The 125,806-nt window shown below is 42.4% G+C and overlaps 1 protein-coding gene across 1 annotated transcript; it reads left to right on the top strand.

The window, feature by feature from the left end:
- The first annotated feature begins 24,040 nt into the window (after positions 1–24,040).
- On the top strand, positions 24,041–118,252 carry tp73 (tumor protein p73). The gene is made up of 12 exons (XM_034173179.1): positions 24,041–24,192; positions 26,865–27,113; positions 81,557–81,743; positions 82,494–82,609; positions 97,623–97,732; positions 97,926–98,068; positions 98,724–98,812; positions 99,702–99,829; positions 101,681–101,835; positions 101,961–102,093; positions 105,077–105,170; positions 115,594–118,252. Exons 1-12 carry the CDS (start codon positions 24,172–24,174, stop codon positions 115,999–116,001), a joined length of 1,833 nt encoding a protein of 610 aa, XP_034029070.1. The 5' UTR covers positions 24,041–24,171; the 3' UTR covers positions 116,002–118,252.
- The last annotated feature ends 7,554 nt before the right edge of the window (positions 118,253–125,806 follow it).

Genomic DNA, 125,806 nt, shown 5'->3' with positions numbered 1-125,806 from the left:
GATTAGGTCGATATTATTATAGAAGTAAGGTCGATATTATTATAGAAGTAAGCCCTTGTCATGGATACTAGTTTTAAGATTTTAAAATTGTGTGCGTATACAAAAAACATCTTGCAGGCCTGGCAGCTAACATGAATTTTCACTGCGTCATCGAGGTTTTCATATCCAAAACAGAAAAAAAAAACAAACAAAAAAAAACACCACCAGCCAAACTGTTTCCTCGCGTCTTTTTTGATGGTACATGTGAAATATTTCACTTTCGCATTTCATGACAAATTAATTTCTTCTCAGCTGGGAGTGTGCGTGTTCCTGTGTTAAATGGCCCGTGGGAAGACTGTGTGCGTGTTGTCATGGGCGCAGTAACCCGGGAGTGCGCGCACACATCACAAATCATGTCAAACGGAAAAAAAATATGGAGCGGCTGCAGATTCAAGCAAAAAGCCACCAGAGGACGTGATTTGAAAGAGCACACAGACAGCTTTAAAATCCACATGATAATAATAAATTATTTACATATAGGCTATAGCTCGAAGGCATATTCTGACAATTGTTATATTTCTGGACAATTTTTTACATTTTATCCATGATGTGTTTTATGTACTGTTGTACACTTTTTATATTACACTAATAAATTAAATATGAATTATCTATCTATCTATCTATCTATCTATCTATCTATCTATCTATCTATCTATCTATCTATCTATCTATCTATCTATCTATCTATCTATCTATCTATCTATCTATCCAGTCATTATTCAGTCTTGAGCTTTTACATTTTCATAAATAATGTTGTAGATAAACGTGTTTTAGGGCCCAAAATACCCACATGTTGCAAAAGTATTTAAACAAAATGTTTTGTTTGCCCCGCCCCCTTTTTTAGACACATCCCAAATGCCTTTTGTACTGCAGACCCAAAATGTTCAGCTGATTTTAGATTTCAATTTATATATAAATCTTAAATCTGTAGACACATTACAGTATGTGAAAAGTTTATGAATGCATTTGATTTTATCTTAATATTATTATTATTAAAATGGCACACATATCTTTCGCACATGTAGTTCAAATAAAAGACAAATCGATGCACAGAGCGAACAAAAATAATAATTTTCGGCCAGTACTGCCCAGATAAAATCAGGGCAACCCTGCGGAGAAACAGCAGTGACGCATGAAGTGTCTCTGTCAACCAAATCGAATATATCTGCAGATATGGAGGTTCAAGTTCAACTTTACAGTCATATACATTTAAAAGATAAACGTTCCCATGCGGTGATCATTCACGGCACACAAAATCAAATAAATGGAAATAGAACAGATAAGAGTAAAATAACGTCACAGAAACGTCATCAAAGCACAATGATAAAATTACGATAATATAATAAATAACATTAAACAAAACAAAGAAAAAGTTAACATCATCATTATCATTATTTAAGCCTTAACGTGCCTAGAATTCTGATCAGTATTCCAGGCCGTGTGTGAAGCAGGTTCAGGGTCAGTCCTGAGTTCTGAACCACCTGCCCGTTTCCGTGCACGCGCACGAGGCGCGCAGGCACGCGGGAACCTGCAGACGCGCTTCTGTTTGGACTGTCGGCTGATGAGCGACGCAGCTCAGTCGATTCTGCAAATAAAAAGCATCTTGTTTGTAATTTTTTATTACAACGATAAAGATGCAGAAATTTAGCCTTTTGTCAGCAGTTTATTAAAGACTTTGTAAAGAGGCTGCAGCGCGCAGCGGCTCCCATACGGTGCATGTTTAAAACCGTGCACCTTTGGCCCAATTTATTTATTTATTTTTTTTTTCTTTCCCTGCGCATTCGTCACTAATGCTGTGGATGGACTTTGGTACGACACACGGCGCAGTACGGGGCAGGGTCATGTTCACGCGCTGAACAGTCTAACCAGAGACTCTCTTTAACCACCGTGCTCTTAAAAATATACTGCAAAATTAAATTCAACAGTTCAACCAATCGACAGGACTGATTGAATATGAGGCCAAGCCAGAGGAGAGGAGAGGAGAGGTGAGGAGAGGAGAAGAGGGTTAGTGTTAGGGTTAGGGTTAGAGAGGAGAGGAGAGGAGGGTTAGGGTTAGAGAGGAGAGGAGAGGAGGGTTAGGGTTAGGGTTAGGGTTAGAGAGGAGAGGAGAGGAGAGGAGGGTTAGGGTTAGGGTTAGAGAGGAGAGGAGAGGAGAGGAGAGGAGAGGAGAGGAGAGGAGAGGAGAGGAGGGTTAGGGTTAGAGAGGAGAGGAGAGGAGGGTTAGGGTTAGGGTTAGAGAGGAGAGGAGAGGAGGGTTAGAGTTAGAGAGGAGAGGAGAGGAGAGGAGGGTTAAGGTTAGAGAGGAGAGGAGAGGAGGGTTAGGGTTAGAGAGGAGAGGAGAGGAGGGTTAGGGTTAGAGAGGACAGGAGAGGAGGGTTAGGGTTAGGGTTAGAGAGGAGAGGAGAGGAGGGTTAGGGTTAGGGTTAGAGAGGAGAGGAGAGGAGGGTTAGGGTTAGGGTTAGAGAGGAGAGGAGAGGAGGGTTAGGGTTAGAGAGGAGAGGAGAGGAGGGTTAGGGTTAGAGAGGAGAGGAGGGTTAGGGTTAGGGTTAGAGAGGAGAGGAGGGTTAGGGTTAGGGTTAGAGAGGAGAGGAGGGTTAGGGTTAGAGAGGAGAGGAGAGGAGAGGAGGGTTAGGGTTAGAGAGGAGAGGAGGGTTAGGGTTAGAGAGGAGAGGAGGGTTAGGATTAGAGAGGAGAGGAGAGGAGAGGAGAGGAGGGTTAGGGTTAGGGTTAGAGAGGAGAGGAGAGGAGGGTTAGGGTTAGAGAGGAGAGGAGGGTTAGGGTTAGGGTTAGAGAGGAGAGGAGAGGAGGGTTAGGGTTAGAGAGGAGAGGAGGGTTAGGATTAGGGTTAGAGAGGAGAGGAGGGTTAGGGTTAGAGAGGAGAGGAGAGGAGAGGAGAGGAGAGGAGAGGAGAGGAGAGGAGAGGAGAGGAGAGGAGAGGAGAGCCTCCCTGCTGAGTGACACGCTGATGAGATGAACAGGTCTGTGCACGCCCGCTTGCCCCCCGACGCTGCTGTGTGATCACACCTGGGCGTGCGTGCGTGTGTTTTAACAGCCTGTCCTCCTTCCTGAGCACAGATTAAGCTAATACAGGACTCTGTCTGTGTCTGTCCCCTCCAAAGCTGCACAGTCCTGAAAATCTGGGTATAATGAACGTTTGTTCCCTGTTTATTAAAACAAAACATGTGACACACTGAATTTCAACGCACGTTGACTTTGCAACTATTTTATGAACCAAAACAACTGAAAACAAGATGTTCAAGATATTTTCCCCAGATTTTTCTTGATAATTCTGATGAATACTTCTGATTCTTGGATGTAAATCCATCACTGAAAATAATAAGAACACATGGTTTTAAACTCTGTCTTTTGAGGTGATGATGCGTTCAGTGCTGCCATTAAATTCCTGCATAAATTTCACATTCAACTGCATTGCGATCATGCTGGAAAATTGAAAACAAAACTAAAACTAGAGTGAGACCTGTGGGCTTCCGGCTTAATTAAAGCCAAAGGCAAACTGGCCATTTATGGCATAAAAATGGCCACCATTTCCAAACGAACGTATCTACGCAAGTCATTTTGGGACAGGAATAATGTTAATGTCCAATATTGTGCCCTTGTTAAATTAAAAGAAAAGTCATCGGACAGTTGAGAAAATTGGGTCCAAATACCCATATTGGCTGTTTTCTTCCTAAAAATGGCTGCCATTTCCAAACACACAAATCTATGACTATATTTTTTATGTGACATATGTGAACAACCCATGTTTTCCCATCAGACCCATCAGACAGTTTTTGACAAAATTGCCTTTAAGTGCTGAAAATGACTATTTTTTTGCATAAAAATGGCCACCATTTCCAAATAAACAAATCTACAAATAGGATTTGCAGACAAGAACAACGTCAATGACCCATATTACACCCCTGCCAAATTACAGAAAAAGTTATCACACAGTTTTTGAGATATCATAATAAACAAACAACAATGCCGACGAATATAACGGACGCCACGCCATGACATAGAGTTAGCGGTCTATCGACTGGTAACCCAAATAGAACCTGCCTTTGCAGAGTGAATGTTTATCAGTCAGAAGAAGACAGAGTTTTTAAAAATTGGCCTTTTTGTAGATTGTATAGATCTTAAAACTTGTTGTCAAAATACCAAGATATATGTACCCGGTGCTGCCCGGGTTAACCTGTTTTAGACATAAGCCAAATGCCAATAATTTTAATCAAAACAATTGCCCAACATTTGTTTTTGTAATGCTGATGTCTTATAAATATAATAGTTAATGTGCTAAAGTTTGTCCAGCAGAACTATCAGAGGTGGACTCCCCAAACTAAGTGGAAATACTTGGTTAAAAGACAAACACATTTGAAGTCCTTCATGCAGACTTTGTTTTGCAATCAAATTTATAACAAAATTACACACAAAAGGTAGGTAACAGTAAATGTAAATATCAATGAATCAAAATTGAGGTAGTGGTGTATTTCACTGTTTTTACATTGCAATTTTACAAACATAAAATGAATGTATTCAGACAGGAAGGCAAACTGGGTTGTACAGGACAGTTGGGTGCTTAACAATTGAGAACATAACGTCGCTGAAGAAAGGGATTAAATAAACAGAGATGGCCAACACATATACAGGGCTAGAAATTTGAATCTGCCTGGTCATACCCACAGCTGGCTATTTTGGGGGTAATTTTCAGTTCAACGTTTAAAAAAATGGTACCAGTTTGTTCCTCATGTCATGATCATTCAGAATATATATAGTTTTTAGGGCTATATATTATAGTTTGGGAGTTTATATATATATACATATATATATAAAATCAAAAAAAAGAAAAAGATCATGAAACAAATCTGACTGTGTCTCAGCTGTTCTGTGATCCAAGGACCATCTCTCCACAAAACATGTCCATTTTATGAGTGTAAATGGACAGAAAGACTGACAGACCTCATCACTATGCAAAACCCATTCAGAATCTTTAATTAGTCCTATACGATTGTTGTGTGTTGGGCTCAAACGTTAACATGTTCGTTATGCCTCTTTATCATTACTCTTGTCCAAATGTATAATTTCATTGTGACAGAGGAATTAAATTAGCTGATTATTTTTTGACATATTTTCTGGAGATCGACTGGTCTTTTTAACACACTTAAGTGCTAAGATCAGCAGCATGTGGTGGCAGTGGCAGATCTAGAGGGGGGTTGAGCAGGGTTTCAGCTCCAAAGGTGTGGAAAAATATTGGAAGGTTCTTGAATAAACAAAGGATGATTGATGCTGCATGTAGAATTAGAAGATTTCCAGTGTTTCAAATAAAAATTGTGGATTAAAAATAATGACAATTATTTAGCTTCCCAGATATTCCCCAGAGCACCATTCCTTCCTTCCCATTTAATCTCAAATAGCAAATCAGAGGATGTTTTGAAGCATCATAGTAACTTCTTGATCCATCTTTGTCAATGAATGGTCTTGGTATTTGTAGCAGTTACGGCCATCATCACCACCAGATTTGAAATCGGAATCCAATTGTTAAACTGTTCAAAAAATTCATCCCGATTCTCAAAATAATTAATAGTATGTCGTAACTTCCAGGTATTCGTAGTCTTAATGGCTTCAATCATGCTCAGCGTCTTTAAAAGGGGTACTTGTCGTGACTACAGTTTGAAACGTGTTTGATCCTGATCCATCGGGGTAAAAATTTGAGTCCAAAGCAGTATTTTTTGTGGTTTTTGATCATGTCTGGCTGAAGCCGCAACTCCTTTCGTTTGCTTTCAGCTGGGTTGCCAGGTCTGTACTTTATAAGTCAGCCAGTTAGGAGGTAAGCAGGTGTCGCAGACCAAACGGTCTGCCCCTAAAAGTTGGTCTGCCCTGCCTCCACTGCGCATGCGTCATTTCGGAGCCACTCGTCTAAGACAGAGCCTATTCACCCAAAGTAATCAAATGGATTAATGGGATTATTAACCATCAGATGACAAGGTAAATCCTCTTAAATCATTCTAAAGTCAGTTTTAAGCAGAAACTAGGCGATATTCAGTGATGCTTTGAAAAGATGGACACGCAGTGAACGCATCAGCTAGCAGCTCGTGTAGCCATGGCACTCTGAGCGCTTCTTCCGTCTATCATGATGAAATAATGCTGAATTTATGTAAAAATGATTGTTGTACAAAAGCTTCAATCAATCAATCAATCAATTTTTTTTATATAGCGCCAAATCACAACAAACAGTTGCCCCAAGGTGCTTTATATTGTAAGGCAAGGCCATACAATAATTATGTAAAACCCCAACGGTCAAAACGACCCCCTGTGAGCAAGCACTTGGCTACAGTGGGAAGGAAAAACTCCCTTTTAACAGGAAGAAACCTCCAGCAGAACCAGGCTCAGGGAGGGAGATATCTGTCGCTGAGACAGATGATGACTGGAGTGCAGTTTTAAGCAGAAACAAGGTGATAATTCGTGAACTGCGGCTGGCAACGCCTGCGCAGTGAAGGCAGGATGGATCAATTTTTTACGGGGGACAGTTTGGTCGGTGACACCGGATTAAGCAGCTTCATCCTGTTTTTGCACTTTCTTTTTGGATCATGGGCGATTGTAGTAGAATGGTACCCTGTGTAATATCCAGAAGAATAAAGGCTATAGATTTTTAAAAATTCAGGGATTCCACCTGTGTGTGTGGGGGGGGGGGGGGGGTCCCAGCACACCCAATCAAGTCACAACCCCCTGACCCCTGATTGCAAAGTCAGTGCAAATAAAGTCAAATAAAGTAAAAGTGTACTCGATTTTCAAGGGTTGGGGTTAAGGTTTGGGTTAATTACAAGCACGGCAGAGTGTGCAAGTTCTGTAGCCAGACCCTTCTTGCTCGAGCCGCGACTGGATGGACATAATAATAATGTTGCACGACAGATCTGTTTTTATTTGTTATTAAAATAATAATTTCTTATTGTTGCTCTGTTTGTTGGTTATTTTCCATAACTGTTGTAACTGTGTGTGTGCAGAGTGATCTGCCCATCACCAGACTACCCATCGTCCTGTAAAATGTCCCAGTCTGCTGCTGCTGCTGAACAAGGAGGACACTTTGAGCACCTGTGGAGCTCCCTGTGAGGGTTGGAAACACTTTACTTGTAATTTGAACTTTACTGTATGTTCACATGTGTGTGTTTGTGTGCATCCAGGGAACCTGACAGCACCTATTTTGAGCTCCCCCGGGGCAACCAACCAGATGAGCACCCTGTTCCTTCGACCAGCACCCCGGGGCGACACCACAACACTGCTGAGGTCTCTATGGACGTGTACCACATGAGGGATGTGAATGACAATCTGATGGTAAGAAGAGAAGCTCAGTTTTTTGTTTGTTTTTTTTTTTTATATATATATATCAGTTCCACCTCATTTTGGTTTAAGAATTAAGGTGATGACTGGGTGTCTCAAATTTCCAGTCTCTTTGGAGGATTCTCGAGTACTATTGGAATGACTATGAGAAGTACCATTTTTATTTTGTCCAAACTGTATCAAATAACATCCAGTACATTGTCCATCTTGCTTCTTTTTTATTTAAAAGTCCTTATGTTACACACTGCATGCTCAGGCCAACCTTGGTTCACTGCTCCACATTGCTGTGTGCCAGGAATCTGTGTTCACCTGACAATTTTTTTTTTTTTTGTCCAAACTGTGTTGAATACATCCAATATGCTTATTTGTGCATCTTGCTTATTTTTGGAATTTAAGCCTTAGAGGCATATTTGTGATTATTTATTTAGGGGTATTTTTGTGATTATTACCATACCTTAAGAAATTTCCCTTTTAATTTCCCTGTTTCACATGGCTGCGGCATATAAATGGTTACTTTGTAGAGATGGAGATGTACCAGTTGTCTGCTTGGGTGGTTGCCATCCATGGGAAGCACATGCTCCCAAACCTGCGCTGTGTTTGCTTGTGTGTTTTGGGTCTATTCTTTAAAAAAAAAATCAGTTTGCTTTCTTGTATTTCATGCCTTTATTTCTAGTCAGTGCTTTTGGAATGCATTTCTATGGCACTGTTCTCTGTGAAGTAGACCAGATTGCTTTACAGTGATGCCTCACATTCACCTATTGATACGCACACATGCCGATAACAAGGTGTTTCCATGTAAGGTGCTCAAATGCTACACTGGTGGCAATTTGTTGATTAAGAACATCGTCTGAGGGACTGTGTTTTTGTAGTCTGACGGGGAATCGAACAGGGGATCCTCTGGTCACAAGCCCACCTCCCCAAACCTTTTGCAATAAACAGAGCGTGGAATGGTTCGTGTCATTCAGCACACTTGAATCTTTAACAGAGAAGAGTCCGATCTTTTTTCATGCTGTTTGTCAGCGGTTTTCGTCACCAACATTGAGTCTAGTCTGAGCAGAGGTGTCAAGTAACGAAGTACAAATACTTCGTTACTGTACTTAAGTACACTTTTTAGGTATCTATACTTTACTCCATTACTTATTTTTCTGCCTACTTCTGACTTCTACTCATTACATTTTCACACAAGTATCTGTACTTTCTATTCCTTACATTTTTAAAACAAACAGCCTCGTTACTCTTGGCTTCAGTTTAATGTTTATATATATATTTCACGTCATGTGCGCCTGTAATCAACTTTTCTGCAGCACGGCTTTGCTTTGAACCGTGAACCAATCGAAGCAGTGGTTCGCAGTTGAAGCAATGCTTCGACCTATTGCTTCGTTTATTCTTTCTTTCTTTCGCTTAATTTCCCCCGGTAAAACCCTAAAGAGCATACTTCTGTGAGTATTATTTACCTATTCTATGTTAAACCGACCTGTTATGGTCTTCTGAAACAGCTGATAGATGTATTTTATAACTTAAAAACGGGAGCGATGCTAACGCGTTAGCGTGTCTATGGCATTTTCAATGTTAAAACTTAGCATTAAGCAACTGCAGCTCTCATCACGTTCGGGTGCATTTGTTTTCAAATTGTAATATTTCTTAAATTTATTTTCTTTATATATTAATAATCTAATGATTATTATATATAATTTTAGAGAAAGAGGCAAAAACAACCTGAATAGAAACACAACAGAAAATATAAAAGCAACTAACAATGAACATACATAAATAAATACATACATACATAAATAAATGTTTCCTGTTAACACCTAGTGACTCTTACACCTCCACTTCATCCCTGTCTTATTTAATGACAGTTTGTTTCGGTCAAACCATATTTTCAATTTGTTAATTTCTTCAGTGATTTCCTCCAGAACTATCTGCCAAACTAGAAAACTGCTGCATCCTTGTAACAGCAGAATACTACTGGAATGAATTTGAATAAGGAAAGTTGTGGGTTTTTTTGTTTGTTTTTTCCTTCACTAAATGGATGCTGCACTTACTCCAGTTTATTGTCTGGAATAGTCCCAGATTGCATTTCAGAGCTTCTAGAATTGAAACATTTGCATGCAGGTGGTGTTGGGGGATAATTTTGGGTTTTAGGTCTTGGGCCACATGAATCAGTTTTTAAATTAAGCTTTCAATTCATATAGTGTCATCTACCCCTTTTTTTTTTTTAAGGTTACTTTATACTTTAAGTAGGTTTTGGAGCACATACTTTTTCACTGTTACTTCAGTAAAGAGGTCAAGTTGATACTTCAACTTTTACCAGAGTGTTTTTAAACTGCAGTATCTGTACTTCTACTTAAGTAACAAATGTGTGTACTTTTGACACCACTGAGTCTGAGTTACTGAGGTTCTTCTTTACCGCTTTGTGTGGCCTCACCACAGAGCCGTGGGCCTCACTCACTTTTTCCCTCCAGTTCCGAGGAGATTCCCTCCAATGCACTCTGCCTCTCCTTAGCAGCAGTTTCCCTCCTCCTCCCCCTTGCTGGGATCGAGGACTGGGGGGTGTTGGGGGAATAGGTTTAATTAAACACCAAACCACGATCCCGCCCTGCTCGGCTGCAGAGCCCGGAGTGTCATTTACACACACCTGGTGTGTGTGTGTGTGTGTGTGTGTGTGTGTGTGTGTGTGTGTGTGTGTGTGTGTGTGTGTGTGTGTGTGTGTGTGTGTGTGTGTGTGTGCGTGCATTCAAACATGAACATATACTGGCCACTTCATTAGGTACACTTATGCACAGATATTGACATATAATTAAAACTACAGTGATGTTGTGCCAAGTTTATTTAAAAAAGAATAAATAGAGCAAAAAATATGACTGAAATGGACTCATCATGTAAGAAAATGTAGAAAATAACACTTCATCTGTGTATGTTTAGACAACTCTGTGTGTGTGTGTGTGTGTGTGTGTGTGTGTGTGTGTGTGTGTGTGTGTGTGTGTGTGTGTGTGTGTGTGTGTGTGTGTGTGTGTGTGTCCCTCTCCTGTTCAAATGGCAGAATTAAACCAATCTTAGCCTATTGTGCACTTTAGTCGTAGTAGTAATAGTTAAGGAAAGAGACACTTTTGTGCTACATCATCATTGGCAAGTGTGCTAAAAGGTTTGTGTCATACTTTTCTATTCTCTTCTTTTTCCTTTGCCATAGTAGTAGTAGCAGTAGTAGTAGTTGTCATAGTTATTAGCAGCTGTCTCTTCTTGAGGCAGCTTTAGTCGTGCACAAACAGCTCTGTGCAATCTGGGATAGGTGGGAGGTGATAGCTTTGTTTCAGTTTCAGTTTAAGAATATTCTTTGTCCCAAAAGGGCAATTTGTGTGCAGCAAGAGTGTACCACATAAAAGACATAAAAAGACATACTGTATGACCACACGACAATAACACAGTACAACTGCAGATAAAAAGAAGTACAACCCCAATTCCAATGAAGTTGGGACGTTGTGTAAAATGTAAATAAAAACAGAATATAATGACTTGCAAATCCTCTTCAACCTATATTCAACTGAATACACCACAAAGACAAGATATATTTAATGTTCAAACTGATCAACTTTATTGTTTATGTGCAAGTATTTGCTCATTTTGAAATGGATACCTGCAACACATTTCAAAAATGTTGGGACAGGGCAACAAAAGACTAGGAAAGTTGATGAATGCTCAAAGAACACCTGTTTGGGAACAGGTGAGTGTCATGATTGGGTATAAAAGGAGCATCCCCAAAAGGCTCAGCCGTTCACAAGCAAAGATGGGGTGAGGATCACCACTTTGTGAACAGTGTGAAAAAATATTCCAACATTTTAAGAACAATGTTTCTCAATGTTCAATTGCAAGGAATTTAGGGATTCCATCATCTACAGTCCATAATATAATCAGAAGATTTGGAGAATCTGGAGAACTTTCTACACGTAAGCGGCAAGGCCGAAAACCAACATTGAATGCCCGTGACCTTCGATCCCTGTGGCGGCACTGCATTACAAACTGACATCATTGTGTAAAGGATCTTACCGCGTGGGCTCAGGAACACTTCAGAAAACTGTTGTCAGTTAACAGAGTTCGTCGCTACATCTACAAGTGCAAGTTAAAACTGCCATGCAAAGCGAAAGCCATACATCAACAACATCCAGAAACGCCACCGCCTTCTCTGGGCCCGAGCTCATTTGAAATGGACACACACAAAGTGGAAAAGTGTGCTGTGGTCTGATGAGTCCACATTTCAAATTGTTTTTAGAAATCATGGACATTGTGTCCTCCGGACAAAAGAGGAAAAAGACCATCCAGATTGTTACCAGTGCAAAGTTCAAAAGACAGCATCTGTGATGGTATGGGGGTGTGTTAGTGCCCATGGCATGGGCAACTTACACATCTGTGATGGCACCATCAGTGCTGAAAGGTACATCCAGGTTTTGGAGCAACACATGCTGCCATTGAAGCAACATCTTTTTCAGGGACGTCCCTGCATATTTCAGCAAGACAATGCCAAGCCACATTCTGCACGTGTTACAACAGTGTGGCTTCGTAGTAAAAGAGTACGGGTACTAGACTGACCTGCCTGCAATCCAGACCTGTCACCCATTGAAAATATGTGGCGCATTATGAAGCACAAAATATGACAAAGGAGACCCTGGACTGTTGAACAATTGAAGTCGTACATCAAGCAAGAATGGGAAAGAATTCCACCTACAAAGTTTCAACAATTAGTGTCCTCAGTTCCCAAACACTTATTAAGTGTTGTTAGAAGGAAAGGTGATGTAACACAGTGGTAAACATACCACTGTCCCAGCTTTTTTGAAACATGTTGCAGGCATCCATTTCAAAATGAGCAAATATTTGCACAAAAACAATAAAATTTATCAGTTTGAACATTAAATATTTTGTCTTTGTGGTGTATTCAATTGAGTATAGGTTGAAGAGGATTTGCAAATCATTGTATTCTGTTTTTATTTACATTTTGCACAACATCCCAACTTCATTAGAACTGGGGTTGTACTAACAAAGTAGCTGTAGCAAATAAATAAGTAAATTAATAGATAAAATTACAAATAAATAAATGGTCATATAACCAAAATGGACCAGAGCTACATCCTCCTGTTGTTAGTGTGAGTTTAGGACTTGAACAGAAAGAGGGATAGAGGAATTTTTGTATCTTTGTTTCGGAGCACTTGGGGTAAGGCAGATGGTAACAAGATGTATTCAGCAAAAAGAGGACAAGTAGAGTCATGGCTAATGTACATGTCTGTCTTAAACATCTGTTTGTTAAAAATGTTGGTTTGTTGGGGAAGATGAAGTTTTCATTTTAGTCTCTTCATGTAACCCGTCCTGTAGTAATATTTGAAGATATTCTGAAACAGCATGGTGGTCATCAACAGTCTAAACTGTCAATACAAGCCCAGATGGATCTACAGTTTCAGTACTTCTTGGGACTAAATTGGCCCAGTCTTTAGTTTAAAAAATATTTTTGGAAGGACAGTTTAAGAGTAGTATCAGAGTACAGGATTAGTTTTCATTTACACTGCAAGTGCACTTATAGATAGTAGTTATATAAGTGTAGCACACTTTTTAGTTTATGCAAGTTTGATTTTGATTGATTTGTTTATTTAGCACCAAATAAAACTCATACAAAATAATGTATATACATTAAAACAACAAAAGAGAGAAGGAGAGAGAAAAAATACAATAAGTAATGTGCAAGGGAGTGCTGGAAGCCAAAAGGCTTATAGAGAATCCACTCCCAAACAAAGCAAACATAACAGAATACAACAGAATTACACCATTTTTTTCAGATTAAAACAAATCATTGTAAATACTCCTGCAGGATCTTCACTTTTAGTCCACTTTTATACGTATATAAGGTGATAGATGGATTCACGAGATGTACATTATCATTCCAAGATTTAATGCCATGATATCTGATGTGATGCTGATAACAATGCAATTGTGCAGCCTACCTGGTCGGATAATTATGAATTTGATGGTTATGCACAAAATAATATTTAATGAAGGAAGGCCACTTAATATCATAGAGAGCTCTGAAAACAAACGTACAAGTCAAGAAAATATTTATATGGGAAATATTAAAGAGCTGCAATTTAAAAAACAGAGGTGCACTTTATTTTGTCATGGAAAGCCGAGCGGAGGTTTTGCGCGTCACAATGGATTCACTACTGGAACGAGACAAAACCACCTCCGTTTTGGTCTCACAGGACGGCTTTGAGATGGCGTTCAGACAGCTGTCGGTGGTTTTTCCATCGAGTGATTATCCGAGAAATTGTGGATGTGCCTGGACATGCCAGAACATGTCCTGTGAGGCTTCATCATGGCGTTGATTTGCGCCATGCGGCACAGCTGCGACGCGCGAAGCCTCCTCTCCTCTTTCCATGACAAAAACTCCTGTAACAGTGGAATGTGCCGTTCATTTCCAAACTGGACACTGTGTTTTATCCGGGATGTCATCTGAATAAAAGTGAAATCTGCCGGAAAATGGTTGATGTCCAGCTCTTGTGATAACCAGAGAAATTGCACACGATTGTCACGGATCCATACAGCCATCCGTTTAGAAATGAAATGGTCGCTCAGCCTGTCGATGTCAGCTTCGGAGCGCAGCGCACCACCAGTCGCTCTGGGCCGTCCTTAAAGCGACAGTAACACTCCGTAATCTCTTTGAAGCCCATAAAATTTTCACCAAAAACCATCTGAATTTCTCGAATGGCGTCCACTTTGATGTCCCTCACAGTTTCTGAAAAAATTTTGATCAAGCAAAGCGGCAGTCTCTGAGCCATTCCTAAACAATGAAAAAAACGACGAGAGGGGTGGACCACTCCTCACTCAAAGCCTGCTCACAGGCGAATGACGCAACTGACAGGCGTGAAAAAACTCATGCATGCGCACGAAGGTTCAAGCTTGGCTGACGCAATCACACATGATTCAAATCCATATGGTTTTTGAAAAAAATAATAAGGTTGGATACTTTTCTAATAGACCTCGTATATTACGAACAATAGCGTAAGTACCCTTACGCTAGGGACTTTAGTGAAACCTGGACCAAGGAAACCAATATTTCTTGAGACTGTATGAAACTGTGACTCAGAAATGTTGGTTTTGGTTTCTCAGAATGCAAAAGATTTTTCTGGTTCAGGCTCAGTATACTTTAAATATAATCTGTTAAGCATATATCTGATAAGTGCTGTAATTTCCAGAGTATAAGTCTTTTTTAAATAGTTTGGGAGGTCCTGCAACATATACACAGAAAAATCACACTTTCATTATTATTAATAATTACAATGATTATTTATACAGGACTTTCCCATGAATCAAAGCACTAAACAAAATAAACACGATTCTAATCCAATTACATTGGTTCCGCAAATCTGATTGGTTAATTGTGTTTGATAATTCGATGCAATGCTCAATTTATGTCAATAGCAACAACAAAATTAGTTTTACAATCTTTAGTGTTGTGTCATTTGGACTATTGTTCTGTTGTGTGGTCAAAGGCTGCTCTCAAAGACCTGAACAAACTCCAGATAGCACAGAATCGAGCAGCAAGACTCGCTCTGGGCTGTCCTTTTCGAACTAGTGTTGATGTCCTACATCGCAGACTGTCATGGATGACAGTGAGGGAGACTGGCCTGTTCTTCTGTGGTTGTTTTGCAAAAAATCTGGACCACACCCTTTAGCCTGTTCTCTAAACTTCAACTCACCTGTAACAAGCATGAGTTTAACACAAGACAAGCTTCTAGTTCTATTTTTGTTTTGCCTCTGCCAAAAACCAATGCTTTACAAACACATTTATATATCGGTCCATCTTATATTGGAATCAGTTGCCTCTGGATGTGAGGTTAATATGAAATCATATAGTTTTCAAAGCAAATCTTAAGAAATGTATACTCAACAAGATAGTTCTCCCAATTTAGTGAATGTAGTGCTTGTAAATGGACTGCATTTATATAGCGCTTTTCCATCTGCATCAGACACTCAAAGCGCTTTACAATTATGCCTCACATTCACCCCGATGTCAGGGTGCTGCCATACAAGGCGCTCACTAAACACCGGGAGCAATAGGGGACTAAAGACCTTGCCCAAGGGCCCTTAGTGATTTTCCAGTCAGGCGGGGAATTGAACCCAGGATCTTCTGGTCTCAAGCCCAACACCTTAACCACTAGACACATCACCTCCCCGCTTGTGTTTGTTTTGTGAAGAAATAACTGTCACTTGTGTATGTTCTGTGAATTGTACAGTTGGTGCATATGAGTTGTATAAATTGTAATACGTTAATGTAATTGTAATACTTTTATTTGAGAATGGACCCCAGGAAGAATAGTCTCTACTTTGGTAAAGACTAATGGGAATCCTTAAATAACATGAAAATGAAAAAAATGAAGTTGTGTGAGATTTCAGACCATAAAATATCACGTTCACGCTGGCAAACTATTCAACCGTTTCCCATTTGATGTATTACTCTGCGCCCTGACCGCATTGCTATGCAGATGTCAATAATGGCGTTGTCAGGTGAGAGCGAGAGAAACTAGCACAGCGACAACAATGCCGAAATGAGTGAATTTAATCTATCATACGAAAATATTGATGTGGATTTTGATACGGAATTACTCAATGCAGTTGGCGAGATGGAGAAATCTGAATCTGCTCACAGAATCTCCAGTCTGGCATGCAGACGCTGTTGCTACGATAAGCCTCGCCGACCAAATTACTTACAGAAAAATAAACCGTGCAAACAATGGAATTAGATTAGAATGGGAAGAACCCTGTTGTGTCTGATGATTTGTAGACGTTAATATAAAACTCCTTTTTACCAGCGACACACACAAAACCCCCAAATTAAAGAGCTATTAATAAAGGAAAAAGGTGCAACTTATGTATGGGTTTTTCCTGTCAGGGGTGTAATACATATTCTGGAAAATGTGCTTCATAAAAAGTAAACTGAAATTGTATTCACTTATTTTAAGTTTAACAGGTATACTGCCAGTAAACTCGATCGATCATCCTCTTTTTTTTTTGTCAGGGTCCACATTCTACTCTGACCTCTTCAAACAATCACTGCTCACTGGATGTTTCTTCTGTTTTTGGATCATTCTCTGTAGACTTTGGAGATGTTCTCAGCAGACCTGTTGTTTGTTAAATACTCACACCAGCAACAACCAGATCACTCAAACCAACTTTCATTCTGATACTTTAAATACAGCTGAGCTTCTCATTTGTGTCTACACGACTAAATGTGATGACTTTCTACTACATAACTGGCCGATTGGATATTTGCTTTAATGTGCAGTTGAGCAGGTGTGCCTAATACAGTGGCCGTGAGTGTGTGTTGTTGGTTCTCGTACTTCCTGGACTGTTATTTTGCTATTGTCACTGGAGAAGAGAGCATCAGTTCAGACCTTTTACACAACTAAAGGTTGCACTCAGTCCATCTCCATCTTTCAAATATGAATTTTGAAAAATCACTCTCACCTTTGCTCTCCGCCCATCCTGATCTGTCAGATGTAATCTCTAAGCGGGCCTGCCTGGGCCTGTCTGGGCCTGCCTGGATGACGAGTCACATTGGAGAGAACAGAGCTGAGGCAGGATTTGTGGTTAGATGCCTGCTGAGAAGACCAAGCAAGCGGAGGAGGAGAGATGCAGGACAAGAGCTCCACTCCGAGAGACCGAAGAAGATGACGAGAAGCTGGTCTCAAGAAAGCGATCTCACAGACATCAAAGCAGAAGGTGCCGTAAGATGCTGTGTGGTACGTTGAGAAAGTCACTTTGTTCTGCCACGTTTTAATCACTAACCTTCTTCATGTTCTGCTGCTGAAGATGAAGCATAGATGAATTTGCTGTGATTTAGTCACTGGACACCGGTTGCAGAATTAAAGAATGAAAATATGTGAAGGATAAAGAAGTTGATGGCGGCTTGTGTTTTTTTTTTAAGTGGACGTTGATGATTGGATATGTAATATGAACGCAAAGCTGGAGTGTCATCACATTAAATATCTGGATAAATTTATGGTATGATGATGATGATAAGAACCGACACACTGCAGCCAGCTTCCTTAATTAAAAAATGAACATGAATCACAAATTACAAATTTTAAATGTATTTTAAAGCTGCAGTGACAAGGATGCAATGGCAGATCTTGGCAGCAACTGGGGGGGCAACCCCCTTGAGCCACTGACCAAATGTTTGATAAAATAATAGACAGTTCTCACATAAACAAAGACTGATTGATTATTAAAAGAACTCTAGTGTTTAAAATAAAAATTGTGCATTGAAAACAGTGATTGGATAGGCCATATTCAGCTTCCCTGATTGGTTTGGAATGCAGGGAAAAGGCTATGGGTTCTTAAAATTCTTGGATCCCCCAAGTAGGGTTGTACCTTCAGTGTCACATGGACTACGCCAGTGTAGCCTGGTAATCTGGCCTGACCAAGCTTAACCAGGGGGGGTTGCAGATCATGAAGAATAACATCATACGCTTCCTCCTCTCTGCTCAGCTTCGGGCCCACATAGGCCCGGCAGAATTTAGATTGGCGAATATGTTGTCAGTGGACCTCAGATTTCAACAGTCAAAACTAAATCACATGTTTAATATAGTTAATAACTAACCCCCAAATTACTTGTTCACTTCTTTCAAATTCACAGCCGTGCACAGCACAATTTAAACACTCGGTCAAGCACCTTGTCTCTGGTCATTCCCCAGGTAAAGACCTGTGGGGCTTCATCCTTCATCTACACTGGAGCTAAATTATTTAATGGTCTGCCTGGTCAAATCAGAGTTTGTGAAGCTAAACCTCTTTTTCAAAACAAGGTTAAACATTTTTTATTACAAGAATTGGCTAAAAAAAAATCAATCAATTTGTTTGTTATTAAATGTTTAATCTCTTATTATTTTATTATGTTAATTGTTATGGTCTCCTGTTTTGTCTGTGATTAATTTGTTGGACCACAAAGGAAACAAGCATTTTTGCATTTTTGTGGTACATTTTATCTTTATATATTTATGTGTTTATTATCTAATACATTTTGTATTATTTGATGCATGTTTACATTTTGTGCAAATAAAAATCATTCAATTAATCAATCAATCAATCATATCACCCAACCAAGTCACAGCACCCCCTTTACTTAAATCTAGATCTACCCCTGGTGAGAGAATGCATGCATTACATCCCAAAAACAACTCAAAATTTTGTAACCTTCACTAAAAAAAAGCAGCAAAAAGGATGTGCTCCCCCCACTTTTTTTTTTAGCGCCATCTGAAAAGTTTGTGGTTTCTATTCAAGGTTATAAAAAGTGCTTTTTTCTTTGCACATGTATCTTTTTGTGAAATCCAGATGAAGGCCTTTTTCCCTTTCAAACCTGCTAACTTTGAAGCAGGATTTGAGTCTTTCTCTGACAAGCCGGCTACTTATTGCACAGATAAAGATCTGCAAAAACAGAGCACAATAAATTATTGATGCCTAATACATTGAGGGAGAACACACCAGCGTGTCTTTGTCTTTTTCTTCTTTGTCGTCATTGTCTTCTTTTTTTTACTTTCAGGATAAGAATATAGAAAGTCTCCTTTGTTGTTTATTTCTTCCTTCCTTTCTTTTTTTTATGTCCTTCTCATTTTACGAGCCAATTTTTACTGAGCTCATTTTTTTAACTTATTTTATTTGTATTTTTTTTATATCATAATTCATTTTATTGCATTTTTCTATTATTCACATTGTATTATTCTTATGCATATTTTTGTTTTTAATTTTTCCTGTTAGCTGCTGGAATTTCTAAATTTCCCATTGGGAAGTACAAAAATCATATCTTTTCTTATCTTGTCTTATCTTATTTCATCTCAACGTTTCTGTGGTGCCCAATTTTTTTTTTGTGCAGGACCCTCTTTTGTAGCTGGGATTATTGGAATAATGTTGGCTATTCCAGGAATATGTTTTACTAATTTTGGTCGACAGTGATGTGTTGGCGTTACACAGTGATTACACCTCCAACACCAAACTGGGTGTGTAACAACACACCTCCCTCATGATTCTGCACAAATTCAGGTTCCAAGATGACAGTACATTTTTGTCAGGTCTCTTCATTTACTAATATAAGCAACAGGTTTATCACAGCAGGGAGTTCTTGAAATGGAGCAATATCTCCACTTGGGGGACATTTACCATTCATTCAGGTGCAATAGAATTTTGCCAACATGTACTGAACAACAGATCTACAGAAAAATGTAAAAAACAAAACAAAACTGAATAATATCACAAAAGTTAAAACTTCCACATACTGATGGTTTTCACATGCATTTTGCATCATCACATTAAAATTATATGAATTCAGTGCATTTACCATTTTAACACAAACAGCCAAACTTGATGTTATAATTTAGAGTCAATGTTGCAGAGTTCACTTTTTTTATGGCACACAGCCACCAAATCATACGTATAACATATTGTAGATTGCATTTTTTTTTATTGCACCCCAACCTGATTTGTTGATAAAAGGTGGGATCGATCACATTCTTTCATAATGTTCATGCCAAGCATTTGTTGCTTCCATATCAAATATATGCCTTTATTACATTAAATGTTAACTTCTTGGAATAAATCTTGTTGGAATAAATCTTGTTGATTTGTGTCATGCACAATCAGATGGAGTCTTTTTTTTTTTTTTTTTTTTTGCATGCTCACACAAATCAGCATCATATTAATTCACTTTACATTTTCCTCCCCAGACATCCTGCCCCCCCCCTCCCCCCGCCCTTTTCATTTAATCTGTGAACCACCTCACAGTTTGAGGACCTAATACAGTACTGCCTGTACTTTCCAAAATAATCCCAACAGGGGGCACACTCCTCACACGACATGTCACGGCTTCTCATCATGTGCAACTCACAGTAGATGGGTTGTCTAGACGTGTACGATATGAACAGTGCGCGAATGTCATGATGCCATGTTACTTATTTCAGGTGACTAACTCCTGTTGTCATGTTTCCTTGTATTTTGCATACCTGGCAACATTTGATGCTGTTTCACAGAACCACATGACATTTACTTCTCCTCAGCCTGTTATGCTTTGCTCATCTTGACCTCTGAGGGCCGTCGTAGCTGCTGATGAGCCACCTTTCTAAATGTTTTGACCCTTTAAAGCAGGGGTTTGAGTGACAGCTACCAGGACAGCTGCCCATAGGGGACATTAAACTGAACTAGGTATACACACACACACACACACACACACACTTAAATACTCTCACACCGGCAGGTTTTGATCTGTTTCAACTTGTTGCAGATCAAGTTGAGGTATTATGGTGCAGCACACCTGTGAGTGCATGTGCCCGATGTGAGAATGCGTGTGTTAGCGCGCATGTGCGTCATCTGTTGTTGGCGCTAACACCTGGCCTTATGCTGTGTAAAGACCCTTTGACAACAACTATAGAAGATTTCAAATGGTTTGTCCTGATACAAAAGCCTTTTCAGACGCCACAGGCGGCTTTTATGATTTTTTGATACAAATCTCAAGTAGATGGACACTTTAAAACACATACCAAAGTCTGAGTGGGGAACACGGCTGAAGGTGGCTGCAAAACAGCTGTTTTGTCCACCTCTGTAATGAAAAGTGAAACTTTCACTTAATTGAAAAAAATAAGGAAAATGACAACATGCTGCAATAATTCAGTCTAATACTAATTTGACAACATTTAAATTACACATCATAAAATGCCCCGTTTGAGATGATTTTTCTTGAAGTTCATTGATTGGCCGCTTGAGGCTCCAAAACAATTCAATTCCAATAGAAGCTTGTTTTAAAATGTCCAGCTTCAGAGCAGAAATAAACATGTTTACAGCCTGGTACAAACAACAGTTTTGGTCTCTATAGATAGGTTCCTCCCCCATGACAACTGTACAGAGGTAATTTTTTTTTTCAAACTTCTTAGTTTGAAAATTTAAATTAAAGGGAGGGTAGGTCAAATGTGGTTCACGGACCCCAAATTTGGCAACCTGGCTATATAGGGAGACTGATAGTGAGGATAAACATGCACGTGGTTGGTGTGAATGAAGCATGATGTAGGATAGATAGGGAGACGGGTGCTGAAGATAGACATGGAGGAGATCAGTGTGACAGAGATGGAATGTAGGGTATATAGGGAGATGGATGCTGATGATGGACATGTAGGTGGTTGGTGTGACAGAGGAAGTGTAGCATAATGATTTTCAGTAAGACAGATGGTGTGCTAAAAACAAACATATGACAAAGAAATGCAAATGATGATTTTGTGTGAGAAATGAAGCATTACTGACGACACTTATTATGTACTCAGAAAAGATACAGTGCATCTGGAAAGTATTCATGACGCTTCACCTTTCCCCATTTTCTTATGTTACAGCCTTATGCCAAAATGGAGTAAATTAATTTTTCCCTCAAAATTCTACACACAACACCCCATAATGACAACATGAAAAAAGGTATTTTGAATTTTTTGCAAATTTATTAAAAATAAAAAACTAAGTTGCCACATGTACATAACTATTCACACCCTTTGCTCAATACTTTGTTTATGCACCTTTGGCAGAAATTACAGCCCAAAGTCTTCTTGAATATGATGCCACAAGCTTGGTACACCTATCTTTGGGCAGCTTGTCCCATTCTTGTTTGCAGCACCTCTCAAGCTCCATCAGGTTGGATGGGGAGTGTCAGTGCACAGCCATTTTCAGATCTCTCCAGAGATGTTCAATCATATTCAGGTCTGGGCTCTGACTGGGCCACTCAAGGACATTCACAGAGTTGTTCTGAAGCCACTCCTTTCATATCTTGGCTGTGTGCTTAGGGTCACTGTTGAAAGATGAACCATCGCCCCAGTCTGAGGTCAAGAGTGCTCTGGAGCAGTTTTTCATCTAGGATGTCTCTGTACATTGCTGCATTCATGTTTCCCTCATCCTGACTAGTCTCCCAATTCCTGCTGCTGAAAAACATCTCCACAGCCTGATGCTACCACCACCATGCTTCACTGTAGGGATGGTGCCTGGTTTCCTCTAAACATGATGCCAAAGACTTCAATCTTTGTCTCATCACACCAGAGAATTTTGTTTCTCATGGTCTGAGAGTCCTTCAGGTGTCTTTTGTCAAACTCCAGGTGGGCTGCCATGTGCCTTTTACTAAGGAGTGGCTTCCGTCTGGCCACTCTACCATACAGGCCTGATTGGTGGATTGCTGCAGAGATGGTTCTCCTCTCTCAATAGAGGAATGCTGGAGCTCTGACAGAGTGACCATCAGGTCCTTGGTCTTCTCCCTGACTAAGGTCCTTCTCCCCCGATTGCTCAGTTTAGACGGGCAGCCAGCTCTAGGAAGAGTCCTGGTGGATCTGAACTTCTTCCATTTATGAACGATGGACATAAGGGTGTAAAAAGTAAACATAACTTGGTTTAAAAAAAAAAATTAAAACAAACCAGATCAGAAATAATGGTAAAAATGAAAGGCCAAATGGGTTAAAATTAAAAGGCTTGCTTCAGCATGCCCTGAACTGAGGGATTGAGGCAAGTTTGAACAGGCTAGAACCTGTTTGTGCCTGACCCTAACAGTTGCTACAAACAGATGTTCTCATGGTGAAAGATACAATGTTAAGAGGCTGGCCCATGGGTGTCAAAGCTCCTGTCCTGAACAGTATAAAAGATGGCAAGGTTAGATCAGAGCATTTTTGCTGTATCTGGAGTGCACTGCTGAACTTTGCTCTCCTTTCTTCTCTGGCAGTAAAGTTACTTTGTTGCACTGTACTCTGACTCCTGCTGAACATTCTTGTTGAACAGCTCAACACCTTTTACTTAGAGCTACATCTGATGACCAAAGAGGACTTCGGTCCAAAGTCTCGACAACAGAATGATGCAGGGTATATAGGGAGATGGATGCTGATGATGGAGCTTCCAGACTAGAGGAGAAGAGGCCAAAGAGGAGTTCTATGGATATGGTGAGGGAGGACATGCAGGTGGCTGGTGGGGCAGAAGAAGATGCAGAGGACAGGGTGAGACAGAGACAGATGATCTGCTGCAGTGAACCGTGATGGGACCAGCAGAAAGACAAAGAAGAAGAAGTCTTGTTCAGTCTTGTTTATGATTTGGATTCTGAACCAAAGTGGCAAATTATTTAAAAAAAATCAAACAAAAAACAAATAAAAACAAAAAACGTGGTGTGTAATATTTGTGTGACTCTGTGGAGTATAAAATTAAATAAAGCATTTTTAGATTGTACTTTAGAGTCACTAAGTGTTGTCACAGAAGTTCAGGGAAGCGACTGCAGAAATCCTGATTTAACAGGTGACGGGTGGGTTGAGCTGACCTTTGAACTCTGTCATTCATGCACTGCTTTTTCTTGCTTCTCTCTCGCTCTCTCTGTTTCATATATATAATGTGAGTGTGTATTTTCATTGTCGCTCTCTGTCAGCTGCTGTTTACGTAGTGCAGGCCTTCATAAGATGTTGGGGAGCGTGTGCGTACATGCGCTCCAGCATTGCCGTCTGTGTCCGGGCATGTCATAATTAGAACATCGTACCATGTTTTTGGGTTCCCATCCCTCTTTCCCTCTCTCCTTCTCTCTCCTGGTGTCAGTCAGCCCTTCCTCTCTCTCTCTCTCTCTCTCGCCACACCATTCTTCACCTTTTCCTCTGTCCTGGCTGCACATGTGTCCTGATCCACACCTCACATAAACTCTCTGTGCTTCTTCACTCTCTGTGCTTTGCCGAGTTTGGACATTTCTGACTCCAGAGTTCCCACATGAGACCAAAGCACTAGAGGATGTACTACGTGAAAAAGAAGGTAAACATTTTATACTTTTATGTTGAAGTTCACGCAGCAGAGAAACATCTTCACTTATGATCTCCACTTTATGTGACAGGCTGGTTTCTCGTTTTCAATCAGCTGTGAGTTGTTGGCATCATGTTGTTTCTTATTTGTGTTTTCTAGATGTAATTATTTGTATATCTGTTTTATTTTCATATATATACACACACACACACACATACACATGTATGTATGTATAAACTTATAAACAGCAACTTAGAAACAATAAATGCTTGCAACTTCTATATATCTACATTAAAAGGACATTCAAATTTGGTAAATTCATTAAAATTTGGTAAAGTTTGATGCACCACATCAATATAGAAAGCCATATTTTTATTTATTATTATTTTATTTTTATTTACTTTTTTGTTTGTTTTATATATATATACATATATACACGTCTGCTGCCAGAATATGTCTTGGCTTGCTGGGCCTGTTGCAGGAAATAATGTTATAACCACATGCATGATGGAAATTAGGAGCAGGTGGGGTTGAAGCTACATGTTGCTTGATATCAATTTCAATTTGATATTCAATTTGAAATCATTTTGTTTTGTCATTTCTAGAGCTGATTTTGTGGCTACCACATCCCGTGCTTTTATAATTAACCAAGTATCTTTAAAAAAGTTTAACATCATGTGTTTTGCTGATGATGCAATTTTTTATTATTTTCAACATTACATTTTGAAACAGATGTGTATAAAAACAACACAAAAACATAACATGTTGAAATATGGTGTTTCATTCATGAAGTGATCTGAACTGATGAACCTTGATGAAATTATGAGGTCCAACCTGGAACAGAAACCAGAATATTATGTGGATCTCTAAATAATAAACAAATTCACTCATTTTGCTTTTTAGGTTGTAAGGTGAGGCAGTGGCACCAAAAAGGTGCAGTGATTGTTGCCTCACATCGGTCCTTCTATGCTGAGTTTGTGTGTTGTCTTTATTTCTGCATTTTTATTTCTGCAGCGATGGATGGCTGACTAATTGATGGTCATTTTGCATGTTAAAAGATACATGACACATTGTCCAAAATCAGACTTTCACTCATCCTCTTGGGTATTTATGTGGTAATATCCCATTTGATCAACTTCCCATTTGATCTACTCCCATTTGATCTACTTCCCATTTCATCTACTTTCATACTGAATAGCATTCCCATTTCATCTACTACATATATAATGCCCTTTCCCATTTTATATAAATAATATAAAAGACACCTCAAGGAATAATTGTCAATGATTTAGGGTTAAGACTGTTGTAAGTGACATAAATTCAGTCTATATCTTAGGAGTAGACATAATAGGAATAAATGAAATATCGCAGGAAGACAAAGTGGGAATAGACCATTTGGGACTATAGACCAACTGGGCATAAACATTTACGTATCACAACCCAAATTTCAGAGCTGAACGTGTCGTAGTTTTTATGAACTTACTGTTTCGTTAAATGGTAATCACAGGGACTAACACACGGATAAAGCCAGGCGGGCCTGTCACGTTGCTTGTAAAGCCTGGGTCCCAAACGCAGGCCACTGCTGCTTGTTTGTTTATATGTTACCTTAAATACTGTAAGAATGTTGGCATAGTGGAACACGTCTGGACTTGTTCAGGCAAGAAGATGTAAAGTTGGATTTTTGTTCATGAAGCCTCGTCGTTATTAGAAGTCTCCTGTGTTTTTCAGCCTGGTGTTGACTTTGCATTGAAGAAATAAACTTCACAGAATCTAATAATAATTCATAGATATTGCTTATTTGTTTTTACTGAACCCAAGTTGCTGCCGGTGTGCAGTTGAGCTCCTTGCAGTTTATTGATAGTGTGTGTGAATGCAGGAATGTGAGGCATCACTGTAAAGTTCTTTGACCACAGAAGCCCTACATGAATGCAGTTACTTACCATGTCACTGCTGGCTGTGAACACTGCACACTGATGTCAGCGTGCTGACATGCACGGCGCTCAGTGCACACCACAAACAAAGTGGGGATTAAGGACCTTGCCCAAGGGGCTCTAATTGATTTTCTGGTCTAACGGGAGTTTGAACCAAGGATCCTCTGGTCACAAACCCACTGCTTTGACCATCCCCTCCCCAGTTTATTCCACTGCTTTCATTTTGTATCATCCTTTTGCTGAAAACCCTCGATGTGTTCATGGACATCTCCGGCTATGCGCTATAGGAAACATTTTCCGTGCTGTTCTTGAACATCGTTGATTTGGACACATGAGGGGAGCCAAAAAGGCCGTTTTTCTTCTCTGCTGGACTTGGTGTTTGTGCAGTGTGTGGGTATGTGTGTGCAAACTTTAACACGCGTCTTCTAGACTCAGACACACCCGGGATGAGCAGAATGGCAGGAATTAAGCAGTTTGTGTTTTACAACTCAGCTCACATAGCCTCGGGGAGCTTCACGTGGACGCCACGCTGTTTTACGCCATCACGCTTCTGTCCTAGCTGACAATTTTATCAGCCATTTACTCACTAAAACACAAGCACTTCCCGCTTTTTTTTCCCAAAGTGTAATCCGACCTCCCTTTAAGCCTCCGAGCCGCCGTCCCTCCCGCACCTCTACCTGTGTCCTCCCTCCATCTCTCTCCTCCCACCCTCTTCACCTCCCTCATTCTCTTCCCTCTTCTTTCTCCCCACAGTCCCAGTACAACTTGCTGAGCAGCAGCATGGAGAGCCTGGGGAGCCGCGCCACGTCCGCCAGCCCCTACAGTTCAGAAAACGCCTCCTCGTCTGCCGTGCCCACCCCCTCGCCCTACTCCCAGCCCAACTCCACCTTTGAAGGCCTCTCGCCTGCCCCGGCCATCCCCTCCAACACCGACTACCCCGGCCCGCACAACTTCCAAGTGTCCTTCCAGCAGTCCAGCACCGCCAAGTCAGCCACGTGGACCGTGAGTACGCGCGCTGCCTGTCCTCTTCGGGTGTCTGCCACTCTTCACTTCTCTCTTTCTGGCCTCTTTGTTTCACTGGCTGTCGTCCACATGCATGAATCAGTCACACACGTGCACACTCGCTCCTGTGCATGCATGTGCAGGCCTGCTGGTGCAAGCGAAAGTAACGGATCAGGCGGTGATTCATCTGGTTCTCTCCTCACCTCAGATGTTTTGTGATGAGACAACAGAGACAGTTTGGTCCACGGTGGCTCTGAAGGGTTTTGATTTTTGGAATTTCTTTGTTCTTTTTTGTTTGTTTGAACTATATATGTCCTCATAAAATAATCACAAGTGGATTCAGGTTTAAGATTCTGTTGGCCTTAATGTATTTTTGTGATATTTGTTTTCTTTGAGGTCGGTGATAAACTCTCAGGTTTAAACATTCACCGAATGACAGTTTGATGGTTTTTGTCCTATTTGTTTTTAATTTATTTATTTTGAACACAAAGGTGAGAAGTTTTGTATGTGAAAATTTCAGAAGCACAGAATTTGGTCCTCATTGAGAAATTTTGAGAAATGCTTCTTAATACCTTCAAATTGCTCAAAAGACGTTTTATATATATATAAAAATACCTGTCAAGAAATAAACTACTTAATATTTGCAAAGGACGTTTTTGCTCTTATTATGTCATTATTTTTTATTTATTATTATTATTTTAATTATTTTTTGTCAGAAGTTACCAAATTTATTTCAAACATAATTCACTGATTTAATGAACACTGATGAAACAGGTGCATCTAGCTTGGAACAGATATCGTTGCAGTTTGGGTCAGATCAGTAAGTATTTGAGCTGTGACACATATCTAATAATTTTGCTCTGTACACCACCAAAATGGAGTTGAAATGACATAAGATGTCAATTTTCAGCTTTATCTAAGAGGTTTAACAAATAATATTCCCATTAATCATTAAAGAACTGCTGCATTTTTGTCTCTGCATGTTTGAAAATTCTTTGTTAAGCTGTTGTTCTATGAGTTATTTTGTTTTTGTTCATATGGTCGAAGCAGATGGTCACCTCACTGAGACTGGTCTGCTTGAGGTTTCTGTCGTCTGTGAATCGGTATTGTATGAATAAATTGAATTCTTATTTTTATTTTTATGTGCAATTCCCCTCATTTCCAGAAGCCATAAGTAATTGGACAACATAAATAGAAGTATTAATGTTTATACAAATCTTCACTTTCATCACCAGTTTTCTTTGCACATGTCAAAGGATGGGTACATGAACATTTCCAAGTCAGCAAGTCTTGGACTTCATTTACAGCAATCAACAAGAAATGCAAACACAGTGTGTGTGTGTGTGCGCGCGCGTGTGCATGTGTGTGCGCGTGTGCGTGTATGTGTGTGTGCGTAACTGAATAAACAATGAATAAAATAATTTCACTTGTCTTAGGTGAGCTCTGCACATATGTATGCAGAACAAAATATAGATATAAAGACAGAAAGTTGTGCGTGAAAGTCAAGGTGCAGTTGCATATACATTTCAACATTTGATACAGTTACAGTTTTCTATATACTAATGAGGAGAAACCCAAATATAAGTCATACCTTTTTCTGTATTGTCAGCTCTTTAATTCATGATTTTTGTGCATTGTTGTTGTGTACTTTTTATTCTTAGCATTTATTCTATTATTTACTTTATAGGTTACTTGTGTAGTGCTTTGATTCCTGATAGTAAATATCATTATTAATATTTATAACAAATGTGTGATTTTTAGTACTTAAGTCACACCTGAGTAAAAGTTGTAAGGCCTCCCAAACTACAACCCAATTCCAATGAAGTTGGGACGTTGTGTAAAATGTAAATAAAAACAGAATACAATGATTTGCAAATCCTCTTCAACCTATATTCAATTGAATACACCACAAAGACAAGATATTTAATGTTCAAACTGATAAACTTTGTTTTGTGCAAATATTTGCTCATTTTGAAATGGATGCCGGCAACACGTTTCAAAAAAGCTGGGACAGTGGTATTTTCAATGGGTGACAGGTCTGGACCGCAGGCAGGCCAGTCTAGTACCTGCACTCTTTTACTACAAAGCCACGCTGTTGTAACACTGCAGAATGTGGCTTGGCATTGTCTTGCTGAAATAAGCAGGGATGTCCATGAAAAAGATGTTGCTTGGATGGCAGCATGTGTTGCTCCAAAACCTGGATGTACCTTTCAGTATTGGTGGTGCCATCACAGATGTGTAAGTTGTCCATGCCATGGGCACTAACACACCTCCATACCATCACAGATGCTGGCTTTTGAACTTTGCGCAACAATCTGGATGGTCTTTTTCCTCTTTTGTCTGGAGGACACAACGTCCATCATTTCCAAAAACAATTTGAAGTGTGGACTCATCAGACCACAGCACACTTTTTCACTTTGTGTGTGTCCATTTCAAATGAGCTCGGGCCCAGAGAAGGCGGTGGCGTTTCTGGATTTTGTTGATGTATGGCTTTCGCTTTGCATGGTAGAGTTTTAACTTGCACTTGTAGATGTAGTGACGAACTGTGTTAACTGACATTGGTTTTCTGAAGTGATCCTGAGCCCACACGGTTATAGATCCTTTACACAATGATGTCGGTTTTTAATGCAGTGCTGCCTGAGGGATCAAAGGTCATGGGCATTCATTGTTGGTTTTCGGTCTTGTCGCTTATGTGTAGAAAGTTCTCCAGATTCTCTGAATCTTCTGATTATATTATGGACTGTAGATGATGGAATCCCTAAATTCTTCGCAATTGAACATTGAAAAACATTGTTCTTAAACTTTTTGGACTATTTCTTCACGTAGTCATTCACAAAGTGGTGATCTTTGCTTGTGAACGGCTGAGCTTTTGGGGGATTTGCAAATCATTGTATTCTGTTTTATTTACATTTCACACAACGTCCCAACTTCATTGGAATTGGGGTTGTAATAAAAAAACTGCAGCTTATACCATGGAAACACAGTGTGTGTATGTGTGTGTCTGTGTCTATGTGTGTATACATCACAGTTTTGGATACAGGAGTAGCACAAGAAAATTAATAAACCTCTACTTTGCAAAATACATTAATTTGAACCTACAGTAATCTGTGAAATAGTTAATATTAATATCAGCATTAATAATATTAATAGTTTGGTTTCAACAATCACAAATGCTGTGTGGTAAACAGATGGCTCAAGGGCTGGATCTGGCCGGATCTAAGATAAATTTCCAAACAATGAATAGCAAGTTAATTCAATGTTTATTTAGTTATTACAGTTGTCATTCAACAGAGGGCAGTGTTGCACTCTGAGATGTTTTATTCCCTGTATTGAGCGTTCAAGAAGGACTCCACTGAATCATTGATATTTTAACAAAAATAAATAAATAAATAAATGCTTTAGTTATCAAACTTGCTATTAATTTGTGCATTTGGCCTTCAGGCTGTCCGTCCCAGACAGAAATGGTTCCAGTGAGTGCAAGAAGATAAATTATAAGACTCTGAAATTGAGAGTAAACAGATAGTCTCAAAATATCAATTTGGGCGACACAAAGGCTGAAAATGGGCAGTTTGTGGTGAGAAACAGGTGAAATGGGAGCCGTGTCATTTGTCATGACGTGATGAGGTCTCCTGCTGGAAAGGTGTCACCTCCGACCGTCACACAGTTGACCTCCCTGAAACAGGAGAAACCAGAGACAAACTGCACTTCCGTCTTGGCGTGCACGGCGCTGAGCGGCTGTGTTTGCTGGAAGTAGCCATGCGTGGTGGCCTCCTTTAGTTAGCGCGCCGCTCTGCGATGTAAGGAGATCCCCTCTGGACATCAGAGCGCTGGTCTTTGACCTGCTGCCTTTCTTTCTCAGTCTCTTTCTTCCTCTGGTTTTAACGTGCACTCACAGCTGTCACCTCTGGCGCCTGAAGCTCTCCTTGCTCCTAGAATATGTCCGTCATCATCTTTCTCTCGCGTCCATTCTCTGAACTCGTGCAGATGTCATCAGCATGTTTTTCCTGAGAAGTTAATGAAATGTAGAAAAATCTGGAAATCCCACAAACCTGTTCCAGGCTGTTGAGGGCCGTCTTTCTTTTGACGCTTTATATCCATGAAAAGTGCTGCACGAAGACAGATTTACTCATTTAATGGGTTTAAATTCTGCTGTTACTTCACATGGAGGTTGAGATCAAAGGAACAAGTCGACCCATTGACCAAAAAGCGCCTCTGAAACAGAAGAAATTAGAATTTTATTATTAAAAAAAAAAAGAAATGATTTCTGTTAATCTGGAAGGAAGCATCTGCACTGAAAAAAGAACCAACTTAAAAAGCATTACAATTGGTAAAAACCTGAATCAATTAAGTTGATTGAACATAAGTTTGTAAACTTACATTCAATCAACTTAAGTCATTTAGGTGTTACAATTTGTAATGCTTTTTTTAAAGTTGGTTCAACTATTCTCTTTATTCAATGTGTTTTAAGCGTATCTCATTCCACACTCACATTACAGTTTTTCACAATTGCTAAGACACATTTCTCTAAAGCTGCTCTCTTTTTCTCTAAACTGTGAGGACAAAACCCAATTTTTAAGCTACATTAACAAAACTCCAGACTCTTCTTACAAAACCAAACTTTCACCTCAAAACAGTTCAATCTGTGCCCAGAACTGAACTATGTTGTCAAATTGTGCCCCGAGTCAGTCAAAATTACACTACTGAGCAGTCTCTAAAACACAACATAGAAAAATAGAAAATACAATGTTCAGGACATGAAGCTGTAGAAATCAATGTTTATTGTTTGCTGTTGGCTAAATGCATGTTACAAAACAAAAAAAACCCTGTCCATTTAGCACTTATACATAGTAAAAAAAATACAAATAGCTGAAATCCTGTGCATTTACACGTAGCACTTGTACAGTACAAAAACAAACAGAAATCCTGCGCATTTAAATGGTAAATGGACTGCATTTATATAGCGCTTTTCCATCTGCATCAGACGCTCAAAGCGCTTTACAAATAATGCCTCACATTCACCCCAATGTGGGGGTGCTGCCATACAAGGCATTCACTACACACCGGGAGCAATAGGGGATTACAGTTTTTTTTAATTGCTAAAACACAAAACACAATTCTCTAAACCAAATGACCAGTTCTCTCAACACATTTAATAAAACTAGCCCCCATTTGCCAAAACCATAAACACATTTCACAATTCACAAAACACAGCCCTCCTTTTCTCATAAATCTAAACACATCTAAACACAAAAAAGCCCTCCGTAAAGCTAGGACATCTTACTACTCATCACTAATTGAAGAAAATAAGAACAACCCCAGGTTTCTTTTCAGCACTGTAGCCAGGCTGACAAAGAGTCAGAGCTCTATTGAGCCAAGTATTCCTTTAACTTTAACTAGTAATGACTTCATGACTTTCTTAGCTAATAAAATTTTAACTATTAGAGAAAAAATTACTCATAACCATCCCAAAGACGTATCGTTATCTTTGGCTGCTTTCAGTGATGCCGGTATTTGGTTAGACTCTTTCTCTCCGATTGTTCTGTCTGAGTTATTTTCATTAGTTACTTCCTCCAAACCATCAACATGTCTATTAGACCCCATTCCTACCAGGCTGCTCAAGGAAGCCCTACCATTAATTAATGCTTCGATCTTAAATATGATCAATCTATCTTTATTAGTTGGCTATGTACCACAGGCTTTTAAGGTGGCAGTAATTAAACCATTACTTAAAAAGCCATCACTTGACCCAGCTATCTTAGCTAATTATAGGCCAATCTCCAACCTTTCTTTTCTCTCAAAAATTCTTGAAAGGGTAGTTGTAAAACAGCTAACTGATCATCTGCAGAGGAATGGTCTATTTGAAGAGTTTCAGTCAGGTTTTAGAATTCATCATAGTACAGAAACAGCATTAGTGAAGGTTACAAATGATCTTCTTATGGCCTCAGACAGTGGACTCATCTCTGTGCTTGTTCTGTTAGACCTCAGTGCTGCTTTTGATACTGTTGACCATAAAATTTTATTACAGAGAGTAGAGCATGCCATAGGTATTAAAGGCACTGCGCTGCAGTGGTTTGAATCATATTTATCTAATAGATTACAATTTGTTCATGTAAATGGGGAATCTTCTTCACAGACTAAGGTTAATTATGGAGTTCCACAAGGTTCTGTGCTAGGACCAATTTTATTCACTTTATACATGTTTCCCTTAGGCAGTATTATTAGACGGCATTGCTTAAATTTTCATTGTTACGCAGATGATACCCAGCTTTATCTATCCATGAAGCCAGAGGACACACACCAATTAGCTAAACTGCAGGATTGTCTTACAGACATAAAGACATGGATGACCTCTAATTTCCTGCTTTTAAACTCAGATAAAACTGAAGTTATTGTACTTGGCCCCACAAATCTTAGAAACATGTTGTCTAACCAGATCCTTACTCTGGATGGCATTACCCTGACCTCTAGTAATACTGTGAGAAATCTTGGAGTCATTTTTGATCAGGATATGTCATTCAATGCACATATTAAACAAATATGTAGGACTGCTTTTTTGCATTTATGCAATATCTCTAAAATTAGAAAGGTCTTGTCTCAGAGTGATGCTGAAAAACTAATTCATGCATTTATTTCCTCTAGGCTAGACTATTGTAATTCATTATTATCAGGTTGTCCTAAAAGTTCCCTGAAAAGCCTTCAGTTAATTCAAAATGCTGCAGCTAGAGTGCTAACAGGGACTAGAAGGAGAGAGCATATTTCACCCATATTGGCCTCTCTTCATTGGCTTCCTGTTAATTCTAGAATAGAATTTAAAATTCTTCTTCTTACTTATAAGGTTTTGAATAATCAGGTCCCATCCTATCTTAGGGACCTCATAGTACCATATCACCCCAATAGAGCGCTTCGCTCTCAGACTGCAGGCTTACTTGTAGTTCCTAGGGTTTGTAAGAGTAGAATGGGAGGCAGAGTCTTCAGCTTTCAGGCTCCTCTCCTGTGGAACCAGCTCCCAATGCAGATCAGGGAGACAGACACCCTCTCTACTTTTAAGATTAGGCTTAAAACTTTCCTTTTTGCTAAAGCTTATAGTTATGGCTGGATCAGGTGACCCTGAACCATCCCTTAGTTATGCTGCTATAGACTTAGACTGCTGGGGGGTTCTCATGATGCACTGAGTGTTTCTTTCTCTTTTTGCTCTGTATGCACCACTCTGCATTTAATCATTAGTGATTGATCTCTGCTCCCCTCCACAGCATGTCTTTTTCCTGGTTCTCTCCCTCAGCCCCAACCAGTCCCAGCAGAAGACTGCCCCTCCCTGAGCCTGGTTCTGCTGGAGGTTTCTTCCTGTTAAAAGGGAGTTTTTCCTTCCCACTGTCACCAAGTGCTTGCTCACAGGGGGTCGTTTTGACCGTTGGGGTTTTTCCGTAATTATTGTATGGCCTTGCCTACAATATAAGACGCCTTGGGGCAACTGTTTGTTGTGATTTGGCGCTATATAAATAAAATTGATTTGATTTGATTTGACATTTTGCCTTGCTAAAACACAAGTTGCATAAAACTCTGCTCAGATTATCAATTTAAAGCTCAAGTGATGCAAAATACTTGCCACAGTCAGCAAAACCTGAACACAATGTACACACCTGGCTTCATTCATTAAACATAATGACTCAGAATTGTAGACACTTGTTGCAAATGATGTGACCACACCTATAGAAGCCATTTCAGAGTGCACAGTTTGCTGAAGGTTCCAAATGTATACAGTACCACAATGGACACAGGCAGAATCAGAGGAAGAGGCGTTAGAGTCAGAGGAGGGAGAGGAGCAGGCCAAGGAGGAAGAGCAAGGCAAATTCACACCATCACACCTGCGACGTAGATGAGGTCCTGTGGCCTGACCCAGCTCGACGACGTGATGCTGCACAATGGTGTGTGTGTGTGTGTGTGGTATAGTTCAATAAATGAAAAACCCATCAGACCCTGAACATTGTGTCTTCAATGACTATTGTGTGTAATAGATCCTCTGTAGTGTTTGCATTGAGTTGTGATACAGTACAGTAGTGTACATACTGTAGATTTACATACTGTTCATATGAAACACACAAATCTATGAATGCTACATACTCTACAGTAATATATTTTGAGAACAGATACTGTTCAGATACAGATACTATGCTTTGGCAGTTGTGAACAAACGTAAAAAGGACATTCTCACACACTGAACATTGTGTTTTCAGTTGTTTTGTTGTAGTGTGTAATGATGCATATAGTGTCTACATTTTTGCAGGCTTTGAGCAGCTGTTTTGGTGTGACAGTTTGTGTTTTGAAAAGAGAAGGTGTGGTTTTGTGTATGTAGCTTTAGAAAAGTGTTGTGTTTAGCGTTTTGAGAAAATGGGGGAGAGTTTTGTGAAATGTGTTTTAGCAATTTAAAAAACTGTAATATATTGTGCACTCGTTTTATTATATTGTGTGCTCATTTTATTATATTGTGCACACGTTTTAAGCATCGTTTGAGTAAAACAAAGGCACGATCTACTTAAACATGGCCACAATTTATAAAACGTGCATTCAATATTGTCGTGACACATAAGTGTTGGCTATTAGTCAACAAACCAGCAGACAGTGTAATACATTTCCCCATTAGAAATGGATCTGGTCAGGGTATATCATGGTTTGGGTGCAAAAGGACATACAGAGAACTCTGACTACCCAGTATGGCATCATCTGGAGTCTGTGAATTAAAAAGGATGCTGAGGGTGAAGCGTCTCCCCGTCGTGAGGATCGCAATTTAGGTCATATTATGTTCATTTTGAACAAAAGGAAAATGTGTGCATGTTTTATTAATTTGAGGGCTTGATTAAAGGAAATTATCATGGCCAGAAAAAAATATCACTTTAAGTGACCTCTCCCGGGTTCCATACATCACCTCCCAAGCCTACGAATTATCACGGCCAGGAAAACGTGCACACGTTTTATTAATTTGAGAGCACATTTTATTAATTTGTGGGCTCAATTAAAGGAAAACGTGCGCACAAATTACAACCCCTGGCAAAAATTATGGAATCACCGGCCTCAGAGGATGTTCATTCAGTTGTTTAATTTTGTAGAAAAAAAGCAGATCACAGACATGACACAAAACTAAAGTCATTTCAAATGGCAACTTTCTGGCTTTAAGAAACACTATAAGAAATCAGGAAAAATAATTGTGGCAGTCAGTAATGGTTACTTTTTTAGACCAAGCAGAGGGAAAAAAATATGGAATCACTCAATTCTGAGGAAAAAATTATGGAATCATGAAAAACAAAAGAACACTCCAACACATCACTAGTATTTTGTTGCACCACCTCTGGCTTTTATAACAGCTTGCAGTCTCTGAGGCATGGACTTAATGAGTGACAAACAGTACTCTTCATCAATCTGGCTTCAACTTTCTCTGACTGCTGTTGCCAGATCAGCTTTGCAGGTTGGAGCCTTGTCATGGACCATTTTCTTCAACTTCCACCAAAGATTTTCAATTGGATTAAGATCCGGACTATTTGCAGGCCATGACATTTTGCAAGGAATGTTTTCACAGTTTTTGCTCTATGGCAAGATGCATTATCATCTTGAAAAATGATTTCATCATCCCAAAACATCCTTTCAATTGATGGGATAAGAAAAGTGTCCAAAATATCAACGTAAACTTGTGCATTTATTGATGATGTAATGACAGCCATCTCCCCAGTGCCTTTACCTGACATGCAGCCCCATATCATCAATGACTGTGGAAATTTACATGTTCTCTTCAGGCAGTCATCTTTATAAATCTCATTGGAACAGCACCAAACAAAAGTTCCAGCATCATCTCCTTGCCCAATGCAGATTCGAGATTCATCACTGAATATGACTTTCATCCAGTCATCCACAGTCCACGATTGCTTTTCCTTAGCCCATTGTAACCTTGTTTTTTTCTGTTTAGGTGTTAATGATGGCTTTCGTTTAGCTTTTCTGTATGTAAATCCCATTTCTTTTAGGCGGTTTCTTACAGTTCGGTCACAGACATTGACTCCAGTTTCCTCCCATTCGTTCCTCGTTTGTTTTGTTGTGCATTTTCGATTTTTGAGACATATTGCTTTAAGTTTTCTGTCTTGACGCTTTGATGTCTTCCTTGGTCTACCAGTATGTTTGTCTTTAACAACCTTCCCATGTTGTTTGTATTTGGTCCAGAGCAGTGATGCCGGTAACGCGTTACTCTAATCTGACCACTTTTTTTTAGTAACGAGTAATCTAACGCGTTAATCTTTCCAAATCAGTAATCAGATTAAAGTTACTTCTCCATGTCACTGTGCGTGACTATTATTTTTCATTGTGGGTCGATAGCAGCATTAAACTTGGTCTGTGGGCAGGAGGTCGGGGTTCGACTGAACTGTCCACTTTAAGTGAGCTGTGAGCTTTTCATCCACGGTTTTTTGCAGCTGCTCGACTCGTCGTCTCCTCTTAAGGCACGGTGATCAGCACACCTGCACTGAGCTTTACAAAAACATTTTTATACTTTTTTTCCTCCTTTATTTAGAGCTGAGCTGAGCTGCTCCGTATCGTCTCGTTAAAAACAGCTGATCCTCCGCGACGCGTCAACAACTAACACTATTTTCCACTCAAATGCACCTAAACTCTCTTTCTGAGGACCACATGATGTGAAAACACAATAAAACTTTCTTACCTGTAAATCTGGTCATGTTTTCTGCATAAATAAATGTTATCCATTCTTTGTGCTCAAACGCCAAAGTAGGGGCGAATCCAGATGGAATGGGGGCGTGTGGGAGGGATGTGCCCCCCTCACAACACCCCTAGATTAAAGGTCCAGTTTTGAAGCCCTTTTTTACTACTAATACTAACTACTAATACTACTTAAAATAATATTAATTTCGACAAGTAAAATATTTAGAGAGAATTTAAATGTTAGAAAAATGCTAGAATGAATTTAATAGTTACATTTATAAACAATGTAGGTTTGAAATTGCAAGTTTTACTGTTACAGTGCTGTCAACAGTTAAATATAAGGTCAAGAAAGAGGTCTTTATTTTACTTTTTATAAAACAAGTATTTATTTTCATTGAAGTCAAGAAAGGGTGACTATAAAGTAAGTTTTGGCAAAACAGGTATTGTCATGTTGAGGTGGCAGAGGGTTGTTGTCGGCAGCTGGGAGAAGTAACTAAAAAAGTAACTAGTAATCTAACTTAGTTACTTTTACAATTGAGTAATCAGTAAAGTAACTAAGTTACTTTTTCAAGGAATAATCAGTAATCAGTAATTGGATTACTTTTTCAAAGTAACTGTGGCAACACTGGTCCAGAGTTTAGACACAACTGACTGTGAACAACCAACATCTTTTGCAACATTGCGTGATGATTTACCGTCTTTTGTTGGGAAAGTGTAGGAACACGGACCCACAACAGGGGGCGCAAATGAACGGACAATGGAGTAAGTCAAATAACAACGCTTTACTGTTGTGAATGTGCACAACGAATACAACCAATCACAGAAATGGACAACAGTCAATTTACAAAAGTGTCGTGTGGGCAGGCTCGAAGATAGGAGACGCCTCTCCAAGGTAAGACCGGTACCACACGGCTTCCTCCGCCACAGGACCCCGGGTATACTGGAGCCGCCAAGTCCCGAACTCCCAGGTGGCCACTGCCTCCGCGTGTCGGACCTGGTACTGCTGGCGAGGAACAAAAACACAATTAAAGGTGGGCGCGTTTGCACCCAGTAATCCACACGGCAGGAAAGCTACCTCCACCTCTCGTTGGAAAAAAGGTCTGTTATCACTCACAAAAGTCACAAAAGGTTACTGTCAAGCAGTCAGCTGAGAATATTACCTTCCAGGTAGAACGATATCTCGGCAATGAGGTGGAGATGCCGTCCTGCTGATATACCCCACTGATGATTGCCGTCAGCTGTCTCAGGTGATGGGTGACAGCTGTCACCGAGGCTGCTCCCGTGAGGCGGCGGCGCCCTCTGGTGCCTGGAGTCCGCACTCCAGGCAGGGCGCCCTCTGGTGGTGGTGGGCCAGCAGTACCTCCTCTTCAGCGGCCCACACAACAGGACCCCCCCCCTCAACGGGCGCCTCCTGGCGCCCGACCGGGCTTGTCCGGGTGGCGACGGTAGAAGTCGGCCAGGAGGGCCGGGTCCAGGATGAAGCTCCTCTTCACCCAGGAGCGTTCTTCAGGGCCGTACCCCTCCCAGTCCACCAGATATTGAAAGCCCCGGCCCATCCGTCGGACGTCCAACAACCGGCGCACTGTCCAAGCCGGCTCGCCATCGATGATCCGGGCAGGAGGTGGCGCCGGACCGGGTGTACAGAGGGGCGAGGTGTGATGGGGCTTGATTTTCGACACATGGAACACTGGATGGATCCGCAGTGAGGCTGGAAGCTGAAGCCTCACTGCGGCGGGATTGATGACCTTGAGGATTTTAAACGGTCCTATGTACCTGTCCTGTAGTTTGGGGGAGGCCACTTGTAGTGGGATGTCCTTTGTGGACAACCACACTTCCTGCCCGGGGCGATACGTAGGGGCCGGGGTCCGCCGCCGGTCTGCATGGGTCTTCGCCCTCATCCGGGCCCTCAACAAAGCAGAACGGGCGGCACGCCACACCCGACGGCACCTCCGCAGGTGGGCCTGGACCGAGGGCACACCGACCTCTCCCTCAACCACCGGGAACAACGGGGGCTGATACCCCAAACACACCTCAAAGGGGGAGAGGCCGGTGGCTGATGACACTTGACTGTTGTGGGCGTACTCGATCCAGGCCAGATGAGTACTCCAGGCCGCCGGGTGCGCGGCTGTCACACAACGCAGTGTTTGCTCCATTTCTTGATTGGCCCGCTCTGCTTGCCCGTTGGTCTGGGGGTGATACCCGGACGAGAGACTGACCGTGGCCCCCAGCTCCCGGCAAAAGCTCCTCCAGACATGCGAGGAGAACTGGGGACCGCGATCGGAGACGATGTCTGATGGTATCCCATGCAGGCGGACGACGTGGTGGACCAGGAGGTCCGCTGTCTCCTGGGCCGTTGGGAGCTTCGGGAGGGCCACGAAGTGGGCCGCCTTGGAGAATCGGTCCACTATCGTGAGGATCACGGTGTTGCCCTGGGACGGCGGGAGGCCCGTGACAAAATCCAGGCCGATGTGGGACCAGGGGCGATGAGGCACGGGCAGCGGCTGTAGCAGTCCCGGAGCCTTGCGATGGTCGGCCTTGCCCCTGGCACAGGTGGTACAGGCCTGGATGTAGTCCCGGACGTCGGCCTCCAGGGACGCCCACCAGAAGCGCTGCCGGACAACTGCCACGGTTCTACCTTAGCCACCAGGTGCTCCTTGAGGACCAATGACAGTCCGTTTACGAAGGCGGCGCGGAGGGCAGTGTTATTCCAGCCGGACCTCGCAGCCGCGATGCGGAAGTCGACTGCATAGGCAGCTGCGCTCCGGCGCCCCTGTCTCATTGACAGCAGCACGGCTGAAGCGGTCTCTCCTCTATTAGGGTGATCGAACACTGTTCTGAGCTCCCTCACAAACCCATCGTATGTCTGAAGGAGCCGTGACTTTTGCTCCCAGAGCGCTGTAGCCCAAGCGCGTGCCTCACCACGAAGCAGATTTATCACATAAGCTACCTTGCTAGCGTCGGTCGCGTACATGACGGGACGCTGTGCGAAGACGAGCGAACACTGCATAAGGAAATCCGCGCACGTCTCCACACAGCCTCCGTACGGCTCTGGGGGGCTTATGTATGCTTCAGAGGATGGTGGGGGGGGTCGTTGGACAACCAGTGGAACGTCGCTATCACGCACAGGGTCTACGGGAGGGAGAGCCGCAGCGGCGCCCGGAGGGCGCGCTTCCACCTGCGCGGCGAGAGCCTCCACCCTGCGGTTCAGGAGGGCGTTCTGCTCGGCCATCGATTCTAACCGAGTCGTGAAAGCGGTGAGGATCCGCTGCAACTCACCGATTACCCCTCCTGCGGACGCCTGTGCGCCTTGTTCTTCCATTGGCCGTTCAACAGCCGGTTGACGCCCCTCGGGATCCATGACGCTGGCCGAGATATCCTGTTGGGAAAGTGTAGGAACACGGACCCACAACAGGGGGCGCAAATGAACGGACAATGGAGTAAGTCAAATAACAACGCTTTACTGTTGTGAATGTGCACAACGAATACAACCAATCACAGAAATGGACAACAGTCAATTTACAAAAGTGTCGTGTGGGCAGGCTCGGAGATAGGAGACGCCTCTCCAAGGTAAGACCGGTACCACACGGCTTCCTCCGCCACAGGACCCCGGGTATACTGGAGCCGCCAAGTCCCGAACTCCCAGGTGGCCACTGCCTCCGCGTGTCGGACCTGGTACTGCTGGCGAGGAACAAAAACACAATTAAAGGTGGGCGCGTTTGCACCCAGTAATCCACACGGCAGGAAAGCTACCTCCACCTCTCATTGGAAAAAAGGTCTGTTATCACTCACAAAAGTCACAAAAGGTTACTGTCAAGCAGTCAGCTGAGAATATTACCTTCCAGGTAGACCGATATCTCGGCAATGAGGTGGAGATGCCGTCCTGCTGATATACCCCACTGATGATTGCCGTCAGCTGTCTCAGGTGATGGGTGACAGCTGTCACCGAGGCTGCTCCCGTGAGGCGGCGGCGCCCTCTGGTGCCTGGAGTCCGCACTCCAGGCAGGGCGCCCTCTGGTGGTGGTGGGCCAGCAGTACCTCCTCTTCAGCGGCCCACACAACAGTCTTTTAAGAGTTTGATAATCCTCTCCTTTGTTTCAGTTGACATCTCTCGTATTGGAGCCATGATTCATGTCAGTCCACTTGGTGCAACAGCTCTCCAAGGTGTGATCACTCCTTTTTAGATGCAGACTAACAAGCAGATCTGATTTGATGCAGGTGTTAGTTTTGGGGATGAAAATTTACAGGGTGATTCCATAATTTATTCCTCAGAATTGAGTGAGTCCATATGTTTTTCCCTCTGCTTGGTCTAAAAAAGTAACCATTACTGACTGCCACAATCTTGATTGCCGGTGATTCCATAATTATTGTCAGGGGTTGTATCTTGGCCAGAAAAAGTATCACTTTAAGTAACCTCTCCCGGGTTCCGTACATCACCCCCCAAGCCTACATAAAAATAAAGTACAAAAATATACATGGAATACTACAAACAGTTTGACTAACTCTCCATTACAATACTACAGTACACTGGCACAGTGATGCACTGAAACATGTATTTACTTACAGTATACTGTAGTACAGTATATAGTATATTCATTCATTCATTCATTCATCTTCTGCCACTGAGTCCATTTAAGGGTCGCGGGGGGCTGGAGCCTATCCCAGCAGCCATAGAGTGTGAGGCGGCGTACACCCAGGACAGGACGCCAGTCTGTTGCAGGGCCACAAACAGACAAACAAACACAGATACACCCACACACACACCTACGGACAATTTAAAGATCCCAATCCACCTAACCAGAGTGGAGGAAACCAGAGTACCCGGAGGAAACCCACGCAAACACGGAGAGAACATGCAAACTCCACACAGAAAGGCCACGGGAATTGAACCCACGACCTTCTCGCTGTGAGGCAACAGTGCTAACCACTAAGCCAACGTGCTGCCCCAGTATATAGTATAGTCATGCAGTAATTCCTGTCAACATTTACATACTATAATGTCAGAAAAGGTAATTATCTGTTCCCTTCTCTAAATCTTGGGATTCTGGTGGACACAGTGAATCTACTGATGTTAGGTTTGAGCCTTTGTCCAGCCTCCCTCAGGCTCATACCGTGGACAAGAATATAGTCAATCACAGTAGCTCTGATTTCATCAGATGTTACTGTTTGTCATCACTGACCACCTCGACCAGTTCTCACACAAACTCCTCCTCTCAGATTTCTATCCGTTATCGTGCCTCAGAAACCAGTGCTCTCTGAACTGGCTTATATATGTTCCCTCACATCATTGGACACAAGTGTGATCAATTTTGAGTTGTTGTGTTCAACCGGTGACACGTGTGCTTTAAGTATGTTTGACTTTTGCCACCTGTGCTCACCATTATGCAACTCAGGTGCATCACAATGAAAATGTGTTGGCAAGTTGTGTCTAAACAGGTGAAAAATGCTTATGGTTTTGCCAAAAGAGGGACTGATTCAATCAGTGGGTTCAAGCAACTGAGCATTTGGTTCAAACAACAGGGTTTAGTGTTTTAGCAATTGAGAAAAACTGTCATAAACCTAATTTCTCTTGGATTGCCAAAAAAAAAAAAAAAGAAGCAATACCAGTGTTTTACGTTCATATTTGCAGCTCATCATTATGGGAGTGATCTCAGTGACCATTCATTTCTCAGTGTTTTTGAATAGTCTTTGCTTATTTGTGAAATTCAAACTTTTGATCAACTGTAAACTGATTCTTTGCACTTTTCTTGTCACTGTCATGCAATTTCTAGCACTATTATTCCACTGCAACTGATCTACATTTGTGACCTTGAATTTAAGCTTCAAGGTCAGATTGGTAACCATGTTTCGAAAGACCACACATAACTTCCTGTTCATGTTCAAAAGTAGCTGTGGGTCTATCCATCGCTGTTAAGCCATTATAAGTCATCAAAGCTTGAGTGACTTTGATTTTGACCTTCAAGGTCACCCAAGGTCAAACTGAATGCTTATTGTGAAAGCCCCCATATGATTTCATATTCATATATAATAGTTATATGGGTTTATCTTCATGGTCAGTCAAAGTAAAATCTAATGGCAAATTTTGAAAGTCCATGTATTCAAGTTCAGTATACAAATAATGAATGATTATGAGTGCAAAGATAAGAATATTTAATGAGGTGAAAGATGGACTGTTCCACTCAAGGAGGCTTTGTTGAATGGCACATTCCGTCTTTCACCTCATGAAGTATTCTTTCCATTGCATGAATGAAAAAAAAAAAAACAGCAATTATTTGTTTTATGTAACACCTAACAATCCTGACAATGTAGTATGTACCTGATGCTGTACAGCCCCAGTAAGTACTGCAAATTTTTCCAGACGGCTTACGGCATACTCAGTTAGTTTTGTGTGTGTGTGTGTGTGTGTGTTACAAGAAAGCGCACGTCAATGAAACAAACCCCGCCATGTTTGTTTTTAAGATAAGTGCCATTGCCGCTAGTGTGAGCATGCACGGTGGTGGCACTGTGCAATGGTACGAAGTGTATGGAACCAAATTATGGAACCACATTTCGATGGTAAATGGAACACAGTGGCAAATGGGAGGAATGATCCATATCACATGACATACAAACCACCAATCAAATGACAAGGATCTATTTAGGCATTATATGATAATAACTATAGGTCAAACATTTTGAAAACCTGCGTATGACTTTCAGTCGCTATGTTTCCATTATCTCTGATTTGGAGTTTAAGTTTTTGAAAATTTTCCCCTTGTCCATTTACATTCAGTTAAAACATTGACTTTTCACTGCGACCTTGACCATTGACACCTAAGAACCTTCAAGACATATTCAGGAACTTGAAAATGTCCCTAACTTGCCCCAAGAAACCTGGTTGTAAAAGTGATGATTTGTACTGAAAATGGTCATATTTATTTTGTCCAATTACTAAATATGGCTTCTGGTTGTAATTCCTCAGAGAGTCAGAGGTGGCGGCAGAGTGCCGCGCCATCAGCACAACAGCTGAGTGATCACGGAAAGGTCTTATATCTGTAACCACGCCCAATCTCCAAATGGAGAAAATGGACTTGAACAGATATTTTGGGGGAAAATGTGCTTGGGATGCATCAGAATTTCCTCAGAATGTTTACTTTGGTTTCATTAAAATCTGTGCTTTATGACATCAAAGCTACATATTTGTATAAGGGAATAAACAGAATTCCAGCTGCTTGGTTCTTTTTATTAATGCTGATTTATTTGACTGAGAAGGTTTAAAATCCTCTGCCGGAGCACTCATGGCAGTTTTTTCTTTCCTTTTTCTTGGCATCGTGAAGAGAGACAAAGGAGTTTTGGACTGGCGGGTGATGAGGCAGCACAAACAGAAGCGTGAGGAAGCCTGTGATTATTGTGATGCTTCTGCTGCCATTAAACAGGAGAAGGATTAGAAAGAGACAGACGCACTGATTGCTTGTGGATTTTTTTGGCGTTTACTGTAATGCTCTGTTTTCTGCTTCAATGCCCGATTACAGGACTGGCAGAGCATCAGAAAACATATTTAAGTGTTATTATTCATATCTGCTGCAGTGTGAAACGACATCATGTTAGAGTTTATGATCCTGTGCAGTATAACACGAGACGTGACAGCACTAACAGGAACCTTGTTTTGGGAAACCGAAAGGTAAAAGACCTTAAAATGGACACTTGCAGCTCATATAGCACAAAAAGTTGCTTTCATTTAAATATTTTCTTTAAGTGTAACAGTGGATTCTAGGCCAAATTAGTGGAGTATTCATTGGAGTGCATTCGTCACATCCCGCTACATTTCCATAATGTCACCAAAAAACTGGATGCAGCAGAACCTGTACTTTGTATTAGGAATGCAATAGAAACGGTTACAGGTGTGACATATTCTCCACGGTTGTGGAGGATGTGGTCAAATGCTTGACATGTTAAAAAAATACGCAGCAAGGATCTGGTTGAATCAGGATGCAGTAAGAATTAAATAAGGTTGGAGTAACAACTGCATTGACATATAAATGGCACAGTTAAACCTATACTTATCACGATTGTCAGACGAGGAAGGCAGGAGACAAATGCAGGACTCACTGGAACAGTTCTGGTTCAGAGAGGCTTTTACTGAGGTGCTTAGCAAGGTTCGGTACACAAGCAGACAGTCCAAGAAGAGCAACCAAAACCGAAACATCAGGCAGAGGCGTAGACAAAAACACAGGCAGGCAGTCAAAACACCAAGAGACAGCTTAACAAAACGTAGTACTGAGCTTGAAGCACTGGCACAGGGCACAACGATCAGGCAACACCTGGTGCAACTAGTGGCGTCTAAATACTCCCGGAACAAGTGTAGAAAGGCCCAGAACAGGGCGTGACCCACTCACCGAGCACCGCCCCCACCAAGCACAGTGAAGGCAGCCAAGAGACATACAGACCCAAAAAACCCAAACACAAACCACCCAGCCACAAAAGGGAACAAACAAAAACCCCAACATTAACATGATACATGACAATACCCGAGACTTCATTGACGTAGTATAAGCTTTGCGTGGACAGAATCTCCCAGCAGCAGTCTGTGGGCTGCTTTGTGAAATTAAATGTGCTGGCCACTGTCCATGGTGCTGAAACACAGACAAAAAATAAATTTCTCCCCCATGTCCATGTACACATCGAGGTACACTTCAAAGCATGCATCCGTATGCACGCATGGAACATTTGAGTGTGTGTTTATTTCACACGAGAGCTGTTTTCCGTACTGTACTTTATTGTTGAACCTACATGTGGACACAAGAAAACTTGCAGGATGAATGATAAAGCACAGGACATAGTGCAGTATTGATAAGGACAGGACTGGTAGTGGGAATGTGGTAAGCACATGTAATGTGATTGTTCATAGTAAGAGCATTTTAAGAACTAATTGGACCTGGTATATGTGTGATCATGTATGTGTAGAAAATTGAAATTTGTGCGAACATGATTGACATTATGAGAACATGGCATGGATGTAATCAGGGTGACGTATGGACTTGTAAATGCCACATTTTTGGTTTTGACCAAGTTCCTGCTGCATTGATCTAAATTTTCAGGATCCAGTGCGGTCCTGGTGGTCTCCATTGGAGTGTGATGGGGCACCTCAACAACCCTCACAATATTTAAAATGCTAGTCTTACAAAAACTACAGATCTTTTTAAATTTGGTGAAAATTAATACATATCTACCACTATAAGCAACAGGTTGGTTGCCGTTGTGTCCCAAAGTTCTTGAAATGGAACAATATCTCCACCTGGTGGACACTGACCATTAATGCAGGTACAATAGAATTAATGCAGGTACAATAGAATTTCACCAAGAGCTCTAGTAATTAATACATCACAGTGATGCTGCAGCCTCACAGCAAGAAGGTTCTTGGTTCAGCTCCCCCAGTGGGTTGGTTCCAGGTATTATGACTAAACTGGTCATCAGGGTGAATGCTTCTCTGTGTGCATGTGCTGTTCAAGGTGCAACCGCACTCTTGCCAAGTGTATGCTGGGAAAGGCTGCCATGACACCCAATGGAGAGAAGAAGGAAGGGATTTTAAAATTTTCAGGCCCTGAGCTTTTTCCTCTGATTTGGAAAGGTCAAAGCAAACTTTCTTACAAGTTTTATAAAAATCAATTAATTTGTTTTGGATTAAACCTACAAGCAATACAACATAGGATATATTTAAACATAAATACGAGGTCTATTAGAAAAGTATCCGACCTTATTATTTTTTTAAAAAACCATATGGATTTGAATCACGTGTGATTGCGTCAGACAAGCTTGAACCCTCGTGCGCATGCGTGAGTTTTTTCATGCCTGTCGGTTGCGTCATTCGCCTGTGAGCAGGCTTTGAGTGAGGTGTGGTCCACCCTCTCGGCGGATTTTTATTGCGAATAAATGTCTGAACGATTTGGAGCTTTGCTGCATCAATTTTTTTCCAGAAACTGTGAGAGACCTCCAGGTGGACACCGTTCAAAAAATTAATATGGCTTTCAGGGACGATTTTATGGTGATTAAACAGATTACGGAGTGTTACTGCCGCTTTAAGTACGGCCCACAACTCCTGAGAGCGCGGCGCACTCCCAGCCCCCATAGACAGGCTGACACCCTGCTGGAACAACCAGATCATTTCCAACGTGAAGGCTTTGTTGATCCGGGACCTCGTCTGACTTTCACAAAAAGGCAGAAGATGTGGACATCAGCACTTTTTCGGCACATTCCACCATTACAGGAGTTTTTTTCATCGAAAGAAAAGCGGAGGGATGCGCCACAGAGCCGTTCATTACGCGGGACAAAACCACCTCGGTGTTGGTCTCACAGGACGGCTTTCAGGTGGATTTCAGACAGATTCCGGTTGCTTTCCAGTCGTGTGAATATCCGATTGTGATTGTGCATGAGCTGGACATGCCAGGACATGTCCTGTGAGGCTTCATCACGGCGTTGCTTTGCGCCGAGCGGCTGCACCGCGACACGCGGAACTCCTCCGCACGTCTGTCTTAATGTGCCGAAAAAGTGCTGATGTCCACGTCTTTTCACAATTCCTGTGCTTGTCAGATGACATACCGGATCAAGACAGCGTCCAGTTTAAAAATGAATGGCACATTTCACTGTTACAGGAGTTTTTGTCATGGAAAGAGAAGCGGCTCCAAAATCGTCCCTGAAAACCATATTAATTTTTCGAACGGTGTCCACCTGGAGGTCTCTCACAGTTTCTGGAAAAAAATTGATGCAGCAAAGCTCCAAATCATTCAGACATTTATTTGCAATAAAAATCCGCAGAGAGGGGTGGACCAGTGCTCACTCAAAGCCTGCTCACAGGTGAATGACGCAACCGACAGGCATGAAAAAACTCACGCATGCTCACGAGGGTTCAAGCTTGTCTGACGCAATCACACGTGATTCAAATCCATATGGTTTTTTAAAAAAATAAAAAGGTCGGATACTTTTCTAATAGACCTCGTATACTGATAGATATAGTTTAAGAACAGTTTTGAAATTGATATGTTCCTGTTAATATGAGGGGAACACAAGAAGCCAACACTAACCTTGCCTACAGATGCAAAACCACATCTGGATTTTTGTCAAATTTGGCTGAAGGTCCGTGTAGGAACATGCTTGGAAACAAGGTATGGACTGAGTCATTTTGTTTGGATGAAGGAGAGAACCAGAGTCTGGTTTTCCTGTGTCCTCAGGCGACGTGGGGAATGCCGAATCCCATAGGGGCACATTGACTATGACTTACTCAGTCACCCTCCTCCTGCCTCTTAGACTGGGTGGCATGCATGCTTTGGGAGATTATGAGAAAGGTAGCTGCTTGTTGACGATTGCATCAAGCGTTTAACATTAAATCCTCACTTCTCAAACTGTCAGCCGCATGATTGACAGGAGTCATTAAACTGGTGACTTGACACTCTTCACCAGCTTCACATTCATGAAATAAGGAGATGATGTTTCCTCATGAATCCATTCAAGCCTGCGTGAAGATGGTCTGCTAATCCAGCCTTGCCCCTCCTGTCTCGCCAACACACTGTGCATGAGGGATAATGGCTCTGAAATGCTCATCCTTTGAAGAAGATTCCGTGGCGTGGAAACAGGCGAGCGTGACTGTGGCTGGAAATGAGATCTAACACCTCAGCGTTGTCAAATAATGAGACTTTTTTCCACATAGTCACACTTTAGATTTGTGGAGGTGTGTGTGTGTGTCTGTGTGTGCATGTACAGTTGGTGTCAGTGCTGATGATGCGGTGCACATGCAAGCTGGAGCATGCACTGCGCAGCGGCATGTCAGAAGCTGCTCTTCCCAGCTATTAGCCTCTCTCCGTTAGGACTCGCGTCCCAACACGCCCTTCTCCGTGCATCCATCCTGTCCTCACAGCGTACATCATCCTTGGCCGCATTGCTCTGTTTTCCTGTCAGCATCGGTTCTGAGGGAGATTTTTCCAAGTTTTAACACTCACATGCACAACTGCAGACCATATGAGCCCAAGATATTTCATGTTGTGTGGTCATCATTTCATTTGTTAATATACAGTGTCCTCCAAACGTATTGGAACACTTGGTATTTCACACAATTTAATTTATTTATGCTATTTCAAATACAAAATATGCAAAAATAAACAATTCTAAAATTATCTTCCTTAAACTCAAACTGAAAGCAAATCTGTACAACTTGATATAAATTAATTAAAAATATAAAGGCCAAGATGATGGGTTGCATAATGAAGCACTTTGATATAATACCTGTAAATAATAATAATACAGCCAGTTTCTTTAAACAATCCAAGGGGGTGGATACATGAACATTTTCATGTCATTGGATATGTCTTGGACTTTATTGACATCAATTTTAAAGAAATACAAATAGTGTGGAACTCTATGGTAAATCTGCATGGAGTAGACAGTTCTCAAAGACTGACTGTGCAAGAAGGACAAGAGTGAGGAAAGCCACCAAGAGACGCAGACAAGCCAAAAGAAGTTATAGGCTTATGTGGCTGTGATTGGAGAAACTGTGCACAGTGCATCTTTGCATGTTGTATCTTCAGTTATACAGCTTCATGATAAAGTGGTATAGAGTAAGATTTTCTTTCATCAAAACATCAAGTCTAGGCTTGCATCTCAGATGTACCCTCTTGCAAACTGCCGCTGAACTTTCAGATCTTCTTTAAAAAAAAAAAAAAAAAAAAAAAAATCTTCCACTGTGACATACCAAGTGTTCCAGTACTTTTGGAGGACACTGTACATTCATTCCTGCATTTAAGACCTGTAACACTTGGCCAAAAAAAAAAAAAAAAATTCCAAGGGTGCATTTTTTTAAAACATTAAATCATCACTTTTACAGCCAGGTTTCTTGAGACAGGTCAGGGGATGGACACATGTACATCTCCATGTCACTGAACATGTCTGGACTTCATTTACATCAGTCTTTCACAACACCTCCAGTATGGTACTGTGTGGTAAATGTGCATCAAGCAGGCAGTTCTTTAAAACTGAGTGATCATACCGTTATTTTAGCGATGTGTAGATGGGCCGGTTGTCTACCTGGATGGATGCCATCCATGACTCAGGGCAGTTACATAGAGTCTTGCATGAGGCAAAGCATCGCACCAGCGCACGCGCCCAGTCTTGACTTGATGCTTGAAGGAGACCCTGAGACACCCAGGCAACTCTGAAGAAGATATAGGCTTCTGTAGTTGGAGAAACGGTGCAAATAGCAGCATGTGTCTATTGGCTTCGTGATAAAGTAGTATAGAGGAGGATTTTCTTGAAAAGAACTTATGAAATTGCAGCTGCACTTTGCCAGACAGCACATGGAAAACCTTCTTCTCAAATTAATTTTTGCTTTCACAGTTGGAGGTTTGGAGCACAGATAGAAGTTTTTACATCTTCATTTCCTACAGTCTTCCAAAGATGCCCAAACAGTAATTACCAACTCAAGACAAGTGAGGGAGATTCCCAATTTTTCTGCAGACAAATCTGATCAGGAGGGGGAAAAGTGCCAGAGAATGGCTCCAGCATGAACTGTAGACGCACAAACGTGTGTGTGTGTGTGTGTGTGTGTGTGTGTGTGTGTGTGTGTGTGTGTGTGTGTGTGTGTGTGTGTGTGTGTGTGTGTGTGTGTGTGTGTGTGTGTGTGTGTGTGTGTGTAAATGGATTAGACGTGATATTTGGTTGTGAATTTGCGATGGGCAAGTTCTTGCTTGTGTTTGTGGATGACAGTCTGGAAATTATCACTGTCTCCAGAAGCCTGTCAGAACTTGCTGTGACTGGTCCATGCACAGATGGATGGACCCCATATTCTCCTTAAGAATTTGTGGGATTGAGGAACTCCTGTATTTTCTCCACCACAAAACTAGTGCAATGGGCAAATGTACACTATGCAGTTTCTCCAATCACAGCTACAGAAGCCCACAATATCAGGTTGCTTGGACAGGGATGTTTGGACACAAATACAGGACTCAAACTCACAGCTCTGGATTTTAAGATCGTTTACTGATTGGTACGGTCCGGCACACAAAAAGGCAGTCCAATATCAATCAATCAATCAATCAATTTTATTTATATAGCGCCAAATCACAACAAACAGTTGCCCCAAGGCGCTTTATATTGTAAGGCAAGGCCATACAATAATTACGTAAAAACCCCAACGGTCAAAACGACCCCCTGTGAGCAAGCACTTGGCGACAGTGGGAAGGAAAAACTCCCTTTTAACAGGAAGAAACCTCCAGCAGAACCAGGCTCAGGGATGGGCAGTCTTCTGCTGGGACTGGTTGGGGCTGAGGGTGAGAACCAGGAAAAAGACATGCTGTGGAGGGGAGCAGAGATCAATCACTAATGATTAAATGCAGAGTGGTTCATACAGAGCAAAAAGAGAAAGAAACACTCAGTGCATCATGGGAACCCCCCAGCAGTCTAAGTCTATAGCAGCATAACTAAGGGATGGTTCAGGGTCACCTGATCCAGCCCTAACTATAAGCTTTAGCAAAAAGGAAAGTTTTAAGCCTAATCTTAAAAGTAGAGAGGGTGTCTGTCTCCCTGATCTGAATTGGGAGCTGGTTCCACAGGAGAGGAGCCTGAAAGCTGAAGGCTCTGCCTCCCATTCTACTCTTACAAACCCTAGGAACTACAAGTAAGCCTGCAGTCTGAGAGCAAAGCGCTCTATTGGGGTGATATGGTACTATGAGGTCCCTAAGATAAGATGGGACCTGATTATTCAAAACCTTATAAGTAAGAAGAAGAATTTTAAATTCTATTCTAGAATTAACAGGAAGCCAATGAAGAGAGGCCAATATGGGTGAGATATGCTCTCTCCTTCTAGTCCCCGTTAGTACTCTAGCTGCAGCATTTTGAATTAACTGAAGGCTTTTCAGGGAACTTTTAGGACAATAATGATATAATGATAATAATAATAATAATAATGAATTACAATAGTCCAGCCTAGAGGAAATAAATGCATGAATTAGTTTTTCAGCATCATTCTGAGACAAGACCTTTCTAATTTTAGAGATATTGCGTAAATGCAAAAAAGCAGTCCTACATATTTGTTTAATATGTGCTTTGAATGACATATCCTGATCAAAAATGACTCCAAGATTTCTCACAGTATTACTAGAGGTCAGGGTAATGCCATCCAGAGTAAGGATCTGGTTAGACACCATGTTTCTAAGATTTGTGGGGCCAAGTACAATAACTTCAGTTTTATCTGAGTAGGAGGAAATTAGAGGTCATAGGAGGTCATAAGAAGATCATTTGTAACCTTCACTAATGCTGTTTCTGTACTATGATGAATTCTAAAACCTGACTGAAACTCTTCAAATAGACCATTCCTCTGCAGATGATCAGTTTCCTTTCAGGAATTTTTGAGAGAAAAGGAAGGTTTGAGATTGGCCTATAATTAGCTAAGATAGATGGGTCAAGTGATGGCTTTTTAAGTAATGGTTTAATTACTGCCACCTTAAAAGCCTGTGGTACATAGCCAACTAATAAAGATAGATTGATCATATTTAAGATCGAAGCATTAAATAATGGTAGGGCTTCCTTGAGCAGCCTGGTAGGAATGGGGTCTAATAGACATGTTGATGGTTTGGATGAAGTAACTAATGAAAATAACTCAGACAGAACAATCTGAGAGAAAGAGTCTAACCAAATACCGGCATCACTGAAAGCAGCCAAAGATAACGATACATCTTTGGGATGGTTATGAGGAATTTTTTCTCTAATAGTCAATCAACTTCAATCAACTTTTTTCTTGTATAGCGCCAAATCACAACAAACAGTTGCCCCAAGGCGCTCCACATTGCAAGGCAAGGCCATACAATAATTATGAAACACAGTCTACGTCTAAAGCAACATAACCAAGGGATGGTCCAGGGTCACCCGATCCAGCCCTAACTATAAGCCTTAGCGAAAAGGAAAGTTTTAAGCCTAATCTTAAAAGTAGAGAGGGTATCTGTCTCCCTGATCTGAATTGGGAGCTGGTTCCACAGGAGAGGAGCCTGAAAGCTGAAGGCTCTGCCTCCCATTCTACTCTTACAAACCCTAGGAACTACAAGTAAGCCCGCAGTCTGAGAGCGAAGCGCTCTAATGGGGTAATATGGTACTATGAGGTCCCTAAGATAAGATGGGACCTGATTATTCAAAACCTTATAAGTAAGAAGAAGAATTTTAAATTCTATTCTAGCATTAACAGGAAGCCAATGAAGGGAGGCCAACACGGGTGAGATATGCTCTCTCCTGCTAGTCCCCGTCAGTACTCTAGCTGCAGCATTCTGAACCAACTGAAGGCTTTTTAGGGAACTTTTAGGACAACCTGATAATAATGAATTACAATAGTCCAGCCTAGAGGAAACAAATGCATGAATTAGTTTTTCAGCATCACTCTGAGACAAGACCTTTCTGATTTTAGAGATATTGCGTAAATGCAAAAAGGCAGTCCTACATATTTGTTTAATATGCGCTTTGAATGACATATCCTGATCAAAAATAACTCCAAGATTTCTCACAGTATTACTAGAGATCAGGGAAATGCCATCCAGAGTAACGATCTGGTTAGACACCATGCTTCTAAGATTTGTGGGGCCAAGTACAATAACTTCAGTTTTATCTGAGTTTAAAAGCAGGAAATTAGAGGTCATCCATGTCTTTATGTCTGTAAGACAATCCTGCAGTTTAGCTAATTGGTGCGTATCCTCTGGCTTCATGGATAGATAAAGCTGGGTATCATCTGCGTAACAATGAAAATTTAAGCAATACCGTCTAATAATACTGCCCAAGGGAAGCATGTATAAAGTGAATAAAATTGGTCCTAGCACAGAACCTTGTGGAACTCCATAATTAACTTTAGTCTGTGAAGAAGATTCCCCATTTACATGAACAAACTGTAATCTATTAGACAAATATGATTCAAACCACCGCAGCGCAATGCCTTTAATACCTATGACATGCTCTAATCTCTGTAATAAAATTTTATGGTCAACAGTATCAAAAGCAGCACTGAGGTCCAACAGAACAAGCACAGAGATAAGTCCACTGTCCAAAGCCATAAGAAGATCATTTGTAACCTTCACTAATGCTGTTTCTGTACTATGATGAATTCTAAAACCTGACTGAAACTCTTCAAATAGACCATTCCTCTGCAGGTGATCAGTTAGCTGTTTTACAACTACCCTCTCAAGAATCTTTGAGAGAAAAGGAAGGTTGGAGATTGGCCTATAATTAGCTAAGATAGCTGGGTCAAGTGATGGCTTTTTAAGTAATGGTTTAATTACTGCCACCTTAAAGGCCTGTGGTACATAACCAACTAACAAAGATAGATTGATCATATTTAAGATTGAAGCATTAAATAATGGTAGGACTTCCTTGAGCAGCCTGGCAGGAATGGGGTCTAATAAGCATGTTGATGGTTTGGATGAAGTAACTAATGAAAATAACTCAGACAGAACAATCGTTAAAATAGTTAAAATTTTATTAGCAAAGAAAGTCATGAAGTCATTACTAGTTAAAGTTAAAGGAATACTTCTAAATTAGTGAGATGCCATTTCCTCTCCAACTTATGGGTTATCTGCTTTAAGCTGCGAGTTTGTGAGTTATACCACGGAGTCAGGCACTTCTGATTTAAAGCTCTCTTTTTCAGAGGAGCTACAGCATCCAAAGTTGTCTTCAATGAGGATGTAAAACTATTGACGAGATACTCTCTCACTTACAGAGTTTAGGTAGCTACTCTGCACTGTGTTGGTATATGGCATTAGAGAACATAAAGAAGGAATCATATCCTTAAACCTAGTTACAGCGCTTTCTGAAAGACGTCTAGTGTAATGAAACTTATTCCCCACTGCTGGGTAGTCCATCAGAGTAAATGTAAATGTTATTAAGAAATGATCAGACAGAAGGGAGTTTTCAGGGAATACTGTTAAGTCTTCAATTTCCATACCATAAGTCAGAACAAGATCTAAGATATGATTAAAGCGGTGGGTAGACTCATTTACATTTTGAGCAAAGCCAATTGAGTCTAATAATAGATTAAATGCAGTGTTGAGGCTGTCATTCTCAGCATCTGTGTGGATGTTAAGATCACCCACTATAATTATGTTATCTGAGCTAAGCACTAAGTCAGACAAAAGGTCTGAAAATTCACAGAGAAACTCACAGTAACGACCAGGTGGACGATAGATAATAACAAATAAAACTGGTTTTTGGGACTTCCAATTTGGATGGACAAGACTAAGAGTCAAGCTTTCAAATGAATTAAAGCTCTGTCTGGGTTTTTGATTAATTAATAAGCTGGAATGGAAGATTGCTGCTAATCCTCCGCCTCGGCCCGTGCTACGAGCATTCTGGCAGTTAGTGTGACTCGGGGGTGTTGACTCATTTAAACTAACATATTCATCCTGCTGTAACCAGGTTTCTGTAAGGCAGAATAAATCAATATGTTGATCAATTATTATATCATTTACTAACAGGGACTTAGAAGAGAGAGACCTAATGTTTAATAGACCACATTTAACTGTTTTAGTCTGTGGTGCAGTTGAAGGTGCTATATTATTTTTTCTTTTTGAATTTTTATGCTTAAATAGATTTTTGCTGGTTATTGGTGGTCTGGGAGCAGGCACCGTCTCTACGGGGATGGGGTAATGAGGGGATAGCAGGGGGAGAGAAGCTGCAGAGAGGTGTGTAAGACTACAACTCTGCTTCCTGGTCCCAACCCTGGATAGTTGTTGTGTGGGCCGCTGAAGAGGAGGTACTGCTGGCCCACCACCACCAGAGGGCGCCCTGCCTGGAGTGCGGGCTCCAGGCACCAGAGGGCGCCGCCGCCCCACAGGAGCTGCCTCGGTAACAGCTGTCACCCATCACCTGAGACAGCTGACGGCAATTATCACTGGGGTATATCAGCAGGACGGCATCTCCACCTCATCGCCGAGATATCGTTCTACCTGGAAGGTAATAATCTCAGCTGACTGCTTGACAGTAACCTTTGTGATTTTTGTGAGTGATTGCAGACTTTTTTTCTCCAACGAGAGGTGGAGGTAGCTTCCCTGCCGTGCAGGTTGCTGGGTGCAAACGCGCCCACGTTTAATTGTGTTCTTGTTCCTCGCCAGCAGTACCAGGTCCGACACGCGGAGGCAGTGGCCACCTGGGAGTTCGGAACTTGGCGGCTCCAGTATTCCCAGGGTCCTGTGGCGGAGGAAACCGTGTGGTTCCGGTTCTACTTTGGAGAGGCGTCTCCTATCTTCGAGCCTGCCCACACGACACCTTTGTGAATTGAACTTTGTCCATTGTTGTAATTTGTTGTTTTTGTTGTGCACGTTCGCAACAGTAAAGTGTTGTTATTTGACCTATTCCATTGTCCGTTCATTTGCGCCCCCTGTTGTGGGTCCGTGTTCCTACACTTTCCCAACAGGATATCTCGGCCAGCGTCATGGATCCCGAGGGGCGTCAACCGGCTGTTGAACGGCCAATGGAAGAACAAGGCGCACAGGCGTCCGCAGGAGGGGTAATCGGTGAGTTGCAGCGGATCCTCACCGCTTTCACAACTCGGTTAGACTTGATGGCCGAGCAGAACGCCCTCCTGAACCGCAGGGTGGAGGCTCTCGCCGCGCAGGTGGAAGCGCGCCCTCCGGGCGCCGCTGCGGCTCTCCCTCCCGTAGACCTTGTGCGTGACAGCGACGTTCCACTGGTTGTCCAACGACCCGTCCCCTGAAGCATACATAAGCCCCCCAGAGCCGTACGGAGGCTGTGTGGAGACGTGCGCGGATTTCCTTATGCAGTGTTCGCTCGTCTTCGCACAGCGTCCCGTCATGTACGCAACCGACGCTAGCAAAGTAGCTTATGTGATAAATCTGCTTCGTGGTGAGGCACGCGCTTGGGCTACAGCGCTCTGGGAGCAAAGTTCACGGCTCCTTCTGACATATGATGGGTTTGTGAGGGAGCTCAGAACAGTGTTCGATCACCCTAATAGAGGAGAGACCGCTTCAGCCGTGCTGCTGTCAATGAGACAGGGGCGCCGGAGCGCAGCTGCCTATGCAGTCGACTTCCGCATCGCGGCTGCGAGGTCCGGCTGGAATAGCACTGCCCTCCGCGCCGCCTTCGTAAACGGACTGTCATTGGTCCTCAAGGAGCACCTGGTGGCTAAGGACGAACCGCGGGATTTGGATGGGCTTATCGATCTTGTCATACGATTAGACAATCGGTTAAATGAGCGCCGTCGGGAACGAGACGAAGGGCGTGACCAGGCACGCGTCGTCCCTCTCCCTTCCGGTTCCAACCGCGTTCCGCCCTCCCCACGCTCCACGGCCCCTGCGCTCCGTGCGATCACAGCTCCCCCTGCTGACGAAGCTATGGACACGAGTAGGGCAACATTTAGGGCACCGGTCACACAAAGGAGGCTGGCCCGCGGAGCGTGTTTTGTTTGTGGCTCGATTGGGCATCAGGTAAGAGACTGCCCCGAGCGGTTAAACACCAACGCCCGCCCCTAGACACTGGGCTAGGGGGGGGCCGAGACGTTCACGTGGGACACACCCACATCGCCACACGACTCCCAGTTACAATCCTTTATGAGGATTTAACCCTGAAGGCCCCAGCACTGGTGGACACGGGCTCAGAAGGGAATTTGCTTGATAGCAAATGGGCCAGGGAGATAGGGTTCCCTCTGGTGGCGCTTACCTCGCCTGTGCAGGTACGGGCACTAGATGGCTCCCTACTCCCTCCAATCACCCACAAGACACCACCAGTAACTCTGGTGGTGTCGGGGAATCACCGGGAGGAGATCGAGTTTTTTGTAACTCCGGCCACCTCCCGTGTGATTTTAGGTTTTCCCTGGATGTTGAAACACAATCCCCGGATCGATTGGCCGTCCGGGGTAGTGGTCCAGTGGAGCGAGACCTGCCATCGGGTATGTTTAGGTTCCTCGGTTCCTCCCGGTTCCCAGGCCAGGGAGGAGGTCAGAGCCCCGCCCAATCTAGGGACAGTGCCGGTGCAGTACCATGACCTTGCGGAGGTGTTCAGCAAGGATCTAGCACTCACCCTTCCCCCGCACCGCCCGTATGATTGTGCCATTGATTTGGTTCCAGGCGTTGAGTTCCCGTCCAGCAGGCTGTACAACCTCTCACGACCTGAACGCGAATCAATGGAGACCTACATCCGGGACTCTTTGGCTGCCGGGTTGATCCGGAATTCCACCTCCCCGATGGGTGCGGGTTTCTTTTTTGTGGGGAAAAAGGATGGCGGATTACGTCCATGCATTGATTACAGGGGGCTGAACGAAATCACGGTTCGTAACCGATACCCCTTACCCTTGTTGGATTCGGTGTTCACGCCCCTGCATGGAGCCAAGATATTCACCAAGCTTGATCTTAGGAATGCGTATCACCTGGTTCGGATCCGGAAGGGAGACGAGTGGAAGACGGCATTTAACACCCCGTTAGGTCATTTTGAGTACCTGGTCATGCCGTTCGGTCTTACAAATGCTCCCGCGACGTTCCAAGCATTGGTTAATGATGTCTTGCAGGACTTCCTGCACCGATTCGTCTTTGTATATTTAGACGACATACTCATCTTTTCTCCGGATCCTGAGACCCATGTCCGACATGTACGTCAGGTCCTGCAGCGGTTATTGGAGAACCGGCTGTTTGTTAAGGGCGAGAAGTGTGAGTTTCACCGCACCTCTTTGTCCTTCCTGGGGTTCATCATCTCCCCCGACTCCGTCGCTCCTGATCCGGCCAAGGTTGCAGCGGTGAGAGACTGGCCCCAACCCACAAGCCGTAGGAAGCTGCAACAGTTCCTCGGCTTTGCGAATTTCTACAGGAGGTTCATTAAGGGCTACAGCCAGGTTGCTAGCCCCCTGACAGCCCTGACCTCACCAAAAGTCCCCTTCACCTGGTCGGATCGTTGCGATGCCGCGTTCAAGGAGTTGAAACGGCGCTTCTCGTCTGCACCCGTTCTGGTGCAGCCCGATCCTAGTCGCCAGTTAGTGGTTGAAGTGGATGCCTCGGACTCAGGGATAGGAGCTGTGCTGTCCCAGAGTGGGAAGACCGATAAGGTCCTTCATCCGTGTGCCTATTTTTCCCGCAGGTTGACCCCGGCTGAACGGAACTATGACGTCGGCAACCGAGAACTCCTTGCGGTGAAAGAGGCTCTTGAAGAGTGGAGACACCTGTTGGAGGGAACGTCCGTGCCATTCACGGTTTTCACTGACCACCGGAACCTGGAATATATCAGGACCGCCAAGCGGCTGAATCCCAGGCAAGCCCGCTGGTCACTGTTCTTCGGCCGTTTTGACTTCCGCATCACCTACCGGCCCGGGACCAAGAACCAGAAGTCGGATGCCTTGTCCCGGGTACACGAAGACGAGGTCAAAGCGGAGTTGTCGGATCCACCGGAACCCATCATCCCGGAGTCCACTATCGTGGCCACCCTCACCTGGGACGTAGAGAGAACCGTCCGGGAGGCCCTGGCACGAAGCCCGGACCCCGGGACTGGACCACAGAACAGACTTTACGTCCCACCAGAGGCAAGGGCTGCAGTCCTGGACTTCTGTCACGGCTCTAAGCTCTCCTGTCACCCAGGGGTGCGAAGAACCGTGGCAGTTGTCCGGCAGCGCTTCTGGTGGGCGTCCCTGGAGGCCGACGTCCGGGACTATATCCAGGCCTGTACCACCTGTGCCAGGGGCAAGGCCGACCATCGCAAGGCTCCGGGACTGCTACAGCCGCTGCCCGTGCCTCATCGCCCCTGGTCCCACATCGGCCTGGATTTTGTCACGGGCCTCCCGCCGTCCCAGGGAAACACCGTGATCCTCACGATAGTGGACCGATTCTCCAAGGCGGCCCACTTCGTGGCCCTCCCGAAGCTCCCTACGGCCCAGGAGACAGCGGACCTCCTGGTCCACCACATCGTCCGCCTGCATGGGATACCATCAGACATCGTCTCCGATCGCGGTCCCCAGTTCTCCTCGCATGTCTGGAGGAGCTTTTGCCGGGAACTGGGGGCCACGGTCAGTCTCTCGTCCGGGTATCACCCCCAGACCAACGGGCAAGCAGAGCGGGCCAATCAAGAAATGGAGCAAACACTGCGTTGTGTGACAGCCGCGCACCCGGCGGCCTGGAGTACTCATCTGGCCTGGATCGAGTACGCCCACAACAGTCAAGTGTCATCAGCCACCGGCCTCTCCCTCTTTGAGGTGTGTTTGGGGTATCAGCCCCCGTTGTTCCCGGTGGTTGAGGGGGAGGTCGGTGTGCCCTCGGTCCAGGCCCACCTGCGGAAGTGCCGTCGGGTGTGGCGCGCCGCCCGTTCTGCTTTGTTGAAGGCCCGGATGAGGGCGAAGACCCATGCAGACCGGCGGCGGACCCCGGCCCCTATGTATCGCCCCGGGCAGGAAGTGTGGTTGTCCACAAAGGACATCCCACTACAAGTGGCCTCCCCTAAACTACAGGACAGGTACATAGGACCGTTTAAAATCCTCAAGGTCATCAATCCCGCCGCAGTGAGGCTTCAGCTTCCAGCCTCACTGCGGATCCATCCTGTGTTTCATGTGTCGAAGCTCAAGCCCCATCACACCTCGCCCCTCTGTACACCCGGTCCGGCACCACCTCCTGCCCGGATCATCGATGGCGAGCCGGCTTGGACAGTGCGCCGGTTGTTGGACGTCCGTCGGATGGGCCGGGGCTTTCAATATCTGGTGGACTGGGAGGGGTATGGTCCCGAAGAACGCTCCTGGGTGAAGAAGAGCTTCATCCTGGACCCGGCCCTCCTGGCCGACTTCTACCATCGCCACCCGGACAAGCCCGGTCGGGCGCCAGGAGGCGCCCGTTGAGAGGGGGGTCCTGTTGTGTGGGCCGCTGAAGAGGAGGTACTGCTGGCCCACCACCACCAGAGGGCGCCCTGCCTGGAGTGCGGGCTCCAGGCACCAGAGGGCGCCGCCGCCCCACAGGAGCTGCCTCGGTAACAGCTGTCACCCATCACCTGAGACAGCTGACGGCAATTATCACTGGGGTATATCAGCAGGACGGCATCTCCACCTCATCGCCGAGATATCGTTCTACCTGGAAGGTAATAATCTCAGCTGACTGCTTGACAGTAACCTTTGTGATTTTTGTGAGTGATTGCAGACTTTTTTTCTCCAACGAGAGGTGGAGGTAGCTTCCCTGCCGTGCAGGTTGCTGGGTGCAAACGCGCCCATGTTTAATTGTGTTCTTGTTCCTCGCCAGCAGTACCAGGTCCGACACGCGGAGGCAGTGGCCACCTGGGAGTTCGGAACTTGGCGGCTCCAGTATTCCCGGGGTCCTGTGGCGGAGGAAACCGTGTGGTTCCGGTTCTACTTTGGAGAGGCGTCTCCTATCTTCGAGCCTGCCCACACGACACCTTTGTGAATTGAACTTTGTCCATTGTTGTAATTTGTTGTTTTTGTTGTGCACGTTCGCAACAGTAAAGTGTTGTTATTTGACCTATTCCATTGTCCGTTCATTTGCGCCCCCTGTTGTGGGTCCGTGTTCCTACACTTTCCCAACAATAGTCACGGTTTGGAGGACTTAAGAAAATTGTCCAGATTTCTAGAAATGAGAGCTGCTCCATCCAAAGTGGGATGGATGCCGTCTCTCCTAACAAGACCAGGTTTTCCCCAGAAGCTTTGCCAGTTATCTATGAAGCCCACCTCATTTTTTGGACACCACTCAGACAGCCAGCAATTCAAGGAGAACATGCGGCTAAACATGTCACTCCCGGTCCGACGGGGAGGGGCCCAGAGAAAACTACAGAGTCCGACATTGTTTTTGCAAAGTTACACACCGATTCAATGTTAATTTTAGTGACCTCCGATTGGCGTAACCGGGTGTCATTACTGCCGACGTGAATTACAATCTTACCAAATTTCCGCTTAGCCTTAGCCAGCAGTTTCAAATTTCCTTCAATGTCGCCTGCTCTGGCCCCCGGAAGACAATTGACTATGGTTGCTGGTGTCGCTAACTTCACATTTCTCAAAACAGAGTCGCCAATAACCAGAGTTAGCTGTATAATTTTCCACGGTGCAGAGCCGAGTCTCCAATTCGCCCAGCCTGGCCTCCAAAGCTACAAATAAGCTACACTTATTACAAGTACCATTACTGCTAAAGGAGGCCGAGGAATAACTAAACATTTCACACCCAGAGCAGAAAAGTGCAGGAGAGACAGGAGAAGCCGCCATGCTAAACCGGCTAAGAGCTAGTAGCTGCGCTAAGCTAGCGGATTCCTAAAAACACACAAAGTGAATAATGTGTAAATAATTTAGAGGTGATTCAGCAGAGGGAGTGCTTTAGTTAAGGCACGTGAAGATTACACTGTGAAACAAATCGTTATCTAGGTAACTAGATCAATCTAACTGCGCAGATTAAACAGCTAACAGATACAGCAAAACACCGCTGTGCTCCGGAACAGGAAGTGATACAATACCGCAGTGAGAGCCAACCACCACCAACCACCAATATCAGCAAACAAATCAGAAACATCAGGTGGTAAGTTGTGGTCGAAAAAACAGGCAGGTGGTCAAAAAACAATGTGGCAAGTAGGACTAGAAAAAAAAAGTAAGGGGCTGGAAGCAAAGGCACAGGGCACAACAATCTGGCGGGGAACAAGTGCAAGCAGCAAAGCTTAAATATACCCGGGTGATGAGCTCCAGGTTGGAAACAGGTGTGTGGAAAACTCCAGAACAGAGTGTGGCCCAGACAGTATGCACCGCCCACCACTAAGCACCAAGAGAGACAGACAAGAGAGATAGGGAAAGACAAAGCCCAAGCAGGAAAAACTCAACAACAGACAAAACACACAGAAAAACAAACCCCCAAAAATAATCTAGGCAGAATTAAACAGAGCAAACATGATAAAAAAAAAAGTCCAGATCATGACATAATTCCTTCAGAGTTTTCATAGGTGTTTTGGTGGCTTCCCTCACAAGTCTCCTTTTTGCATGGTCCACTCTGAAAATTCAGGTAAATAAAGTCCATTTCATAGTCAGTGACTTGGAAATGTTTGTGCATTCGTTTACTGACGTGACTAAAGAAAACTGGCTGAAAACTGATCATTTGTATTAACAAAAATCATTTCCTTTTGGCTGACCTGGATTTTGTTGAGGGTCCGAAGGTCCAATCCATTATTATTTTTTTCAAACCTAATCCTGTTACATTAGCGTCTTAACTTTTGTTTTTCATATCTTTCGTCTCTTTCCGGCTCATTGACGAGGCCAGTCATCTTTTCTCTTTCTGTCTTTTCTCCTCTTTGGCGTTCATCACACTGACACTCAGATAATCCATCATGCTGCAGTCTGTACAGAAACACAAACATCAGACGCTGCAGATGTTTTATTTTAATGATACATCTTATTGCTGACAGTGACACAAGGAGCAGAACCCATGAGTTTACATGTCAGCACGCGTCTGCACCAGTCTGTGCAGCGGACAAGTTGAGACACCTGCTGATGCAAAATGTTTTCTTTGAGTATAAGGAAGCCACACTTTTCCTCAGAGTCACAGACGACTACAGTCAACATCTCGTCCAACTAGTAGCACTGCATGGACAGAACCAGCACCACCACATGTCAATATTTTGACATCAAATACAATTGTTAGGAACTCCAGATGTTTGACCACGGACCACACTGAGACAGAGCAGATGTGAAAAGAAAAAGGTGAAATTTATTGTACAGTTTTAAAATGTTCAATATGTGTTAAAGAGGAAAAATACAGTTCTTAAGTAACAGGTCTTGGAAGTCTGTGGCGCCATCTGTTGGAGAGTGCCTCTCCTTAAAGCTGTTCTACTTGGATAATCCTGACGCTGAGTGTGAACGAAAAAGACAAAAGATGGGCAGTTCAGTAACAGAGAGAATTAGGTGCAACAGCATTAAACAACAGACAGTGAACAATGGAATAATGTGGACTTTGTCTGGCTGTGAGGTAAATAAATAAATAAACAATTTGTGCAGCATCTTCCTTACCTGGCCATCATTGGCTTTAGCTGTGAAGATGATATCCAGATTTCCTCAGTTCGGTGATTCTTGTTTTGGCTTGAAAAATGTGATATCGTCTCATGGATCATGGAGATGTGGCAGTGGTAATCTGCTGTGGAACACACTGGAAGCCTGGGAAGCACTGGAAATAATCAACAACCTATTATAATGTACATTCCTGCTTAAATAATGACAAAGCTGATTAGTATCATGTGTGCATAGAATGCTGCATTCACGGGGCTCAGGATGAGCCAGTGCTCAGCTCCATCCTTGACAGTCTTCTGTCAGGCAGAATCCTGACAACAATATTTTAACAAGACCAGAACTCATTCAAACACTTTCCTCTCCAACTGCATCAGTGCACTGATGTTCTCGCACCATCTCTTGAGGATGTTTACATGTATTTAGGGTTGTGAATCTTCCAGAGTGGTGTACACTGAGAACTGGTGCACTACCTCAAAACTACTTCACGGATTCTCACCTAATTTGCACTACAGATAGATATTAGGGCATGGAAGACTCCACTGAATTTTGGAGGTGATCCGGATCCGGATCGGCGGACGTAAGAAATCTCTGATTGCCTGTGTTTATTTATTTTTAAATACTGAAAGCATTGACCTTGTTTTTGGAGCTGAAACTATTCAGTGATGTTTGCAGCTGGACAGGATTACAGAGGTAATCTGTGTTTCTGTGTTGCAGAAAATGATTTATTCATGGTATGGACGGGCTGTTGAGACTTGTCAGGAAAGCGCTAAGCTAATGTTGTGCACAAATATCTCCAGTGCCCTCCAGGGACAGCTCATGGCTCAGGGTGTGCATGTGTGTGTGAGGACACGGAGTAACGGTGTCACAACAAGGATTTCAGGCAGCTGTTGACATGACTTCATTGCTTTTCCCAGGCTTCATCGTTCCTGTTGACATCAGCCAGAGCCGTCGACTGGGAGACCAAAATGCCGACAGTTAGGGAACAAATGAGCAACCGAATCTCCTAACGGTGCACACTGAGGTCTGCATCTTGCAAATGCATGTTCAAAAAGTTGGAGCATACCATTTAATAAGGGGGGCTGAGTGTCCCTTTCACTCATATCCCCCATGTAGAATGTCCCCCTAAAAAAAATTTACATTTCCAAATCACTGAAGATGTCTTGGATTTTATTTGCATCAGTCTTTAAAAAAACATTGTAGTTCTGTATGGTAAATCTGTTTGGGGGATGCAGATGTACATGTATCCATCTCCTAACTCATCTGAAGAAAACTGGCCATAAAACTGATTATTTACATGTGTTTTTCCAAAGGGAATCATTACGTATACAACCCATCATCTTGGCTGAGATATTTTTATTTCATTTATATCAAGTTGTAGAGATTTGCTTTGAGTTTGAGTTTAAGGAAGATAATTTTAGAAATTTTAATATTGAGAAGCCTGAATTACCTTTTGTATTTGAAATGTCATAAACAAATTCAAATGTGTAACATCCCACTGGGCTGAATACGTTTTTTTAAGGCGCTAAAATTGTTGTTCATGCACACATGCAGAAGATGACTGTTTAGTTACAGAGGCAGCACGGCGGCTTAGTGATTAGCACTGTTGCCTCACAGCAAGAAGGTCATGGGATTGATTCCCACCTGTGGCATTTCTGTGTGGAGTTTATTCTCCCTGTTTTGGCGTGGGTTCTCCACAGGTGCTCCTGCTATAGCACCAGTTCAGTCAATTGTCACATGACACCTATCATGAAGTGACTTGAGTTAAAGCCCGGCTGTGGGAACTGGAAAAAAAAACCCTGTCTCATGACCAGCATTGCATTTCAGGTTTGATATATTGTATTTGTGCCATATGCTGCACAGAATGCAGCAGATCCACACAGGACAAATGTCTCTTATGTTTATCATGGAAGGTCCCAGTTTGGGCGTCACAGGGAGGATTATTAATATTGTATAATTCTGTCTGGGCATGTTAAGGCTTTTTGGATGCATGTGCACGTACATGTACAATGTTCTGCAAAGGTTGTAAACTCAGGAATCACTGAGCATCTGTCTTAGGATGCAATATGAAAACTTTATTGTCCACAGAGTGGAAATTCATCTTTGGTTTCACCATTGTCCTGTCTCAAGACAATAGGACACACCACTAGGACATAAGAAAAATAAGAATTAAAAAAAAAATAGAACAAAAATATAGAAGAAATATATATGTAAAGTACAACAAAAAATTATGACTGCATTTGAAGTACAGTCGAGTGAAGGTGTTGTGAGCATTTTTTAAATATGTGATCCATATTGATTTGGAAAGTAAGAATGTATGTACCCAAGAATTTAAAATCATCAACCACCTCGACCATTTGTCCATGCATGATTACTGGTTTCATCATATCATATTCTTGTTATGTTGTAGGACCAACTCCTTGGTCTTTTGAACATTTATTTCCAAGGAACTGGTTGAACAGGTGTTCAACCAGTTCCTTGGAAAGCGTGGAAAGATTTTTCCTTGGAAAGCAGTTGATAGCTCAGTATATTGTTGGCGGCTTCACACATAACACAATTTAAGCGGACTAGTGCACAAAGGAGGAATTGCATACCATTCATGAAAAATTGGAGCTGCCTCCAACACCTCATACACACGTTGCTACAATAATTCACGCACACCAGCGGCTGAAAGACAGAGAGTGCCCTGTGAGAGCCCGTTCAATCCCTCTCACAGCAGGTGTCGGCCAAATTCCAGCTGACACACATGAACATCCAACACCGCTCGCTTGACACTTAGAAAATGTGTGACCATTCGTACTATCATCACAAAAACCGTCAGCAGACAATCACTTTCACACTGGCTGTGAAATTTGTTTAAGTTCCCCCACGAGTGTGGCGTTGCAAAAAGCAACACACGTAGTGCATGTCTCGCACGTGTGCGTGTGTGCTGCACCTCACCCCCACTCCCCCACCCCACCCCACAGAAACACACGTGGCATATGTGTGTTTTGCGCCCCCCTCCCCGCTCCCCCCTACACATATGGTATGTATGTGTTGGGGGGTACACTTGCATAAAATGCTTATGTGTGTACGTACAGACATGAACACATGCGGGATGGACAGCCATGTCAGAGCGCACACAGCACAGTGAGGTGCCTCCCAGCTGCTGACCACAGGCACAAATGAGGCTCAGTGCACAGGACGTGTCACAGTACAAACACAGAGACCACAACCAGGGCAGGTATATTAATAAGTACTACACTTCCTGCATACACAATTACATAACAAATAACAAAAAAAAAAAGATCACATAACACAGACACAGAGTGACACGTTGGTGTGCATGCTGAAGTGACAGGGGGCATGTCCACCGACAGCAGCAGCTGTTGAGATCTCTGGTTCTGGATGTCCCAGCTGGGGAACATGTACCGTGTTTTGATGGACATGATGTAACAACTGTCCACTGTGACACGCGTGTGTCTGCTTGCTGTCCTCATGTGGACATACATAAAAACATATATTGCTGTTGCAATGGGCAGCAGCGAGCGCACGGTGTGCACAAGTGAATCGGACCATCAGATTATAACATGCAGCAGGCGAGCTGAATGTCACATCACCCACGTGAGCTCTGTTCTACATGACGCGGTGTCTGTTCTGCGGTGTGCCATCCACAGGACACACGTGTTGGGCTGGACACACTGGGCCAGCAGATGTGGACATGATAATAGTGCACTGCTCCATTCATGTCATTTCATGACTGTACCTCTGTGACCATGGGTCATCTACAGAGGAACAGACGGTTCATACTTACTGTATATTGTTCACTTGATAAGAGGGATTCAGTAAAATGAGGTGTTTTCTTATGATGTGTGGTTTTATTTTTTTTTAAATACGTTTCTCTCCTTGTTGTTTTCAGGTATTTTACACACCTTTTATAGGACAGTGATGGTAGCACAGTGGTAAAGCTTCTGTCTGGCAATCAGAGCTTTTATAAATTGCAGGTTCCCGTGGGTGGCATGTATTTTTTTTTCCACAGCAGCTGCACGATGCTGTTCCATATGCTCCAGCTGCTCACATTGTGATCCCGCTGCGACAGTTTTGCGCATGCGCATGAGTGTGCACGAAACTGTCACAGCGGGATCACTTACGCCAGCCCGACCGTGTGTCCCTCCCAACGTCGGCTCGTGGTTTTCGTGCAGTCCGTTTTGCCGTGATTCGCCCCGATTTCTAATTATTTGTGCTATGTGTGAAGAGGCCCTAAAGTACAGATTTTCTCTTTCAATATCACCCTCCTGCAGTAGAGCAACCAACGCCATATCATCCGGATACTTAAATAGACAAAAAAAATACATGATCGATATTAAACTCATTTGTGTACACAGAAAAAAAGAAAGGGTGAATAAACTGTACTCTGTGGTGCTCCTGTGTTCAACGCCATCTTCTGAAACACCACCATTTACACGGACTCTTTGTGTGCCATCAGGGAGGAAATCCCTGATCCAATGAATAATGCCACCGTTAACCCCTGAATCTATGAAAGGATACGTATTTGCATCGTATTAAAGCAGATGTAAAATCAATAAAAAGAATTCCAACATAGTGTGTAGGAGCTTGTTGGAGATGCTTTGTTATGGTATTGAACAAGGTTACAGTCATATCATCTGTGCCCCTCTTGCTTTTATATGTGAACTGTAAGTATTCAAGCCCATTCGATATAGAGTCTGTCATACATCTAAACTCTGTCCGTGCACTTACCTAAAATAGAGGTGAGTGCAATGGGCCTAAAATCTTTTCCTTCTGAAGCCCCTAGCTTTGTCAGAATGGGCACAATGTTCGACTTTTTCCAAATATTGGGTACTGTACACGAATCAAGCAGGAGCTGAAGTTGTTGGCTGTTTTGGCAGTTTCCTCGCTTGCGAGGATAGTGGGAAGGCCTTTTTTTTTTCTTTTTAGTTTATTTTCTACAAGCCCTCTGGTGGCTGAAAAGTCTGATGCGGGATGCACAAGACTTGTTACACTTGGGGCAAATGAACACTTGAGTAGGCTGGGCTTGTACTGCTGCCCGCTCTTTCTGTCTTTGACGCTTCTGGCAGGAGGCCTCACTTCTTTCTGCCTCAAACTTCAGTCTGGCAGATTTGATGCTAGAATGCCAGCTGAGTCTATCTGTAGCTAGATGCTGCCATGACTGATGCCGAATGCCTGCAAGGGAGAGCTGTTTCTTCAGCTGGTCCTTATAGCGTTTTTTGGGGGCCCCTTGGTTTTGTCTCCCTTCCTTGAGCTTGCCAAAGAGAATTAATTTCGGCATGCGTGTATCATCCATCCTGGCTACGTGGCCTGCCCAACGAAGCTGTTGTTTGAGTATAATAGACTCCATGCTGGGCAATTTGGCTCTGGTAAGGATGTCCTCATTTGAGACGTAGTCCTGCCACTTGATCCCGAAGATGTTTCGGAGACAATGCTGATGAAAGCGTTCCAGTAATCTGATCTGCTGGCGATACAGAACCCAGGTTTCAGCTCCATACAGGAGGGTAGGGACCACAATGGGTCTGTAGACCTGCACTTCTGTGGAAAGGCGCAGTGCATGATTCTGCCAGACTTTCTTTGAGAGTCGACCAAAAGAACTGCTGGCCTTGGCAAGGCGACTGTCTAGGTCCTTGGCAACAGATGCGTCGTTTGAGATAACACTACCGAGATACGTGAAGTGCTCTACTGCATTCAGGCTGGTACCCTCGATGTTGATTTGGGGTGGGGTATATGCTGTATGGGGGGCCTGTCTTTCTCAGGCTGATGGTGAGGCTGCATCAGACTCATCAAACCAGTCTTTATTTTTCCTGGCTGAGAAGCCCACTACTTCTGCTGCCGTCTCCTGAAGGATGGTCTTTAATCTCATCCACTGTTGTTCAGGGTCGTCAGGCAGGCCTTCTTCTCCACCCAGTCTCTCCTCTAGTTTGGCCTGGAACTCCATTTTTGTGTCTATGTCTTGCAGCTTGTGGACTTGTAGCTTCTTAAACTGTGGGCCTTTCTTCTTAGGAGGGGGCTTGAAAGTGAAAGCAATCTTGGAACGGACCAAGCAATGATCCGTATAGCAATCCGCGCTAGGCATCACCCTGGTATGTAGTACGTCTCTTCTATCACGCTGTCGCGTCAGAACGTAGTCCAGAAGGTGCCGGTGTTTGGAGCGTGGGTGTCTCCAGGTTGCTTTGAATCTCTCTTTTTCTGTTGGAACAGGCTATTGGTGATCGTAAAGTCATGTGCAGAGCAGAACTCCAGCAGCAGGCGGCCATTGTCGTTACAGTTGCCTATGCCATGTTTCCCTAGCACGTCCTTCCATACATCAAAGTCGCGGCCCACTCTGGCGTTGAAATCTCCCATGATGAGGAGCTTTTCCTGGGTGTCGACACACTGTAGAAGGTTGTGCAGATCGCTATAGAAAGCCTCCTTAACTGTGATGTCGGCCTGCACGGTTGGGGCATACACACTAACAATAGTGGCAAAATCCTTGGTGTTGACGCGGAGCCGGAGTGACATGAGTCAGTCAGAATGTCCAACTGGCAAACTGTGTAACCTATGTGCTATGGCGCTCTTAATCATGAACCCGACCCCTGAGAGTCGACGATATTCTTTAGCCTTCCCTGACCAGAACAGTGTGTAGCCTGTACCTTCCTTGGTGAGTGACCCTTGGTCTGCAAAGTGCACCTCGCTGAGAGCAGCAATGTCTATGTCAAGCCTTTGGCTAGCTCTTTGGTGACTAAGGCTGAGCGTCTTTGAGGACGATCGCTATTGTCTGAGTCCATCATTGTGCGTACATTCCAGCACGCAATTTTCAGGTTCTTTGTTTTTCTTTTCACACCGCGTGTTGTGATGCCCGTTGGCAGCGGTGAGCCAACCGGGTCTAGTGAGACAAGCCATGTTTAGACCACCTTTTCTAGGTCTGTCTCCATGTGTAGCAAGCAGGGCTATCCCTAAACAGGGCTGCTTGGTCACCCAGGGCCCTGCCGGATGATGCTGTTGTCTCGGGTCAGCAATCAAACGACCATAGCTCCTGAGGATGCAGGATCGAGACTGCAGCTCCCAGTGCCATCATGCACCTGCTGTTTTCACCTCTTCCCATCGCTGCAGGGCTTTCCTTCCCGCCTGCGCTCTTTGCTTAAAGTGGGGATCAGCTCGCGCACACGAATTCCACTCTTTAGGCAAGGTGGCACTCCACAGTGGCACAGACAAGCTGAGATGGCTGTGGCGACCACCAGGCTGTAGGTTTTACATCAGAGTGACCTTCTCCTAGCCTCTGGCTAAAGAACCTTCCTCGGAGGCACGGGGGCAGTAACCCAGGCTGGGGGTTTAACATCAGGGTTTTCCTTCCCCTAGGTGGACCGCCTTAACAGGGTAATGAGTCCCATCTACCCACTGCTATAACCCAGTCAGCTGGGAGGCTCGTGATGGCGGGAGCGCCTAGATCCTGTATAGGTCATGGACCTACCACTGCCATACTTGAATAAACAATATCTGTGTTGTAAAACAACAACAACAAAAACACAAAGCCAACCTACTCAAAACCAAAGTGAGTGCAGCTCCAGGAAAACCTACCTGAAACAATCTAAAACTGACTGAAAATAAATCTGACTCAATCTAAACCGAAAACAATTCATCTAGCGCAACGTAACTATAGCTTGTAAGCTAACAAATGGAATATAAAATCAAATCAAATTTATTTATTTATTTATATAGCGCCAAGTCACAACAAACAGTCACCCCAAGGCGCTTTATATTGTAAGGCAAGAGCCATACAACAATTACAGAAAAACTCCAACGGTCAAAATGACCCCCCTGTGAGCAAGCACTTGGTGACAGTGGGAAGGAAAAACTCCCTTTTAACAGGAAGAAACCTCCAGCAGAACCAGGCTCAGGGAGGGGCAGTCTTCTGCTGGGACTGGTTGGAGCTGAGGGAATATAAAGCTAACCAAATCTAAATGCATTTAAAACAATCACAGTCAAAACCTTTATCACTATGAAAACAAATAAGTGTGTATAAAGCTAACTGAATCTGAAAGTAACTGAAAAACAGGTAACTGAACATAAATTAATGGAAAGATATGCAAATTGTTAAATGAATATAAAGCTAGCAATCTAAAATGTACTTAAAATCACACTATCTGAATCTAAAAATGTATTTATCACTATGAACATACTCAACAAAAATATAAACGCAACACTTTTGGTTTTGCTCCAACTCAGCCACATGGGGTGTGCAGCCAGTACATTCTGAGTGCCGGTCCCAAGCCCGGATAAATGAGGAGGGTTGCGTCAGGAAGGGCATCCGGTGTAAAACAAGCCAACCCAACTATGCAGACTCAGAATCTAATTCCCATACCGGATCGGTCGCGGCCCGGGTTAACAACGTCCGCCACCGGTGCTATTGCCCAACAGGGTGCCGGTGGAAATTGGGCTACTGCTGGGCGAAGACGACGAAGAAGAGGAGGAAAACGTTGCCACGAACAGCGGGAGAAGAAGAAAACTAGAAGGGTGGAAATGAGAGTGGGGACTTTGAATGTTGGTAGTATGACTGGTAAAGGGAGAGAGCTGGCTGATATGATGGAGAGGAGAAAGGTAGACATATTGTGTGTGCAAGAGACCAAGTGGAAGGGAAGTAAGAGCAGGAGCATTGGCGGTGGGTACAAGTTGTTGTACCATGGTGAGGACAGGAAGAGAAATGATGGGGTCATTTTAAAGGAAGAGTATGTTAAAAGTGTGTTGGAGGTTAAGCGAGTGTCTGACAAGGTGATGAGTGTGAAGTTGGAAATTGAAGGGGTGATGATGAATATCATCAGTGCATATGCCCCACAGGTAGGTTGTGAGATGAAGGAGAAAGAAGATTTCTGGAGTGTGTTAGATGAGGTGGTAGCATGAAAGAGTGGTGATAGGAGCAGACGTCAATGGGCATGTTGGTGAAGGGAACAGAGGTGATGAGGAAGTAATGGGTAGATATGGTATCAAGGATAGGAATGGGGAAGGACAGATGGTAGTTGATTTTGCAAAAAGGATGGAAATGGCTGTGGTGAATACCTACTTTAAGAAAAGGGAGGAGCACAGGGTAACATATAAGAGTGGAGGAAGGTGCACACAGGTGGACTACATTCTTTATAAGAGATGCAAGCTAAAAGAAATCACAGACTGTAAGGTGGTAGCAGGAGAGAGTGTCTCTAGACAGCATAGGATGGTTGTTTGTAGGATGACTTTAGAGGTAAAGAAGAAGAAGAGAGTGAGAGCTCAACAAAGGATCAGATGGTGGAAGCTGAAGGAGGAAGACTGTTGTGTGAAATTTAGCTAGCAGGTGAGAGAAGCACTAGTTGGAGAGGAAGCAATTTTGGACAACTGGAAAAGTACTGCAGATGTGGTGAGGGAGACAGCTAGGGCAGTACTGGGTATGACATCTGGACAGTGGAAGGAAGACAAGGAGACTTGGTGGTGGAATGAAGAGGTCCAGGAAAGCATAAGGAGAAAGAGGTTGACGAAAAAGTTTTGGGATAGTCGGAGAGATGAAGAATGTAGACAGGAGTACAAGGAGATGCGGCGTAAAGCAAGAAGAGAAGTGGCAAAAGCAAAGGAAAAGGCATATTGCGAGCTGTACAAGAAGTTGAATAGTAAGGAAGGAGAAAAGGACTTGTACCGATTGGCCAGACAAAGGGACAGAGCTGGAAAGGATGTGCAGCAGGTTAGGGTGGTAAAAGATGCACATGGTAATGTGCTGACAAGTGAGGAGTGTGTGCTGAGAAGGTGGAGGGAATATTTTGAAGAGTTGATGAATAAAGAAAATGAGCAAGAGAAAAGGCTGGATGATGTGGTGAGAGTAAATCAGGAAGTAAAAGAGATTAGCAAGGAAGAAGTGAGGGCTGCTATGAAGAGGATGAAGAGTGGAAAGGCAGTTGGTCCAGATGACATTCCAATGGAGGCATGGAAATGTCTAGGAGAGATGGCAGTAGAGTTTCTAACCAGATTGTTTAATAAAATCTTGGAAAGTGAGAGGATGCCTGTGGAGTGGAGACGAAGTGTGCTGGTTCCTATTTTCAAGAACAAGGGTGATGTGCAGAGCTGCAGTAACTACAGAGGCATAAAGCTGATCAGCCACAGCATGAAGTTATGGGAAAGAGTAGCAGAAGCTAGGCTTAGAAAACAAGTGAAGATCTGTGAGCAGCAATATGGTTTCATGCCGAGAAAGAGCACTACAGATGCAATGTATGCTCTGAGAATACTGTTGGAAAAGTACAGAGAAGGACAGAAAGAGTTACATTGTGTGTTTGTGGACTTAGAAAAAGCTTATGATAGGGTGCCAAGAGAAGAGTTGTGGCATTGTATGAGGAAGTCTGGAGTGGCAGAGAAGTATGTTAGGGTAGTGCAGGACATATACAAGAATATTGTGACAGCGGTGAGATGCGCAGTCGGAATGACAGACTCATTCAAGGTGGAGGTGGGATTACACCAAGGATCAGCTCTGAGTCCTTTCTTGTTTGCAGTGGTGATGGACAGGTTGACAGGTGAGATCAGACAGGAGTCCCCATGGACTATGATGTTTGCAGATGACATTGTGATCTGTAGTGAGAGTAGAGAGCAAGTTGAGTCTAGTCTGGAGAAGTGGAGATATGCTTTGGAGAGAAGGGGAATGAAAGTCAGTAGAAGCAAGACTGAGTACATGTGTGTGAATGAGAGGGAGCCCAGTGGAATAGTGCAGTTACAAGGAGTAGAAGTGGTGAAAGTAGATGAGTTTAAATATTTGGGGTCAACTGTTCAAAGTAATGGAGAGTGTGGTAGAGAGGTGAAGAAGAGAGTGCAGGCAGGGTGGAGTGGGTGGAGAAAGGTGGTAGGAGTGATTTGTGACCAAAGAATATCAGCAAGAGTGAAGGGGAAAGTTTACAAAACAGTAGTGAGACCAGCTATGTTGTATGGTTAGAGACAGTGGCACTAACAAAAAGACAGGAGGCAGAGCTGGAGATGGCAGAGCTGAAGATGTTGAGATTCCCTTTGGGAGTGACAAGAATGGACAAGATTAGGAATGAACATATCAGAGGGACAGCTCAGGTGGGACGGTTTGGAGACAAAGTCAGAGAGGCGAGATTGAGATGGTTTGGACATGTGCAGAGGAGGGACCCAGGGTATATAGGGAGAAGGATGCTGAGGATGGAGCCACCAGGCAGGAGGAGAAGAGGGAGACCAAAGAGGAGGTTCATGGATGTGCTGAGAGAGGACATGCAGGTGGTTGGTGTGACAGAGGAAGATACAGAGGACAGGGTGAGATGGAAACGATTGATCTGCTGTGGCGACCCCTAACGGGAACAGCCGAAAGACAAAGAAGAAGACTTTTGGTTTTGCTCCCATTTTGTATGAGATGAACTCAAAGGGCTAAAACTTTTTCCACATACACAATATCACCATTTCCCTCAAATATTGTTCACAAACCAGTCTAAATCTGTGATAGTGAGCACTTCTCCTTTGCTGAGATAATCAATCAATCAATCAATTTTTTTTATATAGCGCCAAATCACAACAAACAGTTGCCCCAAGGCGCTTTATATTGTAAGGCAAGGCCATACAATAATTATGTAAAACCCCAACGGTCAAAACGACCCCCTGTGAGCAAGCACTTGGCTACAGTGGGAAGGAAAAAATCCCTTTTAACAGGAAGAAACCTCCAGCAGAACCAGGCTCAGGGAGGGGCAGTCTTCTGCTGGGACTGGTTGGGGCTGAGGGAGAGAACCAGGAAAAAGACATGCTGTGGAGGGGAGCAGAGATCGATCACTAATGATTAAATGCAGAGTGGTGCATACAGAGCAAAAAGAGAAAGAAACAGTGCATCATGGGAACCCCCCAGCAGTCTACGTCTATAGCAGCATAACTAAGGGATGGTTCAGGGTCACCTGATCCAGCCCTAACTATAAGCTTTAGCAAGAAGGAAAGTTTTAAGCCTAATCTTAAAAGTAGAGAGGGTGTCTGTCTCCCTGATCTGAATTGGGAGCTGGTTCCACAGGAGAGGAGCCTGAAAGCTGAAGGCTCTGCCTCCCATTCTACTCTTACAAACCCTAGGAACTACAAGTAAGCCTGCAGTCTGAGAGCGAAGCGCTCTATTGGGGTGATATGGTACTACGAGGTCCCTAAGATAAGATGGGACCTGATTATTCAAAACCTTATAAGTAAGAAGAAGAATTTTAAATTCTATTCTAGAATTAACAGGAAGCCAATGAAGAGAGGCCAATATGGGTGAGATATGCTCTCTCCTTCTAGTCCCTCCTTCTAGATACTCTATCTCACTTACAGAGTTTAGGTAGCTACTCTGCACTGTGTTGGTATATGGCATTAGAGAACATAAAGAAGGAATCATATCCTTAAACCTAGTTACAGCGCTTTCTGAAAGACTTCTAGTGTAATGAAACTTATTCCCCACTGCTGGGTAGTCCATCAGAGTAAATGTAAATGTTATTAAGAAATGATCAGACAGAAGGGAGTTTTCAGGGAATACTGTTAAGTCTTCTATTTCCATACCATAAGTCAGAACAAGATCTAAGATATGATTAAAGTGGTGGGTGGACTCATTTACTTTTTCAGCAAAGCCAATAGAGTCTAATAATAGATTAAATGCAGTGTTGAGGCTGTCATTCTCAGCATCTGTGTGGATGTTAAAATTGCCCACTATAATTATATTATAGTGGGCGTATAGTATTATTACTATAATCCATCCCACCTCACAGGTGTGCCATATCAAGATGCTGATTAGACACCATGATTAGTGCACAGGTGTGCCTTAGACTGCCCACAATAAAAGGCCACTCTGAAAGGTGCAGTTTTATCACACAGCACAATGCCACAGATGTCGCAAGATTTGAGGGAGCATGCACTTGGCATGCTGACAGTAGGAATGTCAACCAGAGCTGTTGCTCGTGTATTGAATGTTCATTTCTCTACCATAAGCCATCTCCAAAGGCGTTTCAGAGAATATGGCAGTACATCCAACCAGCCTCACAACCGCAGACCACGTGTAACCAAACCAGCCCAGGACCTCCACATCCAGCATGTTCACCTCCAAGATCGTCTGAGACCAGCCACTCAGACAGCTGCTGAAACAATCGGTTTGCATAACCAAAGAATTTCTGCACAAACTGTCAGAAACCATCTCAGGGAAGCTCATGTGCATGCTCGTCGTCCTCATCGGGGTCTTGACCTGACTCCAGTTCATCGTCGTAACCAACTTGAGTGGGCAAATGCTCACATTCGCTGGCATTTGGCACGATGGAGAGGTGTTCTCTTCACGGATGAATCCCATTTCACACTGTCCAGGGCAGATGGCAGACAGCGTGTGTGGCGTCGTGTGGGTGAGCGGTTTTCTGATGTCAATGTTGTGGGCCCATGGTGGCGGTGGGGTTATGGTATGGGCAGGCGTCTGTTATGGATGAAGAACACAGGTGCATTTTATTGATGGCATTTTGAATGCACAGAGATACCGTGACGAGATCCTGAGGCCCATTGTTGTGCCATCCAAGAACATCACCTCATGTTGCAGCAGGATAATGCATGGCCCCATGTTGCAAGGATCTGTACACAATTCTTGGAAGCTGAAAATGTCCCAGTTCTTGCATGGCTGGCATACTCACCGGACATGTCACCCATTGAGCATGTTTGGGATGCTCTGGACCGGCGTATACGACAGCGTGTACCAGTTCCTGCCAATATCCAGCAACTTCGCACAGCCATTGAAGAGGAGTGGACCAACATTCCACAGGCCACAATTGACAACCTGATCAACTCTATGCGAAGGAGATGTGTTGCACTGCATGAGGCAAATGGTGGTCACACCAGATACTGACTGGTATCCCCCCCCAATAAAACCAAACTGCACCTTTCAGAGTGGCCTTTTATTGTGGACAGTCTAAGGCACACCTGTGCACTAATCATGGTGTCTAATCAGCATCTTGATATGGCACACCTGTGAGGTGGGATGGATTATCTCAGCAAAGGAGAAGTGCTCACTATCACAGATTTAGACTGGTTTGTGAACAATATTTGAGGGAAATGGTGATATTGTGTATGTGGAAAAAGTTTTAGATCTTTGAATTCATCTCATACAAAATGGGAGCAAAACCAAAAGTGTTGCGTTTATATTTTTGTTGAGTGTAATTTCATGCAAAGCAATAGCTAAATGGATATAAAGCTAACAAAGTAAGCTGAAGTAGTTCAGTCAAAAATCCTTTAATTGCACAGTGCAACCTTTTCACACTCTGAGGCCATCAGGCCCTGGGGCCTGATTGGCTTTTATACACAGCAGACAATTTCTTGTCCTGTGAGTGTCACTGGAACATACTGTGGGACAGAGTTAGACACTTTGTCCCGCTCACTACAGAAATTTATTTTATCAAATTGGCTATAAAATATGCTTAATTCATTTGCCGAGGACGGAGAGAGGTGGGTCACGGGCATGTTTTTGTGGTGCCTCACTCCCCATCATTTAGACCTTCCCATGCTCCTTTAGCACTATCAAAGTAAAAATGTTTGTGTTCCCATTAACAAAAACATTTTTTTTCTGATTTACGCAACAATTTAAATTACTGATTACCCATAACTTATTATTTTGAAAAATTCTGTTTTTGTACAAGTGATCTTACTTTCACAGAACATTATTTAAGATGTGATGGTGTCTGTCAGGTCATGAGGGTTATCACACGAGTCAAGGAAGATCTGCCAGTCTGTGTCTTCCAGACAGTCTCTCAGGTCCTTATGCACTGGCTTTTCCCCTTTCAGTTTCTCCATGTACCACGGGAGCAGGTGCATCACGTCAGACTTTCATGAGCAGGTCGACAGATGGATCTGTAGGCTTCTTTTAAATTGCCATAACACTTATCCAGGGTGCGTCAGATGGGCCGGGCAGTCTACATACTGTGGTAATGTGGGCAGATGATTTGACAAGTCGCAGGAATTAACGTCGCCCAGTGTGAAGACGGGTTGATCAGCTGATCTGTACAGTGTGTTGTTGCAGCTCTCTGCTATCTTAGTTGCTGCCCCTTCAAAGTCTGGTCCAGGTATGTAGGCTGATGTGATGGTGATCTGGCCAAATTCTCTGGGCAAGTAGAAGGGACAAGAAGCTACCACCAGAACTTCATAATCATTGGGAGGTGATGGTCTAGTGGCTAAGGTGTTGGGCTTGAGTCCAGAAGATCATGGGTTCAAATCCCCACCTGACTGGAAAAACACTAAGGGCCCTCGGGCAAGGTCTTTAATCCCCTATTGCTCCCGGTGTGTAGTGAGCGCCTTGTATGGCAGCACCCTGAGATCGGGGTGAATGTGAGGCATAATTGTAAAGCGCTGATTCAGATGGAATAGCGCTATATAAATGCAGTCCATTTACCATTTACGGGTGCAGACTTTCTCCTGAACAGTGAACTCTGTGCAGCCCATCGGTTGTCAACAAAAACACACGTTGATTTCCGAGACAGTGTATTGTCCCTGACTCCCTTATCAATGTGTAACCGCCGAGCAAATTTGAATTCATCATTCCCTCTTTTAGCCAGCTCTCTGTGAGACAGAGGAGGTTCCTTTGTCTAAAATCACTGTCACACTGGACGGACATTAGAGAAAGTTATTACTGGCGGGATGTTTGCAGCCGCATTTCCTCAGTCTTTGTTTCACTCCTCCTCTCGAGCCTCTGTTCTTTGCTTTGGACCTTCCTTGTGTCCAGATCCTTTTAAATCAGTATCGCTGTCCAGTATGTCGAGGTTCGGAGTTCCCCTTGAGTTTGCTGGGGATTTAAGCAGGCATTCACGTGTGTAAGTGAGGACTCCGGGATTTCCTCCGGAAATTTCATTTTCCCACTCAGATGTTTCTGTGTAGGCTCTCAGTTGTCCAGGTGGTTTCCATAGTAGAGAAACTTGAATCTTCGACTGGACTGGGTTGCTTGACGTGAGGACGTTTCGCTTCAAATCACAGAAGCTTCCTCAGCTAAAATTCTTGCTCTGGTAGTCTGACTTCTGTCTTGACTCTTGTAGAGAAGAATAAACCAGAAGCCAAGTGTCTTTCATCCACCTGAAAGACACTAACCACACGTTTGAGGACAAGGAAGTTAAAATCTTAGCCAGAGAGAAGAAATGGTTTGAGAGAGGTGTCAAGGAAGCATTCTTTGTAAAACAGTTGAAACCCAGCCTCAACCAGGGGGCGGGTCTCAGACACGCTTTGTCCCCTATTTACAATGGGGTACTCAGGTCAAAGCAGTTTCAGTCTTTTGTTCATGGTAATGAGTCATTCACGTCATCAGGAGAGTCATCAAGGGAGTCATCAGGGGAGGCTTCCATCCCATCATTAGGAGAGTGCTAACTAGCGCACAATAGGTGCTAATTAGAGCTATTGTTTAGTCACTAGCCTATAGCAGTCGGCCTCTCGGTAGGAGGGGTCTGGTTAGGTTAAAAAACTCCAGCTTTTGTTGGCTTCTGGTTTATTCTTCTCTACAAGAGTCAAGACAAAAGTCAGACTACCAGAGCAAGAATTTTAGCTGAGGAAGCTTCTGTGATTTGAAGCGAAACATCCTCACATCAAGCAACCCAGTCCAGTTGAAGATTCAAGCTTCTCTACTTCCCACTCAGATGTCCACATCCACGCAATTAAAAATCGACAAAAACACAAATAAAATAGAAATGCCAGAGCAGGTGAAACACAGGGTCAGCAGCAGCAAGGCGCCCCCGGAGGTCAGCGTGGAGGCACAGATCAGAGCACAGTACTGAACTGGAATCAGTGATCGTAGTTTTACACGTCACGTTTACATGTGACACGCGTGTCTTTCTCACCCACACAGTACTCTCCTTTGCTGAAGAAGCTCTACTGTCAAATTGCCAAGACCTGTCCGATCCAGATCAAACTTTCGTGCTCGCCTCCACATGGCAGCATCATCAGGGCCATGCCTGTATACAAGAAGGCAGAACACGTCACCGAAGTGGTCAAAAGATGCCCCAATCACGAGCTGGGACGAGATTTCAACGATGGTAAGATGGTCCACATGATCCTTTTGTACCTGATTCCACAGCCCTGTTTGCAACAAAAAGAAAAATGAAAGGCATCAGCAGGCCGATGACAGAACAAGGTCAATAAGCCAGGCAGAGTTAATGTAGTCCTACTGGTTGCTGAGATGCAGGAAATGTGTTTTTTGGAGACGTCTTTTCATAATGTTATCAGTACATAATGGAATGATGATTGTTTCCAATAATTTATCAATACAAGCTTTAGTCTTTTCATAATGTTATCAGTACATAATGGAATGATGATTGTTTCCAATAATTTATCAATACAAGCTTTAGCTCATGTCCATATCTGTACTGGTTGTACATAAAGTGTGCGAGTGTTTTGTTTTGGAAGTGGGGGAAGACTATACTTTTGATGATTTAGACCTTTACCTTTGACGGATCTCCACCATTCCTTCCAAATTTGGTGAAAATCCGATCACCTGTTTTCAAGTTATTTTTTACATCGTTGTCATTTTAAGTATTTCACATTTACTGTAGGGGTCATTGCTTCTGGACTATTAAATCATGTAATTCCTTTTTTTTTTGTTAATAGGCATGGGAAACAAGTGGTATTAAAATCTTCCTGATATTCTAGACACAAATTCATTGGATACAAATTTGTGCTTCTGTATCGTGTAGTAGTTTCACTTCTTTATTCTCTGGAGTCAGTATTGTCAGATTCTTAGGTACGGATAAATGTATTCATCCCATCTCCTTGCACTCTATACTCAGGACAAGCAGCTCCTGCCAGTCACCTAATCCGAGTGGAGGGCAACAACCTGTGCCAGTACGTGGACGATCCGGTTACGGGCCGACAGAGTGTCTTCGTGCCGTACGAGGCTCCACAGGTCAGTGGTCAAAACATCTCATAGTCTGGACATTTAAGTTTTTGTTGTTTTGCCAAATTTATTAAAAATAAAAAACTAAGAAATCACATGTACATAAGTATTCACACCCTTTGCTCAGTACTTTGTTGATGCACCTTTGGCAGAAATTATTACAAATCAAATCAAATCAATTTTATTTATATAGCACCAAATCACAACAAACAGTTGCCACAAGGCGCTTTATATTGTAAGGCAAGGCCATACAATAATTACGGAAAAACCCCAACGGTCAAAACGACCCCCTGTGAGCAAGCACTTGGCGACAGTGGGAAGGAAAAACTCCCTTTTAACAGGAAGAAACCTCCAGCAGAACCAGGCTCAGGGAGGGGCAGTCTTCTGCTGGGACTGGTTGGGGCTGAGGGAGAGAACCAGGAAAAAGACATGCTGTGGAGGGGAGCAGAGATCAATCACTAATGATTAAATGCAGAGTGGTGTATACAGAGCAAAAAGAGAAAGAAACACTCAGTGCATCATGGGAACCCCCCAGCAGTCTATGTCTATAGCAGCATAACTAAGGGATGGTTCAGGGTCACCTGATCCAGCCCTAACTATAAGCTTTAGCAAAAAGGAAAGTTTTAAGCCTAATCTTAAAAGTAGAGAGGGTGTCTGTCTCCCTGATCTGAATTGGGAGCTGGTTCCACAAGAGAGGAGCCTGAAAAATGAAGGCTCTGCCTCCCATTCTACTCTTACAAACCCTAGGAACTACAAGTAAGCCTGCAGTCTGAGAGTGAAGTGCTCTATTGGGGTGATATGGTACTATGAGGTCCCTAAGATAAGATGGGACCTGATTATTCAAAAGCTTATAAGTAAGAAGAAAAATTTTAAATTCTATTCTAGAATTAACAGGAAGCCAATGAAGAGAGGCCAATATGGGTGAGATATGCTCTCTCCTTCTAGTCCCTGTCAGTACTCTAGCTGCAGCATTTTAAATTAACTGAAGGCTTTTCAGGGAACTTTTAGGACAACCTGATAATAATGAATTACAATAGTCCAGCCTAGAGGAAATAAATGCATGAATTAGTTTTTCAGCATCACTCTGAGACAAGACCTTTCTAATTTTAGAGATATTGCGCAAATGCAAAAAAGCAGTCCTACATATTTGTTTTATATGCGCATTGAATCAATCAATCAATCAATTTTTTTTATATAGCGCCAAATCACAACAAACAGTTGCCCCAAGGCGCTTTATATTGTAAGGCAAGGCCATACAATAATTATGTAAAACCCCAACGGTCAAAACGACCCCCTGTGAGCAAGCACTTGGCTACAGTGGGAAGGAAAAACTCCCTTTTAACAGGAAGAAACCTCCAGCAGAACCAGGCTCAGGGAGGGGCAGTCTTCTGCTGGGACTGGTTGGGGCTGAGGGAGAGAACCGGGAAAAAAACATGCTGTGGAGGGGAGCAGAGATCGATCACTAATGATTAAATGCAGAGTGGTGCATACAGAGCAAAAAGAGAAAGAAACAGTGCATCATGGGAACCCCCCAGCAGTCTACGTCTATAGCAGCATAACTAAGGGATGGTTCAGGGTCACCTGATCCAGCCCTAACTATAAGCTTTAGCAAAAAGGAAAGTTTTAAGCCTAATCTTAAAAGTAGAGAGGGTGTCTGTCTCCCTGATCTGAATTGGGAGCTGGTTCCACAGGAGAGGAGCCTGAAAGCTGAAGGCTCTGCCTCCCATTCTACTCTTACAAACCCTAGGAACTACAAGTAAGCCTGCAGTCTGAGAGCGAAGCGCTCTATTGGGGTGATATGGTACTACGAGGTCCCTAAGATAAGATGGGACCTGATTATTCAAAACCTTATAAGTAAGAAGAAGAATTTTAAATTCTATTCTAGAATTAACAGGAAGCCAATGAAGAGAGGCCAATATGGGTGAGATATGCTCTCTCCTTCTAGTCCCCGTCAGTACTCTAGCTGCAGCATTTTGAATTAACTGAAGGCTTTTTAGGGAACTTTTAGGACAACCTGATAATAATGAATTACAATAGTCCAGCCTAGAGGAAATAAATGCATGAATTAGTTTTTCAGCATCACTCTGAGACAAGACCTTTCTGATTTTAGAGATATTGCGTAAATGCAAAAAAGCAGTCCTACATATTTGTTTAATATGCGCTTTGAATGACATATCCTGATCAAAAATGACTCCAAGATTTCTCACAGTATTACTAGAGGTCAGGGTAATGCCATCCAGAGTAAGGATCTGGTTAGACACCATGTTTCTAAGATTTGTGGGGCCAAGTACAATAACTTCAGTTTTATCTGAGTTTAAAAGCAGGAAATTAGAGGTCATCCATGTCTTTATGTCTGTAAGACAATCCTGCAGTTTAGCTAATTGGTGTGTGTCCTCTGGCTTCATGGATAGATAAAGCTGGGTATCATCTGCGTAACAATGAAAATTTAAGCAATACCGTCTAATAATACTGCCTAAGGGAAGCATGTATAAAGTGAATAAAATTGGTCCTAGCACAGAGCCTTGTGGAACTCCATAATTAACTTTAGTCTGTGAAGAAGATTCCCCATTTACATGAACAAATTGTAATCTATTAGACAAATATGATTCAAACCACCGCAACGCAGTGCCTTTAATACCTATGGCATGCTCTAATCTCTGTAATAAAATTTTATGGTCAACAGTATCAAAAGCAGCACTGGGGTCTAACAGAACAAGCACAGAGATGAGTCCACTGTCCGAGGCCATAAGAAGATCATTTGTAACCTTCACTAATGCTGTTTCTGTACTATGATGAATTCTAAAACCTGACTGAAACTCTTCAAATAGACCATTCCTCTGCAGATGATCAGTTAGCTGTTTTACAACTACCCTTTCAAGAATTTTTGAGAGAAAAGGAAGGTTGGAGATTGGCCTATAATTAGGTAAGATAGCTGGGTCAAGTGATGGCTTTTTAAGTAATGGTTTAATTACTGCCACCTTAAAAGCCTGTGGTACATAGCCAACTAACAAAGATAGATTGATCATATTTAAGATCGAAGCATTAAATAATGGTAGGGCTTCCTTGAGCAGCCTGGTAGGAATGAGGTCTAATAAACATGTTGATGGTTTGGATGAAGTAACTAATGAAAATAACTCAGACAGAACAATCGGAGAGAAAGAGTCTAACCAAATACCGGCATCACTGAAAGCAGCCAAAGATAACGATACGTCTTTGGGATGGTTATGAGTAATTTTTTCTCTAATAGTTAAAATTTTCTTAGCAAAGAAAGTCATGAAGTCATTACTAGTTAAAGTTAATGGAATACTCAGCTCAATAGAGCTCTGACTCTTTGCCTGGCTACAGTGCTGAAAAGAAACCTGGGGTTGTTCTTATTTTCTTCAATTAGTGATGAGTAGAAAGATGTCCTAGCTTTACGGAGGGCTTTTTTATAGAGCAACAGACTCTTTTTCCAGGCTAAGTGAAGATCTTCTAAATTAGTGAGACGCCATTTCCTCTCCAACTTACGGGTTATCTGCTTTAAGCTACGAGTTTGTGAGTTATACCAGTCAGACACTTCTGATTTAAAGCTCTCTTTTTCAGAGGAGCTACAGCATCCAAAGTTGTCTTCAATGAGGATGTAAAACTATTGACGAGATACTCTATCTCCCTTACAGAGTTTAGGTAGCTACTCTGCACTGTGTTGGTATATGGCATTAGAGAACATAAAGAAGGAATCACATCCTTAAACCTAGTTACAGCGCTTTCTGAAAGACTTCTAGTGTAATGAAACTTATTCCCCACTGCTGGGTAGTCCATCAGAGTAAATGTAAATGTTATTAAGAAATGATCAGACAGAAGGGAGTTTTCAGGGAATACTGTTAAGTCTTCTATTTCCATACCATAAGTCAGAACAAGATCTAAGATATGATTAAAGTGGTGGGTGGACTCATTTACTTTTTGAGCAAAGCCAATAGAGTCTAATAATAGATTAAATGCAGTGTTGAGGCTGTCATTCTCAGCATCTGTGTGGATGTTAAAATCGCCCACTATAATTATCTTATCTGAGCTAAGCACTAAGTCAGACAAAAGGTCTGAAAATTCACAGAGAAACTCACAGTAACGACCAGGTGGACGATAGATAATAACAAATAAAACTGTTTTTTGGGACTTCCAATTTGGATGGACAAGACTAAGAGACAAGCTTTCAAATGAATTAAAGCTCTGTCTGGGTTTTTGATTAATTAATAAGCTGGAATGGAAGATTGCTGCTAATCCTCCGCCCCGGCCCGTGCTACGAGCATTCTGACAGTTAGTGTGACTCGGGGGTGTTGACTCATTTAAACTAACATATTCATCCTGCTGTAACCAGGTTTCTGTAAGGCAGAATAAATCAATATGTTGATCAATTATTATATCATTTACCAACAGGGACTTAGAAGAGAGAGACCTAATGTTTAATAGACCACATTTAACTGTTTTAGTCTGTGGTGCAGTTGAAGGTGCTATATTATTTTTTCTTTTTGAATTTTTATGCTTAAATAGATTTTTGCTGGTTATTGGTGGTCTGGGAGCAGGCACCGTCTCTACGGGGATGGGGTAATGAGGGGATGGCAGGGGGAGAGAAGCTGCAGAGAGGTGTGTAAGACTACAACTCTGCTTCCTGGTCCCAACCCTGGATAGTCACGGTTTGGAGGATTTAAGAAACTTGGCCAGATTTCTAGAAATGAGAGCTGCTCCATCCAAAGTGGGATGGATGCCGTCTCTCCTAACAAGACCAGGTTTTCCCCATAAGCTTTGCCAATTATCTATGAAGCCCACCTCATTTGTTGGACACCACTCAGACAGCCAGCAATTCAAGGAGAACATGCGGCTAAACATGTCACTCCCGGTCTGATTGGGGAGGGGCCCAGAGAAAACTACAGAGTCCGACATTGTTTTTGCAAAGTTACACACCGATTTAATGTTAATTTTAGTGACCTCCGATTGGCGTAACCGGGTGTCATTACTGCCGACGTGAATTACAATCTTACCAAATTTCCGCTTAGCCTTAGCCAGCAGTTTCAAATTTCCTTCAGTGTCGCCTGCTCTGGCCCCCGGAAGACAATTGACTATGGTTGCTGGTGTCGCTAACTTCACATTTCTCAAAACAGAGTCGCCAATAACCAGAGTTTGATCCTCAGCGGGTGTGTCGTCAAGTGGGGAAAAACGGTTAGAAATGTGAACGGGTTGGCGGTGTACACGGGGCTTTTGTTTAGGGCTACGCTTCCTCCTCACAGTCACCCAGTCGGCCTGCTTTCCCGGCTGCTCGGGATCTGCCAGGGGGTAACTAACGGCGGCTAAGCTACCTTGGTCCGCACCGATTACAGGGGCCTGGCTAGCTGTAGAATTTTCCACGGTGCGGAGCCGAGTCTCCAATTCGCCCAGCCTGGCCTCCAAAGCTACGAATAAGCTACACTTATTACAAGAACCGTTACTGCTAAAGGAGGCCGAGGAATAACTAAACATTTCACATCCAGAGCAGAAAAGTGCGGGAGAGACAGGAGAAGCCGCCATGCTAAATCAGCTAAGAGCTAGTAGCTACGCTAAGCTAGCGGATTCCTAAAAACACGCAAAGTGAATAATGTGTAAATAATTTAGAGGTGATTCAGCAGAAGGAGTGCTTTAGTTAAGGCATGTAAAGATTACACTGGGAAACAAATCGTAATCTAGATAACTAGATCAATCTAACTGCGCAGATTAAACAGCTAACAGATACAGAAAAACACCGCTGTGCTCCGGAACAGGAAGTCATACAATACCGCAGTGAGAGCCAACCACCAGTAGACATATCCTGATCAAAAATGACTCCAGTATTTCTCACAGTATTACTAGAGGTCAGGGTAATGCCATCCAGAGTAAGGATCTGGTTAGACACCATGTTTCTAAGATTTGTGGGGCCAAGTACAATAACTTCAGTTTTATCTGAGTTTAAAAGCAGGAAATTAGAGGTCATCCATGTCTTTATGTCTGTAAGACAATCCTGCAGTTTAGCTAATTGGTGTGTGTCCTCTGGCTTCATGGATAGATAAAGCTGGGTATCATCTGCGTAACAATGAAAATTTAAGCAATGCCGTCTAATAATCCTGCCTAAGGGAAACATGTATAAAGTGAATAAAATTGGTCCTAGCACAGAACCTTGTGGAACTCCATAATTAACCTTAGTCTGTGAAGAAGATTCCCCATTTACATGAACAAATTGTAATCTATTAGATAAATATGATTCAAACCACCGCAGCGCAGTGCCTTTAATACCTATGGCATGCTCTAATCTCTGTAATAAAATTTTATGGTCAACAGTATCAAAAGCAGCACTGAGGTCTAACAGAACAAGCACAGAGATGAGTCCACTGTCTGAGGCCATAAGAAGATCATTTGTAACCTTCACTAATGCTGTTTCTGTACTATGATGAATTCTAAAACCTGACTGAAACTCTTCAAATAGACCATTCCTCTGCAGATGATCAGTTAGCTGTTTTACAACTACCCTTTCAAGAATTTTTTGAGAGAAAAGGAAGGTTGGAGATTGGCCTATAATTAGCTAAGATAGCTGGGTCAAGTGATGGCTTTTTAAGTAATGGTTTAATTACTGCCACCTTAAAAGCCTGTGGTACATAGCCAACTAATAAAGATAGATTGATCATATTTAAGATCGAAGTATTAATTAATGGTAGGGCTTCCTTGAGCAGCCTGGTAGGAATGGGATCTAATAGACATGTTGATGGTTTGGAGGAAGTAACTAATGAAAATAACTCAGACAGAACAATTGGAGAGAAAGAGTCTAACCAAATACCGGCATCACTGAAAGCAGACAAAGATAACGATACGTCTTTGGGATGGTTATGAGTAATTTTTTCTCTAATAGGTTAAATTTTATTAGCTAAGAAAGTCATGAAGTCATTACTAGTTAAAGTTAAAGGAATACTTGGCTCAATAGAGCTCTGACTCTTTGTCAGCCTGGCTACAGTGCTGAAAAGAAACCTGGGGTTGTTCTTATTTTCTTCAATTCAATGTACCACTCTGCTTTTAATCATTAGTGATCGATCTCTGCTCCCCTCCACAGCATGTCTTTTTCCTGGTTCTCTCCCTCAGCCCCAACCAGTCCCAGCAGAAGACTGCCCCTCCCTGGGCCTGGTTCTGCTGGAGGTTTCTTCCTGTTAAAAGGGAGTTTTTCCTTCCCACTGTAGCCAAGTGCTTGCTCACAGGGGGTCGTTTTGACCGTTGGGGTTTTACATAATTATTGTATGGCCTTGCCTTACAATATAAAGCGCCTTGGGGCAACTGTTTGTTGTGATTTGGCGCTATATAAAAAAAAATTTGATTGATTGAATTAGTGATGAGTAGTAAGATGTACTAGCTTTACGGAGGGCTTTTTTATAGAGCAACAGACTCTTTTTCCAGGCTAAGTGAAGATCTTCTAAATTAGTGAGACGCCATTTCCTCTCCAACTTACGGGTTATCTGCTTTAAGCTGCGAGTTTGTGAGTTATACCACGGAGTCAGGCACTTCTGATTTAAAGCTCTCTTTTTCAGAGGAGCTACAGCATCCAAAGTTGTCTTCAATGAGGATGTAAAACTATTGATGAGATACTCTTGCTTGCCTCTACTGGTGGTTGGCTCTCACTGCGGTATTGTATCACTTCCTGTTCTGGAGCACAGCGGTGTTTTGCTGTATCTGTTAGCTGTTTAATCTGCGCAGTTAGATTGATCTAGTTACCTAGATAACGATTTGTTTCACAGTGTAATCTTCATGTGCCTTAACTAAAGCACTCCCTCTGCTGAATCACCTCTAAATTATTTACACATTATTCACTTTGTGTGTTTTTAGGAATCCGCTAGCTTAGCACAGCTACTAGCTCTTAGCCGGTTTAGCATGGCAGCTTCTCCTGTCTCTCCCACACTTTTCTGCTCTGGGTGTGAAATGTTTAGTTATTCCTCGGCCTCCTTTAGCAGTAACGGTACTTGTAATAAGTGTAGCTTATTCATAGCTTTGGAGGCCAGGCTGGGCGAATTGGAGACTCGGCTCCGCACCGTGGAAAATTCTACAGCTAGCCAGGCCCCTGTAGTCGGTGCGGACCAAGGTAGCTTAGCAGCCGTTAGTTTCCCTCTGGCAGATCCCGAGCAGCTGGTAAAGCAGGCCGACTGGGTGACTGTGAGGAGGAAGCGTAGCCCTAAATAGAAGCCCCGTGTACACCGCCAACCTGTTCACATTTCTAACCATTTTTGCCCACTCGGCGACACACTCGCCGAGGATCAAACTCTGGTTATTGGCGACTCTGTTTTGAGAAATGTGAAGTTAGCGACACCAGCAACCATAGTCAATTGTCTTCCGGGGGCCAGAGTAGGCGACATTGAAGAAAATTTGAAACTGCTGGCTAAGGCTAAGCGTAAATTTGGTAAGATTGTAATTCACGTCGGCAGTAATGACACCCGGTTACGCCAATCGAAGGTCACTAAAATAAACATTGAATCGGTGTGTAACTTTGCAAAAACAATGTCGGACTCTGTAGTTTTCTCTGGGCCCCTCCCCAATCGGACCGGGAGTGACATGTTTAGCCGCATGTTCTCCTTGATTTGCTGGCTGTCTGGGTGGTGTCCAAAAAATGAGGTGGGCTTCATAGATAATTGGCAAAGCTTCTGGGGAAAACCTGGTCTTGTTAGGAGAGACGGCATCCATCCCACTTTGGATGGAGCAGCTCTCATTTCTAGAAATCTGGCCAATTTTCTTAAATCCTCCAAACCGTGACTATCCAGGGTTGGGACCAGGAAGCAGAGTTGTAGTCTTACACACCTCTCTGCAGCTTCTCTCCCCCTGCCATCCCCTCATTACCCCATCCCCGTAGAGACGGTGCCTGCTCCCAGACCACCAATAACCAGCAAAAATCTATTTAAGCATAAAAATTAAAAAAGAAAAAATAATATAGCACCTTCAACTGCACCACAGACTAAAACAGTTAAATGTGGTCTATTAAACATTAGGTCTCTCTCTTCTAAGTCCCTGTTAGTAAATGATATAATAATTGATCAACATATTGATTTATTCTGCCTTACAGAAACCTGGTTACAGCAGGATGAATATGTTAGTTTAAATGAGTCAACACCCCCGAGTCACACTAACTGCCAGAACGCTCGTAGCATGGGCCGAGACGGAGGATTAGCAGCAATCTTCCATTCCAGCTTATCAATTAATCAAAAACCCAGACAGAGCTTTAATTCATTTGAAAGCTTGACTCTTAGTCTTGTCCATCCAAATTGGAAGTCCCAAAAACCAGTTTTATTTGTTATTATCTATCGTCCACCTGGTCGTTACTGTGAGTTTCTCTGTGAATTTTCAGACCTTTTGTCTGACTTAGTGCTTAGCTCAGATAAGATAATTATAGTGGGCGATTTTAACATCCACACATATGCTGAGAATGACAGCCTCAACACTGCATTTAATCTATTATTAGACTCAATTGGCTTTGCTCAAAATGTAAATGAGTCTACCCACCACTTGAATCATATCTTAGATCTTGTTCTGACTTATGGTATGGAAATTGAAGACTTAACAGTATTCCCTGAAAACTCCCTTCTGTCTGATCATTTCTTAATAACATTTACATTTACTCTGATGGACTACCCAGCAGTGGGGAATAAGTTTCATTACACTAGACGTCTTTCAGAAAGCGCTGTAACTAGGTTTAAGGATATGATTCCTTCTTTATGTTCTCTAATGCCATATACCAACACAGTGCAGAGTAGCTACCTAAACTCTGTAAGTGAGATAGAGTATCTCATCAATAGTTTTACATCCTCATTGAAGACAACTTTGGATGCTGTAGCTCCTCTGAAAAAGAGAGCTTTAAATCAGAAGTGCCTGACTCCGTGGTATAACTCACAAACTCGCAGCTTAAAGCAGATAACCCATAAGTTGGAGAGGAAATGGCATCTCACTAATTTAGAAGATCTTCACTTAGCCTGGTAAAAGAGTCTGTTGCTCTATAAAAAAGCCCTCCGTAAAGCTAGGACATCTTACTACTCATCACTAATTGAAGAAAATAAGAACAACCCCAGGTTTCTTTTCAGCACTGTAGCCAGGCTGACAAAGAGTCAGAGCTCTATTGAGCCGAGTATTCCTTTAACTTTAACTAGTAATGACTTCATGACTTTCTTTGCTAATAAAATTTTAACTATTAGAGAAAAAATTACTCATAACCATCCCAAAGACGTATCGTTATCTTTGGCTGCTTTCAGTGATGCCGGTATTTGGTTAGACTCTTACTCTCAGATTGTTCTGTCTGAGTTATTTTCATTAGTTACTTCATCCAAACCATCAACATGTCTATTAGACCCCATTCCTACCAGGCTGCTCAAGGAAGCCCTACCATTAATTAATGCTTCGATCTTAAATATGATCAATCTGTCTTTATTAGTTGGCTATGTACCACAGGCTTTTAAGGTGGCAGTAATTAAACCATTACTTAAAAAGCCATCACTTGACCCAGCTATCTTAGCTAATTATAGGCCAATCTCCAACCTTCCTTTTCTCTCAAAAATTCTTGAAAGGGTAGCTGTAAAACAGCTAACTGATCATCTGCAGAGGAATGGTCTATTTGAAGAGTTTCAGTCAGGTTTTAGAATTCATCATAGTACAGAAACAGCATTAGTGAAGGTTACAAATGATCTTCTTATGGCCTCAGACAGTGGACTCATCTCTGTGCTTGTTCTGTTAGACCTCAGTGCTGCTTTTGATACTGTTGACCATAAAATTTTATTACAGAGATTAGAGCATGCCATAGGTATTAAAGGCACTGCGCTGCGGTGGTTTGAATCATATTTATCTAATAGATTACAATTTGTTCATGTAAATGGGGAATCTTCTTCACAGACTAAGGTTAATTATGGAGTTCCACAAGGTTCTGTGCTAGGACCAATTTTATTCACTTTATACATGCTTCCCTTAGGCAGTATTATTAGACGGCATTGCTTAAATTTTCATTGTTACGCAGATGATACCCAGCTTTATCTATCCATGAAGCCAGAGGACACACACCAATTAGCTAAACTGCAGGATTGTCTTACAGACATAAGGACATGGATGACCTCTAATTTCCTGCTTTTAAACTCAGATAAAACTGAAGTTATTGTACTTGGCCCCACAAATCTTAGAAACATGGTGTCTAACCAGGTCCTTACTCTGGATGGCATTACCCTGACCTCTAGTAGTACTGTGAGAAATATTGGAGTCATTTTTGATCAGGATATGTCACTCAAAGCGCATATTAAACAAATATGTAACACTGCTTTTTTGCATTTACGCAATATCTCTAAAATTAGAAAGGTCTTGTCTCAGAGTGATGCTGAAAAACTAATTCATGCATTTATTTCCTCTAGGCTGGACTATTGTAATTCATTATTATCAGGTTGTCCTAAAAGTTCCCTGAAAAGCCTTCAGTTAATTCAAAATGCTGCAGCTAGAGTGCTAACGGGGACTAGAAGGAGAGAGCATATCTCACCCATATTGGCCTCTCTTCATTGGCTTCCTGTTAATTCTAGAATAGAATTTAAAATTATTCTTCTTACTTATAAGGTTTTGAATAATCAGGTCCCATCTTATCTTAGGGACCTCATAGTACCATATCACCCCAAAAGAGCGCTTCGCTCTCAGACTGCAGGGTTACTTGTAGTTCCTAGGGTTTGTAAGAGTAGAATGGGAGGCAGAGCCTTCAGCTTTCAGGCTCCTCTCCTGTGGAACCAGCTCCCAATTCAGATCAGGGAGACAGACACCCTCTCTACTTTTAAGATTAGGCTTAAAACTTTCCTTTTTGCTAAAGCTTATAGTTAGGGCTGGATCAGGTGACCCTGAACCATCCCTTAGTTATGCTGCTATAGACTTAGACTGCTGGGGGGTTCCCATGATGCACTGAGTGTTTCTTTCTCTTTTTGCTCTGTATGCACCACTCTGCATTTAATCATTAGTGACTGATCTCTGCTCCCCTCCACAGCATGTCTTTTTCCTGGTTCTCTCCCTCAGCCCCAACCAGTCCCAGCAGAAGACTGCCCCTCCCTTAGCCTGGTTCTACTGGAGGTTTCTTCCTGTTAAAAGGGAGTTTTTCCTTCCCACTGTCGCCAAGTGCTTGCTCACAGGGGGTCGTTTTGACCATTGGGGTTTTTACGTAATTATTGTATGGCCTTGCCTTACAATATAAAGCGCCTTGGGGCAACTTTTTGTTGTGATTTGGCGCTATATAAATAAAATTGATTGATTGATTGATACTCTATCTCACTTACAGAGTTTAGGTAGCTACTCTGCACTGTGTTGGTATATGGCATTAGAGAACATAAAGAAGGAATCATATCCTTAAACCTAGTTACAGCGCTTTCTGAAAGACTTCTAGTGTAATGAAACTTATTCCCCACTGCTGGGTAGTCCATCAGAGTAAATGTAAATGTTATTAAGAAATGATCAGACAGAAGGGAGTTTTCAGGGAATACTGTTAAGTCTTCAATTTCCATACCATAAGTCAGAACAAGATCTAAGGTATGATTAAAGTGGTGGGTGGACTCATTTACATTTTGAGCAAAGCCAATTCAGTCTAATAATAGATTAAATGCAGTGTTGAGGCTGTCATTCTCAGCATCTGTGTGGATGTTAAAATCGCCCACTATAATTATCTTATCTGAGCTAAGCACTAAGTCAGACAAAAGGTCTGAAAATTCACAGAGAAACTCACAGTAACAACCAGGTGGATGATAGATAATAACAAATAAAACTGGTTTTTGGGACTTCCAATTTGGATGGACAAGACTAAGAGTCAAGCTTTCAAATGAATTAAAGCTCTGTCTGGGTTTTGGATTAATTAATAAGATGGAGTGGAAGATTGCTGCTAATCCTCCGCCTCGGCCCGTGCTACGAGCGTTCTGGCAGTTAGTGTGACTCGGGGGTGTTGACTCATTTAAACTAACATATTCATCCTGCTGTAACCAGGTTTCTGTAAGGCAGAATAAATCAATATGTTGATCAATTATTATATCATTTACTAACAGGGACTTAGAAGAGAGAGACCTAATGTTTAATAGACCACATTTAACTGTTTTAATCAGTGGTGCAGTTGAAGGTGCTATATTATTTTCTCTTTTTGAATTTTTATGCTTAAATACATTTTTACTGGTTATTGGTGGTCTGGGAGCAGGCACCGTCTCTACGGGGATGGGGTAATGAGGGGATGGCAGGGGGAGAGAAGCTGCAGAGAGGTGTGTAAGACTACAACTCTGCTTCCTGGTCCCAACCCTGGATAGTCACGGTTTGGAGGATTTAAGAAAATTGGCCAGATTTCTAGAAATGAGAGCTGCTCCATCCAAAGTGGGATGGATGCTGTCTCTCCTAACAAGACCAGGTTTTCCCCAGAAGCTTTGCCAATTATCTATGAAGCCCACCTCATTTTTTTTTTACAGTCTAAAGTCTTCTAGAATATGATGCCACGAGCTTGGTGCATCTATCTTTGGGCAGTTTGGCCCATTCCTCTTTGCAGCAGAAATGTTTCTGTACCCTTCCTCAGATTTGTGTCTTGAGACAATCCTGTCTCGGAGGTCTACAAACAATTCCTTTGACTTCATGCTTGGTTTGTGTTCTGACTGTCAACTGTGGGACATTATATGTAGACAGGTTTGTGTCTTTCCAAATCATGTCCACTCAACTGAATTTACCCCAGGTGGACTCCAATTAAGCTGTAGAAACATCTTAAGGATGATCAGTGGAAACAGGAGGCACCTGAGCTCAATTTTGAACTTCATGACAAAGGCTGTGAATACTTATGTACACGTGATTTCTTAGTTTTTTTTTGTTTTTTTTTTAAATAAATTTGCAAAAATCTAAAAACAACTTTTTTTCCCCACATTGTCATTATGGGGTATTTTGTGTAGGATTTTTAGGAAAATAATAAATTTCATCAAAATGTAGAAAAGGTGAAGTGCTGTGAATACTTTCCAGCTGCACTGTAGATTCAGTTCAGTTCATAAAGCAACAAATCATAACACAAGTGACCTCAGGAGGAAGCATACTGGTGAGCATAGTAAAGAAAAACTTTCTCAGCATTTCTTGTTATTTCACAGGAAGAAACCTCAAGCAGATAACACTCAGTGGGGTGGCCATCTGCTTTGGCCGTACTGACAAGACAAGCTAGAAGACAAAACACAAGACACAACAACAGAAATGTTGCAACTAAACTATATATAAATCACTACTCTCAATAGAGGAATAAATAAAAATAGTGAGGTGCTGATCATTGTCCCAGAGAGACGGACAGTATTACTGATTCCAGATCAGTCACTGAGGACAGAGAGTTCCGAGTCCACTCTAACATGGCTGGATGTCAAGTTTCTCTTGAAGAGTTTTGCCACTCGGTAAAGTGAGGGTTTTTTTTTTTTAGATTGAAGTAAATTCCTAGCGTAAGCGCTAACATGACCCAAAATTAGATTTTGATTAAACTGACTCCTTACCCCCAGGGGTGAAAACAAGTGAGAGGCAAGCCAACGATGCACCAAAAGCACTTTACAATTATGCATCACATTCACTCATTCATGCACACACACACACACACACACACACACACACACACACACACACACACACACACACACACACACACACACACACACACACACACACACACACACACACACACACCAATGCCAGGTTGCCCAACTGCATACTGGGAGCAACTTGGGAATTATGATTCTTGCTGAATGGCACCTTAGTGTTTGTTTTCTGTCTAATTGGGAAATGGAACCAAGGACCCTTCAGCATACTGCAAAAATGTTCCAATGAGTAAATGAGACCTGCCATCAGCTAAAAGCATTGCAACATTGCCCTCAAGTGGTGAAAAAACAGAAACTTACAAAAATAAATCATAAGAAATTTTCCTTGTGTTTGGTTGATGTTTGGAAATGCACATTTTGTTTACGAGCAGAGGAGCGAAGCTTAAATCTCGCAGAATTCACTGATGGTTTTGGGTTGGGTGTTGCAGGTGGGGACCGAGTTCACCACCATCCTCTATAACTTCATGTGCAACAGCAGCTGTGTGGGCGGCATGAACAGAAGACCCATCCTCATCATCATCACACTGGAGGCCAGAGAGTAGGTTGAGTCACACATATAGACATTTACATCACATTCTTGACTCATTTGATTTTGTTTCACGCGCACCGACTCACCGACTCGGACACACACTGCAGATACTGTGTGATATATTGTATTAGTACACTGGACCTGGATGTGATCCTGATACATCCTTGATGCTCTTATGTCTCATTGCTGATTGTCTTTGCAGTGGTCAGGTGTTGGGGAGAAGGTCATTTGAAGGTCGGATATGTGCCTGTCCGGGCCGAGACCGCAAAGCAGATGAGGACCATTTCAGGGAACAACAGGCCTTGAATGAGAGCGTGGCCAAAAACAGCAGCACCAACAAACGCCGTGAGTTCCTGTTTTTCTGACAGTCAGCAATAGTGCTGATGATGAAGAGCCCCGGACTAAAACTGGATCGGGTATTAAATTCAAATTTGCATATGATGAAATGTATTGTTATGAATGTCAAGTTTGAAGAAGGTCCATCCCATAGGGGAAACATGGGTTTATTTGAACCTCAATAAGGATTTGAGGTAAAGTTGAGTGCCAAGTGTCAAACACACAGTGTTTATGATATAACAAGTTTTATGATATAGATGTATGTTATAGCATTCATAATCATCTGTTCAAAAGATTCACCTCTCCAATTTTAATAAAAGTAATAAAAAATGATGTGGATCAATTTAGGTGTCACATAATACAAATAATCAATGTTTTCCATTTGTGCAGAGGAATTCACACCTGCTCCCTGATACACTGATGACTGGTTGGTAGTGGAGTTTAACAGGGAAACAAAATTATGACCAGCGATGGTATAATGCGGTCTGCAAACTCACCACTAGATGGCACTGAATCCTACATACAGCATCTTTAAAAGGCCAAAAATAAGAAATCTGGCTAATACAATACTGCTGTTAGTACAGTATGTATTCTACAAAACACTGGTCAGATTTACTGAAGTCTTGATGATTCTTGAAAATGTGTTTTGTTTCAATCATTTCAGACTTCAAACAGAGTCCGCCAAGTAATCCAAGTCCACATATTAACACGAGGAAGAGGAGACATGGGGATGAGGATATTTACTATATTCCTGTAAGAGCCTTTCACACATACATCCTCCACAACAACAGTTTGTCTGGTTGTTAGCATGTTTGTTTATCTTCCTTTTTGCAGGATGACTCACACTTTGTCAGCCCAGAAAACATAGTGAAATGATCAATATTATTTATTTTTAAAATTCTATTTGGTGTTACTAAATTCAAATTTCAAATTGATTAATTTATATAGTGCCAATTCACGGTGGGGTTGCCTCAAGGTGCTTCACACAACACAACTTGAAAAACAGAAGAAAATTAAGTAAAAGATTAAAGAAAAGAATAAACACATTAAAAAGTAAAAATAATTAAAAAAAAACACTATTTACTGAACACTAGATCGCTATACTCAGACTTTTTGTCACATGTGAAGGGCACTTTGTAAGGATACAAATACTTATTAAATACAGATTCAGTGGGGTACTTTTTAACAGATTTTATATGATGTTACATCAACAGTGCTATAAGATAGCACAAGAAGAAGAAAATCCAGTATGTACCCTGAGGCCCTTTGGGACTGGTACTTCACTTGATGTGGATGAGACTCTATGACTTCCCCTAGATGGGACACCAGTCTGTCAGGTTACCATAGGTACCCATTTACAACTGGGTGGACTGAGACAATGCAGATGAAGTGTTTTGTCCAGAGACACCAACAGGAAGCTTGACAAGGAGTCTTAACCCGTGAAGACAGAGTCCAAATGGGAAAGTATTCACATCCAACCTTCAGCTCCATTAATCATCATATTCATCCTGTGTTGTCATAATGTCTGGAATAAATATGAATTCCAAACAGGGTCATAACCCACTGTGTAAAATGGTTTAAGTGACTAACTGCTCATTATTCTCGTGGCTGGTGTCACATTACATGGTGTGTTTGTGTGTAGGTTCGCGGTCGGGATAATTTTGAGCTCCTTATGAAGATCAAAGACAGTTTGGAGCTGGTGGAGCTGGTCCCACAGCCGCTGGTGGACTCCTACAGGCAGCAAACACAACAACAACTACTGCAAAGACCGTGAGTTCCCAACACAGACACACACACACACACAACGAGAACATCTAGCCGAGCATCTAGTAACATCTAGTAAAGCCAAGCATCCACTTTATGGAAAATCTTCCAATTGTACAGTGAACAGAGACAGTCTCACCCTGAGTGCTTTTAAAAATGAGCTTAAAAAATGGCTCAAAAACAATCAGACCTGTCAACACAGGTGAGATGTATTGTACAAAATCTCATGTTTTGTTTTAATTTATTTATTGTAATTGTTTGTTGTGTGTCTGAGGACTACAGATGGAAAGTAGCTTTTAGCTAAATCTGGCATATTTACACTAAAGCATGAAAATGTACAAAGTGATCATTAATGTGCATTGTCCTCATCAAATAAACAAATAAATAAACGTGTTCTTGACATTTGATTAATTTTGTCCAAAATCAAACATCTTTATCCTGAACTAATACACAACCCTTTGCTGTACTACATACTGTCTCTGGCAACAATGTCTTCTGCTGTTAAGACTTAGGAGAGTAGAAACAGTTAAAAATTTAATCCATATTTTATAAAGTGTTAGAACAGTCTTTGGGGGTGGTCCCGGTCACGATGGTGAAGGAGTATGTTGATCTCTAATCCTGCCATTGGAAGAAGGCAGGGGCAGAGCCTACCCCAGGTGTCAGACAGGGACCAACTGCTGACTGTGGCGTGGTGGAGGTGGTTGTGTTTCAGGCTGGTCATTGCACACAGCAGAGTTGAGTTATGGGCTTGAATTTGTACTTTCATGATCAAAGGTCTTGTGACTACCTGGAATGTGAGCTCTCTCTCTCTCTCTCTCTCTCTCTCTCTCTCTCTCTCTCTCTCTCTCTCTCTCTCTCTCTCTCTCTATATATATATATATATATATATATATATATATATATATATATATAGTTGCTTATATGAAGATGGCTGGGATCAGGGGTGCCACCAGTATTATATTCCACAGTACGCACCAGTCTCTAGTCCACCCCACCCCCCCAACCCAACCTACATAGAGACCAGGTCCTTAAACCAGGTCCTTAAAATAGGCATTCTAAATGTCCCTTCCTACATAGACCCTCAGGTCCATTGGTGCCTGTGCTTATCCCCAGACACCCTAGCACAAGGGTGTGCAATGAGGGCCAAGACACTGCAGGTTTTCCTTGCAACCAATCACCTCAGCAGCTGGGTTGATGATAAGCTTCTCCGTGAACATAAACACCTGATCCTCAATGAAATCACCTGCTGAGATGATTGGTAGCAAGGAAAACCTGCAGTGTCTCGGCTCTTCATGGCACATGATTGCCCACACCTGCCCTAGCATGAAATGGATAATAACAGTCTGTGACTCCCTCTGAACAAGATGGTAGTCCATCATAGACTAATTCATCAGACAGACCATTTACAGCTGGGTGGACTGGATTAATCCAAATGAAGAGTCATGTCCATGGACACAGATACTGTACATTGCATGATTGGGAAACCAACCCCAGTCTATGTATTGGTTGCCCAGCTTCTACCTTCCTGAGCTACTTGCTCTGCTTATTTATAAGCAATGCTACAAAGGACTGACCTTGTCTGTGACCTTTTACTGATTGTGATCAAAATCACACCACTGTGTCTTTGGCTGACCCTCAGTCATCCTACCAAATTTGTTCCAATTCAAATCAAAACACTTTGAGTAATCTTTTTCTTACAGAGGGATACACAGGACAGACATCAATACCCCTACTTGCACTACCACACACAAGTGTAGCAAATGACACCCAACAGTTCTAGAATCTTGAAATTTTGCATGATTAAAGGAAAGAGTCCCTTTTACTAACCCCAGCATTTCTACCACCTGTTCTTTCTAGAAACCACATGGCATCCCCAAACTCCTACTCACCACTGTCCAACTTGAACATGAACAAGATTCACGGAGGAATCAGCAAAGCACCTTCAGTCAACCAGCTGGTGGGGCAGCAGCCCCAGCAAAACCCCACTGCCCCCACCTCCATCGCCCATATGGGTGAGTATCTAGGTGAGAGTCCAATGAAACCACATGGTCACAAAACATATCTAAAACCAAGAAGGCTTCTTCATGTCATTGGACCTCATGTCATCCTGTGAACTCACTGGCTTTCTCTGTCACAGGCAACAATATGCTGAGCAGCCACCACATGCAGGCCAACGGTGACATGAACGGTGGCCACAGCAGTCAGACGATAGTGTCTGCTTCCCACTGCAGCCCACCCCCTCCATATAACCCTGACCCCAGCCTCGTCAGGTACCTCACCCTCCAATGACACTCCTTTCTTATCCCCTCCTAGAAATGTCCAGCAGAGCGTCAGTTGCACTCGATGGGTTCAATGTAAATAGTTGCCATGTTGATGACAAAAGTAGCTTCTGTGTTTGGTCGTGTGTGTGTGCATATCTGTTCTTTTGGTTTAAGTTCACTGTGTCCAGATGTAACTGTGTTATATCATCAGTTTGATTTCCTCTCCAAAGGGTTTTGAGGTTGCATGAAGACTCATACTCATAGCATAAAAATACTGGAGTGAAAAAATAAGTATTCCCAGTGTTGGGTGTGTACATCAAAAGTGTAGATAAAGATCAACTTTATTTATCCCAAAGGAAATTATTTTGCCAGAGTACAGAAGCAGCAAACAATGGTTAGTTAAATATACAATTACAGAAAATGTTACTAGTTAAATAAGGCAACTAGAATACAAGATGAAAAAGCAAGTGTAGAATAGTGCTTACAATGATCAAATTAAGTACAATAAGTTCAACAAATTTATTCTAAAAATGACTGGAAGATATACTGCACAGATGTTTAACAATATTGCACATAAGCTGAATAACTCTGTCCGTTATCTATTCATCCTGCAGAGGGGGGAGGAATTATACAGCCTGATTGCCACAGGTAGGAAAGACCTCCTGTGGCATTCTGTGGCGCACCTCAGTGGTCTCAGTCCATAACTGAAGGTGCTCTGACAGGACGTCAGTGTAGCATGCAAGGGGTGGGAGGGGTTGTCGAGGATGCTGAGCAGTTTCCTCAGCATCCTCCTCTCTGACACCTCCACTACAGACTCCAGCTCAACCCCCAGGACAGAGCCAGCTCTCCTGATGAGTTTGTTGAGTCTGTTCATGCCAGCTGCCTTCAGCCTGCTGAACCAGTGAGACAGTGAGTGGGTTAGTCCATCCCAGCTATTGGTGCCATCAACCGTAATCCTGTATGCACTGTGTATACAGCTTTATTTGTAATATACAACAATATTACAACAATAAAAACAGCTTGTGTGGACGTGACACATCAATTTGACATGAGCCTCGAGGCTGCGCTGCTGTCCAAGGTGCATAAAGAGTGATAAATGCCCACTGTGGGTCTGTTGTGCATTATAGAGCAGCGCTCTGGCACTCATTACCAGAGGTGGGACAAAGTCACCATCAAGTCACTCTCAAGTCATGAATCAACAAGTCCCAAGTCAAGTCTCAAGACATAATCACCACCAGTTGTTTGCAAGCTGACTTGAGACTTGACTTGGGACTTGCAGATTGATGACTTGAGAATGACTTGACAGTGACTTCGTCCCACTTTTGCTCATTACCACGGAGGCCACATCTGATAACATCTCCTCTCTTTTTAAGAAAAATAAATAAATAAACCCATGCATCACTAGCCTATGCACTGTTTTGGTTTTTGCAATAGTGATTGATTGGTCAGATGAATTTTGTTTGCTATTGCATTTACTTGTTTATTGCCTATGCTTAATTGATTGCGTTTTCGGTGTACCCAAAGTCCTTTTTTGTATATTTTGCAATATGAAATTGCTGCAGTAAATTTTATTTGTTGGTAAGTGGGGCATAATGTGTTTGAAAATGGGGATTTGCCATAGTGTGGAAAAATGGTGCATCAACCTAAAGCACAAAGATGTAATATGTACCCTGCTCTCTATGTAGGTTGGGTTGGGGGGGGGGGGGGGTGGACTAGAGACTGGTGCGTACTGTGTAATATAATACTGGTGGCGCCCCTGATCTGGAGTGTCCAATTCACCGAACCTGCATGTCTTTGGATGTGGGAGGGAGCCGGAGCACCTGGAGGGACCCATGCAAACACAGGGAGAACATGCAAACTCCACACAGAAAAGACCAGGTGGGAATCAATCCCATGACCTTCTTGTTGTGAGGCAACGGTGCTAACTACTAAGCCATCTAACCAAATAATGTCCTGACCACATTTGAAGGAAATGTGTCTGCCTGTTTGTAAGTTATCTTGTCCACAGACACAAAAGCGCCAGTGAAAACAATATCCGACAATCGCCGCCTCCCGTATAAGCCGGGTAATAACTCAAAAAGAATAAACACTATCATCTTGTAACTCACCAAATTAAAAACAACACATAATGAGGATGACATGATGGATGGATGGTTGACTTTCATGAACCAGATGAATCCAAAAAGCAGCTTTGTTTTTTTTCATGTTATATCCCATAAACGTGTCTGCCACCTGCTGGATGGTTAGTGGATGTAGCTGCCATCCTGTTCTTGGTGACATCGTTACAGTATCTCGGTGGTGGAATATGTGTAAAATGTACAAATTTGGCTGTAGAATATGTGGGATATGTATGAATTTATGTGCATTACTTTTTCATATGTTTTACTATGAAGTTTTAATGCTGCACACTGTTACGTCTTAAATTCATCTCACTTTGTGCGCAGCCATAAAACCCTTTTCCATGCACTACTGAGAACTTTCTTTAAAGTTTTGGTTTTTTACACTGTTTTTGTTCTTACTTCTATTTATTGTTTGTTTATATCCCCACCCCCACCCCAAGATATTTTATGGCAAATAATTCTTTGACCTTTGCTTTTGCAACTTTAACACTTTTGATCAAACTTATTTGTCCATTTCTTTTGATTGTTGGCTGTCACCTTTTTGTACAGTTCAGTTGTACAGGTAGTGTCTTGTGTTGACATTGTACATTGCTGCCAAAGCTTGAACATTTCATGTATTTATAATAAAGCTTCTTCATAAAAGCAAGAATGGTTTTATGAATCATTAATGTAAATGCATGCTTTGGTTTTTGTTTCCATGCTGTGTTTTAGGGTGTGCCGGTTCTGTACCTCAGGGGTACAGGGTGTTATTTCTCCCACACAGGCTCACGTCAGTGTCACTGAAGCTGTATTTTTGGACATTAGTCCTACATGTAGATTTGTCGCTGCAGTTTTCCAGCAGTCTAAGCAGCCCTGCTTCTCTTCCCATGCAGTTTTCTAACCAGTCTGGGCTGCCAGAACTTCATTGAGTACTTCACATCCCAGGGCTTCCAGACGGTCTACCATCTCCAAACGCTCTCCATGGAGGTAACGTCTCACTCTCTGCACTTGCAGTCTCACAGTCACAGAAATGTCAATGCAGTAACAACTCCAAGCCAGCAGATGGCATGTATGTTACCCTATGATCACAGTAGCTACAAATGGCGGCGACAAGGGGTTGGTGGCGTTTCCAGGGTGTGCACATTAATATCTCCATCAGATGTCTTCTCACTCACTTCTGAAGTGTTATCTGGTTACAAAACCAATGTTTTTAGATTTTGAAGTGTTTATTTATTGCTAGCTGTTACAAAATACACAAGAAACATATTAGATTTATACAGAAACAGCTGTTTTGTAGTGTATCTAAGCTGTGTTGGAGTGAGTCTATCTTTGATTATTTTGTTTGAACAGCCAGATGATGTCACACTGTCTTTTTACTCGTTTTGGCAGTTGTCATGTCGTGTCACTCAGCATTTGTATAAAAGAGCGACCGTTGTCTCTTGTCCCTGCAAAACACCCACTCTGATGAGTCATCACTTTACTTGTATCGCTTGCTGTCACTTGTAGTTAATGTGACCGTGGGGTAACACTGCTTACTACCGTATTTTCTGGAGTATAAGTCATGTTTTTTTGTATGTTTTGGTTTTTCTTTTACTAGTTTGGGAAGTCCTATGACTTTTTCTCTGGTGTGACTTATATACAGAAAAATCACACATCCACTGTGTTCAGGCGCCTACACTGTTCAATGCTTCCATGGACTGGTAAAGTTGTGTAGTCCAGCAGGCAGCAACTTGGGTGCCTTTGGGGTGAGGAAAGGTTCACTGACCTTTACACTGTTGATGATGCCGTGATCTTTGCCGAATCGGTGAATGCCCTGTCTGTAGCACTTGAGAAAATGAGTGAAAAGGCTGAGTGTCTGAGTTTGTGACTGTACTGGATCACGCCAATGATCCAGGCTTTCAATAACTTTCTGGACTCAGCCATCAGACATCTATGTTTGTGTTGAACATGTTTAATTTATTGAAAGAGTCACTTATCTCCGCAGTGACATTCCTGACCCTTGGACATCAGCCTGTGAGACTGATATTTTGTTGACATTCCAACATCGTCACTGAAACAGACTGGTGAAAAAATATACTGCCATCTGCTCTTGGAAACACACAAACGTATGGAGCCCAGTCTTTGTGAGCATGTTCCGATCTTTTTACCCCCTCTTGGATTGGTATGCGTCTAAAATACTCCTAAAAACATTTTAAATGGAAGTGTACTTGAAAGGTCAGATACTTCAGGAATCTTGGACTTTGGTTTTCAAAGTCATCTAATGATGTGGCTGATTGATGATTTACTACAAGGCAAGGCAGACCATTCCACTTGACTTGATCGCAGGGGAAAATTAATTACTATTTTAACTGTCTGTTCCAATGAATTTGGTACTGATTGATTTTTTTTTTCAATTTCAATTTATTTTCATTTATATAGCGCCAAATCACAACAGAGTTGCCTCAAGGCGCTTCACACAAGTAAGGTCTAACCTTACTAACCCCCAGAGCAACAGTGGTAAGGAAAAACTCCCTCTGAGGAAGAAACCTCAAGCAGACCAGAATCAAAGGGGTGACCCCCTGCTTGGGCCATGCTACAGACATTACAGAACAATTCACAGAAACAATTCACAAAACGAATATACAGGAAATGCTGTTGGTGCACAGGACAGGAGGGTCTCCAGCACAAATACAACTCCCATCTCTGGATGGAGCTGCACCTTAAACAGAGAGAAAAAAACAGAATCAGGCATCAGAAAGACAAATTGATCAAATTGATGCCAATGTCTCACGGGACCAAGAACCATCATTTCAGTCTTATCAGAATTTAAAAGTAGGAAGTTTCTAGACATCCAACTTCTCACTGATGCAAGGCAATCTTATAAGGATTTTATGTGAACGAGATTACCAGCAGTTATTGGCATGTATAACTGAGTATCATCAGCATTGCAGTGAAAGGTAATCCCATAACACCGCAATATGTGTCCATGTTCTGATTGTCCAACCTGGTCTCACGGCAAGTCGTGATTCAGCAGCACGAAATATACATTAATCTATTGGTTCGTGATATTGTGACGAAAAGTGCCTCATTTTCATCACAGCAGCACAAATTCAATCTAATTCATTCCGTGATGGCTGCACAAAATTAAAAGTGAAGCGGGGGGTCGGGTGGTTATGGTTAGGGTGGGGGAAGGAGTAGGATAAAGTTATGGTTAAGGTTAGGGTTGGGGTAGGAGTAGGGTTAGAAATAGTGTTTCAAAACACGTTTCAAAAAGCTGGGACAGTGGTATGTTTACCACTGTGTTACATCACCTTTCCTTCTAACAACACTCAATAAGCATTTGGGAACTGAAGACACTAATTGTTGAAGCTTTGTAGGTGGAATTCTTTCCCATTCTTGCTTGATGTACGACTTCAGTTGTTCAACAGTCCGGGGTGTCCGTTGTCATATTTTGAGCTTCATAATGTGCCACACATTTTCAATGGGCGACAGGTCTGGACTGCAGGCAGGCCAGTCTAGTACCCGCACTCTTTAACTATGAAGCCACGCTGTTGTAACATGTGCAGAATGTGGCTTGGCATTGTCTTGCTGAAATAAGCAGGGATGTCCCTGAAAAAGACGTTGCTTGGATGGCAGCATGTGTTGCACCAAAACCTGGATGTACCTTTCAGCACTGATGGTACCATCACAGATGTGTAAGTTGCCCATGCCATGGACACTAACACACCTCCATACCATCACAGACGCTGGCTTTTGAACTTTGCGCTGGTAACAATCTGGATGGTGTCACGACCGGCCCTGATCCAGGCTTTGATCCCTTTTTTGCCCCTTTCTTTGCTGCATCTTCTGTTCCCGCTTTGATTTATTAGTGGTTTATTTTCATCATGTGTTTCTGCTGTGTTCTATTTTGCTTTGTCACTTTGTTTCTTTGCTACTTTTATACTTTAGCCATTGTCCAGTTCCAGTTCTTGTTTTGTTCAGCCAGTTTGTGTTTTCATTGTTTACCACTTGTTTATTTTGTTTTTCTCATTTGTTATATTATTTGTTGTGCTTTAGTGTCAGGTTTTGTTATCTCAGTCTCTGTTTTATTTTTTTAATTTGTTTAGCCACTTTGGTTTCTGAGTCTGCTCCAGTTTAGTTTTGTCTTAGTGTTATTTTCTGTTATTCTCAGAGCAGTTTTTATGAAGTTTATCTTCTGTGTTTGTAATCCTCTGGTTTGCTTTTCAGTTTTGTTCTTAGATTGCACTCACATCCAGTTATTTATGTTCACTCCACGCCCTGCACCTGACTTTATGTTTTTCCCTCACTTTGATTCTGTCTGCTTTTTCTTTCACTCACACTCTTTGCACCTGCCCCATGTCTCTCACCTTGTTTCTGTCTGTGTTGTTTCACCTCACTCACACTCCCTACACCAGCCCAAGTATCTTTGCTCCTCACATCACTCTCTTGCACAGTTTGTCTACTAGCCACGCCCCCTTTCTGGAATCTTCCCTCCACACCTGCACCTTGTTACCTATTAGTCTGCACATGCACATTGTTCACAGCACCTGTTACTTAAGCCCTTACAGTCTCACAGCACACTGCCAGATTGTTAACTTTCCAGCGCCCATCATAGTTTTGGTTTCTGTCTCGCCATGTTACGAATCCTGCTCTGTTGTCTTCGACCATGCCTCTTGCCTCATCCCGGATGTTGGTGTTGCTTGTGCCTCTGACCCCTGCTTGTTTATGACCGCGTCTCAGCCTGATCCTGTTTGTACCTCTGCCACGCTGACTGACCACATGTGTACCGAACCTTTGCCTGAAACAAAGACCACGTTTTCTCTTACACCTAAGTCAAGTCTGGGAGTCTGCATTGCGGGTCCAACCACTCCTGGTGCCAGGATGTCGCCCGGCTTGACAGATGGTCTTTTTCCTCTTTTGTCCAGAGGACATGACGTCCATGATTTTCAAAAACAATTTGAACTGTGGACTCATCAGACCACAGCACACTTTTCCACTTTGTGTCTGTCCATTTTAAATGAGCTCGGCCCCAGAGAAGGCGGCAGGGTTTCTGGATGTTGTTAATGTATGCCTTTTGCTTTGCATTGTAGAGTTTTAACTTGAACTTGTAGATGTAGCGACAAACTGTGTTAACTGACAAAGGTTTTCTGAAGTGTTCCTGAGCCCACTTGTGTAAAGATCCTTTACCCAATGATTTCAGTTTTTAATGCAGTGCCGCCTGAGTGATCAAAGGTAACGGACATTCAGTGTTGGTTTTTGGCCTTGCTGCTTACGTGTAGAAAGTTCTCCAGATTCTCTGAATCTTCTGATTATATTATGGACTGCAGATGATAGAATCCCTAAATTCCTTGCAATTGAACATTGAGAAACATTGCTCTTAAACTGTTGGACTATTTTTTCACGCAGTGGTTCACAAAGTGGTGATCCTCGCGCCATCTTTGCTTGTGAACGGCTGAGCCTTTTGGGGATGCTCCTTTTATACCCAGTCGTGACACTCACAATTAGTGTCCTCAGTTCCCAAACGTTTATTGAGTGTTAATAGAAGGAAAGGTGATGTAACACTAGCCTGTAGCATTTTGCAGTTTGTCCAAATCTGTGATGTTTCTGACAGTTTGGTGGTCCAAAACTGCAAATGTACAGTCTAGATGTGGGTTGACAAGTGATGTATAGATTTTTTCTTTGTTGTGTTTGAGATAAATGTAATGGATAAAGGAAAGGAAAGGTCCCATCTTATCTTAGGTACCTCATAGTACCATATCACCCCAATAGAGCGCTTCACTCTCAGACTGCAGGCTTACTTGTAGTTCCTAGGGTTTGTAAGAGTAGAATGGGAGGCAGAGCCTTCAGCTTTCAGGCTCCTCTCCTGTGGAACCAGCTCCCAGTTCAGATCAGGGAGACAGACACCCTCTCTACTTTTAAGATTAGGCTTAAAACTTTCCTTTTTGCTAAAGCTTATAGTTAGGGCTGGATCAGGTGACCCTGAACCATCCCTTAGTTATGCTGCTATAGACTTAGACTGCTGGGGGGTTCCCATGATGCACTGAGTGTTTCTTTCTCTTTTTGCTCTGTATGCACCACTCTGCATTTAATCATTAGTGATTGATCTCTGCTCCCCTCCACAGCATGTCTTTTTCCTGGTTCTCTCCCTCAGCCCCAACCAGTCCCAGCAGAAGACTGCCCCTCCCTGAGCCTGGTTCTGCTGGAGGTTTCTTCCTGTTAAAAGGGAGTTTTTCCTTCCCACTGTCGCCAAGTGCTTGCTCACAGGGGGTCGTTTTGACCATTGGGGTTTTTATGTAATTATTGTATGGCCTTGCCTTACAATATAAAGCGCCTTGGGGCAACTGTTTGTTGTGATTTGGCGCTATATAAATAAAATTGATTGATTGATTGAAAGGACCCCAGTGCAGAGAACCACAACGAAGGATGATTAGAACAGGTTTGTTGTTCTAAATGATAATGCAACCCCTGGCAAAAATTATGGAATCACAGGCCTCGGAGGATGTTCATTCAGTTGTTTAATTTTGTAGAAAAAAAGCAGATCACAGACATGACACAAAACTAAAGTCATTTCAAATGGCAATTTTCTGGCTTTAGGAAACACTATAAGTCAGTCACGGTTACTTTTTTAGACCAAGCAGAGGGAAAAAAATATGGACTCACTCAATTCTGAGGAATAAATTATGGAATCACCCTGTAAATCAGGGGTGGCCAAGTTCGGTCCTCGAGAGCCACATTCCTGACACTCTTAGTTGTCTCCCTGCTCCAACACACCTGAATCCAATGAAAGACTCATTAGCAGACTTTTAATGAGCCTTTCATTGGATTCAGGTGTGTTGGAGCAGGGAGACAACTAAGAGTGTCAGGAATGTGGCTCTCGAGGACCGAACTTGACCAAGAGTGTCAGGAATGTGGCTCTCGAGGACCGAACTTGACCACCCCTGCTGTAAATTTTCATCCCCAAAACTAACACCTGCATCAAATCAGATCTGCTCGTTAGTCTGCATCTAAAAAGGAGTGATCACACCTTGGAGAGCTGTTGCACCAAGTGGACTGACATGAATCATGGCTCCAACACGAGAGATGTCAGTTGAAACAAAGGAGAGGATTATCAAACTCTTAAAAGAGGGTAAATCATCACGCAATGTTGCAAAAGATGTTGGTTGTTCACAGTCAGCTGTGTCTAAACTCTGGACCAAATACAAACAACATGGGAAGGTTGTTAAAGGCAAACATACTGGTAGACCAAGGAAGACATCAAAGCGTCAAGACAGAAAACTTAAAGCAATATGTCTCAAAAATTGAAAATACACAACAAAACAAATGAGGAACGAATGGGAGGAAACTGGAGTCAACGTCTGTGACTGAACTGTAAGAAACCGCCTAAAGGAAATGGGATTTACATACAGAAAAGCTAAACGAAAGCCATCATTAACACCTAAACAGAAAAAAAAACAAGGTTACAATGGGCTAAGGAAAAGCAATCATGGACTGTGGATGACTGGATGAAAGTCATATTCAGTGATGAATCTCGAATCTGCATTGGGCAAGGTGATGATGCTGGAACTTTTGTTTGGTGCTGTTCCAATGAGATTTATAAAGATGACTGCATGTAAATTTCCACAGTCATTGATGATATGGGGCTGCATGTCAGGTAAAGACACTGGGGAGATGGCTGTCATTACATCATCAATAAATGCACAAGTTTACGTTGATATTTTGGACACATTTCTTATCCCATCAATTGAAAGGATGTTTTGGGATGATGAAATCATTTTTCAAGATGATAATGCATCTTGCCATAGAGCAATAACTGTGAAAACATTCCTTGCAAAAAGACACATAGGGTCAATGTCATGGCCTGCAAATAGTCCGGATCTTAATCCAATTGAAAATCTTTGGTGGAAGTTGAAGAAAATGGTCCATGACAAGGCTCCAACCTGCAAAGCTGATCTGGCAACAGCAATCAGAGAAAGTTGGATCCAGATTGATGAAGAGTACTGTTTGTCACTCATTAAGTCCATGCCTCAGAGACTGCAAGCTGTTATAAAAGCCAGAGGTGGTGCAACAAAATACTAGTGATGTGTTGGAGCGTTCTTTTGTTTTTCATGATTCCATAATTTTTTCCTCAGAATTGAGTGATTCCATATTACTGACTGCCACAATTATTTTTCCTGATTTCTTATAGTGTTTCTTAAAGCCAGAAAGTTGCCATTTGAAATGACTTTAGTTTTGTGTCATGTCTGTGATCTGCTTTTTTTCTACAAAATTAAACAACTGAATGAACATCCTCCGAGGCCGGTGATTCCATAATTTTTGTCAGGGGTTGTAATATAAACAGTTAAGAGCAGTAATGTGGCGAGCAAGAGGAATGGTAGAAACACAGACTTGGGTCAGGCACATGATAAACAGCACAAAATTAGCCTTTGTTTATCTCAGGGGAAAAAACAGGAGAGAAATACCCCCCCCCCCACACACACACACATGCCAAAAAAAACAAAAAACAGACAGTCCAGTAACCAGATTTCTCAATAACAGCACTCTTTTAAGGCGTTAGGCAGCAGAATTATCCAAAAAGCTGCCTGAGTTCAATTTTCAATTTCAGTATTATTTATTTTCATTTATATAGCACCAAATCACAACAGAGTCGCCTCAAGGCGCTTCACACAATTAAGGCTTACTAACCCCCAGAGCAACAGTGGTAAGGAAAAACTCCCTCTGAGGAAGAAACCTCAAGCAGACCAGACTCAAAGGGGTGACCCTCTGCTTGGGCCATGCTACAGACATAAATTACAGAACAATTCACAAAACAAATATACAGGAAATGCTGTTGGTGCACAGGACAGGAGGGCAATAACCAGAGACTCTCACACTACATACAGAGTCCAAAGCATCAGGGGAGAGAGAGGTGTCTGGAATGGCAGCATGAAGTTAAAAATGCTGTAACCAGAGCTAAAACAGTTGGCAAGAGACTTGAGTCTGGACTGAAGTCTGTACCGTGGAATAAAAAAAAAAAATCACTGTAATGTTGAATGCTTGATATAGTGGGGCCAAAAAGTATTTAGTCAGTCCCTGATTGTGCAAGTTCTCCTACTTAGAAAGATTAGAGGTACACTTCAACTGTGAGAGACAAAATGAGAAAAAAAAAAAAACATCCAGGAAATCACATTGTAGGATTTTTAAAGATTTTTTTTTTTTTTTTTTTTTTTGTAAATTATGTTGGAAAATAAGTATTTGGTCAACAACAAAAGTTCAACTCAATACTTTGTAACATAGTCTTTGTTGGCAATGACAGAGGTTAAACATTTCCTGTAAGTTTTCACCAGGTTTGCACACAGTGTAACTGGTATTTTGGCCCATTCCTCCATGCAGAGCTCCTCTAGAGCAGTGATGTTTTGGGGCTGTCGCTGGGCAAAAACTTTCAACTCCCTCAACAAATTTTCTATGGGTTTGAGGTCTGGAGACTGGCTAGGCCACTCCAGGACCTTGAAATGCTTTTTACGGAGCCACTCCTTTGTTGCCTGAGCGGTGTGTTTGGGATCATTGTCATGCTGGAAGACCCAGCCACGTTGCATCTTCAATGCTCTCACTGAAGGAAGGAGGTTTTGGCTTAAAATCTCATGATACATGGCCCCGTTCATGCTACCCTTAACACAGATCAGTCGTCCTATCCCCTTTGCAGAAAAACAGCCCCAAAGCATGATGTTTCCACCCCCATGCTTCACAGTAGGTATGGTGTTCTTGGAATGCAACTCAGCATTCTTCTTCCTCCAAACATGATGAGTTGAGTTTTTTACCAAAATGTTCTATTTTGGTTTCATCTGACCACATGATATTCTCCCATTCCTCTTCTGGATCATTCATATGCTCTCTGGCAAACTTCAGATGTGCCTGGACACATACTGGCTTAAGCAGGGGGACATGCCTGGCACTGCAGGATTTGAGTCCCTCTCTGTGTAGTGTGTAGCCTTTGTTACTTTGGTCCCAACTCTCTGCAGGTCATTCATCGGGTCCCTCCGTGTAGTTCTGGGATTTTTGTTCACCATTCTCATGATCATTTTGACCCTACGGGATGACATCTTGTATGGAGCCCCAGATCGAGGGAGATTATCAATGGTCTTGTATGTCTTCTATTTTCTTACAATTGCTCCCACAGTTGATTTATTCACACCAACCTGCTTGACTAGTGTACATTCACTCTTCCCAGCCTGGTGCACATCTACACATCTACAATGTTCTTCCTGGTGTCCTTCGACAGCTCTTTGGTCTTGGCCATGGTTGAGTTTGGAATCTGACTGTTTGAGGCTGTGGACAGGTGTCTTTTATACAGATAACGAGTTCCAACAGCTGCCATTAATACAGGTAACAGGTGGAGGACAGAAGAGCTTCTTAAAGAAGAAGTTACATGTCTGTGAGAGCCAGAAATCTTGCTTGTTTGTGGGTGACTAAATACTTATTTTCCACCATAATTTACAAATAAATTCTTTAAAATCCTACATTGTGATTTTCTGGATTTTTTTTTTTCTCATTTTGTCTCTATAGTTGAAGTGTACCTATGATGAAAATTACAGACCTCTCTCATCTTCCTAAGTAGGAGAACTTGCACAATCAGGGACTGACGAAATACTTTTTTACCCCACTGTTGCTGGGCTGCATGTAATTACATCTGGAGACTAGGAGGTATTCTACCGGCTGCGGCACTTACAGCACACTGATCAATTAAACATAGAACATGGAGATAAACAACGGGGAAGTCAAACTAACATGGGAGAAATGTCAGAACAGATTAGATTAGATACAACTTTACTGACCCCTTGGGAAGACTCCCTCAGGGATACTGAGGATAAGAGCACAACTCATCACTGGATAACAGAGTGAAAACTCAGAGTGACTTATAACATCTGACCAAAACAGAAAAACAGAACTAGAGACGTGACAATATATCTGTATATGTATTTGATCTTATACTCTATAATCACTTGGATGATCGGGTGAGAGTATCCCTCAGCCTGTGGGGATAAATCATCAGGCCTGTTCAGATGTCTCCATAAGCATAATTAATCTGTTGTGAGGTTGCGTCCGTCTGCAGAGGTGTAAGATAAGAGATAAGATAAGAAAAGGCTTTATTCATCCCTCAATGGGGAACTTTCAGTGTCACATGGCGGCATAGAACAGTAGGAATAGAAGGGCATGCAACAAAACAACAAGCATCTCTCAAAAACAAGAACCAAAAAAAGCACTGAGTGCCGGGTAAAGCTGAGGCTGCCATTGTTCAGTTCAATGCTGCACTGCCGGGATGATATACACCGTCGGGGTGTGAGAGTGATCAGGTAAAATGACCAGGTAAAATGACTGGTCTGAGAACTGGTATGCAGAGGTGCACATCTAATGCACTCGTCACCTCCGTCACATTCTGACTTTTTGCCTTCGACAGGATCTCAGCAGTCTGAAGATACCAGAGCAGTTCCGGGTAGCCATCTGGCGAGGCCTTCAGGAGATGAAACAAGGAGCTCCCCTCCCTGTCCCCACCTCTGCTCATCACCATGACTACCACAGCCAGCAGCTTATTCGCTCAAGTGGCAACATGGCTGCCACTGCCATGGCAGCTATTGGGGCTGCCAGTGGGGAAATGCAGCGTCAGCGGGTCATGGAGGCTGTGCACTTCCGTGTCCGCCATACCATCACCATCCCCAACCCCAACAGGTCGACTGTTGTCGGGGCATCGGGGATGGCAGCAGGCGCCGACGAGTGGGCCGACTTCGGCTTCGACATGCCAGACTGCAAAGTGTCATGCAGCAAGCACTCAATCAAAGAGGAGTTTATGGAAAGTGATGTCCAGTGAGCCCAAAATGCATCTTGGGACTTTTTTTGTTTTTGTTTTTTTTTGTTTGTTTGTTTTGTTTGTTTTTTTGCTCTTCCTACTATCTGCCTCACAAAGTCGGCATTGTGGATCGAGTCTGTCAGTGTGCTTTATTATTATTTTATAGTCACTGATTTTCAGAAAGAATCTTGTTCCATTTTTAACGTGGGACATTTTTATCATGCTAATGCACGTCTCTGTGCAGCCGTTAGTTATTTTATGCTCAGACATTTATCCCGTGAGACTGAACACAAAAGGATGACTCATCAATTCTGGAGTCCACGACAGTCATTTTTGTGGCACACTGTCAATACATTTCACTTTTTTAATAATGAAACTGATAAAATGTGCTGATAGAGGGGAGCATGAATTACGTTTATTAGGCTACACTGTGCAATATACAGTGAAAAACATTTATTTTACAGCATTCATTTAACAGTTTAACGGCAGACATGTCACTGTTACAACTTGATAGTTAGAATTTTGTGTGTGAATCCACAAATTTAGTTTTCAGTTGGGTTATTTATTTTTCCTTCCCTTGTACAAATGAACTGACTGTATCTTGTAAATGTTTTGTACTAGCGCTGTAGTTGTAAAGGGGTATTTAAATTAAATGAAGTGTATCCCATGTGAACTAAATAATTACATGAAAAAAGTCACATTTCATTTTAAATGGTTTTGATGGTTAAATGACCCCCAGTTCAATATGTTCTTATCAGATTATTAATAAGAAAATAGATTTTAAAGGTGTCCTAAATGACATTTCACACATTAAAATAGTAGCCAATAACTATTTTCTATGTAAATTAGGTAGTGACTCGATGTCCTGTGCAGAGCACACAGCAGCACTCCCTCTGTGCTCTGAGCTTTCCCATCTCCTGTTTACATTCTTTACATTCTCTATGTGGCCATGCATGAGGATGATGAAGCTAGCTGCCAGCCTTCTGTTTGCAATTTGCAAATCAAAAAGTGAACTTAGCTGCCAGTTTGCTTGAGCCACCTTCACCCAAAGGCTTTCTGTGCAAATGTGACTTGAGTCACCTTCAGCCAAGGATGAAGGATGGAGAAATCACCAATATGCCAGGGAGGAAGGATAGACATATCACTTGAGCTCAAGCAAATTTTCCATTCTACATCCCTAGCTCAAAGCAACTCAAGTGATATTTGCAGAATTGTGTGAAGGTGGCTCAAGTGAACTGGCAGCTAATTTCATTTTTTTGGATGGCCAACTGCAAACTGGCAGCTAGCTTCGCCTCTAATCAAGAATGTGGTTGGACTACAATCCACATATGTCTCTTAGATGTTTGTTAAAAGGTTCCAAATGGTGAATGTTCTACTTATTGCAGAGGGAGGGAGGGTTGGCAGGGAGTGGCCGAGGAGGGAAGCTTTGTTTTATTCTAAAAACAGAGAAAGTGTGACATCTAGTGGCATAAAAATATTTAGGGCGCCTTTACAAAATGAAAAAAAAAATGCATTGTGAAATTTGATCTTATCACTGTCTGTATGTGGAAACTCCTTTTCCTGCATTAATTCATGTACACTCACAAAATTCTTTGACTTGTGTCACTGCTGGAGGACGTACTGTGATGCTTCTTCAATGGAAACTTTTCATTACAAGAAACAGTTGTAGAAAATAGTAAAAACAGTATTATGGCATTATGGAAGGGATTTAATTGGAATTGTACATAAAAAATTAAGAAATTCATCCCTGTTTCATGAAACACCGCAGGTGAAACATACAGCATGTCTCTCTGTGTATTTTGAAAACCCTTGCAGGACAAGGCCTTCGTGTGTCCATTACAGCGAGTTGGATCTCGCATCAGTCTTCATGGCACTTCTTTGTGGACACTGATGTTTAACTTCAACATTCCAGTTTTTCTTCATTTCATGATGAATCGCTGTAAATTTTTCGCTGTAGTGTCAAAGTTGGTGGTAGTTGGTGCCTGGTTTTTCTTGTAGTGTTATTCTGTGGACTTGTATTAATATGTTTCAGACACCTCCTCACACATGTTGTACTGTATTCATGCAGCACATAACATTTACCCACGAACTGGTCAAAGAATGAGCACTTTAATGATTTAAAAGTCAGATAATTTTGGGTTATTTGTGCTTGTGATCAGTATTATGCCACAAGGTAAATTGAAAATATGTTTTTTTAAATATAGATCCCTAGTAATTCTTTTGTTATATGTTTTGTAAACATTGTTAAGAATAATACTGATGTTGTTGCTGATCTGTGTTTGATAGTTTTTGTGATTGTTCAGTAGCATGTGTTTTACACACACACACACATATATATATATATATATATATATATATATATATATATATATATATATATATATATATATATATATATATATATATATACATACAGATTCTACTAGTAGGATCTCCGATTGGAAACTGTACAGTAGAGAGAGTAGAGTCTCCGATTGGAGAATCTACATGCAGAATCGGAGACTCTGCTAGTAGAGACTCAGATTCTACTAAGCCATTCATTATCGTGACAAGATGATATCTAGACATACAGTAGTGTTCAGAATAATAGTAGTGCTATGTGACTAAAAAGATTAATCCAGGTTTTGAGTATATTTCTTATTGTTACATGGGAAACAAGGTACCAGTAGATTCAGTAGATTCTCACAAATCCAGCAAGACCAAGCATTCATGATATGCACACTCTTAAGGCTATGAAATTGGGCTATTATTAAAAAAAGTAGAAAAGGGGGTGTTCATAATAATAGTAGCATCTGCTGTTGACGCTACAAACTCAAAACTATCATGTTCAAACTGCTTTTTTAGCAATCCTGTGAATCACTAAACTAGTATTTAGTTGTACAACCACAGTTTTTCATGATTTCTTCACATCTGCGAGGCATTAATTTTGTTGGTTTGGAACCAAGATTTTGCTCGTTTACTAGTGTGCTTGGGGTCATTGTCTTGTTGAAACACCCATTTCAAGGACATGTCCTCTTCAGCATAAGGCAACATGACCTCTTCAAGTATTTTGACATATCCAAACTGATCCATGATACCTGGTATGTGATATATAGGCCCAACACCATAGTAGGAGAAACATGCCCATATCATGATGCTTGCACCACCATGCTTCACCGTCTTCACTGTGAACTGTGGCTTGAATTCAGAGTTTGGGGGTTGTCTCACAAACTGTCTGCGGCCCTTGGACCCAAAAAGAACAATTTTACTCTCATCAGTCCACAAAATATTCCTCTATTTCTCTTTAGGCCAGTTGATGTGTTCTTTGGCAAATTGTAACCTCTTCTGTACATGTCTTTTATTTAACAGAGGGACTTTGCGGGGGATTCTTGCAAATAAATTAGCTTCACACAGGCGTCTTCTAACTGTCACAGCACTTACAGGTAACTCCAGACTGTCTTTGATCATCCTGGAGCTGATCAATGGGTGAGCCTTTGCCATTCTGGTTATTCTTCTATCCATTTTGATGGTTGTTTTCTGTTTTCTTCCAAGCATCTCTTTTTTTTTTTTTTTTTGTCCATTTTAAAGCATTGGAGATCATTGTAGATGAACAACCTATAATTTTTTGCACCTGCGTATACGTTTTCCCCTCTCCAATCAACTTTTTAATCAAACTACGCTGTTCTTCTGAACAATGTCTTGAATGTCCCATTTTCCTCAGACTTTCAAAGAGAAAAGCATGTTCAACAGATGCTGGCTTCGTCCTTAAATAGGGGACACCTGATTCACACCTGTTTGTTCCACAAAATTGATGAACTCACTGACTGAATGCCACACTACTATAATTGTGAACACCCCCTTTTCTACTTTTTTTTACTAATAGCCAAATTTCATAGCCTTAAGTGTGCATATTATGAATGCTTGGTCTTGTTGGATTTGTGAGAATCTACTGAATCTACTGGTACCTTGTTTCCCATGTAACAATAAGAAATATACTCAAAACCTGGATTAATCTTTTTAGTCACATAGCACTACTATTATACTGAATACTACTGTAGAATGACAGCAAATGTAAATGAAATCCAAGACAGTTTCATTCATTTTTTTAACCTATTTATTCCAGCTAAGGGTCACAGGCGGGGTGGGTGGGTGGTCACATCCTGAACATGTCCTCCAGTCTGTCGCAGGGCCAACACGTATAGACATAAAAACTCATTCTTACCAATTTCTTACTAATTTAGTTACCAATTCACCTAAGCGGCATGTCTTTGGAAGTGGGAAAAAGCTGGGGCCCCTTGGAGGGAACCCACACACGCAAACACCACATAGAAAAGAGCAGGAACCTCATGTACAAAGACTTGTGTGGATTTCCTACTGAAGCATGGAGTACGCACAAAAATATCTAGATGTATCAAAGTGAGGGTACACATGGATCCAAGCACATTCCGTTTGTACATCGCACTGAACATCGAATTGAGCGCATGTGGAGACATACCAAACTCCTTCCTCTCCACGCCCTATTTAAATATGCAAATTCATGTAAATAGCCCATGGGAGCTGAGAGTCCTCTCTGTCCGATCATTCCACATAAACACAGAAACAAAATTATACCGACTCTGAGCTACAGATGATTGGAAATGATGTGGAGACACGCAGGGATAGTTTAGTTGGTATCCTGTCAAACGGAATAAACATGAAGTGAAAATAAAGTTAGTGGGAGCCTGTGTGTGTGAGCCTGTAAACACTTGTGGGTTCAGAGCAGCGCACACAGACTGAAGTTAAAACAAATGGGGTGCGCTGCAGGTGACAGTGTGACATTCACAACTTTACAGACATGCTTATTAACAAATACTGAACACATGGAGCCAATCAGTGGCCTATTAAGAAGCTCTGTAGCTCTAGTTTCACTATTAAGAAAAACAAAAAGACAAGAACAAAAAACATATTTGAATATACACATGCCCAAATGTGCCCGCGCTGGATATTGTTAAGAACAATTACACAAACTATTTACTCACTAAGCAGCCACCCATTGTGCACCATGCCAGCCCCTAGCATGTTCCCAACCCAACCCAACCCAATGCATTTGCACATCACATATGATGTGAACATTGATGGAATGAAAATGTTTTCTATTAGTAAGTAAGTCCCTTCGGCTGCTCCCTTGTTTGCACTCGGGGTCGTCACAGCAAATCCAAGGTGGATCTGCATGTTGATTTGGCACAGGTTTTACGCCGGATGCCCTTCCTTACGCAACTCCACATTACATGGAGAAATGTGGCAGGGGTGGGATTTGAACCCAGAACCTTCCGAACTGAAACCAAGCGCATTAACCACTTGGCCACCGCCCCTGCAAAATAATTCCTATTAACAAAAATAAATTTATCATCTGATGCAACCTTTATAGCAAAATCTGTACAGTCAATAGCTGTGATTATATTAGGAAAACTGGCTCTCGCTGCAAATTGTGCTTAAATGTTGGAATGTGATGTCCCTGGACGACATTCGAATGATTGTGTTCCACACAGCTGGCATGGCTCGGCTCAAGGTTGACTGGACACTCCAGACCGATCAGCGAGCTCCCGCTGGAATGTCCATGTTGTCAGGAAGCCCAGCGTGGTCAGCACTTGAGTGGGCATAGACAACCCCTGGCTCCTCCCTGTGTTACACTCTGGGCTGACCGCAGTTCTGCGCACAACTCCAGTAACAGTGGACTTGGTAATCGAAATCAGCTTATGAGCCAATTATTGTCATTTGCAAATAAATCCTCACGTTCCCTGAATACACACTCACATTGGATTGCACCATTTGCAAGGTCCTTTAACAACGCTAACACAGCCATTGTTAGTGCCATTTTACGCATCACTTTTCACTCTGATGACTTCATGTTTTCACACTATTAGCGATTCCCAGCATCGCTTCTACATGTCAGCAGTGGAAGTTCCACTGCTGACATGTAGAGGCGATTTTAGACTTCCAGTTTTAGGGGTGCTTAGCACATTTTTAAAATTTTTTAAATCTAGTTGTCCAGGAATACAATTTCCCATGATTTCAGAGTGAAAACATTGCTTGTAAAAGCTGCATTCATTGTCAGAATGATAAAATAAAAAAAACGCATATTAGCAATGGATAACAGCCCACACATAAAATCCCTGCATTCTGGTGCAGTTTATATAACAAATAATTTAATCTCCTAATGTGGCGAGGGCAAATAGTAATTGCAACTTAGGAGCAGGTCTGAAATATTCAGAGGCTGAGTAAAGTATATTATCCTTGTTTTTATATTAGTCTTATGAGCCTATAGTTACTGAAGATTTTTTATTTCATCTTAACAGATTATTAAGTCATAATACTTAGTACAGAACACTCACCCTGGTATCACTTTTCAATTACATTTAGATAGTTTTAGGCATTAGTTAGATTGTGTTTTAGTTTTGGCTATTCATTTATTTATTCTACAAACTGACTGATGTCTCGGTTTTTCTGGCAGCACGCACATCCACGTTGTAAGTCATAAAAATACAGTAGTTGCAGTTGTTCTGATCAGTGAGGTTTAGTGCCGTGTGCAGGAGGACCCGGTTTAGCACAGCTACAGCAGCACTCCACTATAAGGCTGGATGGAGAACACAGATGGTACACTGCACATAAATGGGTTCAGGATAAGAAATATATGAATATGAATTATATATTGAATTAACAGCAAAGCATAGAAAGGACAGACAAGATCTAACGAAGTCCTTAAAAGTACGAAAAATAAAAATGTGTGACTTAAAAGTCAGAATTCATACCAAAACACCAGTAACACAAGTAAGACACCTCCACAGTCTGATGCACATATTCAATTTCCACTTAGCTTCACTTTCCATCCTTTGCTATTCTCAATGTCCATATCTACTATCACATAAGGTCTATAGAGTGTACAAACCTCACCTGAAGGTTTTTTTTGCTTTTGAAGAAAATGCTCTGATATCCATCACTGCACTGCAGGCTTGGTTTGCCACTTACTGCCAACAAATAAAAATACAAAATGAGTTTTATGATTTATGCCTTTTTAGCAGGAATTTAAATTATTTGCTTATTATCATGCTGTGCATTAAACTTTGTGGTAAAGTTTACTGTCTTAATTCTGAAATGCTTAGTTAAGGACCTTAACTAAGCATTTAAGGTCAGATCTGTGTACATGGTATTTGATGTAGGAGAGGGATTTGTTAATAGAAGCTACACAGATTGAAGGGCCAGCACCATTTAGTAGCTGACAAGAGGATTTAGTTGAAAAAAAAAAAGACAACACTGAATCAATCTTAAATTTGACCACGCACAGCGCGCACTAATTTGTGGAGCAATATACTGTGTTTAGCGATAGGTCGCCAGGTGAGTAAAATAAGCACTTTTCAGAAAGTTGCACTTGTTCTTCACATTCAGAGACATAAACTGTGAATAAATACCTCTCGCAAATGTGATAGTCACCTGGCAATCACTTGACAGCGCAGCTGGGCGAGGTTACCACCAGCGCTCACAGGACAGCACCTCTGCTAAATGAGCGCCACCCGCAGCAGCACCACGCGACACAAACACGTGCCAGAGCAGAGAGATGAATGTAGGCACGCTTCATGGATTGAACCATTTGCCCAAGAAGGGGAGATGATCAAATTACTGTGTTCTTGTAATACATATTTTGGCATAATGCTTGAAATAGGTTGTTTAAAATTGGCCATTCTAGGGGTACCCAAAGGGGAAAAGCCAGGTATGACAGCCCACGTCCCTTCATCATGTCCAGAAGGCTGGGGAAGTTTGTTGAGTGGGCAATCTCATTCTGGGTTAGCCAGTACATGGCCCCCAGTGAGGCAGTCGGAGTCCGTGCACATTTTTAAGTCAAGACTTAAAAGTTTCTGTGTAGGCTCTCAGTTGTCCAGGTGGTTTCCAGAGTAGAGAAGCTTGAGTCAGTCGAAGATTCAAGCTTCTCTACTCAAGACTTAAAACCTATTTTTATTCTCTTTCTTATTAGTACTTTTTATTTTGTTATGCTTTATTCTTTTACTTCTGTTTTTAATTAGGTATTTGAATTTTTTTATTTATTTATTTTAATTTTTTATGTTGAACTGTTCTGTGTGAGGCACCTTGAGACGGCTTTTGTTGTAATTTGGCGCTTTATAAGATGATTAATTTGAAATTGAACAACATTTTATTGAGTTTTAAAGTAAATAAATATGAAATTGGTTACTGGATCCTTAAACTCTGGACATAATAAACTCTACATGGTGGATCCTTGATCTCTGGACATAAACAGAAATAAAATCTGTTTTTGTCAAAAGCATTTCCTTTCAGACATTATTGGCATGAATGTCTTTCCATAACTATGAGCTGAGCTCTTGCTGCAGATGTGATGCAGGTCAGGTTTATAAAGAATGCAGGACGTCTCATTTTGGGAGGAAAAAACGTTTTAGTCGACTGTAGTTTATTGTCTGTATTGCAACGTTTGTAAAAGGTGTCATTTTATTTAAAGCGGCGATTCGTTCTGAAGTTATTAAATCCGAGCGGACTCTGTCTCCGTAGAGAGCCGCACAGCGTTTAAAGTTGTGACAACGGAACGGAGGATGATTCTCGTTTCTCGACTGCAAGACAAGAGTCCCAGTTAGTGACTTTAATCCACACAAAAGTGACTCATGATATTTTAATGGCTTTCAGAGGGGTTAAGAAGCGGACTTGCCGCTTCTGAAGAGCAGCGGATCAAAGGGCCACGAGTCATTGAATCGAAGCATTATTGCGAAGCATTGCTTCGATTCACGCTTCAAACTGGAGTCGCACTGCAGAAACGGTTGATTACAGACGTATTGAAAATCGTAACGGTCCAAAATTATAGCGTAAGGGGCCGTAACGCAAGTTTGCGCTATATATATATTTTTTGGGGTGCTTAAAATATTTTTAGGGGTGCTTAAAATAGCCTAAAAATATTTTTAGGGGTGCTTGAGCACCCCTAAAAATAGGCTAACTCCGCCCCGGAACAATAGCTGTAGAAACCTACGTACGCCAGCCAGGATTTTGGTGTGACGCACTGTACATTTCCATGGTTATTTCGCGTTTGATAAATGGTAAATGGACTGCATTTATGTAGCACTTTTCCAACTGCATCAGACGCTCAAAGCGCTTTACAATAATGCTTCACAGTAACCCCATGTCAGGGTGCTACTACACAAGGTACTCACTACATACCGGGACCAACTAGGGGGTTAAGGACCTTGCCCGAGGGCCCTTAGTGATTTTCCGGTCAGGCTGGGATTTGAACCAAGGATCCCTTGGTCTCAAGCCCAATGCCTAGCCACTATACCATCACCTCCCCAGATCTGAACATTAGCGTGGAGACAGACGAACGCCACGTTTTTGTGCGTACGCATGCTTTGTACATGAGACCCTAGGAACAAAGTGAGTGCAGAATCTTCTTGCTGTGAGCCAACAATGCTACTCACAAATCTACTTTGCCACCTCATCCCATGACCTGTCGAAAGAAAAGTGGCTGTAAACATGATGATTTATATTAACAATCACATAGTTTGCACTATCACACAGCACCCTGGGTAAACGTTGATAAGCTTACTGTTGAAACGTGATGTTTTTCTGCAAAAGGCATTTATAAAGTTGCCATGCAGAGCAAACATACCACATTTGGTGACAGTCAGAATGACAGACGCTATTGAGCTCACAAGATTTTTTACAAAATATGCTCCGGTAACCTTTGGCCTTTTGACCCCAAAACTAATAGGCTACTCATAGACAAAATACCCAGCACATCTACAAAGAATGATAGACAAAGGGGTAGTTAAAAAGAAGTTTTTACGCACACGTATATTTT

Source organism: Thalassophryne amazonica, chromosome 6 (assembly GCF_902500255.1).
Source record: "Thalassophryne amazonica chromosome 6, fThaAma1.1, whole genome shotgun sequence".
Classification (NCBI taxonomy): Eukaryota; Metazoa; Chordata; class Actinopteri; order Batrachoidiformes; family Batrachoididae; genus Thalassophryne; species Thalassophryne amazonica.
Note: the sequence above shows the minus strand (reverse complement) of the source record. Positions and strands in the feature narration are given on the sequence as shown.

What these genes read in the sequence shown, in the direction of transcription:
- tp73 (XM_034173179.1), top strand. Translation starts at nt 24,172, where the DNA reads ATGTACTACGTGAAAAAGAAG. An exon ending in CAGCAGCACCAACAAACGCC is followed by an intron (nt 98,069 to 98,723) that starts GTGAGTTCCTGT and finishes CAATCATTTCAG; the next exon opens with ACTTCAAACAGAGTCCGCCA. An exon ending in CAACAACTACTGCAAAGACC is followed by an intron (nt 99,830 to 101,680) that starts GTGAGTTCCCAA and finishes TGTTCTTTCTAG; the next exon opens with AAACCACATGGCATCCCCAA.